Below are 144,179 nucleotides of genomic sequence, written 5' to 3' on the forward strand. Positions count from 1 at the left end.
TCCTGGACTTGCTTTGTAGACCAGGCTGGCCTCGAACTCAGAGATCCTCCTGCCTCTGCCTCCCAAGCACCACCACCCGGCTCAATTTCAATCTTTGACACCATGCCTCAAAAGAAATAGGGTTTGTTTTCATAGTGCACTGGTAGAAAATGATACAATGCTGGATAAGCAAAGAGGGAATATTAAAATAACAGTAAGAACTTTATGTGCTGAAAAGCTGCCAGAAGTAAAACATTTGTTGGACTCCAGGTGAAAGAGCCGCAGAATAGACTTTCTAAAAATGCATAATCCATGGGTTGTTGAAGTAGATCAAGGGGAAAACATATCAAATCTGACACCCTCCAGAGGAGGGAAGTAACCCTGCTGGGCTGTCCTCTGATCTCAGCAGGTGTGCCAGGACAGGCGTGCCTCCACACAGATGCATGTATACACACAAGCATGGCGCCAAACAAGATAATGTTTTCCCAGTTGTTGATTCATGTGTTTAGCTGCTGAAAACACAGGAGTCCTGGAGGAAAGAACAAATGGCGACTTCACATGAAACAAACACACTGTGCGACAGGATATTAAGAAGCTAGGGTGTAGGGCTGGGTGTGGTGGTGTGTGCCTTTAATCCCAGCACTCGAGAGCCAGACAGATCTCTGTGAGTTTGAGACCAGTCTGGTCTACAAAAGTGAGTCCAGGATGCACAGGCTACACAGAGACACCCTGTCTCAGGGGAAAAAAAAAAAAAAAACTGTCTTATTGCTCTAATCACGTTGCCTCTTGCTCTTCCAATGCTCTAACTGGGAGCAGCCAGAATCCCAATTGGGTGAACTATCTGAGTTGATTATTTAAGTGGTAACTTTATCTCAGCACTTTTAATTAGTTCAAACAAACAAAAAGAATCAAAACAAAAACAAAAACACAAGCTGGACGGGGTGGCGCATGCCTTTAATCCCAGCACTCTGGAGGCAGAGGCAAATGGATCTCTATGAGTTCAAGGCCAGTCTGGTCTACAAAGTGACTCTAGGACAACCAGGGCTGTTACACAGAGAAACACTCTCTTGAAAAACCGAAAAACCAAACAAAACAACAATAACAAAAACACTACACTTCAAGAAAGAATAGTTAAAAGAGAAAGATTTTCATCTAGTGAGGGAAAAATATCTTCCCATTTATGATGCTGCTTGCCTGAACTCAAAGACTCAGTGACTTAGGACAAAATCAGAAAAGAATTGGTATGCTACCCAGAATTCCATACTGTATTTATTTTGTATTGCCGTCCCTGCTCCCCCAAACAGTGAAGTGGTTTGATCATTAGGGTCCTCAACACTTGTATTATTTCACTCAAATCTTGACTGGAAGAAGAAAGTAGGCAGCTGGGCTTACTGTGTTTACTGGTGAAGTCTCAGGAATTTTGTGGAATGCTGGATCAGCTGACAGAAACAGGCCTGCTTTGCAATAGGGGATATGTTATCAAGTATCTTTGAGGTGCACTGCATAGGACTTACTGCTCACATATAACTGAAAAAGACATCGCAGTTGCTTTTGAATTCCAACCTAACCCCCAGCTAAGCAGATTGCAAAAGATGAGTAAGAGTTGAAAAGTATCCAGGACACGGTGAGAAGTTTCAAAATACTAAGAAAAGCTGTCTTCCTAAGGGTCACCTTGTGTTGAAACTATTGCGTGATATGAGCAAAAATATCCTTCACTTTTATGTACAGGACATCTGCAGATTTATGAAGCACATTTACTTATTTATTGTTTTATTTTGGGGGTGTTGAGGCAGGGTTTCTCTGTGTAGTTCTGACTGTCCTGGAACTCATTCTGTAGACCAGGCTAGCCTCAAACTCAGAGCTTTACCTGCCTCTGCCTCCCCAGTGCTGGGATTAAAGATTATGTGCCAACACATCCACCTGCTGATTCCAACCTCTGCGTGAATCAAATGACTCCGTCAACACATCATGGTTTATATTCTGTAGCTGTGTGATCATTGGATTAGAGCATTTTACTCTGGGACAGCTAGAGTGGTGGAGGGCAAAAGATCAGCAGACAGGAGAGCTACAGGGTGGGGAGTCGGGGGAACCCATGTCCAGATACTAACTGCTCAGTTTGGAAAAGAATCCATGTGCCTTACATGTATGGCTACTATGTAAGATGACCATACGTTACTGTCAGGACTAGAGACTGCTAGAATCTGGATTGGGAGTGTTTCATACGAAAACAGCATTCAAGGGATTTTCATGGGAAGACTTTGGGGGAAGGCATGTTACCAAAGTTGCAGCAGTGGATTAGTAAGTGATGCTTAAACCTTCAGTAATTAGCAACTGAGAAATTTTCTCACACTTGGGGCTGGAGAAACAGTTCAGCAGTTAATAGAACATACTGCTCTCCCAGAGGATCTGAGTTCAGCTCCCAGTTCTCAGAGGCCCATGATGGCAGCTGTCAATCACTTCCAATTCCAGCTTCAGGGAGCTCTTCTTCAGGCACATACAAACCCCCACACCCCTACACATATACATGACTTTAAATCTTAAAAAAAAAGAAATAAAGAAAACAATGTTACTCTAGGCCACCCTAAGTAGGAGAGAGCTGTTTGTTTGTTTGTTTGTTTTTGGAGACAGGGTTTCTCTGTGTAGCCTTGACTATCCTGGACTCGCTTTGTAGACCAGGCTGGCCTCGAACTCACAGTGATCCACTTGCCTCTGCCTCCCAAGTGCTGGGATTAAAGGTATGCCCCACTATGCCTGGCAGGAGAGAGGGCCTAAGAAAGAGCCAGGGGCTCCTAAGGGAGCAAGCACCCTGACGAAACTCTAATCTAAGTCAGAGTTCCGAATCTCTGCTTGTCTTTTTATTTATTATCTCTGACTCACCCTATCCCTAGAGATAAATTAAATTTGTATTTGAAATTCTAATGGGATAAATTAACAACTAAAGACTTTGGGGTTTGTCATTGTTGTTGTTGTTTAGAAAAGCTCAGTCTGTATTCCCTCACCCACCTCCCTAGCCTACACCAAATGCAAACCAATCTTCATCTGTGTTAACCCCCTTTGAAAACGTAGGTTCTGGAAGGAGGCAGCCTCTATCAGCAGAGCAGCTGGGAGCAGGGTCTGGTTAGGGAGGGAGTTTCCTGATTCCTTTCCTCCTATATTCCTGCAAGCCCACAGCTAGCCCAACAGGCCAGAAGGCCAGGCCCCTAGCCCAGAGCAAAGCAGGAAGATCTGGAGGAAGATAGGAGGTTAAGCCAGAGAGTTTCACGCCTTGCTTGTGGGGCGAAAGTCACTTCAGAGGAAGCCAGGAATGTCTTGGTGAAAAACAGGCATTTTATGTCAGGGATCTTCATTTAAATTCCAGCTCTGTCTCTCATCTTTAAACTCTGAGCCTCGCAGAGTACTTCGAGGCTGTTAATATCTATCTCTGGCAGTTGCTTAGAGGACAGAGTTAAATAATACATGTAAAGTACTGAGTGCTGCCCAGGGCTTTTGTCTCCCCCTGAGGAGGAATGTGGTCCTCAGGTTCGATTCGTCTCTTCGTTTCCCAAGTAAACGAAGGGGTGCCCAGGGCACACCGAGGACAGTGCTGGCCCTATAGAGGCCGACTATAAAACAGACTGTCGCCATCGAACTTTTAGGCTAGAAGAGAGTCTCTTGTCTTTCACATTTGATCCAAAATGCCAAAAACTAGGAGCTAGGAACGTTTGGCTCAGTAGAGTATGCTTGGCATGTTCAAAACCCTGGGTTCAGTCCCCTGCCGCCGCCCCCCCCCCCCGTGTGCCCACCGAAAAATAGTAGTCAGACTACCTCAAGATGGAGCAGCTCTTAGGCAACAAGCAGGAACAGTAGCACAGCTGCGAATGAATGACTTTGTATGTGAGTTCTCGGAGATGAATTAGCCTCGTGCTGAAGTCGCCATCCTCTTCCCACATCCCGTAGTCAATTGCTCTCTCCTCCCCATCCCGGCCCCCCCCCCCCCCCCCGCCGCGCTTTTGTTGCAAAAGCGAGATTATGAAGCGACGACGTGCTGTTTCTACGGGGCTGGTGACTTAGAACATGTCATTCTAGAGAGTTTTCTGAGCCATGGGTTCTGGTTTGTAAGTCTGAGAGGATGATGGGACTTTCCGGTAAGCTCTTGACGGGCTGGTGCGGTAGCTTAGTGTTTGTGCTTAGCATCCTCCAGGTTCAAGATTCCATACGGCAAAGTAAGGCAGCTGTTGATAGCTGAGTGAGAAACTGCACGTGCTGTTTGATAGCCGTTTCTTAGTTGTCCAGCTTAGATCGGTGTTTAATAAAATCTACTTATTTTATTGAAATGTATTATAAATGTTTGATAAAATTGACTTATTTTTATTGAAATGTATTGATATGCTGATTCTATGTATGCCTGAGACCCACACCTTCCTTTTTCAAGTTTAAAACACTGATTTGAAATGTACATTCCATGCTAGTAAACTTTTCATAGCTAGTAAAAGAATATGTTGAATTAACCTATACTGAATTAACTTCAGTATACATTTTGAGAGAGCTATATTTTGTCTTCATTTTTATAATTCAGTTGGAAACATCCTTTGTTACCACTGTTGCCACCTCTATCACAATAGTCTACTATTGATATACATTTTTATTTAAAGTATAATATTTGTGGTTATTTTAATGCATCTGATTCTACCTTTTTGGCCAATTACATATGTGGTGGTTAAAAAAGAAAAGCCTGAACATAATTTAAATATTAAAAAAAAAAAACCTTTCAAGTTGTTTTTCCCCCCCTTTTATATCAACCTTCTAAAACCAATTGCCAACATGAGACAAAATGGGACTTCAAATCATGTTGCCAACATAAGATAAAGCGAAACTGGAAAAAGAATCAACAATTAATATAAATAAGAATTTCCTAACCACATGCTGCCTGTCTTGGGGACGTCAAGACTGTCTGGTGAGGCCATCCGGCTGCACGGTAGCTCTTCCCCGTTTTACTGGATGAAGTAGACTCCTTTGCAAAGCCTTTGGGAGTTACATCACTTTAATGAGAAAAGAATGTTCCTGGTAAGGAGCAAAAGGCATAGATTAAGGCTTTTTAAAGTGCTGATTTAAGAAAAAAAATTTTTTTAAAAAAAGAAACTTCAAATATAAGCAAAATGCTTATTAAGTTAAAAGTAGCTAGCTTTCATGGCATAATTTAAAGCCTTTACCAGGTATTTTCTCCCTGTTTGTTGGCTTCCTGTCAAGTCTGGACAGAGTGCTCAGACACTCTCTGCTCGGTCCACCCATGGGGCAGTTTATGCTTTTCTTGCACCTGTGCTTAATGAGCAGAAGTTTTACAAACAGGGCTATTTTCACGAGAAAAAGAAGGAAGGATTTCATGCAACAACAAAAAAACTACAACCCCCCCCCCCAAAAATCTCTAGAAACCAAAACCAAAAAACAAAAATGATTAAATTTATCTCCACCCAATCTACCTATAGAAAAATCAGGAAATTAGTGAACTGAAAGTTTCAAGGTCACCCAATCAAAGGCAGGACTGGGAGATTATCAGCGAGATAAAGGCTAAAGATTTTCAGAAAGGGAAAAAAAAAAAAAAAAAAAAAAAAAAAAAAAAAAAAGCCACTGTCACCCAAATGTAAACTTTGAAGTCTGGAGTTCTTATCAGGGTTTCCTGTGCCCCAGCAGGCAAGCAATTTGGTCAGTAGGGATACTGCCTGTAATGTTTATTAGTCTTAAACAAACCTACATTTTCACTTGGGAAGTAAAAATGTACTCTCACAATTTATCCTGTAAATTGTTTTAATTTTAATCCTGAATGAATGGGTGTAATTATCTTTACCCTTCACTCAGCTCCATCTCCAGTCTTCAGTCTAATTCAGTTCTGCAGCACATATGCTCTTGCTCATCTTCACCCCCAGCCCCCCTCCCCGTACCCCTCCCTCTCCCCCCCCCACCTCCACCAGGACAGCAAGCCGTCTGAAGAACACCCCTCACAAACGCGCGTGTTCCCTTTTTCTTAGTGAAATTTTAAGTTGTCTGAAATACTGGGAAACTTCTGTCACCACGGTAATTACAGGTAATTACAGGAGGAAGCAAGGCACCGTCCTTCACGGTTGATGGTCCCTTGGCCAAATCAGCTAGTGCCCTAAGGAGATGCTGATGAGGACAGAAAGCCATACTGTACTGAACACAGGCCAGCTTCCCTCTAGAAAAACTGAGAACTGAGGATGCTTTGTACACATGGCTGCAACTTAGAATCCAGGTTTTGAAAAGAAATCAGGGAATACTGAAAGTACTATGAACAGAGTTTAAAAACAAACAACAACAAACAAACAAACAAACAAACAAAACAACCTCCCCAAACCTTCAGTGAGGGGTAATTTCAACTGATCCCCTAGAATTAAAGTCACAGATGGTTGTGAGTGGTCATGGTCATGTGTGTCCTCTGGAAGAGCAGCCAGTGCTCTTAGCCAGAGCCATCTCTCCAGTTCCTCTAGGCCAAGGGTAGTCTTTATTCTTTAAGATTTAATTATCACTAGGCAGTGGCACGCAAGCCTTTAATTCCAGCACTCAGGGAGGCAGAGGCAGGAGGATCACTGTGAGTTCGAGACCTACAAAGCGAGTCTAGGTCAGCCAAGGCTACCCCCCCCCCAAAAAAAAAGATTTAATTATCTCTGAGATAGTGTGACCTGGAGTTGCAAGAGATTTTGATGGTGCAAAGACACTGTAGCAAGGCCAGGTTACCTTAACTAAGAAAATGTCTCCATGTCCCAAATTAAAAATAAAACACAACTTTCAAATAAAGGGGTGAAGTCCTAAGCATCCCTATAAAATTCAGTCAAATATTTTTGCTTGTGGGACTGAAAGAGAAAACTTTCTTCTGAAATGCAAAGTGGGTTCCCTGAAAAGATATATTATTCTAAAGTATTTTGAGTAAGGTAAATATACCAAACTATCATATTTTTTTGTGGCAAAATTATTTTCTAACCGCTATTTCCTTCCTCTGGCATCTACCATATTTGCAGAAAGCCCTTCCCTGGAGGTTTATCTCCTGATCTTCAGGTATCCTCCCCAGTCCCCTAGAGAGAGCACTTCCCAGAAGTTCACTGTTTTACAAGGAGCCCTTTTATATTTGAAAAAGAAAACTATTTTGTCAAGGGGTGATGAGAAATTCCAAAAAAATTAACCCAGACCAGATTCCAAATTTGGAGCAATGTATGGCACCCCTTCAACCCCGAATGGTGGTCACTAAAGCTCCTCAAGAGTTATTTTACACCACTTAGAAGAAACTGGTAGTCGCTGCGGTTTTTTGTTTTTAGGTCTTTACATCAATAAACATAAATGTTAGTTTTGCGTCTTTAATGTGTTGAGGATTTTATTAAAGCATACAGTACAAATTATCCTCTCGGCAGTTACCAAAGGCAAAACTTCTGGCGAAAACAGGAGCCTGGTACAAATAATATATTTTTGCTGGTAGCTTAAATATGTTCTCAAAGCAAACGAGACCTCTCGCCTAACTGAAGAGGAAAGAAAGCCAAGTGTGGGTGCCCCTCTGCTGCTTTGAAAACTGTGGAGTTCTCGGTTTGAAGCCCTTCAAAAGCAACTGTGCCTGTGTGTGTCTAGAAAGAAGAAGGAGGAGGAGGAGGAGGAGAAGAAGAAGAGGGTACTTCCTCTATCCCTTTCCAATCTCATTTGTGTAGACAGTCCGAAGAATTTTCAATGGGACTTTATACAGTCTTGGAGCAAGTAACAATTGAAATATAAAAAATCTGGTGGCGGGGGAGGGCGTGGATAGTGGAACTCTGTCATGACAGTGAAGACTACAAAAAAGAAGAAAGGGGTTAAAAAAAATAAAAAATAAATAAAAAAAGGAAGAAAGAAAGGAAAAGGAAAAAGATAATGCCCAGATACAGGCAAGGAGATTGGGGGAAGTCAAGACCTAAAATCTTTGTGCCCACCTCCACCCCAAGCTCTCTTACAGAGGCCACCTAGGTCTCTCTCTGCTTTGAGTACAAGTGGTCCAGTGACCAGTGAACGTGGCATGGATCGAAAAGTTCCCGGCTCTTCCTTCAACAGACAGCTCAGTCGGCCCCCGCCCCCCCCCCCCCCCTTCTCAAGCTGTTGGCCACTGCCCTCCTAAGGGAAGAGGGCACTTCATTCCCAGTAAAGAAAAACTTTGCTTCATGACTTAGAAAAGAAACTGTTGCTTCATCTTTGGAGACAAACTAGGGCTGCAGAGCCCCGCGCGAGACTCCCGGGGTTTTAGAAGCGTAGGGAAGAGGTAACCCTTTGCCACACGCTCACTATCTCTGAGCTGTCTTTTCTTCGAAACCCCGTAGGTACTGCATGGAGAAACTGGGTCTGAGCCCAACATCTAAGGCAAAGAAAAGGGAACTCTAGGAGGCGCCCAGGAGACCCAGGAAAGGAAATAAGAAGCCGCCCCGCCCCGGGGCTGCTAAAGTGAACTCTGGATTCCTACAGCTAACAAGGTGGCGGCCACTTTATGACTTTTTCCCTCTCCACAAAATACACTCCAGTGACGCAATGTTCTCAAACACAGCCACTAATCAGAGAGGAGAGGGAGGGGGGGCTTACTCCCTTACGCCCCCCCCCTCCAGGCTTCATTCAGCTCCAGCCCCTCCCTCCCTTTCCTCTACTTCACTTTACAGCCGTTTCCCATCCCTACCCCCAATCCTCCTCCAAAAAGTTTGACGACCGCAAAGGAAACCAAAGGGGGAAAAAAAAAAAAAAAAAAAAAAGTTCTCCAGCCCCAGACCTGGCGGGAGATCAGCATCTCTTTTGTTCGGGAGGAGCCCACCGTACCCCGTGACGTCACCAGGACTCTGGGCCAATCGTGGCGCTATCGGCGGCGGCTCCTGCGGCAGGAGGGGCAGGGGGGAGTCTAGCCGGTCCCTCCTCCCTGGCCCTCAGGGCCTCGTGGGGGGGGGCGCGGGAGGGGACTGTCCCATATAAGCCCCGGCTCTTGGGGCTCAGCCGCCCGCACCCGCTGCTCTGCACAGGGGGAGAAGAGGGAGTCCTGGGAGTGAGCGGGACCTGCGGCCACAACTTCTGGTCCTTTCTTGTCCTCCTTCCATCCCCTGTTCCCATCTTCTTACAGGACTTTTCCCGCAGGCTGCGAGGGGAACCACACTTCGTGGCCACTTGCCTCCTGGAGAAGGCAACTCTCCTCCTTTCCACTCAAGATGCTCAGGGGTCCGGGACCCGGGCGGCTGCTGCTGCTGGCCGCCCTGTGCCTGGGGACATCGGTGCACTGCACCGAAGCCGGGAAGACCAAGAGGCAGGCTCAGCAAATCGTGCAGCCTCAGTCCCCGGTGGCTGTCAGTCAAAGCAAGCGTGAGTACCGACAGTCTGGCCGAAACCGGCCGGCGGCAGGGATGGGTCGTTCTAGGCGCTAGCTGAAGTTGTGGCTAAAGTTTTGCGCGCGTGCATGGCTGTGCGGGCGTGTTTGAGTGCGCGCTTTATTGAGGGAAACCAGCTGTGGACACAAAAGGCTTAGGTTTGTACCCGCTGCTTGGGGGTGGAAGGCTCAGGCGAAGATCAGGCAGGGGAGGCAGGGACCGTATGTCGCCCCCTCCCCCCGCCCGACCCCCAAGTGCGCTAACAAATTCTATACCTTGAGATCGCCCTTCCAAAACTTGGGGTGAAAGAGAAAAGTATCACGAACTTATAACTTTTACATCTGAGATTAGTGTGGCCCTTGGACTCTCATTTTCTTTATTACTAAACAGTTCGATATATATATTCCAAATGGGCATGAAGAAAAGAAATTCCTAAATAGGTAGTTTCTTATCAACTTGAAAGAAATGTAGTTGGCTCAGTGCTTTGGGGGATAACTCAGGGTTCTTCACAGAGAACAGGAATGGAATTTCTCTTCCAGGTTTTCAAAGACACAGCTTTCCTTTACCTAGGGCTAGAGGGAAATTTGCAAGTTCTTTCTCCTTTTTTTTTTTTTTTTTTTTTTTTGAGATGGTCTCATACTGCAGCCAAATCTAGCCGAATACTTTCCTCTGTTCCTCTGCAGCCCAGGCATGTGTTCAACTTGGAGCAATTCTCGTGCCTCAGCTTCTACCGCGCTGAGGTTACAGGCAGAGTCCGCAGGACACCCAACTCTTCTTTCTTGTCTTAATTTATGAATACTGAAGGGCCTCACATGTTTCAAAAGTAATTTCTATTATTTGCCTCTTAGAATGTTTCAGCTCAGCTGATGTAGTTCCCCTGACCAGATGGACATGACATCATTGTATAGCGTTTAGCCAAGTTAAAAGATAAGAAAAAGAAAAACTAAATATCCACCCATATAAGTAACGCTTAAATCTTTGGATAGCTGCTTTCCACATCTGTATTTTACTGGTTCAGGCTCACCAAGTCAGTGACAAAATTCAATAATTTTACAGGGGACAAAAGAGAAGGGATGGGACTGTAATAACTTTTCCCTTTAATTCTTCACACAGCTGGTTGTTTTGACAACGGGAAACACTATCAAATAAACCAACAGTGGGAGCGCACCTACCTGGGCAATGCCTTGGTCTGTACCTGCTATGGAGGAAGCAGGGGCTTCAACTGCGAGAGTAAACCTGAACGTAAGTGGAAGGCAGTCTGGTCACTGGCACAAACGACGCTTGCTTGTTAAAGTTAGCTTTAAATAAGAACACATTTGCCTTTTCTCCCTCTGCTAAAATTGTCTGTAATTCGCTCTTAGTAAAAGTGCATGTGTTGGCTTCTCCCATGCTGCTCTTGCGTCTAAGACAAATGTAATCCAAACCAGTTTCCAAAGCCTTCATTTTATTCTCTCAGAGATTTTGATTAGAAAATGAAAGGTTTTGCATGTCTCCCTTAAAAAAAAAAAAAACCTATAAAAGTTTGCTTATAAAAGTTTAATTTATTAGAAAGTTATCTCAGATCTTTGCCTCTCAGATTATGGGCCAAAAACTGCTTTGAAGCACTGTGTCGTAAAGTGATTTGTTAGCTGCAGTTCAGTGAAAAGCCACCACTGCTTCTGAGACTTTGAAGGCCCTTGCTATGTTTCCTGTGAATTACAGCAGTTCCCTCAGAGAGGCTGCTGAGGGAAGCTACAGGGGAAATATTTCAGAAGGGCTGACAAAGGCCAGTGCCTGCAGGGAGGCAGGCAACCTTCAAACTGTCCCATGTGGCCCTTGAATTGATTCCCCCAGCTTGAGACTGGAATTTCAAATCTTTTCCTTTGCAACTCAGCTGGTCACAGGGTGTGGCTTTTCCCTGAGAAACAATGGCGAGCTTGCCAAAGGTCAAGAATGATGGTTTTTTATTAAAGCGTAACTTAAAAATCTGTAAGTCCCATCTTAGTTTCAAGTAGCCAGGCCACCTGTAGAACGGAAGAGAGGTGTTCCTATGGTTGATGATAGAGAAGATTTTATGTGTGTGAGGCTTACATGGACTTTCTCCTCTCCACAGCTGAAGAGACTTGCTTTGACAAATACACTGGGAACACTTACAAAGTGGGTGACACGTACGAGCGTCCCAAGGATTCCATGATCTGGGACTGTACCTGCATCGGGGCTGGGCGAGGGAGAATCAGCTGTACCATTGCAAGTAAGAAAGGCATTCTGTAATGTATGCTGGAGGCCGCGTGTTCATGCACTTCTTGCTCCTGTTCCTGCCATTTTCTGTTGTCCATGATTCACTATTTCTTCTGTTGGGATTTACCTCAATGGCCAAATCCATGTGGTCACCCACCTAGTTCTTGTACTTCTGGAAGATGGATCTAAGTAGAGCTGGAATCTCTGTCTCTCTCTCTCTCTCTCTCTCTCCCCCCCTCCCCCCCCCAGTGTGTGTGTGTGTGTGTGTACAGGAGAAGATCTCTTGGTTCCTTTCAGTAAGATATGCTCAAGGGTCCTACCTACCTATTTTAAATTACCTGGGCATCTTCAAGCCAGCTTGATCAGATGATCATCTGCAGTGATGAGCCAGCTGTGTTTTTGTTCCTTGTCGTGCAGTCTGGTTCTTTATGATGAATGGGTAGGACTTCAGGAGAAGCTCCCACTGTTTTCAAATACGACATAGCATGGTGAGCACAGTGTATTTCCAGTGGCTGCAGGGCTGACTCTCACCAACTCTGCAGCTAAGGCAGTCTTTCTAGTATGACTCACTGGGTTGCCAGTACTTTCTATTAATAAAGCATTTTTTTTTTAAACTGGCTTTTAAATATAAGCCCTCTGTCCAAAAGAACCAACCAATCCCTTCTGAATAGACCCAGCCAATATTCCCAACACTTAATGTCAGGGTTTTTCCAAGTTTCTTGGCAAAGCCCAAGAGTCAATGGTACACAGTGCTTAGAAGCCTGCATACAATTCAGCCACTGGATTTAACAGCCTGAGAAAGTATCTGGGTTTCCACACTCATGAGGATGAATACTTGCTTTCCACCAGAGCTATTTTCATCCTAGAGTGAACTGCAGGCTCTCCCTACTTCAGGAGACTGGGATGCTATGCCCATGTAGCTCAACTTGCTGTCTAAGGGGAGGCCACCTCTCCCAGTTGTTTTCTGTCTTGAGAACAACTTATCTGAGCTCTCTCTGGTGACCCAGTATTCATGACCCCTTGTCACCCAGGTTTCTCTGCTCTTCCCTGTGTGCATTAACAATTGACCCAAAGTGAGCAGAAGTGCCACTAGTCTTCTGCCTTTTTGACAGGAAAGTTGATCCCAGAGTTAGGGGCCACATCCTGGCCAACATAAGATCTTATGTCAGGTGGAACACAAGATCACCTCACTTAATTCTCTGTATCACTTTCTCTTCCTATTTGCCTTTCATCTGTAACAGACCGCTGCCATGAGGGGGGTCAGTCCTACAAGATCGGTGACAAGTGGAGGAGACCGCATGAGACTGGGGGTTACATGTTGGAGTGCTTGTGTCTAGGGAACGGAAAAGGTGAATGGACCTGCAAACCCATAGGTAAGTGGCTCTCAAGGACGGTTGCGGGGGAAGAGGTGAGAGCCATAATGCTGCAATGTGCGGGACCCACGGCACCAGGCAGGATATCGGAACTACAGTGTAAAACTTAGTGAAATGTCATGATCCTCCAATCTTAACGAAGTCAGATCTGGAAGTAGGAAACAGAGAGGAATCCTGATTTTGTTTCAAAAGCACAAGACAGAATTAAAGGATTTAGGAAGAAGTATTTCTTTGGTTTATATCCGATGCTATCTTCTTGGTTATTTAAAGGGGGAAAAAATGATGCTTTCAACATATTTCTTGTTGGAAGGCAGTGGAGTAAAACACAAAACAGCATGAGGCTCTGGTCACACGTTGGAGACTGCTTTTAAAACAAACATTAAGGGTTTTTTGTTTGTCCGTTTGTTGGTTTGTCTCCATCCTCAGTTAGACTCTGTGAATGCAAAAGTTTTTGGTTCTATTTCCTAGTTCTCCAACTCAGAGTTGATACATTGATTCTTTCTACTTGAAATGTTAGTGGGTAGCTTGGGAAAGGCAGAAAAGGCAATCCGTATGCCGTTAGAACAGAATTTGCCTGGCAGCGGGGCTGAAGCTGAGGCTTCCTCTTGCTTTGGCTACTTGGCTATATGCTCAGCCGCAGGGCGTGCCTTCTTTTCCTGAACAGAGTGCCACTTTAAAAAAAAAAAATGTGGCTGGATTTTTGCTTACACGCTACACTTTAAATTACAGGGAGACACTATAATTTTAAATAGCTTTTTTTTTTTTTTAATGTTCTTTCTGTTTTTCAATTTCTTCTACAGCTGAGAAATGTTTTGACCACGCTGCTGGGACTTCTTATGTGGTGGGGGAGACCTGGGAAAAGCCCTACCAAGGCTGGATGATGGTAGACTGCACTTGTCTGGGCGAAGGCAATGGGCGCATCACCTGCACCTCCAGAAGTAGGTTTTTGCTCTTTTCTGTTGAAAAACGCAGCCTGCTGTTGATTCTGGGTTCCTAGAGAGCAGTAATGCTATGCAATTGCTCTGGCAGCTTTAAGATGTCATAAGATATCCAGAAAAGGGGCTGGAGAAAATGGTCAGTGGTTAAGAACACTGGCTACTCTTCCAGAGGACCTGGGTGGGTTCAGTTTCCAGCACCCACATGACAGCTCGCAACTGTCTGTAACTCTAGTTCCAGGGAATTCGGCACCCCCACACAGACATACATGCAGACAAAACACCAATGCCCATGAAATAATAATAAACAAAAATGTTTTAAAATGTCCAGAAAAATCGTATAGCCAAACCCACCCTGCTTTTTCAGAGGGCACTAAATAAGTAGAAAAAGCAGTTTTCAATTCAATACTGTTAGGCAGTCAGCTAGCTCTAAAAAGAGCCTTAATGTTTCTTCAAATGTTGAATGGGTCTTATGACCTGGAGATTATCACTGAGATATTTTTTCTAGTAGTAAGGAAAATTTAATCCCTAAAGTAGAATGTAAATGAATCCTTTGACATGGGAGAGCCATTGACAAGGAAATAAAAGGCTCCGAAAGTTCAGATTTCCTTTTATGTTTGAAGTTTATTTACAAAGCAAAAACCTAGTGAAAAATGAGAATTGTTCAGTATTATCCATCTAATAGGAAAGTGGGATCTATTTCTCTGTTCATTTTGGGCGAAGAGACTGTTAAATTACAATCCATCATCCCTTAGCCTACAGTGTGAGTATTAAGGGTGTAACTTCTTTATGACTTAGATATTGCTGCAAATGCTAAGTCAGGACAAAAAAAAAAAAAAAAAAAAAAAAAAAAAAAAAAAAACCCAAAACAAAATAACAACAACAAAAAACCAAACCAACCAAACAAACAACAACAAAAAAATACAGACACAAGAAGGGAGCTCAAAGGAAGGTGTCTTTGCTGGTTGGTGCTTGAAGCTTCCCAGCACTGTTTTCAGTATCTTTGCTGAAACTCCTAATGCTGTCCTTTGTAAGCAGTTCAATACATACAAACTTTCCTCATCCCTGACCTACTAAGTGTTCTCTGAAACCTGGGTTATTGTCCAATTTGTATCCCCTCACCCTTTCAATACCACCATATATAAACTGAAACTCTGTAAAATCTCATCGAACAAATAAATGGTTTTTGCTTAAGAAACTTCTTAGCTTGCTATCAGAAAAGTTTTAAATGATAGGCAAGAGTTTGAGTTAGATTTCCTTCTAAATCTGTTTATTTTGGGTGTGGAGGCAGAAGGCACACATGCCACAGTGTGCACATGGGGGTCAAAGGACAGTTTGTAAGAGCTGACTCTCCACCATGCAGGGTCCAGTGACCTTAGGTTGCCAGATTCGGTGGCAAAGCGCCTTTGCTCACTGAGCCATCTCAGTGGCCCAGAATTAAATGTCTTAATTTGTCTCAAGCTAAAATATTGCCTCAAGGTCTTGGTAGATGGAAGAGCATCACATTTTTAAACGCAGGAGGTCTAATGAGCCAATAAGTTTCCCGGAAATATTTGATTATTTTCCATGATTTATTTTTGCTTAGCAAAGAATCCGAACTTGGGTGGTATTTTTAATTAACTATTTTAAGCTAGATAAATAGAACACGTTCAAGATTTTTAGATTTGATTTTGCATTCACTTTAAAGTTCATGCCTCAGCAAATTCCAAGGCTGTTGTTGATTTGAAATTGACAGCCAGAACTTTGAACACAGAGGCAGCAATTAAGACCTCAAGACAATCTTAGAAGGGACAAAAAGGATGCCCGATGCCAGATTTTTCTTTTTTTTTTACAATAATAAGAGAGGGCATCCTTAGCTCCAAGAACAGACCTTTTAACCATGGATTAAAGGTCATTTTTGATGGTGATTTTTATGTTATTATTATTATTATTATTATTATTGAGACAGGTTCTCCTGAAGCCCAGGCTGGCCTAGAATTTACTCTGTTGCCAAGAACTACCTTGAACCTCTAATCCTCCTGTCTCTAACTCCCAGGTGTTGGGGTTACAGTCCTTGGTGGCTTTGTTTGTGACTTGTAAAACAGGTGTTTTAGGGTAGGGCAAGCACAGAAAGTCTTTTACATAACAAGTGGAGAAAGGGATGCTGTTTTATCATTTTATGGCCTCCCTGGGGCAGTTGGAAGAGGCTCCTGAAAAGTGTTCGCCTCCCTCTTGTTTCTGCTGTTGTGAGGCTAAGTGGCCATTGAAAGGAGGGCCTTAGCTAATAATTATCAGGAAAAGGTTTGGTAAGACTGAGGAATAAATAGTAGGAAGCCAGAGAATGAACCGAGTCAAAGAAGCAATGTGAGAAGTCTGTAAACAGTGTCGGAGAGATGGCTAAGTGGTTAAGAGCACCATATGCTCTTCCAAAGAACCTGGGGTCAATTCCCAGCACCCATATGGCAGTTTACAACTGTCTTTAACTCCATGTCCAAGGGATCTGACACCCTTATACCAATGTACATAAGATAAAATTAAAAGAAAAAATTTAGTCTTTAAAAAGTTTTTTTTTTTCTTAATCAATGAAAAACATTGAACACTTTTTTTTTTTTTTTTGGCAAATGGAAAAGGTGGAACTGTACTGTAACAAACTAGGTAACTGAATCATATTTATTTATTTACTTATTTATTTGTATTTAGGTCTTTTGAGACAGGGTTTCTTTGTGTACACCTGGCTATCCTGGCACTCACTCTGTAGAACTCACAGAGATCTGCCTTTCCTCTGCCTCCTGAGTGCTGGGATTAAAGGCACGTGTTATCACCGCCCACCTGTGCATCTGAAGCACCAGCAATGGGCATTGGCACGTTACACCAACAACCACCTAGCAAGCATTCAGCTGCAATGCCCCTGTCTTTGTCTGAACCGATGCTTGTCAGTTACGTGCCGATTTCTCTATCCAATGCCTCTTTCTTGAAACAGACAGATGCAACGACCAGGACACCCGGACGTCCTATAGAATTGGAGACACGTGGAGCAAGAAGGACAACAGAGGAAACCTGCTCCAGTGCATCTGCACAGGCAACGGCAGAGGGGAATGGAAGTGCGAGCGACATGCTCTGCAGAGCGCCCCAGCTGGTGAGGCACCCGGAATGGGGCATAGCTTGACTTAAGGATGATGTATAGAGCTAAGAGACTGTGGTCATTTACATAATTTGGTTTAAAGATAGTCATTCCATACTTTGAACAAAATTTTGAGTGGAATACAATTGAGAAATGGACTCAGCACAAGATGGAGGTTTGAAGGCTCCATCGGTACAGAGCTTGTCGTGTAAGCATCAGCTTATGAGTCCAGGGCCCAGAACCAGCGTAAAAATCCAGGAGTGGTGGTGTTGCCTCCACACCAAGAAGGTGCAGGAGACAGGGGGATCCCTGGGGATGCCCACCCTACTTCCAGGTTAGTGAGAGACTGTTTCCTAGAAAACATGGTGAAGGGGCTGGAGTGATGGCTCAGTGGTTAAGAGCACTGTCTGCTGTACCAGAGGTCCTGAGTTCAATTCCCAGCAACCACATGGTGGCTCACAACTATCTATACTGGCATGCAGGTATACATGCAAATAGAGCACTCATATACATAAAATAAGTAACTCTTTACAAATTAAAGAAATGAAAACAAAGTGAATGGTTCCGGGTTTGATTCTTGGCTTCCACATGCACATGCTCTGCACATACATGTGCATGTGCACCCTCACTCACATGCACAGCTATTAGTGAATGAGTGTATGGTGTGCACTTAGAGTCCTCAAAGCCCCGGGTTCAATTCCCAAGAGTCTGAGGAAGGGTTGAGAGTACTTCTTACTTACTTAGGCAGAGTGCTCTCCAACTGTGCACAAAGCCTTGGGTTTGATTCCCTATCACCAAATAAGATGCCTAGGATTCCAGGGACAAGGATCAGAAGTGTAAAGTTATCCTTGGCTGCAGTTTAGTGAGGTCTAGTCAGGCCTGTTCATGGTAAGACGCTGTCTCTCATACACACAAATCCGAAGAAAGACAGACAGCCTTTGGGGGTGTGCCTTCCTGTTACTGTGCTGTGCGATTTCATCTAGTTTTTAACCACGTGATATTCCGTCCAGCCTTGTTACTTAGCCTCTTATTAACCAATCATTTAGCTAATAGTAATTAGATATTTTCCCCTTTTGATGAGCTTATCTTGGTCTAATTAATCCGTGTGAAAGCAAACGAGGTTAGATTTGATCGTCTCTTACATTATCTAATTATCATCAATAAAATAGCTATTGGCCATAAGACAGAAGAAGAACAGTTACAAATGTCAGTATGCTGAATAAGATTAAGGATTAACTGTGAGTTAATTGGGATAAGCAATGCATGTTAACTGTTTTTAAGACATCACTAATATACTGAGTGAGGTATTTCATTATTAAAAGGTTTGAGAAACACGGTTAAACAAAGTGACCTGTTCTACAAGGGCCTTGACACCATTGGCATCCTCTGAGGTATCTTTGGGTTTTAGTGCTCAGCAGGTCTGAGGGAGAGGCTAGAATTCACTCTACCAGCCCTTCCACTGCCGGCTCTGCTGCTGCTGTGGCCTTTGGCCTTCAGAGGACAGATTTCTAAAAGTTCCGAGAGAAGATAGTACGTCCTGGTGTGTTACTGGCGTAAGAAATTTGTAAGGATCGATTGGTTTTAGGAATACTCCGCCCACCCCATCCACTCACCCCCATCTCTCTGTCTCTCTGTCTTCCTCTGTCTCTGTCTCTCTGTTTCTGTCTGTCTGTCTGTCTCTCTCTCTCTCTCTCTCTCTCTCTCTCTCTCTCTCTCTCTCTCTCTCTCTCACACACACACACACACACACACACGTAATTCCACTGAGTAACCACAAGCAGGAAAAAAGATTTAGGGACTTCGAAGGCTGTCTAATAGCCCTCCTGTGAGCGCAGTTTTAGGGCAGGTAGGATGCTGCTGTGGACTGGCAGGGTCTCCCAGGGAGAGGAAGGAGGGCCCCACATACTGCCTGTTATGAGAGCCATTTCATGTGAAGTGGGATCCATGAAGGGAGGGCAGGAGCATGGCACCCAGGAATAATGAGCAAGCCAATGGGTTGAATGCTCAGAACAAGGAAGGGAATGGCCAGCAGCCAGGCAGTAGGGGCAGCTGTGGAGGGATGTGGGGCTCACAGAGAGGTGCTTCTTGGCAGGGCTGAGGGTTTGTTGAAGATAACCTACCATACTATGTGGCAGGCTAGTGTTCATCACGTAGATAATGCTATCCTTTTGGCTCAGATGAAATTATCTGGAGGAAAAATTTGTGGACAAATGGATTGATCTAGAAATTATCATAATGAGTGAGTTCACCCAGAAGCAAAAAGAGACAAACTGTATATACTCACTTATATCAAAACACTAGTCCAAGGAATACGTACCATGAAAATCTTTACTTACCAAGAAGGTGGGTCAGAGGAGAGGATATCCGATTGAGACTTTAGGCAAGAGTAGCGTGGAAGAAAGAGGAAATAGTAGGACCCACAGGGTCCTGGAAACCTACAAGAAGAACTTTATGACAGGCAGATCTGGATCCTGGGGTCCTCCTCAAACTAAGGCACCAGCCAAGGAGAATATAGGCAGTAAGCTTCGAACCCCTACCAAGACCTAGCTGACGAACATGATACTCTCCACCGTTGAGTGGAGAGTGAGATCTGACTCTCACATGAACTCTGGTGCCTCTTTTCTGACCATGTTCCCCAGATGGGGAGACCTGGTGGCACTCAGAGGAAGGATAGCTAGTTACCAAGAAGAGACTTGATATTCTGAGAGCATATATAGGGGAGGAGTCTCCCTCGGTCACGGACATAGGGGAGGGGGAGAAGGGGAGGAGAAATGGGAGGGAGGGAAGAATGGGAGGAAACAGGGGAAGGGCTAACAATTGAGATGTAATATGAATAAATTAATAAAAAAAAAGAAATTATCTGGAGGAGTCTTATGAATCACTTCTTGGGCTGAATGCAAAAGCTAAAACTCAGAATGGGAGTTACCTTTCATTCAAGTTCCATGCCAAGCTGAAACTCGACTCAACTGATTTCTCTCTTCTAGTTTTATGACTTTCATTCTCATGCTCTTAGGATCTGGCTCCTTCACAGATGTCCGAACAGCTATTTACCAACCCCAGACTCACCCCCAGCCCGCTCCCTACGGCCACTGCGTCACAGACAGCGGTGTGGTCTACTCTGTGGGCATGCAGTGGCTGAAGTCACAAGGAAACAAGCAAATGCTGTGCACTTGCCTAGGCAATGGAGTCAGCTGCCAGGAGACAGGTATGCACCTCCATTCAGTAATACCGGTGAATTTATATTTAGCTTCAGTAATATCTTACTTATTTGTTTTAAAAAATGTAAAACAATAAAACCAGGAAAGCTTCTAATCTTACCTCCCTCTGATAAAAGTCATAATGGTTGACATTTTCTTCCAGTGTTTTTCTTCTCTTCTTCTTCTTCTTCTTCTTCTTCTTCTTCTTCTTCTTCTTCTTCTTCTTCTTCTTCTTCTTCTTCTTCTTCTTCTTCATTTGTCTTGCGACAGGGTTTCTCTGTGTAACAGCTCTGGGTGTCCTGGAACTCACTGTATAGACCAGGCTGGCCTCGAACTCACAGCGATCCGCCTGCCTCTGCCTCCCAAGTGCTGGGATTAAAGGCGTGAGCCACCACCGCCCGGCCTTTATTTTCTTCTTATCATGAGCATCAAACTGCTTTGTGTTATCTGTATTTGCCGAAAGTGATGCCATCAGAGCACTGGTCTCCTGAACAACTAGTAATTTGTACTCTGAATTCAAATTTGAAATTATAGATGACTTTCAACAGCCCACAGTGCCTCTTCCGGGTTACAAGCATGTCTTTCTTTTAAAATTGTTTTCCTAGAATAGCCTTTATACTGTTTCTTCTGACACAAATATAACCATTTATATCTCGGTGCCATCTTTGAACCATAATTAACCTGTACTCATAAAATTTTCCAAATGGAGAAACTGAGTCACGGTAGCAGAAATGTCTTGATGACATTAACAGAGGGACTCCGGCTCACGACTCTATCCTGAATAGTAATGCATTTTGATTGCCATTAGCCAGATGACTCAATTTTCATCTTATTTCTTTAATGGCACCAGCTCAGTCTCCATTTGAATTAGAAATGTGCTACCACTGGGGTCAGAGTGGGCGTGGGAAACAACTGTACTGACTCTTATCTATGCTTGTAGCTGTGACCCAGACTTACGGTGGCAATTCAAATGGGGAGCCCTGTGTCCTCCCATTCACCTACAATGGTAGGACCTTCTACTCCTGCACCACAGAAGGGCGGCAAGATGGACATCTGTGGTGCAGCACGACTTCCAATTATGAACAAGACCAGAAGTATTCTTTCTGTACCGACCATGCTGGTGAGTGTCCTGGGAGAAACCAGTGCAGGGAGAACACACCCTTCTGTTTGCCAGCAGTCAATCATTAACTGTGGGGCTGCACAAGAAACACCACTTTGATCTATTTGGACCCAAGAGACACTGCTAATTCTGCAGCAGAGGCACTTTCTGTGTCCCTTAGCACCACCGGGGATATGACACCAATGGAAAAGCCCCGTGGTTCGGTTATTTTGACACATAGGGATTATGATACGATTAAAGACACTCAAGTATTAAAATCAGTGGATGATCACACAGAGCCGATGAACACACAGGATAAACGTCAAGGGTGCCTGTGCTTATCTTCCGTTTAGAGCCATATTTTACACAAAGCTATCATTTAATCTTTTTTTTTTTTCTCCCCTTCTTGGCTGGGAAAATGAGAGAACATGAGATTTAAATCTATTTTTGAAAGAGAAGATGAAAATCCACTAAGAAGCTTAGAGCTATATTATCAGGTATCTTTTATTCCTGGATAGGCCCTCTAGGAATTAGCAGCCGGAACCTAGCTCATTCTAAGCCGTTGGCAGTCTATCCTTGTTGTACGGCTCAGCTGTAATCTTCCCCTTTGTGTGTCGTCCCGGGCAGTTCTGGTTCAGACTCGAGGTGGAAATTCCAACGGTGCCTTGTGCCACTTTCCCTTCCTATACAACAACCGCAACTACACCGACTGTACTTCCGAGGGTAGGAGGGACAACATGAAGTGGTGCGGAACCACCCGGAACTATGATGCCGACCAGAAGTTTGGATTCTGCCCTATGGCTGGTAAGATGAAGCCCTGTGGGCTACCATGTGGACCACTAACAGCCTGTTGATGTCCATCCCTTCTTTTCTGCCTAAGACAACCTGGAAAAGTATCACACACACACACACACACACACACACACACACACGCACACACACACACACACACACGCACACACACACACACGCACACACACACACACACACGCACACACACGCACACACACACACACACACGCACACACACACACACACACGCACACACACACACGCACACACACACACACACACACACACTATATCTTCTGTTTGCGGATTGAGAAAGCTATCAATAGCGATGATTACTGACACGCTTTTAAAATCCCATCGACATGAATAAATGTTAAAAACTAAAACAATTAAAATGCCAAGTAATTTTATAATTGTGTAAGTCTTCAAACATAAACCCACATACACAAAGAAAGTATGTTTAAAGTAATCTGGCTGGTTGTCACAGACCAATAGTTATTGACACATGGCCAGGTTGATTGGCACCACAGTTATTAAATACTAAAGTGATCAAAATAAGTCAGAAAATCTGTTTTCTGACAAACGAAGAACTGTCTTCAGTTTACGTGAATACAGAAAAAGGAATCGGGTATTATTTTGTTTGTTTGTTTGTTTTTACATTTTGAGACTCCCATAGAAGGCATTTCATGTTTCCAGCCTGAGTGTCATGCAGTATCATGGGTGCACAGAGGCAAAGAAACACTTCCATTTTTCTCATTTCAACATAAGATGACATTGGGCTTAAGAGAGAAAGTTATTTTTACATGTGATTGTATGCTCCAATATAGTCTTCCTTTGAGCTAGAGTGAGCTGGAATAGGTGAAGTCATAAAGCTGCAGTTAAATTCAGTCTTATAGACAGTGAGAATTAATCGAATGATGGTATGAGACTTTTCCTAGTCCCATATTCTCCAGCCCTTTTCTCCAGGCCCCTCTTGACTTTCCCGGAGAGTTCAAAACTCCTCCTTCATCCAGCAACGTTCACGCAAAGCTTCTTCCCAAGTGAGAGAGAATTTGTAGAACCATCAGACAAGACTGATAGCGTCAGTGACCATTTTGTCAAGCATTTCTTATCCGTTTTCATACAGCCCATGAGGAGATCTGCACAACCAACGAAGGGGTCATGTACCGCATTGGGGACCAGTGGGATAAACAGCATGATTTGGGCCACATGATGAGGTGCACATGTGTTGGTAACGGTCGTGGAGAGTGGGCCTGCATCCCCTATTCTCAGCTCCGAGGTACGCTGGGTTTATGGATGCAAAGAGTTGAGCCAAGCCTGTAGAGAGACTGTGTGAAAACTTGTACTTGACAAAAGCAGAGAAGGAAGCGTGCGGTGCCAGGCTCTATTCATTCACTTACTGTGCAGAAGTTTCTTGTTTCCAGCAACCCGTTGAGAAAAGCTGGGAGTGGGTTGAGTCATTCTAAGGCTCTGGAAACATTCCCAGGATGTAAGTGTTTAGTTTGAGCCAAAAGCGTGGCTCCTCCAAGGAGAGAGCAGCATTTGGTCCTTTTAGCTCTAGGTTATGCCTGTGTTTGTGTCTAGAGAAGACAGCATCATTTCTCTAAGGGGGGAAAATATTTTCTCTTTGCCAAATTTAAAGAGACAAATGCGTACTTGAGCTATTTTCTTTTGTTCAAATAAGCTTTTCCCATTTTGGACCCAGACATATGATATGAAGAGTTGTTGATTTATTAAAGTGATTTCAGTTTTCCATTTCTTTGACTCGAAAAGTAATATTTAGGTGGAACTCAGTTGGTACATAGTTCCTATAGCTAGTCTACAGATAGTGGCCTGGATTGATGCTTTGTATGGTGTCTAATGGGTACAGCTAGCCCAGGAGTCATCTTTGTTACAAAGAGCATTCCACAGAACACCGTAGATGGTCATTTTATTTCCCAAACCCAATTATCTTTAACTGCTGCTGTCTTAGGTTTCTGTTGCTATGATAAAATACCATGAGCAAAAAGCAACTTGGGGAGGAAAGGGTTAATTTCAGTTTATAACTTTCCGGTCACACTCCCATCATTGAGGGAGAAAAAATGAGTACAGGTACTCAAGGCAGGGACCTGGAGGCAGGAATTGAGGCTGCAGAGGCCCCAGAGGAGCACTTACTTACTGGCTTTCTCTGCACAGCTTATTCAACCTGCTTTATTATACAACTCAGGACTACCAGCCCAGGGGTAGCACTACCTGACATGAATGGGCCCTCCAATCAATCATTAATCAAAACCTTGACCCACCCCCCCCACCCCCGCCCCAACCCCTGACCTGCTTACAGGCCAGTCATATGGAGGTATTTCTCAATTTGAGGTTCTCTCACCCGAGATATGTCTAGGTTTGTGTCCACCAGGCAAAACGCAATCAGAACACCATCCTCTCTGTTCCAGAAAACAGACCACAACCGTACAGTGTATGCTATATAAACTTCTCTACTCATGTAATGGGGACAATCAAAAACTTAAGTGAAATCATCAACTATACAAGAACGTTAGAGGAGCGAAGGCGTGCCATTTGTTGAAAAATTAGTTATTTCACGGGAAGCTATACTTTACCATGGCTTTTAGTTTAATAGGCTGTAATCCCTGGCCATTACAAGTCTATTAGTCAGAATAAGAGGGGAGTAAAAGTTATATTCTTAAGCTTTGAAAAAAAAAAGCTTATTCTGTGTCAGTAGAAAAGGCACTTTAGCAGGGTGTTAAACCTGGCAGTAGAACCTGACGCTTTGTAAAGTACAGTTTCTTTTACCCCATTAGTCAAAGTTCATCGCCTCTTTAACTGCCCCCTGAACAGATCAGTGCATTGTTGATGACATCACTTACAATGTGAATGACACCTTCCACAAGCGTCACGAGGAGGGACACATGCTGAACTGCACCTGCTTCGGGCAGGGCCGGGGAAGGTGGAAGTGCGATCCTGTTGGTAAGTGGCTGCCTCTGCTTGCATGGTTTTCACCAAGGAGTTGGCTAGCCAGTGGTGGATAAGGAAGCCATTTGGTGCTGCAGCCGCGTGCTCTCAAGACTCGACTCATTGCTCTGCAGGGAGTCTTTGTAAAGTGTGCCCTCATCACGAGCCAGTGTGCAATCTGCCCTGCCACTCACCTTTTTGTTGTTGCTCAGATTGGTGACAGGTGTAGCTTTTCTTCGGTTGAGTGGAGTTAGCTTTTTTTTTTTTTTTTTAATTATAAAAAAGAGAGTTTCTTTTACTGACTGCAGAACCATGGGTAAAGGTATAATGCTTTCCTTCAAAACACTCCATCTTTGGCTGCCTGGACTAACGGTGAGCGTTCAACATTAAAAAGAGCCCTATTCCCCAAATCCAAAGTTTAAGATAATCAATTCATACTCCTTTGCTAAAGGAGGCAAACTGCTTACTGAGACAACAAATTGATCCCAGCAGTTTGTTTGGCCTGAGATTGCAAAACTGAGCACTCCCAGGAGGCTTGCTTAGACAGCTGCTCATCTTTCAAATTTAGCTCATTAATGTAAAGCTAGTGCCTGAATTCTGAAGAAGTATATAAAATGAAATCATTGCAAAGTTCTTTTTTTTCTACTCAAATGGCAAGCCAGTTACTTTGATATCTAATTAAAAATTTAATTAGTATCATAGTTTTTAAAAATTAATATTCAGATTATGAATACACTGATATTTTACTCTTTACATTTTTTAAAATTTAGCAATGTTTCCCTTTTAGGAAGCTAAATTATCCTTCCTCCACAATAGGTACATTTTTGTTTTTACTATTAATTTTTCTATAGGGTAAATGATTTTAACAAAATATTAATTAGGGCTGGGGAAATAGCCCCCCCCATACATGTGCATATGTACTCACATGCACATAATCACTCCACACACACACACACACACACACACACACACACACACACACACACACACTTACAACTAAACCGTATTTTTAAGGGTTGTAAATTTTTATTAATACAATAAGGGTACACGCTATTGCACTACAATGACGTGTTTGAGGCTGTTTTGATTATTTTTCCTTGTGTGTGTGTTCTAGACCAGTGTCAAGATTCAGAGACCCGGACGTTTTACCAGATTGGGGACTCCTGGGAGAAGTTCGTGCATGGCGTGAGATACCAGTGCTACTGCTATGGCCGTGGCATTGGAGAGTGGCACTGTCAGCCTCTGCAGTCCTACCCAGGTAAGCAGTTCTGAGACTGAACGCTGACCTGTTGGCGGGGGCCTTTCTTTATCCCATCCCTTTTAATATTACTGTCCAATAGTTAATTACATTTTTCATTTAAATTGTTTTTCTTTCTTCACTTTTCATCAGGTTAAAAAAAAAGCACCAGAGGCTATTAAAAAGTGCGTGCTACAGTTTTGCATTTTACACTGTAGAATATTCCATTAGGTGGAAACATTCCAATTAATTTTATTTCAGGGGTGTGTGTGTGTGTGTGTGTGTGTGTGTGTGTAAGTGTAAGTAGAAACCATTAAGTGACTTGGACTGGAAGTAAAAGGGAGTTTTACATTCTGTTCCTTAAAGAGAAGTCCTGTAGGCAGAGGGCAGGAAGTACAATATGAGGTACAAATTTGTTCCCTGGCATCTGTTTTTGTTTTTGTTTTGTTTTGTTTTGAGACAGGGTTTCTCTGTCCTGGTACTCACTTTATAGACCAGGCTAGCCTCAAACTCAGAGATCCACCTGCCTCTGCCTCCCGAGGGCTGGGATTAAGGGTGTGTGCCACCACTATACCCAGCTCTTTCCCTACCATCTTAAACTCTTTGTGTCACTTGTTTCATTTATTTAGTGAGACAGAATGTGGAACACAGCATCGGGAGCCAAGAAATTTGGCCAAACTCCACTCACAGTTTAAATACCCCAAAATATTTATTGCTGGTTTTTTTTTTTTTTTTTTTTTCTGTTGCTTGTTTTTTTTTTTTTTTTTTTTTTTCTGCAAAGATAGTCTAGCTATAAATGTTAATTCATTTGGGGGAAAAACATATTTAAATTTCATTGAGTAGCTGTAATGACACGTGTTGAATTATGACTTTAGCCATAACAGGCATGCACTACTATGTCTGCACAACGTACATACAGTTTAAGACCTCGTTATACGATGTATGCCGTAAATTCAGAAAACACATACTTAAGAGGGTTGGATTTTTAAATGATACAAGGCCAGGAGAGAAGTTTATTTTTGTGTTTATGGTTGGTTTTGGCAGGCCAATTTTTTGAAATGTATTTTTTTTTGAGACCTTTTTTTTTTCTTTCTTTCCTTTTTTCTTTTTTTTAAAATAAGCCCATCCACATAGCCTTGCTGCAAGCATTGAGGCAGACCTGGTGGATGGTCAGCTAGTTGGAGTTTTACCTCTTGACTTTGTTCCAAGTCTGTAAAAAGGATAATGCCAAAGGGCCACTGAACGCAGAAGTGATTTCAGGGCGAGCAGATGACCCCAGATGCTGTGCAGGGCTTATCTCCATGGGGGCTTTGTTCAGTGTGCCTAGCCTGCGAGGCTCTGAGAGTGGGGGAATTGCAAAGAAAGCACTGGTGGCTGAAAGATGGCTCCTGAGCCCTGCCCTGTTTGTTCTTCCCACTGAGTTGGCAGAGTTGTTCAAACTAACAAAAGATAACAGGAATTTGGTTTGTCAATAAGCAACTAGGAAAGCCCATCTCTCAGCAAATTAAGTAGAGGAGAAAAAAAAAAAAAAAAAAACAACATCATGAATGTTTAACTTCTCGAGGGTCACCATTATCGGAAATCACTCATTCTGACCTTATTTTCAACTGATTTTGAAAGTGTCTAACGTGTCATCCTACAAGTGGAGATTTCACAGTGGGAATTGCTAGTAGATGCCAAAAAGGTGTGGCGTGTGGACATGTGCCCCTTTAGGATGCAAAGCTGAGGGTTTCATCCCTCAACTTTGACATTTCACCTTGTGACATGAAGTAAAATTAAGTTTTAACAAGTATTTGATAAGTCTTCAACAAAGGGGATTATTCTCAGTGGGGAAGGGAGTATGTCATTTTAAAAGTTTTTGAGTTTACACAAAAATGTAAGTTCCGTATTTGTGTATGTTATTTTAAAAGTTTTTGAGTTCACACAAAAATGTAAGTTCTGTATTCGTTCTGATAAGGAAGACTTTGTTTTCAAAGAATTTAAAAGCTAAGACCACAATTGAATCTGAAACTCAATATGTTTTTCCCAAGAGCATTCAGAAACTGCAAATAATGTAGAGTACTACTTTATTAGCATGCAGAACTTTGTTCTCTATCACAGAGCAGCAGTGAGAGTTTCTTAGGTTCTTATAAGGACTTTGTACAGATTAAATGACAAACAATAAACAAATTATCAACAAAATTTTATTATTATCCTAAATGAAATCTACTATATTAAAAGAAATTGATTCCCTTCTTTTAGTTTGCTTTTATTTCCTAAGCAAAAGAACTGAATCTATCTTAAATTTTGTTATTAACAGTCGTATCAGGATATGAAAATATTAATTTTAAATATTTGCTTCCCAGATGTCATTATACTTGGTAATTGCTTAAAAACAAAACAAAACAAGTTTAACAATTTGATCCATAAAGATCTTAGAATATATATGTATATATATGTATATTCTAGAATATATATATGTATATATATACATATATATATTCTAGAATATATATATATATTGTTTGCTTGTTTTTTTCGAGACAGGGTCTCTCTGTGTTAGCCTTGGCTGTCCTGGACTCACTTTGTAGAAGAGTATATTTCTTAAGTAAAAGGAAAACTAGATCTCTTTTTCCCAATGGAGAGAAGCCTAGACTGATAGGGAAATAAACTTTGGTTTTTAATTATTACCTTTGTCTGTTTGTCCAAGATTCAACCCCATTTAGAAATGTTTGTCTTACATCATGCCACATGGCCTTGGGAATGTTGCTTCCTTCCTAGCAGGTTCATCTGTGCTGAAAACCTCCATGATTCAGAATTTGTCTTAAAAGAACCTTAATACACTTAGCACATGAGGGCTGCATTCTGAACTACATTTGTTGTGTTATGGAGATTTCACAGCTGTCTCTCAAGTCTTAACTTTAAAAGCCAGAAAAGAAAGGAAGCTGCGGCTCATTGGAGTAGCTTCTGTTTTATTTACTAGCGGGAAAACATCTAAGGCATTTCTGACGAGAATTGCGACAATTAAGCAAGTAAAATCAGACCTGTTTCTAATGTCGAAAAGGTTTAGCTGAGCGAGATCATTTTTATTCCGCCCGTATTTCCTGAGAAGCAAATAGTCTTTAAGGAGGGCATCCGTGTATAGTAAACTTTAAGGACCCGTGTTAAAGAAATCACGTTTTCATTTTCAGGCGCAGGTGGTACTGGTCCTGTCCAAGTAATTATCACGGAGACCCCCAGCCAGCCCAACTCTCACCCCATCCAGTGGAACGCACCAGAACCATCGCACATCACCAAGTACATTCTCAGGTGGAGACCTGTGAGTATTCTCAGAAGCCTTGGATCGGAGACTCATGACCTTCCCCAATTAGGATGAGGTGCCCCACAACTCTGTTTTGCTTTGGAATCAACAGATCTAATTCCATGTCAGATAGCATTTATAGTTTCTTAGTGTCTAGCCAATATGTGGTCAGTTGAATCAACATGTTGATTTAGGATCTTTTGGGTTTGGTGGGGTTTTTTTGTTTTGTTTTTTTGTTTTTTGTTTTGTTTTTTGTTTTGTTTTGTTTTGTTTTTTAAGAAGAAATTAGGTCTTTGTATTAGAAAGATCTTAGTCACCTGATACGGAAAGAGAACTTGAAATTTTGGTATGCTTTTGCAGAGCCATTAAAGTCAATTGCATTTTCAAATTATTTCCAGAGTTGGAAAACCAGCTAAATTATTTTCATTCTTTTTGACTCAACTCAGCTATATTTTGATCCTCTAAAGTCATTTAGACAGAAGGGAATGAGGCCATGAGAGAAGGAGAATCAGGGAAGGGATTATAGTTGGTTTCTTTCTTTCTTTTTTTTAAAGATTTATTTATTATGTATATAGTATTCTGCCTGCATGTACTCCTGCAGGCCAGAATAGGGCACCAGATCTCATTATAGATGCTTGAGTCACCATATGGTTGCTGGGACTTGAACTCAGGACCAGTGCTCTTAACCTCTGAGCTATCTTCTAGCCCTAGTTGGTTTCTTTTCTTTTTTAGGTTTTTTGAGGCAAGGTTTCCCTCTGTGGCGTTGGCTGTCTTAGAACTCACTTTGTAGACTAGGCTGGCCTCGAACTCAGAGATCCACCTGCCTCTGCTTTCCCAAGTGCTGAGATTAAAGTTGTGTGTCATCACCACCTGGCTATACTTAGTTTCTAAAAGGAACTGAACCCTAGAGATTTCTAGCCATCTAGATGCTTAAACCACACTATGGAGCCTCTTATCCTATTAAACTTTGATGTCTCTTCCCTTCTCAGACCTCCCGTCTTCCATCTGCAAAGTTCATGACACAATTTGAAAACCACTAGTTTAGAAAAGAGAAAAATGTACTTTTAAAAACCAAATCTCTCCAATTGGATTATTTCATCCAAGAGTACAAAGACAAAAGACAAAACGACCTATGAAAATGTTTCTGACTTATGGCATTAACTCATACAGTTGAATTTAAATACTTTAGGGGAGTTTGAGTTTATTCTTTCTCTTCGTTTGCTCTGTCATCCAGTCTTGAGTGGTCTCAGTGTCAAGCAATCAGTGATGTTTTTCTCCCTGCAGTATCTTCTGTCTCTTCTCATCTATTCCTTGTATCACCATTTTTGTTTTCTTTGAACTTAACTCTAAAGTGGTTTGCAAAGCCACTACAAATGGGACATTTACAAGTAGGTATGAAGTATACATCGAATTGAGACATCGTCACATTTGATTAAATTCTTTGGGTTTTTTTGTTTTTTTTTTTTTTCCCTTGCCTTTGTACACTTGTGTTTCATTTTGAGATGATATCTCATTAGGCCAAGAGTGGTTTCATGTTCCTTATATAGCTGAAGATGCTTGATTACAGGTGTGGTTCATCTCCGCCTCTGTATGTGGTGGTAGGGATTGAACTCAGGCCTTTGCTCATCTCCACCTCTGTATGTGGTGTGAGGGATTGAACTCAGGTCTTTGCTCATCTCCACCTCTGTATGTGGTGGTAGGGATTGAACTCAGGCCTTTGCTCATCTCCACCTCTGTATGTGGTGTGAGGGATTGAACTCTCAGGCCTTTGGCCATGCTAGACAAGCACTCTGTCAACCAAGCCCCACCCACAGATCTCTTTGGAAAAAAAAAATTTTTTTTTTTTCCGGTTTGGTTTTTTGAGACAAAGTTTCTCTCTGTATAGCTCTGGCTCTCCTGGAACACACTCTGTAGATCAGGCTGGCCTCAATCTCATAGAGATGCACCTGCTTCTGCCTCTTAAGTACTGGCATTAAAGGCGTGCGCAACTACCACCCGGCCTCTTTAAAATTTTAACAGGGAATTTCTTTCTTTCTTTTCTTTTCTTTTATTTATTTTTTCTTATTTTTTTTAGTTTTTTCAAGACAGCGTTTCTCTGTGTAACATCTCTGGCTATCCTGGACATGCTTTTGTAGACCAGGCTGGTCTTGAACTCACAGAGGTCGGCCTGCCTCTGCCTCCATAGTGCTGGGATTAAAGCTGGCTTCTTCTCCTTCTTCTTCCCCTTTCCTTCTTCTCCTTCTCCTTCTTCTTCTTTTTTAAATGTAGGCCATCTGAGAGTTTACATTCTGATATTTTCTTTTGATGGCCAAGAAAGCTTACATAGTATAAACAAGTTTATTGCTAATTTTTAAGCAAACGTAACTGCTAACTTCAATTTCTTTCATCATATTTAAGCTAAAACTTAAATTTAAAGAGTACTTGAGTCACTTTCATTTATCTCCAAAATATAAACGGGCATGAGAACATTTGAAGTATGCACAAACTTGATTGGATAACATTTTTTTAAAAAAAATCACTGAGCATTAAACATGTATTTGATATTTAAACCACTTTAGAGTATTTACACTTAAAAGGATTTCTCGTTTGAAGTCTGGGTGTTTCTTTTCCCACACAATCTATGGCAATGAGTTTTGCAGTCTGTGACATATTAATGAAGTTGGACAGGATGTAAGAATATAAACTGGAAAGAAAAGATTAAATAAACTGAGCTATATTCTTCAACAGTCATTCCCAGAGTTGGCTAACGACTCATGATGGGGTGTTCATTTCCAAGGATGAGCCGCATAACCAGACAAGTTGAACCTTGTTTGTGATGGCCCCAGGATCTGAGTCAAGGCAATATTATGATTTCCAGTGTCTGCGAGGCAAGAAACTTGAACTGTATCTCACCAAGTTGAAAGACAGAGTTGTGGCCTTGTCTCACTTCAGAGAGAAATGTGTCTCTGTTTGCCAGAAAAAAAATCGGGAGTGGCTGAATTGGGAATGTTGGTATTAAATTATTCAAGTATTGGCCATAGGGAAGGCATTCAGAGCCTCCACCGTGTAGCTTTGAAAACATCATTTACCTGTTTCCCCACCTGTGAAGTGGGAACAGTGATCCCGTTAGCTTTTGGCAAGGCAATGAAGATTAGTGGGAGAAACAAACAAAACAGCCCTGAGCACATGATAGACTACTTGGACTAGGAGTTAATATCAACAAACACTAGATGCACCACCACCCCCCTTTTGGTTTTTTGAGACAGGGTTTTTCTGTGTAACCTTGGCTGTCCTGGACTTGCTATGTAGACCAGGCTGGCCTCGAACTCACAGGGATCCCTGCCTGCCCCTGCTTCCCTGAATGCTGGGATTTCAGGCTGAGGGCCCCCCCCACCCCCATTCCAAATAGGATTTTCCACCATTTCCTTCCAAAACGGAGCCTTGAGAATCCTACTCTCCATTCTTCTTTGAGGAACGTTCATCCCCTACCAACCCTTGTGCTATGTTTTCTTTTGAACTCTTCAGAAAACCTCTGTGGGTCGCTGGAAGGAAGCTACCATTCCAGGCCATCTTAACTCCTATACCATCAAGGGCCTGACCCCAGGTGTGATATACGAGGGACAGCTCATCAGCATCCAGCAGTATGGGCACAGAGAAGTGACACGCTTCGACTTTACCACCAGCGCTAGCACACCTGTGACGAGTACGTATCGAGCATCTTTGGGGCTGTGCTGTATCCTTGGAGCTGTGTGCGCACTGCTGAGATGCGGGCTTCCCACGGAAGGTTCTCTCCTTACCCAGCTGCTTCCTTGCACTCTCTTTTTAGCATCCTCTGCACGCAGAGAGACTGAGTGAGTATTCTAGATCATCAGTGGCTTGCATTTCCTTTTCTCTAGGCAACACGGTGACGGGAGAGACTACCCCATTTTCTCCTGTCGTGGCCACTTCTGAGTCTGTGACTGAAATCACGGCCAGCAGCTTTGTGGTCTCGTGGGTCTCTGCTTCTGACACCGTGTCAGGATTCCGGGTGGAGTATGAGCTGAGCGAGGAAGGAGACGAGCCACAGTACCTTGGTGAGTAAAATGTGTGGCTTGCGACAATCTTGGTCCCCAATTCAAACCGAAGACACTCTCTTCCTTCAAGCGAAGGAAGGAAGGCAGGGGAGCCTCTCTGACTCGGCTGGAATTCCCTAAGTACCTTTCTAGTCTCTGGTGCTGTATTTTTCACTTTTCCACACAAGGGACCGGGATGAGGCCTGAAGCTGACAATGTTACCTTTTAGGGCTACATTAGTTACCTTCTTGGATACTTTTTAAATATTGCAGTGATGGGAGAAGGGATGTCTTTTAATAAGTTTGCTGGTGCCGATGAGATGGCTGAGTCTTACAATCTGAGTTCAGTCCCTGAGTGGAAGGACAGGACTGACTCTCGCAAGTTGTTTGACCTCTAGCCCTCTGATCTCCCCAACCCCTGCCCCAACATGTGTGCTGTGGCATGCGTGCCAGATCCCCCACAATAAATGTAATAACAAAAAGATGCTGAACATACTTGTGTGATCAAGACCCAGATCATAAAGACGAATATCCTTTCAACTCCTACCCCACCATTCTTCCACCCGTGGCTGCCCCTCCAATTTCTAATGACAGCTATGCTTAAAGAAACCAGAGGGAGGTTATTAAAAATTATACATTTGGGGGAGGAAAGCAGAAAATGAAAGAACACTCATTGGAAATTGCAGGTTATCCACTAGAACACTCTTAGTCGCTCCCCAGCCCCCAACCTCTCCCCCCGCCCCCGGAATATAGAGTTCTTAGATGCCTTGGAAGATTGCTTTGTTCCAGCCACTAATGTCTCCCTTTATTTCAAAGACCTTCCAAGCACGGCCACTTCTGTGAACATCCCTGACCTGCTCCCGGGCAGAAAGTACATTGTCAATGTCTATCAGATATCTGAAGAAGGAAAGCAGAGCTTGATCCTGTCTACGTCACAGACGACAGGTATGTGTACACGTTTCAACCATGGTGTGGTGCATGGCCGGTGCTAATCGCTGTTTTTAAAACAAAGTTCTAAAGACTCTCCTTAACTACAAAGCATGGGCTTGCAGCCACACTGGCCAATTTCCTTTCTTCTTTCAGCCCCTGATGCCCCTCCAGACCCTACCGTGGATCAGGTTGACGATACTTCAATTGTTGTTCGATGGAGTAGACCCCAGGCACCTATCACAGGTCATCTTTGCTTCTGTGTTTATTTTTATTTATCGACATTGAAGGAGAAAATTATGACTAGACCGACATCACCTTAAATCTCCAACTTAAGTGCTTGGAGGTGTGTGTGTGTGTGTGTGTGTGTGTGTGTGTGTGTGTGTGTGTGTACCTCAAATCTTCCAGGGATGCTTTGTTATAAATTGTTTTCCTCAAATCTGTTTATCACCTGCCTCACCTGCCATATGTGTATGTCAATCTGTGAGCCAGCCCTGAGATCCAGCCCCGTGAGCCAGCCCTGACAGGGATCCAGCCCTGTGAGCCAACTCTGTGCCTCCCTGCAGCGGGCATTCCAAGGGCTGCAGAGGTAGACTATCCTGCCAGCCTGATGCTCACTGCTGAAGAGGGAGCCGAGTTGCTGCTTTAGCTTCGTCAGTGAAGTTCCCAAAAGCTGTCTTCACGTGGTCAGGCTGGTTCTTTAACTGCTTCTCCCATGCACAGCTCCAAGCAGAGAAATGGGCTCACTATGAATAGCTCACTTCAGGGCGTCACTAGTTGGCATTTATTAAGGATCTCTGTCTTCAAGGATGATACTTTATTACTAAAAGATTTGTATTGCTGTTCTTACCTCTGTGCCAGCCAGGCATTGTCATAGGATAACATTGAAAGACCCAGGAAGAATTTTGCTGGTTCTTAACAATCAAACAAGACCCAAAGGGCTGTTAGAGAGTTTTAATTTGCCTAGCCTTGGTTTCGGAAGACTGTGTGTATAGACACTTTGCTCCTAAACCTGCAGGGTACAGAATCGTCTATGCACCTTCAGTAGAAGGCAGTAGCACAGAGCTCAACCTTCCTGAAACCGCCAACTCCGTCACCCTCAGTGACCTGCAGCCTGGCGTCCAGTACAACATCACCATCTATGCTGTGGAGGAAAACCAAGAGAGCACACCTGTTTTCATCCAGCAGGAGACTACTGGCATCCCACGATCTGGTAACTTAACAACAACACATCCCCTGGTGTCTGACCTCTCAGGACCTGACCAGGCAGCAGCTCTAACCTGCGAGGGGAAGATAAAACCTACATAGATTATATTCACTCCTTTAGCTTAGCTTTCAGGGAGGACTGAGGCAGAAGTCCTGTGAGTGACAGGTCCCTGAGAGCGAGCTCTTTTTGTTTCTGCCAGTAGTTCCCACATTCCCATCACCTAAATCAGTGGTCCTCAACCTTCCTAAGAGTGACCTCCAACCATAAAGTTAGTTTTGTTGCTTCTTCATACCTGCATTTTTGCTACTGGTATGAGTCATAATGTAAATATCTGTGGTTCTGATAGTCTTAACCCTGAAAGGAGTTACAACCCACGGACTGAGAACTGCTGACTTAAATGCTGAAATGTCAACACTAGGAAGGAACTTACCAAAGACAACCATTAGGTTTTCTGGTTAAAAACTGACAATATCTCATCTTACTTTTCCTAAAAAGCTTAAGAATTACTTAATCTGACCTCTTAACTATCATGAAATGAGTCAAATAAATACCCCACCGTTCTTCTGTACTTATCTTAAAGCAAAAACATTTATTTTTGTGTATTTAACTTCGTGTGTGTGTGTGTGTTTAATAATTTCTTGCTTTTATGCTATAAACTGCCTATCTATAGATACAGAATAAAGATTCCAACATCAGTTTGACATGAATATCTACACACACACACACACACACACACACACACACACACAAATCTATTTTTTGATTAAGGGGGAAAACCCAGTATTGGCCTAAAATCAGAGGGTCTAAGAAATGCCTGGATTGCTCAGAGAGCAGCTTTTACCACCAGCCTTCAGTGGGGATTGTGTATGGCTTATTTCTCTTGTCTCCTAGATAACGTGCCCCCTCCGAGGGACCTCCAGTTTGTGGAAGTGACAGATGTGAAAGTCACCATCATGTGGACACCCCCTGATAGCGCGGTGACTGGCTACCGTGTAGATGTGCTGCCGGTCAACCTGCCTGGGGAACACGGGCAGATGCTACCTCTCAGCAGGAACACCTTTGCCGAAATCGTGGGGCTATCTCCCGGGGTCACATACCTCTTCAAAGTCTTTGCTGTGAACCAGGGCCGGGAAAGCAAGCCCCTGACCGCACAACAGACCACCAGTATGTCCTGTTCCTGCCTACCTGTCTTTTTGCCCGGCCTCTAAGCTCTACACCCTCAGTTCTACCTACATACTGCTCACACTCAGGTTCAACTTGCTACTCACACCCTAGTTAGGACATGATACTCCTCATGCCCAGGTTCACAGCTTAGCAGAAAGGAAACACCCAGTTGAAGGGAATGAAACTAGGGTTCTGAGAATACTAACTCCAATGTGCACACTGCTTCCAGCGTGCACACTACTCCCCACTTGCATGCACACTGCTCCCCACATGCGTGCACACCGCTCCCCACATGCACAGCACTGGAATGAATGAAGGAAAGCATTTAAGCAAGTTAAAGAGTTTTCTTTGCTATTGTCGACATGGAGATGCAACTTCAGTGCTCCCTTCCTTTCTTCATGCTGGGTAGCAATCAAAAGTGCTCTATCACTGCGCTATATCCCCAGCCCTTAAGTGCTCTTTTGTATGTGTAGTTGGACCTATCTATGTCAAGGTTAATGTGTATTCTCTTAATAATTCTGCAGTAGAATTTGAGACTAGCAGTTGCCCAGGCAGGCTGGGGTGTGTAGCTAGCTCAGGGGTAGAAGGCATGCCTGGCATGGGTGAGACCCAGGGTTCCATCTCTAGCACCACACAGTGAGTGAATAACGTAAGCTATAAATCCTAAGCATTTCTCTTAGTAGATCTTAAGACCCTGGTTGAAATGTACAAAGGAAGCTGCTTCTTCCGTTGGCTGTGGGAAGAGCAGTGGGGTGCTTCTCAGCTCTGTATCTAGGCAGTGACAGGAGCTGGCTTAAGCTCCCGTTTGGATTTAATAGCTCAGGGTCTTTATGACATTCTACCATCTCTGGGAGGGTCTGTCTGTCAAAGATGTTTTGACTTCCTGTAGGAAACCCAGTTACTACTCTTAAAAAGACGTGAGGATTCTTGAGGTTCTTTCTGATAGTAAAAGCTCCGCATCGTCCCACCATGAGACTGGGGTTCTGAGTACCTGTTTTAATGATTGCAGTTACGTCCCTGTGAGATAGCCTTTATTTCCCCAGCACAGGACCCAGTCAGTCAATACATGCATTAGCATATTGCCTGTGGTACCTACCAAGCTTTTCTTGACCTCAATGTGTTGGATTCACTCTTCCCCGCGTAGCCTTCCTGGCCCAAAGCAAATTGTGGGCTTTGCAAAATGTTTGTTTTGCTTTAAGAAAAAAAAAAATAATAATACTGTCACTATAATGTAACTATAATTTCCAAGGGTGGTGGGTAAATCTTGCTGGGAAAATTTGCCTTTTCAAAGGATGGCAGACAAATGAAAAAGGTCAGCGAATTCTCATAACTGACAAAGTTTTGGCAAAATTCTATGTCAGCCCCAGTCTCTGAAAGCCTCACAGTTTCCAGGGATATGACACTGATTCTAGTTTTAACCTTGAGGAGTGAAAGCTTGGAATATTTAATCAAGCTGGAGGTTTCCTCATGGTAATTATTGATCTAAACGTTTCTTGACACTTTTCATCTTTTTTTTTTTTTTTTCCTTCCCAGAACTGGATGCTCCCACTAACCTCCAGTTTGTCAATGAAACTGACAGAACAGTTCTGGTAACTTGGACTCCACCTCGGGCCCGAATAGTAGGCTACCGTCTGACAGTGGGCCTGACCCGAGGAGGTCAGCCCAAGCAGTACAACGTGGGACCGTCAGCCTCCAAGTATCCCCTGCGGAACCTACAGCCTGGGTCTGAGTACACTGTGACCCTGGTGGCTGTGAAAGGCAACCAGCAGAGCCCCAAAGCCACCGGAGTCTTTACTACCCGTAAGCTAAAATTCAAATGCTGTTTTCTTTTTTAATTATTAATTTATTCTTGTTACATCTCAATGGTTATCCCATCCCTTGTATCCTCCCATTCTTCCCTCCCTCCCATTTTCCCATTATTCCCCTCCCCTATGACTGTGACTTTAGTGCAGCGCATGGTCTTAACCATTGGCTTTCTCTGTCCTTCCACTCTTTTTTTTTTTTTTTTTTTTTTTTTGTGCATTGATATAAGGGTTTCAGATCCCTTGGAAATGGAGTTACAGATACTTGTGAACTGCCAAGTGGATGCTGGGAATTGAACCTAGGCCTTTTGGAAGAACTAATACTCTTAACCACTGAACCATCTCTCCAGCCTCTGTCTTGCTACTCTTTAAAAAGTTAACTGAAAGCCATAGTACAGCATTTAAGACAGTGCCACTGAAAGTGTGTCCCATGGACTGGCAGGTGAGGTGGTCTGAGAATATTTATTTCTTGTCTGCTGTAACATCTGGGGCTTTGCCACAATGGCCACCACAGTACATGGCCTTTGCTTGGGCTGATAAATGGTTCGAAGCAAGACTTTTCTTGCCAGAGGAAGCAGTATGTTAATTGGCAGGCATTTCCAGGTTCCTACCATCCTCCTGGGCTGACCCTATGAGTCAGGAGGGCTTGGGAGATAGCTTAGTGGATAAAGTGTGTGCTGCTTACATGTGAGGGCCCGGGTTCAGATCCCCAGCATGGACATAAAAAACCAGATGCTTTGGTGTACACTTGCCATCCTAGCACTAGGGAGAAGAGGATCTACAGAGGCATAACAACCGGTCTCCTTAGTAACTTCAGGTTCTCAAAAAATACACCATGGAGGCTGAATGTGGGGGTGCACGCTTTTCACCCCAGTGCTTGGGAGGCAGAGGCAGGTGGTTCTTTCCGGGTTTGAGACCAGTCTGGTCTATAGAGAGAGTTCCAGAACAGTTAGGACTACATAGAGAGACCTTATCTCAAAAAACAAAACAAAAAAGACCTCAACGTTTTAGAAGAAATGGCTGGAAATCTCTTATTTAGGCACATCCCAATAAAGGCCGCTATTCACAAGCTGTTTTCTTACTAATTACACTGCATTTACGTGACAAAGAATTATGAGACTATTTCTTGCTGAACACTTACTTGTTATTTTCAACTTGACAGTTTGAATTATGGAAGCGTGTAACATATGCAGGCTTTCTGCATTTACTGCCATGTACCCCTAGTTCTCAGCTTTCCAGGAGCTTTTAACAAGTCTTCTTTGACTAATTTTAAAATATGAATGCTCAAAAGCATTAAAGAGTAACTAACCTAAGCCAGGCATGGTGGTGCATGCTTTTAGCGCCAGCACTTGGCAGGTAGACTCAGGTGGACCTCTGTGAATTCAAGGCCAGCCTGGTCTACGTCAGTGAGGTCCAGAACAGTCAGGGCTAGGTAGAGGGACTCTGTCTCAATAGATAAACAAACAAACAAACAAACAAATAAATGCAACAGTATAGACTGACAGTTTGTGAATTATTCTGGAATTTGTCAAAGAAGATTCCCCGTCTTCTGTTCTACACAGGAATCTATGATTTACCACACACTTCTATGTGCATTTGGTGTGTGAGGTGGGGGACAGTGAAGGATTTTTTTGCCCCATGAGATTGTTCGTCACAAGCAAATGAAGTCTGCTTTCAGTTTGCAAGAGAACTCACTTTAAATTTTAAGTTGCCTGGCTTTGAGATAGTCCAAGAGCCACTCTCGCGGAGTTACTATCTTTTTTTTTTTCCTGCAAGCACCCATTTCGTAGAGATGTCCTTTGAGTGAACCAGTCTGAAGGTTTTCGTGCATGTGACCTCTTACTCGTGGCTTCTGGGCCATTTGCTGAAGGTTAATTAATACTGCATAGGATGCAGTATACTTTCCAAACATTTTTGAATAGATGACTTTTTGAAAGACAAATGGTAATAAAAAACATGTCACTTAGCTCAGGTTTAACTAAAATAATGTAAGCAAGGAGTTACACGAATCCATCTGAACCTCAAATAGTCTCTGGCTACAAACATCGGCAGGGCCTATGAACTTTAGTTTCTGCAGCTTTGGTAAATCTGAATTTTGGAAATAACTTTTCTGAGTTTATATATCTCATGCTAAATTTTTAAGAGCAACTGTGAGAGAAGTGGGGAGTACAGGCTATTTTTAGGGGGAGGAATTCAGCCTTCCCTTGTATTGAGGGCATATTTTATCTCTCAACAGCCAGGTTGTTCCTCACCTAACAAGCCCTGCCAGACCCATAATTCATACTTACAGGCACATCCTTTGTTTGACATCAGTTTGTGGGTTTGTGGCTTGGTGATTTTCCTGTAATGGTCTGCCTAGACAAGACAATCCTCTCAAACTCAGCAAGATTTAGCTGCCTGGCTTAAGCAATAGAAAATACCTAGGTGAAAGAAATTGGCTGCTCTGAATTCTGTTTGTTGGTTTTTCAAGACAGGGTTTCTCTGTGTAGTCCTGGTTGTCCTGGATGTTGCTTTGTAGATCAGCCTGGCCTCGAACTCAGAGATCTGTGTGCGTGCCTCCACCAGCTGGGGAGAGATTGTTCTTTTTGAGTCGTTTCCTGTGAGTGGTTAGAAATGGTCATCCGGACTGGCCCTGGCCATTTGGAAAAGTTGGTAGCAGCCAAGCAGGGTGTGATTTCAGGCCACCCACCCACATCATCTTAAATGCCATCAAAATAATGCACTTAGGAACCAACCCTACCCACCGACTCACTGGCAGCTCTGAGTACCCTGCTATAGGTTAACCGCTGCAGCCGGCTCCATGAAGTGGTCCGTGCATATTTGACTTTTCCTCCACATTGCATTAAAAAGAGAGAGAGAGAGAGAGAGAGAGAGAGAGAGAGAGAGAGAGAGAGAGAGAGAGTCAACCCAAACTGAAAAAATTAAAGTGGAAGGATTGTAATATTGGACCTGAATTATCATGATATACAAAAAAGAAAAAAAGAAAAAAGAGAAGAGAAAAGAAACGGAGCTGAGTGTAGTGAAAGATGAAGCCATTTTCATCCTGTTTTGGAGCTTGTGAGGTGTAGTTGGAAGGATGCTTGCCTACCTTGGGTTTGCTCTCCAGCACTACACACTGTACCCTGGTCCACATCCGGATTACAGCAAAGGGTGGGAGGGCGTAGCCTCCTCTACATAGAAAGTTTGATGAGCTACATGAGTAAACACAGGAGAGAGAGAAAGAAAGAAAAAACCAAGAAATTCATCCTCGTTTGTGTGACTGGAGGGTAACTAGCCATTTATAATTTATGTAAATGCATTCTTGGGGTTTATTCCAGCAGGAAAAGAATTTGCCTGCGGAATGGAGGAATGAGTAAATGGGGCTATTAGAAACCTTAAAATGTCTCTGAATTTAACCAGCTCAGATGTCTTGTTTTCTGGGACCTTGCCATTCTAAATTTATAATCAACCTGCAAGGTGGTTGGGAGTATTTAATCATAATTCTTTGTACATACTCCTCTTCTTTACATTTTTTCTTTTTTAAAATAGCTGGGCGGTGGCACATGCCTTTAATGCCCGTACTTCAAGAGGCAGTGGCAGATGGATCTCTGTGGGGTCGAGTCCAGCCTGGTCTATAGAGTGAGTTCCAGGACAGCCGAAGCTAAACAGAGAAACTCTGTCTCAAAACCAAAACAGAGAATAAAATAAAATTATGTGTCTATATATGTTGGGGTACGGCAGAGGGTGTGCATGTGGAGCATGGGTACCCAGAGAAGTACAGGAGAAGTGTTAGACCTCCTGTGGCTGGCTGTCCAGTTGGTTGTGAGCTACCCAGTGTGGGTGCTGAGAACTGGCCATAGGTCCTCTGCAAAAGCAGTATTTGATCCTAACTGCTGAACATCACCTCTGGCCTATGCATTAAAAAAAAAAGTAGTATTTTCACTGAAAGAAATGATGGTGGTGTCAGGATATTAAAATGCCAAGCATACTTTCACCGTAATTCCTATGACCAGTGGTTAAAAGTTGAATGCCCGTAGCATATTACTGCCCTGAATGATACATCACATGACTGAGGGATGGATCTTTAGAACTTGTAGCGCATCTACAGGGTCAGAATTTCCAATTGCATCTAAAAGTAACTTCCTGTGATTACGAAATAATTCAGCATGAAGCTATTTTTAGATTATACCTGTAGTTTCTTCCTTGTCCTTAAGGATTAAGAAACGAAATGGCTACCAGTTTGTGGTGAGCGGTTGTATATTTCATAAGGAGGTTGAGGCTGGTGATAAGATCCCCAAGTGATGAAAAGATACAGATCACAAAAACCAAGAAGTCAAAAGGGGACTTCCTTTAAGGTCAGGCAGCCCCTTGTTCTAGTCACGTGGGAGCGACGAGTCCCTCCCTGGCAGAAATTCAGGTCCCAGCTCAATGTTGGACCTGCAGAATCACCACCCAGGTGTCGCCAGGTTACGAAGAAGCAGTGATGTTCAAATCCTCAGCCGATGAAGGAACCTGGGCTTCAGTCTCTGTCTACTTGTTGGTTAGACCAAAGTTCTGGTAAAAATGCATATTAATCTGTAGCACTTGCCAACACCTATGGGCCCAAGCATTGAACCTCATGTTGGTTACTTTGCAGTGCAGCCTGTGCGCTCCATCCCACCTTACAACACGGAGGTGACAGAGACCACCATCGTCATCACCTGGACCCCTGTTCCAAGAATTGGCTTCAAGGTGAGTCACAGATACAGTCCAGAGGCGCCTTCCCAATTCTGCCGCTTTCTAGAGAACGGGGATTTGCTAAGCCTGGTGCTCACACTCTAGGCTCTTCTATTTTGCAAAGGAAGAAAACCATTAGCATGGAACTATAGTGCTTGGTTTTGTTTTTTGTTTTTTGTTTTTGTTTGTTTGTTTGTTTTCTATTCTTTCCCCTTGGGGGAAAGGATAAAAATATAGGAAAACTTCATTTGATGTGTTAGGATCTAAATGGGTGTCAAGAAGCTAACGAAAGCCGATTTGGGAAGACCAATTAAACTCACAGTCGCTTAAAAATCGCATTTTCATCCAATTGGTTTCATCTCGACTTGTTCAAAGCCCTGTGGGTGAATTTCTTAATAGGAGTTAAAATTGAGGTCTTTGTTTTAGATATCTGGAGTCGTGTTCTTAAAAGTAATAATATCAGGGACGTGATGAATACAAATGAATATGTTTTTAAAGAAGCCCATCCTTTGGCATTCAAAGGATGAAAAAAAAAGAAAAAAGAAATACTTATTATGCTTGGAAATCAAAGCCTGATTGTTTAAAAGAAGAAAAGAAATAGATAGAAGGTTACCTCACTTTTTAGTATGCAAATAGCTATATTGATGAGTCTGCTGCTCAAATATAGAGGAGCCCTTTATGAAGACTGCCGGTGCCCCTCTTTTAGTGTCTCTTAATAATGCCCTTCAGAGTTTTGGAAGCCACAGAGACTAGGAGGGGTTTCTCCAGAGTTGAATACTGTTTGATAATATTACCTAGGCTTTTGAAGTTATGAACACACGTCTTCACGGGGACATGTTTTTCATTTCCAAGTGTCAAAGTGGCTGATGATAACCAGAAAGTTACCTGGATGTGAATAACTCATTAAAGAGAGAGCCTAGGGCACCCCTTCCCTGCGTACTGCTGGTATGTGCCAGAAGATTCTTTGTCAAACAGTTACAGTGACATCTCTCTAGAACTTTCTCTTGTAAGTGACCCTCATGCCACAGGAAGATACTCTCCAGCTAATTGCAAAATCACTAAAGAGAGCCCCCTCCTATTGCTACCCACCCCGGAAAAGCACTGTGTGAGCTACTAAAGGGGTTTGTGCCGTGTAAGTGTACCCGTAGCCTCTTGGGAGCTCTGGGATATTCCTCCTTCACGTTGATTCGGCTTTCCTCCTTCCAGCTGGGCGTGCGACCAAGCCAGGGAGGTGAAGCTCCCCGGGAAGTGACTTCAGACTCAGGAAGCATCGTTGTGTCTGGCCTGACTCCAGGTGTCGAGTACACTTACACCATCCAAGTGCTGAGAGACGGCCAGGAGAGAGATGCGCCAATTGTCAACAGAGTTGTGACCCGTGAGAAGAGCTTTCTTTTTTTCTGTGAACTTTTAAACCATTTAAAAAGACTATTAAAGCCGGATGTGGTAGTGCATGCCTTTAATCCTAGTGCCTGGGAAGTTAAGGAGGAGCATCAGGGTTCAAGGCTGGCCTCACCTGCACCAAAAATTAGAGACCAATATGGTCTCAAACCCCAAAGAACTGGGTGTCCTAAAGACATACTAACACTTGGGAGGCTAAGAGAGGCAGGTATTGGAGAGTGGTGAGTTCTAGCCCAACCAGGGCTACACAATGAGAGCAGCCAGTGCTCTGTTGCCCAGAGAAACTCTGTCTCAGGGCGGGGGTGGAGTTGGGGGGTGGAGTGGGGGTTGGAACCAAAAAAAAAGAACAAAGAAAAAAGTCTTCCAAACTGGCAAGATGAAACAATCTCAGTAGTGTTATAATAGCATTAAACTGAAATCATAAAAAAAAAAAAAAAAAAAAAACAGTCATCTATCAGAGGGTCACTGTTGTCTCTGTTTTTATAGTGTATACTTTATTATATTTTTTTCTGATCCTAGAGAGAAAGGATAAAGGAAGGGAAAAAAGGGGGGGGTGGAGAGGACAGAAGGACGGAGAGCAGGCAGAAAAGGAAACACTTCATAAGCCAAACGTTTTATGTCCACTTTAACTTTTACATTTTCTCTTCTGTGTAGCATTGTCTCCACCAACGAACTTGCACCTGGAGGCCAACCCTGACACTGGAGTGCTTACGGTCTCCTGGGAGAGGAGCACCACCCCAGGTAAGGGGAGCACCACCCTGAGTAAGCATGCGGCAGATCCGAGGGCACACGTACACAAGGCTCTCCCAAGATTTTGATTTCATTCAGAGAAAACACTACTCAGCTATGCACTGTACAGGGTATAGGAGAGTTTATAAAGCACACAGGGTGTTTACTGTGTGTAGACATGTCTGCATGATCTGTCCACGGGAAAGGGAGAAATCGGATGCTAGGCTGTGGGAGAAAAGACAAATGTTCATACTACAGAGAATTATAAGGACTGGATGGAAACAAGATTTTATTCATTACATTAAAAATGCCCAAATAGGGAGGGGCTGGAGAGATGGCCCAATGGTTAAGAGCACTGGCTGCTCTTTCAGAGAACCTAGGTTCAATTCCCAGCACCCACAAGGCAGCTCACAGCTGTCTGTAACTCCAGTTCCAGGGGATCTGAAACCCTCCCACAGACATACTTGCAGGCAAAACACCAGTGCACACAATAAACAAACAAAATAAGTATATTTAAAGCCCAAGCGAGTGGCTGGAATCATAGTTCGTAGTTCTCTTGTGTGAGTTACCATAAACCTTAGACTGCTCACTGACGCTTGTCAGTTCTCTTGGGATCTGGGTGGGGCTGGCTTCAGGATTCCCAGTGGTTCCAAAATCTGCAGCTGCTCAGTCAGTTCCAGAAAATGGGTTCTGTGCTTGCATATATCTCATACACTGCGCACGGACTCCAGATCATCTCTAGATTCCTTCCAGCCTGATATGCTGCAGATGCCGTGGAAGCATGTATCCTACTTGATTATTATTTAGGGAACAGTAGCAACAAAGGCTGTGTGCACAGCACAGATCCAAATTACTATCAAGTGTTTTTTTTTTAGCCATGTGGTTCAGTACCTATGGATATGTAATGAATCGCACTATACGATGTAAGACAGGGCTGGGGAGAAGGCTCCAGTCAGTAAGGGCAGTTGCTGTGTAAGAACAAGGAAGTGAGTCCATCCCCAGCACCTGGACAGAAAGCTGGGCGTGGCAGCAGGAACACCTGTAGTCCCAGTGCTGTGAGGATGGAGAGGAGTTTGCTTAGCTCCAAGCTCAGTGAGAGATCCTGACTCAAGGGACTACGGTGGAGAGTGATAGAAAAATGAAGCTGTAAACATGTTCACACATACTAAAATGCATTGAGGGCTGCTGAGATGGTTTGGTGGGTAAAGACGCTTGTTGCCAAGACTGAGCTGATTCCCCCAGGAGTCACACGGTAGAAGGAGGGAGCTGACTGCCGAAAGCTATCCCGTGACCTCCACAGGCAGATCATGGCATACATGCACTTGTACATGTGCACACATGCTAAACGAATTTGTACGCACACGAAATGTAATTTCTTCACTTGATCTTAGCCGGAAGGCCGAGAAGAGATAAAACATACTTTCTTAAAAGGAAGAGGTGTGCTATACCTCAGCAGGGGTAAGCGGCTTGTTGCCAAGCCTGACTGAGGACAATCCCTGGGACCCATGCTGCCCTCTGACCTTCACATACATGCCATGGCCACGTGCATGCGGGCCTATGCACATGTACACACAGCGTAAGTAATTGTAATAGAAGCAAACAGAATTAATAAGAAAACGTCTTTATAAAATCACAAGGCATATATAGTGTAACACTACTCAAGGAGCATAAGGCACCACAAGAATATTAACTTAGATTCTGTGATTAAATAATGTTCATGCAGGAGATCTTTGCTGCAACACCATGGTACTCATTGCTGAGAATTTCTAGATGGAAGCAAACTCAGTGGAGCAATATATTTAGTTTATCATTTAATTGTTTTTAGTTTTACTGACATAACATTTTTATAAATGTAAGACTGTCATCCCAACACTGAGGCTGAGGAGGGAGGATTAGCAAGAGTTCAAGGCTAGCCTGGTATGCATAGTGAGTCTTAATGCTAGCCTGGGCCACAGTGTTGTCTCGGTCTCAACAAAACTATCTCTAATATATTATATGTGCACATATATGTCTATATGATTTTAAAGCACCTTTGATGGATGGTGTCTAGTCTGTAATTTGTAGAAATAATTTCTTACAGACTTCTTGCCCTTGTTTGGGCCTATGTGTCAGGCAGTTATCTATAAATGTGTGATGACAGTCACACAAGTAAAAATAGCTTAAAATATTCCCTTTAATCTCTCTTTGAAATGAACTGATTTCACACAGTGTTTCCTTCTCTGTGGCAATGTATTGTATAATGGGCCAGGTGCATTGTTTCCACATAAGTTACACAGGATTTGTGATTTGAAACTGACAAGTTCCTTGCTTCTGGGCAGCTGGATCATTAATCTTTGGTCTCAGTGGCCTGCCCAGTCAATGGTCAGTAGCAAAGGAAATGACCTAAACTCTATTGATTTCCCATCCCATTGGGTTTCCTAGCACAGACCACTTTAGTTGTGCACCTTTTCCCCACTGACAGAACATACCATCCTTCCCTTATCCTCACTGAGTCAGCATCGTGGTGTCCTCTTCCAACGTGGAGCTGCAGAGCTCTGGCCAGCACTGGGATTATTCATGCCTCCTTCTCAACACCTTCACTGCCCAAATCTCATAATTCTGGAGTCTTCTATGATAGCATTGCTTTTCAAGAATGAGGAGCATCTATACTTCTGTTTTCCAACCCACCTACCCCCACTCCGATTCTGTTCCTGAAAGTCCCATAGGTGGAAAGTGGTCCTGGAGTATTAAAAAACAAAACAAAAAAACATAGAATATTCTTCAGCTTTCCTGCAGGTTACCCATTAAGGAAAAGCAGGATGGAGTGGTAGAAGGAGGCTGGAGTTTATAGACAGGAAAAGTCTCAGGTCATAGCTTCTCTAAGATTTCTTTACCTTTGTTAAAGGTGTTAAAGGTACCAACATTTTGTTTTTAACTAGCAGTTGTACATATGTACAGTTTGTATGTATGCACGGAGGCCATGCAGGGGACATGATGCAGAATGATCAAGTTAGTATTTCCATCTCAAACATTCATTTCTAAGCACTGGGGACTCTCAGACTGTCTAGTGGTTCTGACAAAAAGCGTATGTTTCTATGGACCAGTCGCACTGCAGGGTTGGGAGAAGATAGAAACGAATTCCTCCTCTCTGACTGTTGGTAGAAGTAATTGCTCCACCTGGTCCTGTACAGGTCCATCACTGGTGTACAGTTCACTATTCCCTGGGTCATAAATGTTCTTTCCCTATGGTAACCTCCTCTCTCTATGTGCTTTAGATATCACTGGCTACAGAATAACCACAACGCCCACCAACGGGCAGCAGGGGACCTCTCTGGAAGAGGTAGTTCATGCCGACCAGAGTTCCTGCACTTTTGAAAACCTGAATCCTGGCCTGGAATACAATGTCAGTGTTTACACTGTCAAAGATGACAAGGAAAGTGCCCCTATCTCTGATACCATCATCCCAGGTAATAGAAAAATAAGCTGTTACCCTCAAGAGTGGCAGTTTGGGTAGCAGTAGGGATTAGCATCTTAATCCCCGGTAGCTGAGTGAGTCAGATGTAGTTGGGATTTAATGTCAACCTCCCAGCGAGCTCTCCAAAAACCACAAAGCCAAAGCAACTGATTGGATGAAGGCTTTGCTGTCACCTCTGCTTCACTGTCTGTGCTTCCCTGGGATGCTGTTTGTTGCCATGGGTGTGTGATGAGTGCAGCCACAGCATTAACTCTGTACTGTTTGCTCACATGGGAAGATTACTAAACGGTGTGGCGCGTCTGTACCCAGCGCTGACAGGCTAAAAGTAATGTGGTACATGCATCCTGTTGGGACATTTGTGCCCACTTTTTCAATCTGTATCTATCTCCGGCAGTTAGCTAGAAACCAGTTTTTAATCTCCGTATGTGGGCACCGAAATACACTTGGTTGACAATACAATTCTTTATCTTGCAGCTTCAAATCCTTTTTAAAATTGGAAGTGGGGTGAGAGAGAGAGAGAGACAGAAAGGCAGATGCAAAGGCCAGGCCTTCAGGGCTTTCTTTCTGTTGAATTGAAAGACAGGATCACAAAAGCCTGTCTGGGGATAGGTTCCTTGTTTGTCCCAAGTCTTTTGGTAGACTGAAAGCACCGGGCCAGATTCTGTTCCTTTCTGCACTATTTTGGAAAGCGTTTATGAATACTAATTAAATTACATGAATTGAAATGTTGGCCATAGAATGCTAGTTGCTGAATGGCCTTGACCTGACCATGCATTTCAGTGCCATATTCACAATAATACCATGACCATGCTGTCAAGAATTTTGATTGATTGTTTGTTTGTTTGTTTTTGTTTTTTGTTTTGTTTTGTTTTCAAGACAAGGTTTCTCTGTGTAATAGCTCTGGCTGTCCTGGACTCACTTTGCAGACCAGACTGGCCTTGAACTCACAGCGATCTGCCTGCCTCTGCCTCCCGAGTGCTGGGATTAAAGGCGTGCGCCATCACACCCAGAAAGAATTTTTGAATGTAGAAAAGTGATCAACTAACCAGCCAATATATTTTAAACCTTGTAGTTCATAAAACCTATTTTCTTACCAAAGGTTTTGAACTCTTTGCCCCAACACTGCTAGTATCTCTTACAGATACGCCTAAGTTGTGAGAATGATTTTGACATTGTAAATGTGTTTATGATTTTTTTTTTTTTAAGAACTTGAGAAGTTAAAATTGTATCATTCGGGGACATTGTCTAAATGCAAGAAAAGTCCCTAAAAGAATGTGGTAACTAGCCTTACTCTCCCAGGGAAGCAAATTATTCATGGTGCTTGGGAAGTCTTTTCAAATAGTTTGGGACACATTGCATATACCATCATTGCTTTACCATTCTGTCAATTTTACTACTGGTCACCTGATGTACATTGCTTTATTTTTGCCCCTGTTTTCCTTCTGCCTCTCTTCTTTGCTTCATAACTCAATAGAGGTGCCCCAGCTCACTGACCTAAGCTTTGTTGATATAACTGACTCAAGCATCGGCCTGAGGTGGACCCCGCTAAATGCTTCCACCATTATTGGGTACCGCATCACAGTAGTTGCGGCAGGAGAAGGTATCCCTATTTTTGAAGATTTTGTGGACTCCTCAGTAGGATACTACACAGTCACGGGGCTGGAACCCGGCATTGACTATGACATCAGCGTTATCACTCTCATTAATGGCGGAGAGAGTGCCCCTACTACACTGACACAGCAAACGGGTGAATCTTGAAGTCTTCTATGTTTGAGACATGGATGGTGTTGCATGCTGCTCCCTCACTCTGGTTAAATCTGGATGTTTCTAAGGAGAAGCCAATGATTGGCCACAGGGTTGAGGGATACATTAACCTAACTGAGTGAAAACATATATAATTAGCCTCGCGGAGTTTCATTCAGACCACAAACAGAGGTAAAGACACAGAAATCTAGATAACTGGTCTGTGAAATGCGAAGTGGATTTGAGTTTGCGGGTCTTGAGCTGTCTGTTTTTAAAAGGACAAATAGCGCACTGCACAATAAGCACCGGTTAACACTATGACACATCTCCAAAATGTGCCGCCGCGTGTTTCCTCTTACCTGTTGATAAGCTGCCAAGGTCCTTTGTAGGTAATAAAACACCCAGCAAAAATTAGGGCGGCAGGGGTAGGAGGGCAGTGTATAAGGCCTTCTGGATGCACTGCTATGCGAGGTCAGGAAACTCCTCTTTAACCACAGGCTGGGGGCCAGCATGCAACATCGTAAAGGTTCTCTGCTCTGCATGGTAAGAAACATGCTGAGAACCACCGTGCATGAATCCTCTCACTTGTAAGTAGAGTTCACTGAATGGAATTACAGCAATGCAGTAGTGTGTAGATATCTCACTCCAGGGAAACTGAGGAACGCCCCCCTCCCCTTGTCATTTTTTTGTTTGTTTGTTTGTGTGCATGTGTTTCTTTGCAAAGTACCGCTATGTCTCTTTGCTGTGTGGCAACTTAACCCTTTTCAGCCTGGGATAAAAATCTTCAGTGGTATTAATAAAAAAAAAAAAAAAAAAAAAAAAAGAGGCCAAAAAGCCAAAAAAACTGAAGCCAAACAACCAAACAACAACAACAACAAAAACCCTAATCTATTTGAAAGTAGATTAAAATTATTTTTATTCTTTAAAATCCATTGATGATGGCAGAAAGGTTAAAGGGGCCTAACAGTATTCTATATAGTCTTTTATTTATTTATTTTAACAGTAGTATATTGTGATATTAGATTGGATTTAGATTAGACTATTTGCATGATGAAGACTGTCTCTTTTGTGCATGAATACTGGTTTCTACCTTTTCAGCTATTTTGTTAGCTTTAACTTTAAAGTTACATTAACCTAAATCTTCCTTCTTACCTGAAACCAGCTGTCCCTCCCCCAACCGATCTACGATTCACCAACATCGGTCCAGACACTATGCGCGTCACTTGGGCCCCACCTCCATCCATTGAGCTGACCAGCCTCTTGGTGCGCTACTCGCCTGTGAAGAACGAGGAAGACGTGGCGGAGCTGTCTGTTTCACCCTCAGACAACGCCGTGGTCCTCACGAGTAAGCTCTCACACATGCGCACTCTGTAGGTACTTTTCTGGAGCACGAAGGATGGATTCTGAATTCCCGTGGCGGAACACCTGAAGAGAAGGAGAGCCCTCACAGGGCAGCACGCTATCTAAGCTTAATAGGCGGCTCTATAAATTGTGAGAGATGTAATGCTTCTGCCCGAGCAACAAACCTTTGATCTCTATAAATCACAGGGGAAAACACTGTCAGCGGAAGTGCCAAGGCTTCACACACTTTCTACTTCCACATAAGTACACTAAAATAAGGAAATACCAAATGAATTCTGGAGCTAAGGAGGGAATAAGAAAGGTGGTGTCGGCGTGTCTGTCACAGTGTTCTGTTTTGTGGATTCCATCAGCAGGTGATCTACTTAGCATTAGAAAACCTAGGAACAGTTTTGTGTGGAGAGAGGCAGAAGTTCTGCTCATAATTCAGAAAACATCTATTTACACGATTTCCCTGAAAGCTCATGAATTTAGAGAACAGCCAGGCGTGGTGGCGCACGCCTGTAATCCCAGCACTCGGGAGGCAGAGGCAGGCCGATCTCTGTGAGTTCAAGGCCAGCCTGGTCTACAAAGCGAGTCCGAAAGACAAACAACAGCAACAAGAGCAAAAAAGACTTTAGAAAACAACTGACAGTAAATAGACAGTTTTTTAGAAATTGTTTCTTCTTAGTTCCTACCATTTAGGGAGAGATATTTTGTATTAAGGAAAGCAGGAGGTTGTGGCATGATGCTGTGCTTTCGGTACCCATGGTGTAGTGAGATGCTAAGTGCACAGACTCCCCAAAGAGTGCTCAGAAAACACCCCCTCCCTTCCAGATGTGTTTCAGAAAGTGAAGTTCCAAAGGGCAGCTGAGCGTGACTGATCTTGCCTTCTCCCTCTGTGGCTGAGGAACAGAGCTTGACTGTGGCCATAAGGCCATTTCTTTCGGGAGCCAGCAGGAACCACATTCCTCAGTATGCCAGACCCTGCATCACATGTTGGCTCCAGTTCAGCAAATCCTCTCACGTGTTATTACGTGTTTTAAGAGTCCTAGTGCTGTGACCCCCAAAGTAACTCTCTGCCCCTTAGAGAAGTCACTATTACCCTACTTTAAAGATGAACATGCTCGGTACTGGGTACTGAACCCTGAGGTACTGCATATGTCTTGAATTCATTATCTTGAATACACTGATGGCCCCCAAGGACACATGTCATATTTTGTCCAATTGTACATCATAAATATATGCAGCATTGTATAACATTGAAGTGGCCGGCCACCTCATAAGGTTGGTAATGGGTAGGTGGCAACATTCAGTCTCCTAAGCAGTTGCCCTCTCAGCAGGTGCACTTTCAAGTGGATGAAAGAGATATTAGTGCCCATGTTTAAACTTGGCCAAGTTGCGTTTATGCAGGCAGAACTGCGGGCCTTAAAGTGGTACAGGACAAAGTGACCCTGAATTATAGATTATTTCCAAGCATGGGGGCTCACTTAGCTACAAATAAGCTGTGGAACGGAGTGCTTGGCTATTTCATCAGATGATGTAGTCCAGGGGGTGTTGTGGTGTCTCATGCTCTCAAGCTTAAAGCAAGCCCCACTTGCCTCTTCAGATCTCCTGCCTGGGACCGAATATTTAGTCAGTGTCTCCAGCGTCTACGAACAGCACGAGAGCACACCTCTTCGAGGAAGACAGAAAACCGGTGAGTTGTGTTGACAACGTGTTTATCAAGAAGAGAGCTACCAGCTTTAAATAGCACAATGATAAATTGAGTCTAAAAATGCATCTCCATCTTTCCTGATGTTGGTACATTACTTTAAAAAAAATTTTTTTTAAAGTTAGCATGAAGTAGTCGTTTTCAAAGTGGCATTTTCACCTGCTCTGTTGATCTTCCTCTTCCATTCCTCTCTGCTCCCTCTGCCACTCTTCCTGGTCCACATATCAGAAAGCACCTGGTTATTTGTCTCTCTGAGACTGGATTACTTTGCTTAACACAGTAATTTCTAGTTCCCTCCATTTCTTTGTAAATTTCATGGGTTCTTGTCCAAGTGATGAAACATCATGATCAAAAGTAAGTTGGGGAAAAAGGATTTCTTCTTATACTTCCACATCCCTGTTCATCACTGAAGGAAGTGAGGACAGGAATTCAAGCAGGACCGGAACTTGGAGATAGGAACTGATGCAGAGGCCACGGAGGAGTGCTGCTTACTGGCCTGCTCCTCATTGCTTGCTCAACCTACTTTCTTAATGAACCTAAGACCACCAGCCCAGAGATGGCACCACCCATGATGGGCTGGGTCCTCCTGCCTATAATCTGATTTTATAATTTCCTTCCTCTAAGATGACTTTAGCTTGTGTCATGTTGACATAAGACTACCCAGTACAATGCTAAAGCCTTGAAAATATCAGTTTTTAAGTTACGATGTAGAAATGTACTAAAATTGTGCATATCGATTCAATTACTTTGAAAAAGAAAAAAAAAAAAAGATGAATGCTTATGTGAGCTGATTGGTCAACTAAAAGTACCATATAACGGGGTCTGTTGCTCTCCCCCACATCTTCCTCCGTGTCTAAGCTGGCAATTCTTGTCTTTTGCTCCCCTCCTTGGGTTGGAAAAACAGGTCTTGACTCCCCAACTGGTTTCGATTCTTCTGATATCACCGCCAACTCATTCACCGTCCACTGGGTGGCGCCTCGAGCCCCCATCACTGGCTATATAATTCGCCATCACGCTGAGCATTCTGCCGGAAGACCCAGGCAAGATCGAGTGCCTCCCTCTCGGAATTCTATCACCCTCACCAACCTCAGTCCGGGCACAGAGTATATTGTCAGCATTGTTGCTGTTAATGGCAGAGAGGAGAGCCCCCCACTGATTGGCCAGCAAGCGACAGGTAATTTTTTTTTTTTTAATCTATAAAGAAAGTATGGACTTTGGTTTAGTTTGTGAAGAAGCTTCATGCCATCTGAGTCAGCATCACTAGGAAAGTAGATCCATGGCTGGCGACACAGAGAGAGCAGTGATGGAGGCAGACATTGAATGTAGTGCACACCTTTGATCCTAGCACTTGGGGGTCTACAGAGTGAGTTCCAGACCAGCCAGAGCTATACAACGAGACCCTGTCTCAAGAAAAAGGGAAGGGGACAGTGATGGAATGTGTGGCAAAAATATCTCCTTCTTAGAATACGTTTTCAAAAGATAATTTTTTTTACTCTGAGAAGTTTTCACCTGATTCGGCTATCTATGTTTTGGTGTTTTTGCTCATTGGTTTTTATTTATGGCGTTTTGCGAGCTCAAGCTTATCCAAGATACTTCTGCCTCTACTTCTGAGTGCTGGAATTACAGGCACAAACTACTACTCCCAGCTTGCATGTTTATTGGTTTTTAACAAAGTTTCATTCAAAAGCATGATATGGTCTCAAAGTTACTGTAAACCTGTGAGTTTTCTGTTGGGCTTGGTAGCATGGATGTGAAATCCCAGATATTGCTCCAGGCTGGGCCAGGAAGATAGAGAGTTCAAGGCCATCCTGGGCTACCATGAGTTCAAAATTAGCCTGTGCAATTCAGTGAGACCTTGTCTCAAAAGTAACGTTTTTAAGAAGAGGTGCTATGGGAGTAGCGTATGGTAGAGTGCTTCGTCAAGGCCTGGGTTGTACCTATATGCATAGATAGATGTTTTCAGTCACAGTGACCGGAAGACCTGTTATCACAATAATCTGCATTTTAGCTGCAAATAGGGGCATGTGTGACCAGTGCTTCCAAATACCACATAGTTAAAAACAAATGAGTGGAATCTCTGTGAGTTCAAGGCCAGCCTGGTCGGAAAAGAGAGTTCCAGGACAGCCAGGGCTATTACACAGAGAAACCCTGTCTCAGGGGTGGGGTGGTGGTGGTGCACGAATAACAACCAGTATAATTTTTTATAACTTTTCTGTGGTTTATTTTCCAAAAGAATTGACAATTTTATCACAGTTTGAATGGTCTCCTTTGTCCCTTCCCTTGACTTCTTCCTAGATTTTAATTCTGCTAATTTTAGCATCGCATTTATATTTTTGTATGAAGGAAATTTAATAATTATCTAGGAAAAGAGCAAAGAGTGAATCGGAGCTTTCTTTGGAAGTTACGGATATGAAGCCTTTCCTATGCTCTTTCTAGTTTCTGATATCCCGAAGGACTTGGAGGTCATCGCCTCTACCCCGACCAGCCTGCTGATCAGCTGGGAGCCCCCCGCCGTCTCTGTGCGTTACTACCGGATCACCTACGGAGAGACAGGTGTGCTCATGGGAACTAGGTACAATTGATGGTAAACTCAAGTTCAAAAGTTGTTTGTACACTACAGCTAGAGGTGGAAAGCAGAGCTAAGGGTAAAATCCACTTATATACTCACAAATATTGTCTTTGGTAGTTCTTATTCTTTCTTTTCTGTGTTCTCTAAGTTTAACAAGTATTCTGTTAACAACTTTGGAAAAGGGTGAAATTCATTCAATTTCATGTTGAGTGAGCCACATTCTTGCCTCCTTTTTCTATTTAAAAAATTAATTAAAAATGTAATTGCATAATTTCCTCCTTCCCTTTTTTTTCCTCCTAAGCCCTCCCATGACTCTCTCCTACCACTCCTTCTCAATTTCTTGGCTTCTTGTTCTTATTGTTACATACGCACACACACAAACACAAACAGAGTGTGTGCGCACTCCCACAAAAATGCACAAATCCAACCTACCTAGTCTACTTAGTGTTGCTTATGTACAAGGCTTCAGGGCTGACGACTTGGTATTTTATTATCAACTAGGGAGCTCATTCCTGGGGATTTGTTCACCTTTTGCCTGCTAATCTACAACTCGGTGACACGTTCACCCATGGATGTTAAAATGACATTAGCTTGAGAGTTCTGGTTTTTATATACTTATCAGAGCTTCCTGCATGCATAAATATACTTGCCTGTTTAGGCTGTGTTAAAGCAGTGCTCCTTAAAAGGAACCCTGCAAACAGCAGTGGTTTCCATATTGCTTTCAATGTATTATGATTGTGGGAGTAATTCTCAGCTCCTCAAATTCTCCACTCACCCCTTTCCTGCAGGAGGGAATAGCCCTGTCCAGGAGTTCACAGTGCCCGGGAGCAAGTCCACAGCCACCATCAACAACATTAAACCTGGAGCGGATTATACCATCACCTTGTATGCTGTCACTGGCCGTGGGGACAGTCCAGCCAGCAGCAAGCCGATTTCCATCAATTATCAAACAGGTAGAAACATCTCTTCTGGGGTGACACGGGGTTATTCATGAAGATAGCTATCACAGGATCCTCCCCAGTATTTTCTCCACTGTGAGACTGATTTTTCTTTACTTTTGTGTGGTTTCCCTTTAGTTTAGTTTTAGCATCTCATATATGTTAAACAAGTGTTGTATCACCGAACCTCACCCTCATTCTTGATTTATTTTCTTAATAAGACAAAAGCCTTAATAAGACAAAAGACTACCTATGACTAACACAATGTTTAGACAGATGTACAAAGAAGACCTCAGGAACAGACGTTTTTGTCTGTGTTTTTTAACTGCTGTACCGTGTGTATCTGGGGTAGACATGAGACAGGAAGCATATTCATAAATATCTGTAAAAAAAAAAAAAAATGACTGGCTGAGTCAACTGAGTAGAAGACAAAGGCCTGCTTGAGATGTAGTGTTTGCTTGGTGGAATGAAACAATCATGTTGAAAATACATGTGATAAGCCAGGTGATGGCATTGCACGCCTTTAACCCCAGCACTCCAGGAGGTAGAGGCAGGTGGTTCTTTGTGAGTTTGAGGCCAGCCTGGTTCATGTAGTAAGTTCTAGGACAGCCAGGGCTAATACAGAGAAACCCTGTCTTGAAAAACAAAACAAGGGCTGGTGAGATGGCTCAGAGGTTAAGAGCATTGTCTGCTCTTTCAGAGGTCCTGAGGTCAATTCCCAGCAACCACGTGGTGGCTCGCAACCATCTATACTGAGATCTGAGATCTAGCACTCTCTTCTGGCCTGAAGGCAATACATGCAGGCAGAGTACTGTATACATAATAAATAAACAAATCTTGAAAGAAAGAAAGAAAGAAAGAAAGAAAGAAAGAAAGAAAGAAAGAAAATAGTTGTAATGGTGTCTGGGTTCATGCCTTTTCTTCTTCAAGCTAACCCTTTACTTTTGTCAGAAGAAACATGTGCAAGCTCATTTGCATGCACACCAGAACTAAAGACAAGGGCTTGTCCAGTTCTGCCCTCAAACACTGGGGCTTCTCTGGTTTCCTTTTTTTTTTTTTTTGTACTTACAGAAATTGACAAGCCATCCCAGATGCAAGTGACGGATGTTCAGGACAATAGCATTAGTGTCAGGTGGCTGCCTTCAAGTTCTCCGGTGACAGGTTACAGAGTCACCACTACTCCCAAAAATGGCCCAGGACCATCAAAAAGTAAAACTGTCGGTCCAGGTAAGAGTAACCGCTCTGTCCCATCTAGCGATACAAACACGGCGCCAGCTGGGACGTGTTCATTTTAAGTTAGGGGGTGCATGTTGCGGTGTTTCCGTTCATAGGCTGTTGCCAGACCCCATTCACAATGCAGGTTTTAGTTTCCATGTATTTCTGGGATTTTTTTTTTAATGCAGTTTTGTATAGTAGCATGGACACGAAAGCCTTAGTTACCAGGAAGAGAGGATGGACTCTGACATTGCGGGCCCTTCTAGATCTGAGGTTTTTATTATATAAAATAGCTTGCATTATGATCTCAAGGCAATTTCTTAAGGTCAAGTTAATTTCTTAATTTCTTTTTTTTTTTCAAGGATAGCCTCATTAAATTTGCAGGGCATCATGTTAAGTTGTAAAACCTATTCTTGAATATGATTTTACTGCAGTATGCTGAAACATTTTTGGAGATAGGGTCTTAATGAAGTCTATGCTGGCTTTGACTGTACTATGTAGGCAAAGGCGACGTTAAATTTCCTCTTGGCTGTATCTCCTATGTGTTAGTACTATAGGCATACAGTTTACTGTGCTGCTGGGTATCAAAGCCTGGTTTTGTTCGAGCGAGACAGAAGCACTCCATCAGCAAAGGCGCATTCCCCAGCCCCAGTTTTGTTACCAATGAACACGTTTTCCCCAAAAGGAAATAGGTACCTGACTTTGCTGAGATGAATAAGTGTTTGATGATTATTCTGCAAATGAAAACTGTAGGCTTAACATCTGCTTTTCATTAAGCTCTCAGGAGTGGCCTGGGTGGCTTTATAGACTTGCAATTGCTTTTCCTTCCTTGGCAGATCAAACAGAAATGACCATTGAAGGCTTGCAACCCACCGTGGAGTACGAGGTCAGTGTCTATGCTCAGAACCGGAACGGAGAAAGCCAGCCCCTGGTTCAAACTGCAGTGACCAGTACGTAACCCATGCTCAGTTTCTACTTCACTCTCTTCTTGGGTGACTGGATGCCCCTGGGTGTCTTTTGCCATTGTATATAGGGAATGACAACCGTTAGGTTGGTACATATTTTGAGATGAGCCCTTGGCAAATATTTCTTTCTTCTTGGTGCCACATAGGGAGCTTGTAGGGAGAACCACTGTAGTGTTGCCGTCAACAGCTGCTGTGCTTTGATCTCTTTTGCTCAAATAGCCTCAGCAAAATCTTATTTGCCTTTAGCAAATCTGAAATATTTCTCTAGGACCTACTTTTTCTATGACTGGATGGTAAAGTTGACTGGAGTATGCCCCATGAGGTGGTTATGTTTAGAGGACTGTGGCTGGATTAGCATATTTTTAAAAAGATTTATTTATTTATTACATATATAGTGTTCTGCCTGCATGTATGCTTGCATACCAGAAAAGGGCACCAGATCTCATTATAGGTGGTTATGAGCCCACCATGTGATTGCTGGGAATTGAACTCAGAACCTCTGGAAGAGTAGACAGTACTCTTAACCGCTGAGCCATCTCTCCAGCCCTGGATCAGCATCTAATATAAATACTTTAATGAAAAGAAAATAAACAAATACTTTAATAGAAGGGAAAAAAAGAAGAATCTGAGAAAGATTATAGCAGTCTACACTGAACACCGAAAACCAGCTTTACCATTTCCAAGGTCTAGAAAATCCAGGTCTGTGAGACTAACATCACATTGCAAAATCAAATCTAGAATATCTTTAAATTGATAATAAATTTAATAATAAATTGATAATAAATTTTCTTTATGGAGATTTTTGCAGGTTGTCTACATATCTCACGCACACCTGTGTTTTAATAAGTAATGTGACACTAAATACTCTAAACCTTAAGAAAGCCTTTTAAGCAAATATCAAGTAACTTTGTATTTTAATAGTGTGATAATTGGAGTTTAATTCATCAAAGGAAATGGTTATCTGCAGAACTGCTTTGCACGGTATTAAAAAAAAAAAAAAAAAATGCTTGTTTCACAACTTGCTTTTCACATAACCTCTTACCATTAATTTGCCTAACAGACATTGATCGCCCTAAAGGACTGGCATTCACTGATGTGGATGTCGATTCCATCAAAATTGCTTGGGAAAGCCCACAGGGGCAGGTTTCCAGGTACAGGGTGACCTACTCAAGCCCTGAGGATGGAATCCATGAGCTTTCCCCTGCACCCGATGGCGAAGAGGAGACTGCAGAGCTCCGAGGCCTCAGGCCAGGTTCTGAGTACACAGTCAGCGTGGTTGCCTTACACAATGATATGGAGAGCCAGCCCCTGATTGGAGTCCAGTCCACAGGTATATCGGTACCGCACCACCCGGGTGCTTACGGGAGCCGCGGCTTTATGCCTTGCTGGCGTTGTACTTTACTGGGCCACTGACTCCCGTGGAAGGGAGAGTAGAGAACCGCCCTCAAACTCTCAGCAAGGGCCCCCTCTTTAACGAGGAACGGTAACAAACAATAAAAAGTTAGGTGGTATTTAGTTAACTAAGTCTAGTAATAGGAAATTTGAGCTCGGCCTGGTGGCGCAGCACTTGGGAGGCAGAGGCAAGCAGATCTACGTGAGTTCGAGGCCAGCCTGGTCTACAAAGTGAGTCCAGGACAGCCAGGGCTACACAGAGAGATCCTGTCTTGAAAAATGAAAGAAAGAAAGAAAGAAAGATTTGAAATAGCCTAGCATATGTGCATATATATGTATATATATATACATACATACACACACATATATATACATACATACACATATATGTATATATGTAGAGAGAGAGAGATTATTTCCTAAGTGACACATCTCTGCTTACGCTCCCTCTCTACACACATAGGAAAGAAGTCTAGGATCATAAAGTTTACTGAGAAATGACCCTAAGGCAGGCATTTCCTTGCAGCATGCTCTAAGAGCACATGGGTAAGATCTCCTCTGGCTAGTTACCCTGTGCAGGGGCTTCTTTTGCTTGAAGGATTCTGATCCAGATGGACGGGACAGAGTCATTGGGGCAAGAGCTCCTGCAGCCCGTTGTCCCCTCGGGCTCCACTTCACGGAGCAGGGTGGACTGTGCAAAGCGCGTAGAGGTGGCAGTCCGTGTTATTGCTCTTTGCTTCTCTTTCCTGCCTCTGTCGTGAGCCAGTTTTCTTCTCACGCTGCACCGCAGAGAATACTTCAAATTCAGCACTGATATCTGCCGTGGGAGGTCCAAATAAAAGAGACAATAAAAACATAATTCTCTCTCTCTTGGATGGAATTCTCCATGAAATGGTTTCCCATACAAACATAATTTATACAGAAAAGGAGTCATTGCTCATCTTTTTCATACCAATGGGAAAAAAAAATCAATTCTAATGACATATATGGCCATCCAACTCTTGGTTTTTAAAGGGGTTAGGGAGATAAGACCCAATCCGCTTTTGAGTCCTGCCATTTACCCAGGCGTTTCCAGTGATTCTGAGAACTGCTGGTACAAAACACGTTTTTGTATCCTTTCATATTATTTTCTTGTGCTGACTCTCTGCTGGGCCAGGGAGTCCACCAGCTCCTCCAGGACCAATCCAGTCTACTTCTTACAGTTTGCTTTATTTTCCCTTCCCTCGTTCCCTATAAGATAACCTTTTAACCAATGACCGTCCTCACAGCCATTCCTGCTCCAACCAACCTGAAGTTCACTCAGGTGACGCCCACCAGCCTGAGTGCCCAGTGGATAGCACCCAGTGTTCAGCTCACTGGCTATCGAGTACGGGTGACCCCGAAGGAGAAGACAGGACCCATGAAGGAAATCAACCTTTCTCCAGACAGCTCGTCCGTGGTTGTGACAGGGCTCATGGTAAGAAGTGAGCTTCCATTCCCTAGAACAAGAAAGTAGGTGATTTCATAGAGTTTATCAGGTAGAAGTATAATTCCTAATAAACCTAATTTTCTTTCCTTCTACCATCAAATGATTTTGTTATAAATTTATACAATAGAATTCTTTTTTTTTTTTTTTTTTTTTAGGTTTTTCAAGACAGGGTTTCCCTGTGTAGCCTTGGCTGTCCTAGACTCGCTTTGTAGACCAGGCTGGCCTGGAACTCACAGCAATTCGCCTGCCTCTGCCTTCCGAGTGCTGGGATTAAAGGCATGAGCCACCACACCTGGCCACAATAGAATTCTTTAGTGTTCTGTCCTAGCGTTTTTTTGTTTGTTTGTTTGTTTGTTTGTTTGTTTGTTTTAAAGATAACCTAAGAAGACCCTTGGATTAGAGTGGTATAAGTAGTTTTGGATTTTGTGCAGTTTTTTGACAAAGGTATTCTGCTTGTTTTAAAAGATTGTATTCTGGAGCTAGAAAGATGGCTCAGCAGTTAAGAGCACTGTCTGGTCTTCCAGAGGTCCTGAGTTCAATTCCCAGTGATGGTTATGGTGGCCCAGAACCATCTATAAATGAGATCTGGTGCCCTCTTCTGGTGTGCAGGCACACATAGGCAGAATACTGTATAAGTGAGAAATAAATGAATCTTTAAAAAAAAAAAAAAAAAAGGATTGAATTTGTGCCTTTTATGAGCGGTACTTCCTTAGCAAGAAACATTCTCCAGGTGGAACCGACCTAACTTGACACTACCCTCATTAGAACATGTAAACACCAGCCAGGTGTGGTGCATGCTTTTAGCCTCAGTACTAGGGAGGCAGAGGCAGTGTGATTCTCTGCATTCGAGGCCAGCCTGGTCTACAGAGTGAGTTCCAGGACACCCTGAGATACATAGAGAGATCCTGTCGTACACAAATAAACAAATAACATAAAAAAAAAAAAACCCTCTTTCTGGATATGCAGAAACTTTTTAGGATTCTAAGGGCTTGATGTACATTGTAACACAAGACCAGTTCCAAGGGAAGCCGCAAAAGAGGATTCAGAGACAGAATAAGATTTTTGTCTTGTCTCTTTGTGATCAGGGAAAACAACAACAACAACAACAACACACACACACACACACACACACACACACACACACACACACAGAAAAAATCCAAAACCAACCAACCAAACAAAAAAAACCCCATGATTTATACTTGTAGATCATAAAGGCTGGAGAAAAGCTAATATTGTTTTTTCTTATTCTTTTTATAACCACTTGTGGATTGCTTGAGCCTAACTAACCCCAGAGAACATTTTAAAATTCATTTAATTTAAATGTGTTGTTGATCCTGGGTAAAAGTGAGTTAGTCTGGGTTTTTGAAGCGTTGGGTTTTGCTGGTTACGCAGATTGTCTATTATAGTCAGTGCGTTTTTCTAATTATTTGTTAGAATTCTCTAGGCTTTGTGCAACACTGTTGCCAAAGCTTCTCATGCCCTCATTTCTAGGTGGCCACTAAATATGAAGTCAGTGTCTACGCTCTTAAGGACACATTGACAAGCAGACCAGCGCAGGGAGTCGTCACCACGCTAGAGAGTAAGTGACAAACCTTGAGTGTAAGTAAATATAAAAGGTGACCCCAAAGAAAAAATGCTGGGTATGGTGGTGCATGCCTTTAATGCCAGCATTTGGGAGGCAGAGGCAGGCAGATTCCTGTGAGTTTGAGGCCTGGTCTACACAGTGAGTCCAGGACAGTCAAAGCTATACAGAGAAACCCTGTCTTGAAAAACCAAAACCAAACCAAAACAAAACAAAAAAAACCCAAAGGTGATTGAGTAATCTTTAAATCAAATCACTAACTTAACCACAGAATCTGGAAATTGATACAACAGCTTATCGTTTTGGTAATCCACTTTGTATGCCAAGCAGAAAATAGTCCACTGAAACAAATGAAATCATGTCACTGTGTTATGCTGGTGCTGAAGCCCATTGAAGCCCATGACCGGTTCACTCTCTGCCGGTGAAGGCTTGTTTTCACAGAGTTCAGTGTGGGGAGGACACACTGGCTTCTGCCGCAGGAACCCTGGGGCTAAATCAGGTCCCTAGTCTAGTTCTCTGCTTTATCAATAACCTCGTGTTTTATCATGTCTGGAATGAGCAGGATGTGGAGCCTTAAGTGGTAGAATACTGCTAGCCACGTGCGGGTCATTACTAGTAGACTATGTTATCTTTCCGATCACACATTTTTACATTACAATAAATCGTTGCAACACTTGTTTGATATTTCTAGATACTATAGAGTCAGCCCTGGGAACCAGTGGTAGCATATATAAGGCTTTTCAGTTTCTTCAAAGGGAAGACATGAGAAATGAATATTTTCATTTTTCTTAAATACCACTAACCATTCCTGATGTCAAAAGGGGGTGGCCTACACAGTGCTAGCCAGTGTGTTTCCTGAACTGAATGTAGTCATGTAAGGAGCACATGTTTTAAAATACGAAAACCTTGTATGTATGAAAGAAGCATGCATTAATCTCTAGCTATGCTACTACACAGATGTCAGCCCTCCAAGAAGGGCGCGTGTGACAGATGCCACGGAGACCACCATCACTATTAGCTGGAGAACAAAGACTGAGACAATCACTGGCTTCCAAGTCGATGCCATCCCAGCCAATGGCCAGACCCCAGTTCAGAGGACCATCAGCCCAGATGTCAGGAGCTATACCATTACAGGTTAGTGTACTCAGTAGTCTGACTGTGTGCGCCCCAACAGCACAAACTGGCTTATTAGTTATTCTGTGACTAGTATTTATGAGAGCACAGTTTGAAAAATGTGATTGCCATTCTATGATCTTTTGGTTGACCTATAAATTTCATTCATCAAATTGGCTATCTCATAACATGCTTTTCATTGTTTAAAGAAAAAGTGCGCACCTGTAGTCATAGGCAGGAGGATGTGAGTTTGAGACCAGACATAGTGAAACCCTATTTTTTTTAAGTTAATACAGAAAACAAAAATACAAAATAGTAGTGTAAAGTTCTTAGCATTAGCATGACTAGATTTTTAAAAGCATGATGAAATTTATAGCTACAAACAGCACTATATATAATACAGGTAGAAGCTGGGCTCAGTGACACATGCGTGTAATCCCAGCTCTCAGATAAGCAGAGGCAGGCAGATCTCTGTGAGTTTGAGGCCAGCCTGGTTTACAAAGTGAGCCCAGGACAGTCAAGGCTATATAGAGAAACTCTGTCTCAAAAAAACTAATAATAATAATACACACCAATAGGTAGAAGCTATAATCAGAGACAGTTCAGTATCAGGACATGAGTGCCTTGCTTTTGAGATAGGTTTCTCATTCATATTACTGTTCCCCTGTGAACTGCTTCTGTAGCTTATAAAATTATGCCATGGTATAGGAGCCAAGGACATTGCAGGCAAGCATTAGAACTTACTTAAGTAAAGCAGGCACAGATGAAAGGCTTGTCTTTAAATTCCAGGTTTACAACCAGGCACTGACTACAAGATCCACCTGTACACTCTGAATGACAACGCCCGGAGCTCCCCTGTGGTCATCGATGCCTCCACTGGTAACTACACTTCCTGTTAAGGAAATGTCAATGGATGCTTATGTAATCAGCTGTGTAAACTTTAGAAACAATTATGGAACTGGAATGTCCATGCCACAGCTCCGGGGACTCCCAGTTTCTCTCCCTACTGTTTGCTAGGGCTGGCTGCAAACGTGAGAATAGTTTTCTGGTCATTCATTTTTCTAAGACACCGTTTTTCTGTCTGCTTTCAGCCATTGATGCGCCATCCAACCTGCGGTTCCTGACCACCACACCCAATTCCTTGCTCGTATCATGGCAAGCTCCCCGTGCCAGGATTACTGGCTACATCATCAGATATGAGAAGCCTGGATCCCCTCCCAGAGAAGTGGTCCCTCGGCCCCGCCCTGGTGTCACGGAGGCCACCATTACTGGTATTTTCCTCTTTAATCATAGATACTCCAAATCCATAATACCCACCCCCACCCCTCCAGTTGTGTCTTTGATACTATGTAATGAGAGTGATGTTCCCAGCACTCTAGAAGGGATTCTTCTTTTTAAGGATAAGTAGCATTCTCAAAGAGCATGTGCTTTCAGGGCCATCACATGGCTCAGCTATGATGTCCTACTCTGTGATATAAATTAACTTATTCTTCATTACTTTCCCCCCAAAATAAAATAAATCATATGTATACTATTTCATGTATGTTGAAATCCCCGTAAAGCACACAGATATTAGGAAATCACAGCTTCTTTGTTGTGCTAGAAAATAGAGTTTGGTATGGGAAGACTTGGGCTGAACACTTCGTAATCTTTGCTCTGTCACTGAAAGCTGTTAGTGATTAAATAGAAGGTGGAGGTCCATGACTGTCTCTCCCAAACGGATATTCCATTGGTGGCATACGGTGCTGATGGGTCATCTGCAGGCTGAAAGAATCCTCTAGAAAGGTTACTGTGAAACTGCTGGTTCAAGTGTTAGGTGTGACTGCAAGATGCTTAACTGGCTGAGCGGCCTTTGTGTGCAGTCTCTGGGCGTAGATAGAAGTAAAGCTGATCTCACCTTTTAAGACTTTGGGTAGCTGGGAGGAATGCTTTGCTCCCCAATAGCCTCTGCTGAGCCAATGGCTGCTGCTTGACTGGCCATGCCTGCCAACACGATGAAATGATTGTGTTCCCTCGTCAGGTCTGGAGCCAGCAACCGAGTACACCATCTACGTCATCGCCCTGAGGAACAATCAGAAGAGCGAGCCTTTGATTGGGAGGAAAAAGACAGGTAAAGACTCCTAACCAATGTCTGCTTTGCAGGGTGAAGTTCTCCACATTTCGACACATTTCTCATGGATGATTTTTTTTCCTAGCAGAATGGCTTATATATTGTATTCTATGACAGGAATCGCCCAACATGCATTAACGATGTCTGATTTATTTATTTTTCTGTGGACTAGAGGCTCATTCACATTTCAGAAATTCAAACTAGAGAGTTTGAATCAGGGCGGGGAGCTTTCTAATGGTGGGAGTAAAACCTTTCCTATTCGCCTTGATTTATGATTTGGTTTCTGGAATTTAAAATCAAGCATTGCAGTTGCAAAGGCTTAATTGGAGCAGAGGCAGCTTAGCTTCTATGGGGCTCAGCGGTTCAAAGCTTTGCCTGTATGAGAAGTCCATACTAACATTTTTTTTTTTTCATGTCTAAATTGTAAAGAAATCTGTGAGGGGAAAAAAAATCAAGATTTCTTTCTTGAGAGTGTTCTGTGATCTGAGAACTGCTGGTTGCGTACGAGCCTCGATCAGGTTGATGTACACTTGTTGCCTGGTTTGACGGAGACTGTTCTTCCTGGAGCTTAACGCGCTTTGCTTTTTTGGCTCTAACCTCTCTTGGCTAGATGAGCTTCCCCAACTGGTTACCCTTCCACACCCCAATCTTCATGGACCAGAGATCTTGGATGTTCCCTCCACAGTTCAAAAGACCCCTTTCGTCACCAACCCTGGGTATGACACCGAAAATGGTATTCAGCTTCCTGGCACAAGCCACCAACAAGCCAGTGTTGGGCAACAAATGATCTTTGAGGAACATGGCTTTAGGCGGACCACACCACCCACCGCGGCCACCCCGGTCAGGCTTAGGCCAAGACCATACCTGCCGAATGTAGATGAGGAGGTCCAAATCGGTCATGTTCCCAGGGGTGACGTAGACTACCACCTATATCCTCATGTTCCGAGGCTCAATTCGAATGCCTCTACAGGACAAGAAGCTCTCTCACAAACAACCATCTCTTGGACGCCGTTCCAGGAGAGTTCTGAGTACATCATTTCATGTCATCCCATTGGCACCGACGAGGAACCCTTACAGGTAACTACCTACCGTTTTCCCCTCTTCATTAGTAACTGTGTTATCCAGAAAAGGGGTCAGACAGAAGCAATCAAATCTCTCACGTCAGACGTCTACTCTCCCAGGGCCGATGTTACAACTCTGGGGGTTGATTGTTTTCTTCTCTCATCCCGGCTCTGGAGGATGAGCCAGAGAGTGTCACAGAGTTTGACTCAGTAAAGAGAATGAAATTCTTTTTATTAATCTCATATACTGGAGACTACTTAGTGAGATGGGTAAAAAGATGATATTTATATGAAGTGGAAATGCCACTCCTGGTGTCTGTCCTTGAAGGGTCACATTATCTATTATGTGTCTAGGAAGATTAGACAAACCTTTGGGTACCAGCTGTTGTGAGAACCTGCGTCTCCAAGACTCTTCTTTAATTTGTCCCACAGAGGCTAGAATCAATTTTTATCATCTTATTTTTAGAAAGTGAAAGAAGTCTTAAAATTGACTGTGCCGCAGGACATTTATTAGTTTAGAAAACTTGAGTCTGGGGATGTGCCAGTGTTTTAGGAAAACCCAAGTTCTACTGTGCTGGTACCTTGCATGGCACGCACTCCTCTTTTGTGGTGCTCATGGTTATGAAGGGGGCTTAGGCAGGAGTTCATCTAATGAGCCACAGGACTCAGAGGAGGCTGGCGACGTGAGGGCTTCTGGTAATTGTGGAACGCCTAGGTAGGAAGATGTAGCAGGAATGATGGCTTTTCGTACTCATTTAACGTTCCATCTTGACTGAGTGGGAGACCTACACACGCCTCCCCTTTCTCTCCTTTCCTGCTTTGTTAAACATGGAGAGTTACTAACAGAACAGGAGAACCCATGGCTGTTTGTCTTTCTAATGCTTTCTTCCCACTTTGGTTGTACAGTTCCAAGTTCCTGGAACTTCCACCAGTGCAACTCTGACTGGCCTAACCAGAGGGGTCACCTACAACATCATAGTTGAGGCACTGCAAAACCAGAGGAGGCACAAGGTTCGGGAAGAGGTCGTTACTGTTGGCAACACTGGTAGGTACACTGCTGTCCTCCACCCCAGAGAAGGCTTTGTCTACTGTTCCTTGTTGTCTTTGAACTTAGGACAGTAAGACTGCATAGCAGCAGGAAATTCCCCCTTATGCAATCCTAGGCTGCTCACCAACACATAATGTATGATTGACAGGATGACAGGCCTGGGAGGGATGCTAATATTATTTAGTCCAATTTGCTTTGTCCTTCCTATTGACTCGCTAGAGTCAATGGTTTCTGGGTATCTGCCCCATTCTGTGGTCCAACCCAAACAGAATACCTATGCATAGTCCATAGTCCTCCTTTGCAAACGGTAAGTGACGGCTTAGGCTTTGTTCCGAATGTAAAGTATTACCAGCTGCCTTTCTTTCCAAATTCAGATTTTATATGCTTCTTTGTTTTCTTTTTACATATACTTATTTTAATTTTATATGTATGGGTGTTTTGCCTGCATAAATGTCTATATGCAACATGCATGCAGCACTCACAGAGGCCAGAAGAGGGTGCCAGATTCTCCAGAACTGGACTTACAGCCATGTGGGTGCAAGGTCCTCTAAAAGAGCAGCCAGTGCTCTTAACTTCTAAGCCATTTCTCCAGCCTCTTTATATGTGTCCTAATACTCTTTAATATACATATACATATATATATATTTCATGTTACATACGTGCAAGACCTTAATAAAGGTTAAATGGCCATCACAAAAACTTAATAAAGATTAAATGACCCCCGTGCAAAATCTTAATAAAGCTTTAAATGACCGCCATGCAAAATTAAAGGTTAAATGACCCCCAACACAAAAATCTTAATAAAGGTTCAATGACCAGCAAGCAACATCATAATAAAGGTACTTTAATCATAAAAAATCTAAATAAAAGTTGAATGACCCTTGACTCTTCGGTATATCCTCTTAAAGTCTTTCGAAGCCAACGATGTGCCACTTAAGTTTTTTAAGTTGCAGTGCTAAAGATTCACCAAGGAACAGGAGTTAGGGACTAACTGAAACTGTGAACCCCGAATCATCTTATACTGTCAGGGCTAAGTCCCGGCTTCTTCCAGGAAGTAGGACTTCTGTGTAGGGCCAGGTACTTCATTTCCTCCTCAGAGAGAAGACTGCGACTTCACTCTTAAATAAGCAGCCGCATGCCTGGCAATGCCGAGGTGGGCAGATAGTCTGTCACAGCCACAGTAATTAGCATTTGGCTTTTGTGGTTTCACTTGTAAAGTGCCACATGAAAGGACTTTCCCCCCCCCCCCCAAAAGCATAGGGGTTTTGTGGTTTTCCACATTGTTTACTTGAAGGTATGGGGTGTGTTTCAGACAGGATCCTATGTATAGTCTGTGAGGGACTTAAACCTGCTATGTCGCTCAGGCTCCATAATGTCAGAGCAGAATTGTAACTCGTGGATATTTTAAAATACTCCCCGTGGAAGAGTGTAGGCTCCTTTGTTTTCTTTCCAACCCCTTACTCCAGCAGTGATCTTACTTCTCTTGGCTTTAAAGCATTTTAGACTTTCTAGTTCTCCCAAAATGGTGTCTTTTGAAATATCAGGCATTTCAAATATCAATTGCATTTGTGCTTTTGAATTTTACACTATTAAAAGAAATAGCCACATAGGGGATTTAAATTCATATGAAGTTAGCTTATTTAGCACTTTGAGAATAACCTGGGGTGTGCTTTATTTATACAAATTATATTTACTTTTATTTGTTGATTATAAATGGGTATTGATGTTTTACCTGTGGGTATGCCTGTATACAGTACACATGTTTGGTGCCGTGGAACACAAAAGCTGCTTCAAATCCCCCGAGACTGGAGTTATTATAGACAGCCTTGAGACACCATGTGGGTGCTGAGAACCTAAGCCAGGTTCTCTGACAGAGCAGACAGTGCTCTTAACCACCTCGCCAGCCCCTACACAGATTATTATTTTTTATCCTTTAAAAATACTTTTTTAAATTCTTAAGATAAAAATGTCTAAAACAGAGGTATGGGATCTTGGGAAATCCACCGAGAGTTTTACTTACTCATAAATATCTGTACCATGGTAATTTCTCTTACTTGGAAGGTCCAGTTTCACCTAGTTTTATAGTAACTGTAAAATCTAGGTTTTCAAAACTATTTTGTTAAAAAAAATGCTATAATGTAAGTGAAGACTGCATTATAATGTTACATAAAAATGTTAACACTATTTTTGGAACAAGCAAAGAATGGTAACTAACAATAATTGTTAGTTACTCGCCAGCAATTGTTAGTGGGTAATTTCTGCATCTTGATTATGGGCCAGTGTTTTGGTTTCTGGGTTTTATGCAGCCTCTATTGGATCCTAATGTGGAGGGGATATTTATATTATTACATCTATGTATTTGTACTAGATGAGGAAAGAGATACAGATAAATATTAATTAGCTCAAAGATACTCAAGAATCCGGGAGAAGCTTCAGTGCCCACATCTTCACTAGGTAAAGTGTCTGAAGATCTGTTTCATGTCATGAGTAGTAGATTTCCCGGAAAAGATCACCTTTTGAAACAGAAGACAGGAATGAAGGAAGATGGGCCACGTTGGCCCTGCTGTGGCAAGTGCCCACTGGCTACAGCAAAGCATTGGTGATAGTATCTGTGTTCTTAGCACTACTTGACTAGGTCATGGTATACAGTACATGTGTTCTCTTATGGTCTATAACTGTCAATAAGATGACTTTTCCTTTTTCTCCTTTTTCCTCCTCTTGTTCATAGTCAGCGAAGGCCTGAACCAACCTACGGATGACTCATGCTTTGATCCGTTCACGGTTTCCCATTACGCTATTGGAGAGGAATGGGAGCGATTGTCTGAGTCTGGCTTTAAGCTCACATGCCAGTGCCTGGGCTTTGGCAGTGGTCACTTCAGATGTGATTCATCTAGTGAGTAGCTTGCTTCATCCATCAACTCACTCCTCCATCTCTTCTGGCCTCATGCATTCGCACTTAGTTGGCTACGGGAGCATGTTTGGCAGACACAGGCTCTTCCAAACATGGTGCAAACAGAAGTTAACTGTTTGACCCAAAGTAACATTTTGCATCATAGAAAGATGATGGGAAATTTTACTTGTTGAACATTACCGCATTTCAAGAGTTGTGTGCTAATCCAACTATGCATCACAAATGTAGTGGTGATACGTGTTTTGAAATGTTTAGTTATATATAAGTTGATGAAGTTTAAAAAATATCATTATAGATTATATGAGACAGGCAAGCAGAAACTCCAAATTCCTTTCAGTCTTTAGTGTTGACTGAGGACAGAGGTCAACATTTAGCTCACAAACACTATGTTTCTCAACATGACCAGATACACATGTAATGTAATATATGCACACGTCTCTCTCTCTCTCTCTCTCTCTCTCTCTCTCTCACACACACACACACACACACACACACACACACACACACATCTCACAACCCACACATCCCAAACATTGCTAGTAATGTAGAGGAAAATGTCTTGGTAATGCAATTAACACTTAAGGATCGAGATCAGAGATGGCTAGTTAGGTGATGGCAAGTCTGATGACCAGAGTTCCATCGCTGGAACCCACACAGTGTCAGCTCCCACAAAGTGTCCTTTGACCTCTACCTATGCACTGTGGGGCACTAATGCCCATATGTGTGTGTGCGCGCACATGCACACACACACACACACACACGTGTACACATACACACACGTGTGCGCACACACACAAAAATCAATAAATGCAATAGAAATTGTTAAAGTCAACTTTGACTGGAAAATATTTGATTTTCAAATTTTAAAGAGGTTAATTTGTTTTTAAATATTGGAGAAAATGTTCCTAAGAATTATCTGTGCTTACAGATTTAGTATTGGAGTGTATAACCATTCATTTAGTCTTTGTTTTTTGAGGTATAATTATTATTGGCAATTTGTCTTTTTTTATTTTTATTTTTTTCAAGACAGGGATTCTCTGTGTAGCCTTGGCTGTCTTGGACTCTTTGTAAACCAGGCTGGCCTTGAACTCACAGAGATCTGCCTGCTTCTGCCTCCTGGAGGGCTGGGGTTACAGGTGTGCACCACCGTGCCCAGCCTTCCTATGTGATAATCATTATGTCATAAGCACAAGCATACGGACAATTATAGAACCCATATTTCATGGAATGACATTTACCAGCTCTCTAAAATTTTCTGCGAAACATTTTCCGTTACTTCACATGAAATGGCTAAATCCAGACTGAATACTTAAAATCAAGAAGTGGTTTCATGTATTGCAGGTGTCTGTATCTGGATGGGACACAGTAGGCTGTCCACCATATTGGAGTCAGGAGGGGTAACATTTGGCATCAACTAGGTGGCTTTTCAGTCCTGAGAGTGAACTATGTTGAAGTCTGTATGTTTTTAATGAGTCAGTACTTGATTGGAAATATGGAGAAATACAATAATTTTATCTGTGAGCCTTTGGCTCGCCATTCTTTGCAGAAAATGCCTTCTACTTTTGTGTCTAGTTTAAGGAAGGCTGCATGGTTGACAGAGTGGAAGAAACACTGCATTGTATAAGTGTCTAAAGTGGATTCTATTTAGCATAAACCTTAGAGATTAAAAAGGCATCATACGTGACACATTAGACATAGTCTTGGTGACTAGATACTTAGAACTCATCCTTTGTACGAGCCTAAGTCGTTGATTTGTCATTATTTTGTTTGTTGTTATGTTTGTCCTTGTTTATATTAACCAGGTGGTAACAGGTAGACACCAGCTGTCTCTCTTTAATGTTTCTTTTGTTTGTTTATTTGGTTGGTTGGTTGGTTTGGTAGGTTTTTTTTGGGGGGTTTTGTTTTTTTGTTTCTTGTTTTGGTTCTTTGGTTTTTGGTTTTTTGAGACAAGGTTTCTTTGTGTAGCCCTGGCTATCCTGGGCTCACTTTGTAGATGAGGCTGGCCTTGAACTCACAGAGATCTACCTGCCTCTCCCAAGTGCTGGGATTAAAGTCATGCCCCACAAGGCCCAGCATTTCTCTAATGTTTATCTAAACTATTTATATCTCAGATCTCTGCAAACCCCTCCCCCATTTTTAAAAAAATTCTCCAATCCCATTTTAGTGCTCAATAACTGTAAAGTTTAAAACGAGCCAAATGAGCCAGGCATGGTGGCGCACGCTTTTAATCCCTGCACTCGGGAGGCAGAGGCAGGTGCATCACTGTGAGTTCGAGGCCAACCTACACAGAGAAACCCTGTCTTTAGAAAATGGGTGAAAAAAAGAGCCAAAGGAATCGCTGATTAGTCATATGAAATGGTTTTGGTAGAGTGCTAAATCTTGTTATGATTACAGGAGTGCACCTCCTCCGCCGCCACCACCACCATGCCAGCCGGTAGTGCCAAATCTTAACACTGGCCTGGAAAACATTAAATGTTATGATGGAGAAATGGTCCATCATAGGGAATGTGACCTTTGACTTCACACTCCTTATTTCCTGTCCCAGCAAACTACCCATCCTGCGAGTCAGAACACAAATAACTCTTTGCCTTCGATGTCCCCACCTTACAGAATGGTGCCATGACAATGGTGTGAATTACAAGATCGGAGAGAAGTGGGATCGGCAGGGAGAAAATGGCCAGCGGATGAGCTGCACCTGTCTTGGGAATGGAAAGGGAGAATTTAAGTGTGATCCCCGTACGTCATCCTAATAATGGTTTCTTTTATTATTGTTGTTGTTGTTGTCATCGTCGTCATCGTCATCATCATCATTATTATATCATTAATTAGTTTAGTTATTTATATAGTGCTCTGTCTGCATGTACAACTGCAGGCCAGAAGAGGGCATTAGATCCCGGTATAGATGGTTGTGAGCCACCATGTGGTTGCTAGGAATTGAGCTCAAGACCTCTGGAAGAGCAGTCAAGGCTCTTAACCTCTAAGCCCAATAATGGTTTCTAGACCCTTAATTCCCTCTTTCCTAATCGAACCAAAACATCCTTTACAGGATGGGCTGGACGCAGTGGGTTTGTCAATCTTGCAGTTGGGCAATCAGTAGAATGCTTTAAAAGTAAATCATGACTGAATGTTATGTCCGAGCACATTAGCCCTTTCACGGCCTGAGCACTTTGGTCATCTGCAGTGAAGTGTTATGAGTAGACTCAGCTTTTAGAATCCGACTTCCATCTTTCCATCTGGCTTTAAAACATCATCCAAGTCGATGAGATTGACCTGTTGCTCATGCACGTCTAGGGCAGGTGCATCAACTTGAGTCTGTGGCATTGTTCTTGGTCTGACAACTGTTACCAATTCATCCCCATGTGCAGACGAAGCAACATGCTATGATGACGGGAAAACGTACCATGTAGGAGAACAGTGGCAGAAGGAATATCTCGGAGCCATTTGCTCCTGCACGTGTTTCGGGGGCCAACGGGTAAGACTGGTAGTGTTTAGATAAAGCACAGAGGAGGCTCCAACATGGATGTGCTGTGTGCACGGGTGTGCCTTGCCTCTTATGAAGAGTCCCCAAAATGGGATAACCCTCCCTATTTGTTCCCCACCTTGATAATAGCTTCAGCACCCCTCCCCCCCCCAATGACTAAAATTTTCAGCCTATCCTCTTTGTCCTCACCTGAACTGTAGCACTAAGCCAGCCCCCAGCTCTGTGCTGATAGACTAGCAGTGTTGTTCACATTTTTAATAATACCTTGATCTAAGAAAGTGCCACTATTTTTGTGCCCTTGTTCTCAACCTAAAAATAGATCCCTTATTATCACTCTAACACTGAGCTAAGTAATAATGGGTGAACAGGGAACAAGAAGTGGCCCTGGCTCCTAATGATATACTTGGAAACATTGAATTAGCATATCCTGCCAAGCCAAGCTAAGCACAGGAGAGAGCCTGACTAATCAGTTCTGAATGGGCTAGGATCAGCAAGAAGGCTTCATAGAAAAGAGATGCGCAAACCACCTGGGGTTTGGCATGGCTAACACTAAGTGGGGAGGGAAGAAAGCAGAGGCAGCACACTTCCTGGCCAGTGTGTGCTTCCTGGCCAGGAAGAGCTGGTCCAGGTGGGTCCATTGAGGCAGTCATCCCCTGGACTCTTGGTAAGAAATTGGATTTGAGGTGGGAGAGGGTTACGGAGGGCTGGAAATTCATTACTTAAGCCAGTTAAGTTTCAGCCATTTCTAATATGTGCCCTTAGTCAATAATGTAACAACAATTTCTATCCCATCATTTATCAAAGACATTTTGAAATTTGAAAGTGGTTTATAACTTAAAAGTAATAGGGAGCCGGGTGTGGTAGCGCACATCTTTGATCCCAGCACTGGGGAGGCAGAGGCAGTAAATCTCTGTGAGTTTAAGGCTAGCCTGCTCAACAGAGGGAGTTCCAGGACAGCCAGGGCCCTGTCTCAAAAAACAAACAGACAAAAGGTAATAGACGGGACAGGCTCCACACATTGTCCTTTGATCTCCACACACATGCTGTAGCACATGTGTGTGCATACACATACATAAATAAATATACTAAATAAAGGGCCTGACCTTAAAAGGTGCCCAAATTCTGATGCACGAGGAACAACCCCCAGCCCCACAACCCCTGTCGTGAGGTTCACTGGTTTGTGCTGTCGGCATTCACCGGAGATTAAAAGTAGCATAATGGAACGTGGCCATTGAAAAAATTAATCTGGGAGCTAGAGAGATGGCTCAGTGGTTAGGAGCTGCCTTGGTTCTTCTGCTCACGTGGTCCATAACAACCAGCCCCCAGGAGAGCCAATGTACTCTTCTGGCTTCCTTGAGCATCAGGCTCAGATGGTGCACAGACATACATGTAGGCAAGCATACTTATAACATAAAATAAAAAATAATGTAATTTTTTGTTAAGAAAAAGAAAATTAATCTGGCCACAGGAAGGATTCCGTGTACCGCCGGAACCTTCTTAGATCTGGGGCAGTCTGTGGGGGACTGACAGTCTCATTTCATTCATTATTTATGGAGCAATCTCTCTGTTCCCTCCCTTCCCACCCGGCATCCCCACCTTCCCCTTACAGAAGCAGATCAGAAAACTCAGTCACCATGGTCTAAAATGAGTGACTTTGTTGGAAAGTAGATTTCGGTCTGCCTTCCTCACTTGTTACTTATAAACATGAAACCCTTTGAGCAACACCTGTCTTTAAAGTTCTGAAACAGAACAGTGGCAGCTGTTACGGTTTTAGACCAAAGTACTTTGATTGGTTCTGTAAGCAGGTCTTATGGGAAGTGGGCCCTTAAATGGAGGGATACATCGAAAACAGTTAAATGAGTGTATTAAAAAAAAGTGATTGTAATTATTTGCTTATGCTTGAGACAGGGTCTCTCTGATATGTAGCTCTGGCTATCTGGACCTTGCTGTATAGACCAGGCTGGGTTCGAACTCACCTGCCTCTGGGCGTGTGACACTGTTTGTAAAGTTTCATTCAGGTTAGGCGGAGGATGGCTACCAACCTGAAGAAGTCCCTCAGTCTGTGAATGTCAAGAGCTACTTGAAGCCAGAGTCGGCACCTCTCTGTGTGCCTTCCCTCCTGTCCACCCCCCTTGCCCCTAGGTTTCCTGCTGACCGTGGCATCATTTGCTCCCATCAGCTCGAGAGCAATGAGAAAACAAATCTATGTCCAGCAACGCCCAGGAAGAGGCACAAGCCCACTGTGGTATCTTCCTGTGCCCCTTCCCATCTCATCTCTGGCTACAGCTGAGGCTACAAATGCTACAGGCCAGGGAGAAGGGATTAAACAGAGAATATGACCCATTATCCAGTCTACCTGAGGCCCACTGTGTCCTTTCTGGCTCCTCCGAGGCACTGATCTCCTGTGGGTCTGTTTCCTTCACTGGAAGGTGATGGAATGTGTCCACACGCTCTCGAGTCAGTTAGGAGCCATGGAGGGCTATGAGAAATCCTCCACCTACAGCAGCAGGAAGCCTACTGGGAAGGAAGGTGGGCCGATCAGTAGAGCCTGCATAGGAAAAGATGAGGGTATTTCAGAAGGAAGAAAAGTGCACGTAGACAGATATGTAAAGATAAGAAAGATATATTCTAAGTTATAAATACAAGTAGGCAGCATCCAAGCTTCCTGTGTGGTTAACTATTTGTGGCTGATACATCAGAGCTGAAATTCTTTCACTCAGACTCTAAGTTATGATACACTCAGGTTATCTATCATAAACCCCATTTGACTTCATGTCTCTCCTCTCAGGGCTGGCGCTGTGACAACTGCCGCAGACCCGGGGCTGCTGAACCCAATCCCGACAGCTCCACTGGCCATACCTACAACCAGTACACACAGAGATACCATCAGAGAACAAACACTGTAAGTGCACACTCATCCCTTGCACACTCATCCCCGGACGTTCCTCCCTGGATGTGCTCAGGCACATAGGAGGAAGTCTGTATACATGCTTTTCTTCTGAGGGAACCAAATGAGTTTTATTTCAGATAGTATATTATATTGGGATACTATATTTTATTTGGATGTATTTATTTATATCGGAAAGAAGTCTTTTGTGGCTGGGGAGATGACTCGGTGCTGACGGCCTGAGTTCAGTCCGCAGAGCCCATGTAAAAGAGCTGTGGCAAGTCTTTGTAGTCTCTTGTAATCTCCCTTATTGACAAGGCAGAAATGGGGGGGTGGTGTCCCCTGGGGCAGGCTAGCCAGCTAGCTAAGCCGAATTAATGAGCTTCAGGCTCTTGAGCTCCTGTCTCAAAAAAAAGTTAGGCAGCATCTGCCTACACACCTACATATACCCACATGGACACACATACACAAGGTCTTATGAATTACAACCTGTTATAATTTACTAAGTCCCTGAGTATTGTCTATTGCTCAGTAGATTGCTAGTCTTTTGAAACTAGATAGTTATCCTCTCTATAGCTCACCTGTGACCCACTTTTGTTTTGTTTTTTTCTGGAGTACTTGCTACTAATGGTCTTCTTCTCTTTTGACAGAATGTTAATTGCCCGATCGAGTGCTTCATGCCGTTAGATGTGCAGGCTGACAGAGACGACTCCAGAGAGTGATGCTCCCAACCCAAGCCAGCGAGTGTCCCTCTGCCAAGGTCAAGCCGCACCCGAATGATGTTAGCAGACCCTCCATCTTTGAGTGCTCATTTCTTCCTTCAGCCTTTTGCTCTGAAGTCAATGTTCTCAGCTTCAGCTACACACAAACACACACACACACACACACACACACACACACACCTTCTCCAAGCATCACCCTGGGGGATGTTTTGAGGCTTCTGCCATACATGGTGACAGCTGGTGGCCGCGTTCACCCTCAGGGTATTCAGTACCATTCTGGATTCTTCAAGAGAATCAGAGATTCTTGTGGTTTGGTCTGGGATCGATAGGGAAACGCAGATAGCCGGCCACAATGCTAACTGTATTGAATGATGGTACCCAAAATCTTGAGTAGGAAAGGTACCCAGACACTTCTGCTTTCTTTAGCCATCTGGCCTGCAGCCCCGGCAGGAGGCTTGTCCTGTCGCCCTGTGTTCAAACGCCTCACAGTACTCACTTTGTCCCAACAATTCTAATTGCCTAGAAATATCTTTCTCTTACCTGTTATTTATCAATTTTTCCCAGTATTTTTATACGGAAAAAATTGTATGGAAGACAGTATGCAATTGATGAGAGGAATTCAGTATAGTTATGGTTGGTGGTTATTTTTATACTGTACATGCCAACGCTTTACTACTGTGGAAAGACAAGTGTTTTAATAAAAAGATTTACATTCCATGATGTGAAGGTCACTTCTTTCTTAACATAGGGTATTTGGAGAGAGAAATTATGATCTTCATGAATGTCCTTTTTCTCTTCAATTCAAGAAATATTTGAAAAGCCAGTGTGTTGGGCTGGGGTGATTTCTGTACATGAACTTATGCCTGGCCCTACAGAAGCCATTTTGTGTTCTCGGTTGTGGTTCTGCCTTAAAAGATTTAAATGGAGTCAAATATTTATTAAGCTTGCTGGCTAGCATTTTAGAAGAATAACTGAAATAACCTTTGGTTATTCTTTTTTAAGAGGTTCTCATCGTGTGTGTGTGTGTGTGTGTGTGTGTGTGTGTGTGTGTGTGTGTGTGTGCCTGTATGTGTGCATGTCTGCACATATCTGCAGTTGCCCATGAAGATCAGGAGGCCAGAAGGGGATGTTGGGTCCCTTAGAGCTGAATACAGGTGTCTGTGAGGTAGGCACTGGGATTTGAACTCATGCTTTCACCTTGCTAGCCCTGTAGCTCTTTTTTAAACATCATAGGCCTTTGCTATGGATGGACGAGCTGTTACAATGACTTGAATGGCACCTCCTCCCACATGGCCACTCCTCCTCCAACAAAGATGCCTAATGCTTCCCCAAGGGTTCACTAACTGGGGACTAAAGATGCATTCTCACTCAAACCACCAGAATTATTAATTAGTAAAAGATTCAGAAAATAATTTTAAGATACCATTATTCAGTAAAAAGTTCTTTAGCAAATATGTGACAAAGAATAAATTCAGAAAGGTGTCTTTTAGCTCACTTGCTAGAAGAACACACTAGATCACTTTTGAAGCAGTTTGCAAAATGCCTTGACATTTAGTTCTCATTTGGAGGAGGGTCCAAGGATTAGTTTTGCAGAGAATCCAGCTCAGATGAGCTTTCCTTAAAAACTATAGGCTTAGCGCCTGGGCTTTTACTTGTTCAGCTTTTCCAATCCAACAGTCAGCGAGCTAGCTGCAATCTACCTATCAAAGCAACAGGAGAGTGAGGCCTTTTGGCTTAAACCTACAATCCCACTGCTTAGGAGGCTGAAGCAGGAATATTGTCATGAATCTGGTCTTTACAGAAGCTCCATGCTAAGCCTGGGCTTTGGCAAGTGAGATCCTGCAAAAGAAAGATATCACGGGATGCTAAGTGTGATGGCGCACACTTGTAATTTCAGCACTTAGGACATGAGGGCAGGAGAATCTTGAGTTTGAGCCCAGGCTGGACTTGCACTACAATGGCCAAACTGGGCTACATGGATGACCATGTCTTAAGAAAGCAACAGGACTGGGCTGGAGAGATCGCTCAGGGTTAAGAGCACTGGCTGTTCTTCCAAAGGTCCTGAGTTCAATTCCCTGCAACTCCATGGTGGCTCACCACCATCTATAATGAGATCTGGTGTTCTTTTCTGGCGTCCAGGCACACATGTGGACAGACTACTGTATAAACAAGTGAAACAACAGGACTGGGTATGGAGTTGAGTTGGCAGAGCATTATTAGGCTTAAGTGTGTAAAGAGGCCCTGTGCTCAGTCAACACTGCATAAAATGGTGCGATGGTGCATGTTTGCAATCGTAGCACTGAGGAGATGAGGTGGATGGGTCAGAAGTTCAAGGTGCGGAGTTGGAGGACACCCTAGGTTACATGAGACCCTTGTTTTTCCCCACTAACATTCAAAAGTCATAGGAAGTACAGATCCAGCTGTTATTTAAATGGCTGTCTGACTTGGGGGGCGGATCCTAACTTTAGTTGATGGTCCCAGGAGATGGGGGAGGGGAGCTGCAGGGGGAGTGAGCACATTCATGACAGAAGTGGTCAATTGCTCAAAGGTCTTCATGGTAAAAAACAAAACAAAACAAAACAACAACAACAACAACAAAAAAACCATACACATCAGAAGGGCATGGAAGCTCATTCCTGTAATTCCAGCACTGGGAAGGGAGGGGCAGGAAGATCCTCACATGTTGATAGAGCCAGCCTGACCTACAGAGTGAGGCCCTGCCATAAAAAGCTAACAAAGCAACCAAATGCAAAGAGCAGGTTCTGCCTGCTGTTTTGTTCCAGCCAGCCTGCCAAACTGCGAGCCAAAGCAGAGTCCCTGAAATGTCACACTGAACCGAGTCTAGTGAGTTGGACTGATACAGCTGAATAGGCAATCTCTTTGCGACTGCTTTGGTGTGGAAAGGTAAAAATCACAAGCTTTGCAAGACTTAAATAAAAAACAACACCCCCCCCCAAAAAAAAACCCAACAACTCAAGAAGGGGTTGGAGAGATGGCTCAGTTTTAAAGGAGTTCATCACTGCTCTTGCTGAGGACCCGCAATTCTGTTCCTAGCATCAATATCCAATGGCCATCAACTGTCTGTAACTCTAGCTCCAGGGGATCCAAAGCCTCAAGCCTCCAAAAGCCCCTGCACTCGCGTGCGCATACTCTTGCAGACTCACACATGGGTGCCGCAAACCGAACCCTTGTCCTTTGCAAGAGCAGCAGGCTTTTAACCACAGAGCCATCTCTCCAGCCCCTAAAAAATTAGTCTAAAAAACAAACAAAAAGCAAGACTTTGTCTTTCCTATGGTAGTCTATTGCTTTTCTTTTCTTTCTTTCTTTTTTTTTTTTAACGTTTAATACAGAATCTCACCTGGCCTCAAATTCACTCTAATTGCTCCTTTAGCTTCCCAAGTGCTGGGGTGGGAGGCCTGGGCCCTCACACCTAGCATTCTGCTGTTTTTCAAAGCAAATGCATTAAACTGACTACTCAACTTGGAATCTATGCAGCACATTTAAAGGGCCTTCTTTCTCTGTTTGGGCATCACAGTGCAGGAAAAGTTTGAACTCTTTCCCTCCGGCCCTCTCAGTAAAAGCATTCATCAGGAAAGCCCCTTGGTACTGTCGCTGAGTCCCCTGAGAAGTGCCTTCAGCGAGCCAGCTTGCCAAGGCCTAATTAAAAGACATGGCTGGATGTAGGCTGGAGATAGACAATTCAAAATAACTCAGTCAAAAATTAGTGCATTTTGTTAGACTTTTGAAAAGAAAGTTAACAGTTTTTGAAGTTTTACTGTGCCTGGCCAAAGTTGATTTGTAATGAAATATGTTGTTTTGTATTTCTATTGTTTTCAGCTCTGAGGACCTAAGTGAGTTATGTAAATTAGCCTATAATAATGTCACCATAAGCCTGTGGGGCACACTTTCTTGGGAGGTGAGTAAAGAAATGAGGAGGTAGAGATCACAAGTACAGGAAATGGCTTCTCCTATTTAATTATATTTCCATGGAAAATTCTATTCCATTCCTAGCTGTATGAAACTCATTAACGTGATTAAGAAACAACACATCAGCACATTTAAGTGCTGCAATTGCCTCCTATTCAGTAAGTTTCCATTACTGCAGTAGGGAAAGTGGCAGGCTACAATTTTTTTTTAAAGTCTCACGCTCAGGGATGCAATTCAACTGTTAAAAAAAAAATGAAAGCTTTGCTGGGGCTTCTCATGTTTGCAAAGATCTAGATTACCAGAGGCTGGTAACGCAGGGACGGCAGGAAGGTGACCTTGCACAGATGCACCAAGCTCTTGAAGACTCTGAGGCAGGGCCCGCAGGATCACTCGGAGGGAAAAGTGCTTGTTGCCAAGTCTGATGACCTGAGTTCTATCCTAGGGACCCACATGGTGGAGAGAAGTGACTCCTGCAGGTGTCCTCTGACCTCCACATGCATATTGTAGTGCATGTGAGTGCACACGTGCACACGCGCGCACACACACACATACACTTCTCTCATTTGAGATGTGTTATTTTTTATTATCAACACTGTCCTACTCTATTTTCATTAAATGGCTCTATTTGAATCGAAAAAAAAGAAAAACTCCATAAATTACAAATGAAGAGAATCTGCTAAGTATGACAGAGCAGAAAGACTGTTTGCCAGCTAAAGTCCCCAAACGAGAAATCCCTCTGCGCATTTCTCAGTAGTCAGGTCTGGGATATAAAGGCATGCCTTGCATTTCCTTAAACTCCTCACTACTTAACTCTCCAGAGACAAAGTGGCTTTAACAACCCTAGGAGCTAAATTTATCTCTAAAGTAACTCTTGTGAGCCCCTTGTGAGAGGCTGTACAGTCAGTCTGGGGCCATGGGGGTCAGCACTCCGCATGGCTTGGGTGGGTCTGGGTATGCAGTCATGTGCCTGGAGGCTGCACACCACACAAGCTCCATCAGGCCGTGTGTACAGGAGGCCAAGGGTTCTACCAGTGAGAACTTTATACCAGTGTGTGACAAATCTTGTGTATGGAATATGAGTGTTTCTAAGTGTACGTGTTGGGGATTCCTTTTAACAATGACACAGCCCAGAGGCACCCCAATCTTCCCAGCCCCTGCCCTAGCTTTCAAATGCTGGAATCTGTGGCTTATGCCTTGAGTGACAGACAGGTATTCTACTGACCAACCATGCTCATATACTGTTAAAAGCGGCTCTACAAAACATCTTGTGGTTATTAAAAAAAAAAAAAAAAAATTAAACTAACCCACTCTCCTAGTACTATTTTTATTTGTGATAAGATTATCTGAAAGCTAGAATCCCACCATAACCTCTCAGGTGTGAGGACACAATGGTTTAAGTGCTCAAAAGAGCAGCGGTTAGAACTATATTTAAGCTCAATGGGGCAGGATACGGTTGAGTAAACAAATGGTTCTAATTACACATTAATTTTCACCTTCAGTCAAGCTAAATACCTCAGGGAAGACAGCGCATTTAATAATTTATGAGTCAAAAATCTGCATATGCTATTTATTGCTACAAAAAAAAAATTTAAGAAGTGCGGTGGCCAACTGTGTGTATCTGTGACTGCGGGTTGGGAATTACGGAGTTCCTCTGAGGCTGAGGTTACAGCTCGGCAGCAGAAGGCCCTGAGCTCTGGTCCCTAGTAGAGAAGCAGTTCATCATCAAGGCTTCTTGGGAGACCTGAGACTCAGATGCCTCTCAAGAGGTGAGAGGCAAATGTTGGCCGAGGCTGGAACAGGAAGTTTCGTTTCTAGGACATCTCCTTCACAAGGCTGGCAGGTAGTGTATGCAAGATGGCTTGTGTCCTTCAGAGGCAGGGCATGTCTGCAGAGCAGCAGGCGATCCAAGAAACCGAGGCCGAGGGATCCCTACCCTGCGAAGCTACAGGAGTTTAGTGACTATGTCTCCACTCGGTTTCAACGGGCCATTCCAAGAGCTGGAAGATGGGTCAGTGTGTAAATGATGCAGAGATGACTGTTTAAAGAGCTTCTGTGCTTGTCACAGTGGCACACACCTTTAATCCCAGCACTCAGGAGACAGAGGCAGGCAGATCTCTGATTTTGAGAACAGCCGCGTGTAGTGGATATACTCATGTTTTTGTTTTGATCCCAAGTGTGGGATGGGGAAACAGACTTGTGAGAGAACAGGTGATATTTATCCACTAGAAGATGAAGCACATCACACAAGCTGGTTTTTATCAGCTGTAACACATCTTAGTACAGACTCTGAGAGCCCAAAACAGGAGGCGGGGGCTTTTGGATCTTGGTATTGTTTGGCTGTTTGTTGCTCCACTTTGAGATGCTCCTAGACAGAACTGCACCAGAGAACGCTTTGGGGCTCCGGATTCCAGCTGCTGTTCCAGGTTCCAGCAGCAACTTTGGTGGAACTGCTGGTCTGCTGAAAGAGATCCTGCCGACTACGGCAGGGGAATCGCTCCCAGGAGCTGAGTCCAAAAAGGTCTACTTCTCCTGTTCCCATTAACCTCTTTTTCTCTATTATCTAGGGCAGGTGGGTTGGAAGGGGGGTTTAAGCCTTAAGGAACCTCAAAGTAGGTTTGAAAAAGGTTGAAGCCTACACTCTCATTTAAAGCGTGAGTGACAGGACAGCAAGAGCTACAGAGAACCCTTGTCTGGAAAAACAAAACCAAGTAACAAACACACACAAAATAGTGTTTATTTATTTATTTTTTAAATTTAGATCAGTGGAAAGAAGGCAGGCCTAACCTGCTGAGTTAACTGAATAAAGGTTACAGCTGACCATGGGTATCCTCCATGTGAACAGCCAGGACTACAAAGGCAGGGTCCCCCTACACCCCACAGAGGCTCATTCTGGCTGAAAAGCTCTAAGCTTACTCAACACCTAACACAGTTTTTAAGCGGTTTTAGGGGAAGATCATGGGCAACACTGCACCTAGGCAGTACCAGCACTGCCGGATCCTGCTAAGGATGCAGTTCCCAGGGAGGAGGCAAACAGCCAAGCTTCTCAGAGGCACGGTGATGAAAAGAGCTCCGAGGAGAGTGTCATAAGGCAGCTTGGCTTCTACGGATTACTTGCAGTTCCAGGTGTCACACGGGGACTGTCGTGAAAGCCGGGCTCCAAGAGGGAGGGGTGCTTTCAGGTTCTGCACACACAAACCTCTGTAGGTGCTGTCTTAGGCTGGGAGCCTATACCTTTCACATAAGTAAGGCCTAACTACCTAAAGCCATAGACCCAAGTATTAAGATGCAAACGATTCAGTTTTTACAAAAGTACTGTCAAAAGCCCACACTTGATTATCCACTGCACATAAGCAAACTAGGAAGTGAGGTAACTAAGATCAGTGGTGGAAGAGCCGAAGATCCGTATGAGCCAGGACGATCCCCAGTTCATCGCACGCCTCAATCACAACCTTGTCAGCAGCAGATCCAGACGGAGCGACAATGTAGGCCACACCACTCTGTGGAGGAAAACCCCAAAACCAACATTCACTTTCAAGACACAGTGACATGCATACCTTAAAACAAACAAACAAACAACTCCTCTCTAAAAAGCATAAACCAGCGGTAGGAGAGATGGCTCAATGGTTAGAGCACTGGCTGCTCTTCTAAAAAAATCCAAGTTTGGTTCCAATCACCCACATAGCAGTTCACAACCATCTTGTAACTTGAGTTCCAGGGCCTCTGATGCCCTCTTGGGCACTATGCAGGTGCACATACATACATGTATGCATGCATGCGGGCAAAAGAATCATAAAAATAAATACATCTTTTAAAAAAAGTGTAACCTAACTCAGGCAAGGCAACAGAATTTGGGTTATGCTACATCATACAGAAATGTGAAGTAAGCTGGGCCTGGTGGTGCACAGCTTTAATCCCAACACTCAAGAGGCAGAGGCAGATGGATCTTTGTGAGTTCAAGGCCAAGGCCATACAAAGAAGCCCTGTCAGCATGGTGGCACATGTCTGTAATCTCAGCACTTGGGAGGCAGAAGCAGGTGGATCTCTGTGAGTTCGAGGCTAGCCTGGTCTACAAAGAAACTCCAGGATACCCAGGACTACAAGAGAAACCCTGTCTCGAAAAATAAGAACAAAAGAGCTGGGCATGGTGGCGCACACCTTTAATCCCAGCACTCGGGAAGGAGGCAGAGGCAGGAAGAGCTTCGTGAGTTCTAGGCCAGCCTGGTCTACAAGGCAACTCTAAGTAACTTAAAACATAGGAAGCGCAATATCTTTTTTATGGTGCTGGGAATTGAAACTGCGGCCAGGCACTGACTGGTCAAGGGCTCTCTATGCATCCCCATCTGAAACAGTTTCTACAATTCTATGTCCCCAACCATACCAGGTCTCACTTACCCTTTTAGCTCGGTCTACGTTATCTCTGAAAGGAAAGAAGGCATCAGAGCTGACAGACACGCCACTCAGTTTGTCCACCCACTCCTTCTTCTCTGCCTCAGTGAGCAGGCTGGGAACTTCCTCGAACAGCGCTTTCCACTTCTCCAGGTCTTCCCCCTGGGGAGCCACAGAGGCAAGGCAAGCACAGCATCACCTTTAGCTTCATCCAATGAAAGCACAAGGCCAGAAACCACAGGGCATTTACCTGGGGCTGCTCACTAAACAACAGCACATTGGGGGTCCTGCTTTCATAAGCCCTTTGGTGAATAAAGGAAAGGTAATCTCAGATTACCAAAGAGACTAGATCTTACTTTTGTACCTCAGTTTATTCCAAACCTACCATGTTCCCGAATCTCCAAGTTAAATCTTTAACCTTATATACCTTCACCAAAGCATTTAAAACAGACTGTGCCTTCAAAGCATTGTTGTTGAGAAACAGAAAAGTACCAAAACCATACCAAGTTGCTAATGGCTTTTGTAGGAAACAGTAGAAAATGGCTCTGGTGACCAGCTATCGGGTCATGGACAGCTAAAGTCTAATAGACTGGCAGGTAGCAAGCCTCTGATCACACTGGGATATGGTGAAAAACAGTTCTCGCAGTGACAATACTATAACTTGCGGAGGAAGTATGGACCTACAAAATTAATCCAAGCTTACAACCCAGGAAGCAGACATCTGTGGTTACGGAAAGGGTGCAGCAGTGACATTGACAGGGATTAGGAAGATATTTTAAGAATTTCAGACAATTGAGGATTTCAAGAAAGTCTCTCTGCAGTAACATGGTGAAGGACTGTCATAAACAATGAATAAATCAACACGGCCCACCCAGCACTCAATCAGCCCGTACCTCACCAATGGTACCGGTCACATATTGATCAATGGCGTTAGAGATTTCTGCTCTCTTCACCCCGGTTTTAAACTTCATGGAAAGCACTCGTGGATGGTGTCGAAGCCACCAAGCATTTGCCTTATCACCTGCAAGGCGTGTGCAGTGTATCCGAGACTGCTGCCCTGCTCCGATGCCAATAACCTAAGGAACACAGACAGTACTAATAATTAATAGCAACTTTCCAAAGGATGTCGCTAGTGATGCACCCATTCCAAGTGGCTTTGCTGGCTCTTTGGAGACCCTGCTCCAGGACCAGTAGCCAGAGTCTATCAGGATTTAGTGGCTAGAACTGGCAATCGTTTAAAAAAAAAAAAAAAAAAAAAGATTTACTTATTTATTATGTATACAGTGCTCGGCCTGCATGTACACCTGCAGGCCAGAAGAGGGCACCAGATCTCATTATAGATGGTTGTGAGCCACCATGTGGTTGCTGGGAATTGAACTCAGGATCTCTGGAAGAGCAGCCAGTGCTCTTATCCTCTGAGGCATCCATCTCTCCAGTCCACTAACTGGCAGCCATGAAAATCCTGAAAGGCTCTTCTGCATCTCACACTAGTATCTCCTTGGCTCCAACAGCCATCAGGACAGGCCTATGGGCTAGGCCACTTAAAAAACACCAGAAGATAAGCTGGAGCGTGCTGCCAAAGCTGTGCAAAGCCAAGTCCACTCTCAACTTAGGAAGACACACTGGTGATGAGCTGGCTTGATGCTGCATCCCACAGTTAGAAATGTTAACTACTGGAGCTGCCCAAATGGCTCAGCAGGTAAAGGCACTGCCCTACAGGCCTGGCAACCTGCGTGTGAGCCCTGTAACCCACACAGCAGAGGCACAGAACTCTGGTGGTGCCCCGAGAGCTAACATGCATGTCATGGTGTGTCCACACCCTCATACTTCATCCCCCCTTATCACCCCTCTCCAAACAAACAAATAATAATAATAAAAAAAACCCAAAAACTAATGTTCAATACAGATAGGGCTTAATCTTTTTTTAAACACATTTTTATTGAAAAATAAAATAATTCATATTACATCTCATTTTCTATCCCATCCCCTGCATCAGATGGGGTTTAATCTTAACAATGGGGTTTTATGTACCAATAAACCCACAGCAAGCTGAAGATGTCTTAAGAAAATGTACTAAATTCACTAATCAACACTATTTAGCTCAGCACAGTCTACTTACAGTCCTAGAACATGGTCTTCAGTTTGAACAAAATCATGCAACCAGTGTCTACTTTATAACCAAGAGGTAGATGAGAGTGATGGCCCACACACCTTTAATACCTGCACCAGGGCCCAGCAGCAGGCAGATCTTTATGATTTCAAGGCCATCCTGGGCAAGGCTACATAGTAAGATGTCTCAGAACAAAACCAAAAAACCTAAAACCTATGTGGTAAGTAGCTTCATGCAATTCACACTGTACTGAAAGGAAAAAATAAAAAATAAACAAACAAACAAACAAAACCCCAAAAAATCCATATGCTCCAGTCCTGAAGTTGACATGTCCCCAGTTCCAGCTATTTTGGGTTGGGGGCTATCTATATCTGGTCTGCAGCCCTGGCCATACAACCACATAATTTGTTAAAAAGAAAAAAAAAAAGTACATTTTAAAACTGGTAAATTTTGGGGGCTGGAGAGATAGCTCAATGGTTAAGAACACTGACTACTCTTCCAGAGGTCATGAGTTCAATTCCCAGCAACCACATGGCGGCTCACAACCATCTGTACTGTGATCTGATGTTCTCTTCTGGCCTATGGGTGTACGTAGGCAGAGCACTGTATACAGGGTGGCACATCAGTCTTTCCTCCCTTGTCAATGGAAATCCTACTGGGGGTGAGGTGGGGTGGGTTGGGGTGGGTTGGGGTGGGGTGGGGTGTGTGTGTGTGCGTGCGTGCGTGTACCAGCCCACTGACCCACAGTGAGCCAGCTCACTCCCCACAAGAGTCAGGGTAACTAGCCGCAGTACTTGGCTCTGAGGCTGCTTACTTAGTTCCCACCAGTTTCTAAGTCTACTGGGGTGCTGAGTAAGTACTGACAAACCGGGAAGAGAACCGTCCACGCTGCCTAGTACCAAGGCAGGTGGGCTTTTGAATACTGTTTGGTAAAACAGCAGTGCCCGTGAGGTGAAGTAGGTCCAACAGCTTGGTTACCTGCCCGTCCTTGGCATAGCACACGGAGTTAGACTGAGTATACTTGACAGCGATGGTAGCTACAATGAGGTCTCTGAGGGCAGACTCCGGTAGCTGAAACAAGCAGGATGGTTAAGGCTTTTGTTGCAATCTCTATGGATACAGCGATGCAATATGTCCATAATACAGTTAGGTCCTTCAGTGAAAGCCAGATGGACAAGTCGTGCTGCATGCTGCCATACTTTACGCAAGACTGAAACATGTTAGCACATCTGTGACTAATGTAGTGCAGAGTCCCATGTGTCCCCCTTATACTAATCACAACCGCTCAGCAAAATGATGAGAAACACTGTATTTATTTTAAAGTGACAAATAATATTTTGGGGCCACAATATCTTTAAATAACTGAGGATATAAGATTTAGGATCAGATCTAATATTAAGATTAATTTTCATATATGTCATGCACTACTATGATGTACACACAACCAGTGCTATTTTGAAAATGTCATATTATAATAGTTTTTGCTTTGCTGAGAACATTTTTTAAAGCTATTATAAAATTTATTTTGTGCCTGGTGGCGGTGGCACACACCTTTAATTCCAGCACTCAAAAGACAGAGGCAGATGTGAGTTGCTACGATGACCTGTTTATGAAGAGACCAGTCCCCTTCCAGAAGCACACAGAAAACCCAGCCCCACAACAAACATTGACGGGCAGAGATCCAGAGAAAAACTAATAAGAAAAAAATGAGCCCAATAATTTAAGCATCTTGCAAGTGGTATGCAAGAAGAGCTGGTAAGAGAGCTGACTGGATTTCAGAAGACTGACATAATGCCAAGACAGTCCAAGGTCAGAGGACACAGAGAACGGATATGAGCAGGCACTCTGCAGAGTGGCGCTAAACCGCACACACCATCCATCACAGACATCCAAGCCCAAATGCAAATCAGCTCAGTTCTTCACAACCAGATATGCGCCATTTTGCTTCACCTGCCTCCCAGGAGCATAAGCAATTCTCTTGGGGAAAAAACACCACCTCAGAACATCTCACTCAGTAAAAAGTCCAGGCACATCAGCGGGTAAACAAGGAAACAGAGAGTGACAACCTCTGAGCACTGAAAAGCAAACCCAGCCAAAGTAGAGCCAGGAAAGTACCCTTCAAAATTGAATGCTCCAGACACACACACACACAGACAGACGGACACACACAAAGAGACAGACATACACACAAACACAGAGACACATACACACAGTCACACAGAAACACATACATACACACAGACACACATACACACAAAGAGACAGACATACACAGGCACACACACACACAGTCACACACAGACACACACACACACAGACAGACACACACCTTTCATCCATTTCCCTATTTTGTAACTTTAGACAGATTTAATTACTCTCTGTCCCAGTTATGGAATTTGTACAATGCAGAGGATAGTCTTCTCCCATAATGTACTGTGACTAAATGGAATATTGCATGTAAATAAGCAATTCTCCCTAGTTCATCATTATCCCAAGAACAGACTTCTACAAAGTCTAGACTTCTTGACAAAGAACAGAACACAGACCTTGCTCACATTAAAAACCATTATCAAGCATTGAAAAAGGAAATGACGTAGATGTCCACAGGGTATAGACTGTACTTGGGTTGTCGTGGCTTTTCACTGAAAAGAAGCAACAGCCATCAGTACAGAAAAACATCTGTAACCTAATACACGCCGTTGCAGAGACAGGACCACGCTTAGGTATGGTTGAAGATACTTATTTCTCCGTAAGGACATACACACACAAGCTTCTCAATGGTCAGGCCTACCTGACAAATCAGAGATGAGCTGGCTGCTTGCATCTCTACTAGTTACAGACAGGGATGACCTTAATAAGTGATAAGATTACATATAGTGAAGATAGACTTATCTATTAGCATCTAGCTCAGATATTTTTAAACTTACATCTTTATTCTTGGTGACAATATTGCTAAATAATGACTTGCTAATGACACCATTATTTCTTTTCTGGCTTAAACGAAGACCAAAGAGTGTTCGAACTTCATTTTCATCCGGTTTGTAGGACTGGTCCATCTAAGACACAAATTTTAAAAGTTATAAATATTTTATCTATAGTCTCAAATTTTCCACACAAAACATTTTCATTTTTGCTGGGTGTGAAGGCGCAAGCCTGTAGTGCCAGCAACTGGAAGGATGAGGCAGGAGGACCGCAGGCTAGAGACCAGCTTGTGTCACAGCATGTTCCAGGCCAGCTGGAGTGACACAGCCATACCCATGTCTCAGAAAACAGGACCAAACACTAGCACAAGGAAGATTTCACTCGAGTTAGACCCATTTTCCTAACATGAACATGTGTGATGACATCAGCTAATATAACATAATACAATGGCCAGGCACCAAAATCCCTGACCAGGATGGGCACACTATTACAGTAATTATGAGTTACCATGCCTCCACTCCTTTTCTATGGTTAGCAGATAAAACAGACTGCCTAAAGCAGGGATGAGGCACAAAATTTACTACCTATTTTCCCTTTCTTCATGAACATCTACTAAATAAATCTGGCTAACACCTGACTTACAAATTAAGAATGGTTTCGGCCTGGTGGCACATGCCCGCTACTCTCGCTATCTGGGAGGGCTGCCATAGGAGAGCTGCAAGTCCAAGGCTTTTCTCAGCTACAAAGTGAGTTAGCTCAAGGCTAGCCTGAACGATGAGTAGCAGAAGAAGGGCCGGGAGGTAACTCAGTGGCAGAGTTCCTGTCTGACATGCACGAGGAACCCAGGTTCAATTCCCAGCACAACAAAAGCAAACAAAAATAAATAGATAAAATAACATTAAATGGAAAAACATAAGAATTATAGCTTGCATCTGAAAAATACTCCTACATGTGAGATGTCACTGTCATACAACTGCAAAGATGGAAAGTTTAAAAACACCATGCCCATGAGGACATGTAGCTTGCCCTCCACCCTCTACAGGGGAGGCACAAAGTCACCAGTATATAGAGCCTGTGACCTAGGCTCTATTTCTCTCAGAACTTAGGTAAATTACATAAAGACATGGGACAGGTTTGCAAGGGTGTGAAGCGGGGTACATGAGTGTAGGAAACAAAAGGAGTGCAGATAAAAACATGGGTGGAATATGTTCTAACTATTTCTGGAAGGACAAAGAGGAAATTTAGAGTGGTCACTTTGAAACAGTAACAGTGGCGACAGGAAGGGCAGGAGGTTTCCTACAATGTAACAGCTAATAACATTTGAACAAGGAAACACATAAATAAAAAAAAATTTAAAGTTAAAAGCAACGAATCATAGACCTCAATGCACCTATATAAAAAAAAAAAAAAAAAAAAAAAGACAAAAAACAAGCAAACAAACAAGACTACAAAGAGGGATAAATCTGAAACTGTCTCTGTTAGAAAGAGATTCATAGGAAAAGGGCACAAAATAAAACCAGAGACTAAATTACTGCCTAATTTAGGAACTGCACCGACCTGTAGAACACAGTAGTTCCCATTTTTCTTTTTAGATAGTATTTTCAAGGCTTCTTCCTCATATCCTGGGGCAACAATGCCATCCGACACCTGTGAATACATTGAGTCAAATTCTTACTTTTAGAAACCAGAGAACAGCTCTGTAAGACGTAGCAATAACCAGCTGCCCTAAGTGATGCCCCAGCACCATCGACAGAAAACATTAACATTAGAACTCAAGCCTGGTATACCCACAATTACTCTTTAGGGCTGACTATTTTGCAAGCCATCCTATCATATTTTCTGTGGTTAATTTTAGTTTTGACTAAGAACAAATAGCTGAGCCTTGCAGAAGAATATTCCTATGCTATTCTCTTCATGAAGAGGGGTTGAGGCCTGCACTAGAGAGAGCATGCTCCAGCCTGGCTCAAGAAAACACAAAGCCAGGGAATCCTGGGGAGATCCCAGAGACTTGTCATCTTGCAACTAGAGACACATGTCACAGTGTCGCCATGACACATCAGTGGCATGCCAGCCCAGCATGGTTGGGATGGCATAAGACCACAGAAAGAGTCCCTGAAGTAACGAAACACTGCCATGCCACAGACCCCCTGGACCTTTTATCTCTGAGCTACTTCAACTCTTTCTGCCCGTGCCCCCCCCCCACCCCGCCCCAGCACTAACGGTGGGATGCAAGCCTGGTGCTAACTGATACGGGTTGGTCCAAAGAGCTTCAAAGCTTCTCCGTCCTAGTCGTTCAGATCTCTAAGGGCTAACAGTAAGATTTGTTATTATTTCTTCATCATGCAAGGTGGCTCTGGCTTTCAGAACACAAAGATACACCCAACAGAGGGTTTAAAACAATTAAAAACATATAATGGAAACTCCTATCAAGACAAACGTCTACCTGAAACCTTAAATCTCAAAATTAACAGTCAAAGATTTGTATTGTACACATCACCTCAGTTTCCTACGTGGCAAACAGCTGGTCCACACATTACCACTGTAGCCTACCGGTTCAGTGAGGCCTAGGAACAAGTCACTCAGTTACACATGGGTCAAAATAAATGGGCCTCTACTCACTTCTCTGGAGATAATTTTTGCAGTTGGGACATCACAAATGTCAGATAGTGCAACAAAATCACCAAATGAAGACATCCTATCGGCCCCTGTAAACGGAAGTGAAAGGGATTTGCCATAAAGCAACCTTGCATGGAAAAACTTGTGTGATCAATCTAGTGTTTCCTTTCTGATCCTTGCAGGTTCATAAACATGAGGGGTGTGGCATGCCTCTCCCAAAACGCGTTACTACAATGTGGGCATACTGTACACGCGATGTGCAAAACAAAAGAATACTATCATTTCCTGAAAGCTTACTTGTCGCACAGAGATGGTACCATCAGTCAAATAACCGGTGAGAAGGTGTTCATTAATTTTACCTTCTAAATTAGCACTTAGCTGCAAAGCAAGTGGCCTGCATCCAGCCAACACGTATTTATAGATGCAGAGAGCAGGCAGGATGCAGCCCAAGGCCACAGGTGCTCCCTTTGGCTGTAACTGACAGACTGCAGCAGGTCTCTCGAAAGCCCTGCCGTGAACCAGTACCTGCTGGTCATTACACAAGAACCTGATATTACTGAGCATGTAAAATGCAAGTCAAACCAAACTTAGTGGTTAGAATAACTATATATTTTTCTCATAATAAAAATTTAAATATTCAAAGAGCTAATCCAACATAAAATGTACTAATTTCATTTGTTTTCACATATTACATTAAAATACAAACATATACTTTTGTAAATACATTCATCTCAAGTATTAATTTAAAATGATCAAAGAATTTTAAATCCTATAAGCCGCAGGTAATACTATTTTCTTCCATTCAGGATAAAACTCTGCTTTTTCCCCTAAACAACAAGACAAAACCTCTCGTCTGACCTCTTGCTCTTGCGTAGGCAATGGCCATAGGCGTGAGTGTTGGGTAGAGGTCATGGACCATGCAGACCTTGGCCTCGTCTTCACTGAGTGGAACCCCAACAGCAGCACCTGGCAAAGAAACCCATAGTGTAGGGCCTGTGAGGCAAGGAGGAAAAGCACTGACTGGGTACCCCCTCACCATCAACGCTAAGCACTGACTGGGCACCCCCTCACCACCCAGGCTAAGTGCTGACTAGGCACCCCCTCACCACCAAGGCTAAGCATTGACTGGGCACCCCCTCACCACCAAGGCTAAGTAAGCACTGACTGGGCACCCCCTCACCACCAAGGCTAAGCACTGACTAGGCACCCCCTCACCACCATGCACACACAACATTTTTAAAAAGCCATAAAATAATAAACCTAAAAACCTCAAATTGCTGCTTTTCAATATTCACACCAAATATTTTTTTAAAGGGCTGGATGTGTATCTCAGTGGTAAAACATATTCACAGACCGGGTTTGATTCCCAACACCACAAAAAGAAATTCAAAAGGAAAACAATTTAAATTGTTTTCATTTATATTTTTCAAACTAATGTGTAGTATATTTTCTAGTACCTGTGCCAAATTAGACAGAAAGTACTCGGTGAGGCAATTAAACACCCAAAGCACAATGTCAGGGGCAGGGAGCCTTTCCCAGGCTGAAGCCTGAGCAGTGAGCAGCAAGCGAGGCCACTGCATTACTGACTCCACTCAGCTTAGTGTCACACACCATTTTTTTTCTCACTCATTTCACTTCAGCACCCAATAAATATTAACAACAATCATGTGCTAAACTGCAAGCAGACCTTGTGACATTACAGATAACTGAATTGTGAAATGAAGGAACTTATAGTAGAAGCACAAGGAAATTCGGTCAATAAAAACAGGAGCAGAATGTTATGGAGGTACAATTCCAACACGGAAAGACAGTTCTCTGGTTCTATTACATCACGTCACTTCATTTCCATTCCCAGGCTTCCAAAATTACCCTGCGAGAGCCAACAGCATAATTTCTCTGCCCCTATACTGTCACATAGTTAAGCATGTATGTTTTATGTCACTAAGTTTTATATGACTGTACTGATACTATTATCAACAGACTTGCCAAAAGCAGTCTGTGATGTCCCAGACTGTGTAACTGCTATCAAAACGTTACCAGTGCCTGAGCATTCTAGGGCATTCTGGAATGCCATGCCTCACCTGCTGGGCTGACGTGCTTGAATGAAGCCGCGGCTGGAATGTCTACTGCTTCTCTCAGTTCCCTCACCAGCTGCCAGGCGTTCAAAGCATCACACAAGTTTATGAATCCAGGGGCTCCATTGAGAACTACACATGGAAACACACACACACACACACACACATTAACAAGCAGTTTCGGTAAGGTCACATATATATGCATATTCCTTAAAAAAAAAAAAAAACATGTCAGGCCACACAACTTGCATGTGCTTTTAGCCAAAAGGCTGAGAACCAATTCTACAAAAAGTAATCAAAGGCTGGAGGAGGTGCATGGGGAGGCAGAGACAGGTGGATTGCTGTGAGTTCAAGGGCAGCCTGGTAACAGAGCAAGTCCAGGACAGCCAGGGCTGCACAGAGGAACTCTCAAGAGCCACCCCCACAAGAGGTAAATTGGTATCTACAAACACAGCAGTAACCCAACTTCAATCTTCAAAGTACACCTCTCCCCCAACACTGCAGACTAGAAATAAAACAGTAACAATGACAGCAACAATGACGAATAAGATTAATTATTTATGGAAATTACAGCGACAATATCATAAATCATAAACCTTTTCAACTAAAAAAAAAAAAAAGCCAACAACCGTGGTAAAAGTTAAAAGCGCTGTGGGAACAAGGAGTGACAGACACAGTGGTGCTTTCGTCTTTTACAGTGGACGCAGCAGAAGCGGCAGGCAGGGCCTGGTGGTGGTTGCATTTAATAGACGCAGGTAGACCTGTCCAAGTTCAAAGCCAGTCTGTCTACATAGAGTTCCAATGACAACACAGGAAGACTCGTTCTCTAAAAAGACGGCCTGACAGACCACAGCTGCCACAGAGCAGAACGGTGAGAGCTTGCAACCCCAGCACTCTCAGGGACGAGAGGGGCGATATTGAGACACTGTCTCTCAACAGGTTTTCCCCAACCAAAGCAAACCACACCATGTCCTCATGGCACTTAGATGACAGGCACAGAAGAGACAAAGTCAGGGATAAGCATTAAAGTGTAGCCAGACAGACCTTACAAGACGCATAGCAAGCAAAGCAGACGAGAGATCACTAGCTCGGCCCCCAGCCCCAGCTCCCGCCTGTGTGGGTAGCTTGGCAAATTATAAGTGAGGAGCTGAGCGAGGAAACGCTTGTGTCTAAACACTTCCAAGAACACCAGCTCCCCTTCACACATCATATTCGGAAGGGGCTAATAACTGGTTAAACAGAGCGGGAAGCATTACAGAAAAATGCTTCATCCACTAGATAGATGAAACAGGCACCGTCTCTCATCCGGTGGGAAGAAAGCAGTCATCGGCCGTACCACGCTGCACACCTCCAACTCCAGCACTCAGGAGGCAGAGCCACGACAGCCGCAAGCTCCAGGCTAGACTGGTGAGTTTCCAGGCTAGTCAGGTCGACATTAATGAGATGTCTCAAAACCAAAGAAAAGCAAAAGACAAAACAAAACAAAAACCAAACACACTCACACAATTCTATTTTTATTCTTTGCTTCAGCTTTGTTCTAGACAAACAGGCATGTACACTGTAATTACATCACTGCCAAATAGTCAAACATGAAAATGCAAAAATACTTTTTCTGTTGTAAAAATAAGTGTGTGTTTGGGAGAAATGCGTGAATGAATCTCTTGCAAGAAGCTGCTGTTTACATGCGCGGGATGTCCTCTGGCAGGAGTACTAATAATACTGTCGCATTTCGGAAGAACGAAGCGCCCATACACACACAAAGGGAACAAAAGGCGTACACAGCACAAATGAAAACGATTTTTCAGTCCTGAGGGTGGAACACAGAGCTTCCCAGGATGCAATGACACTCCAGACCTGGAAATTCTTACAAAAATGCAAAGTACACAGACTTGAAATGCAGTAAGGGTTCCTGCCTCGGGGGCTGTCACCCTAATGGGAGACCATGAGTAAAAGCTGGGTGAGGTGACAAACAGGGAGGATCAGTTACTCTGGTCTGAGGTGCTGAGATCTGAAGAAAGGCAGGCAGGTCCGTGAGAGCAGAGGGAAGGAGGCATGGGTGAGGGGTCAGTCCATGCCAAGGCCCTAGAGTGGGGGCTGCACTGTGCTGGGAGCAGAGCTAAGGGGAGGGGGTGTGCACAGGAAGCAGAGCTGAGGCAGCAGGAACAGAGGCTGCAAGGCAGGGCAGGTACTTGGTAGAGCAGGGAAGGCCAGTGAAGGGTCCTAAGCAGAGAAGCGTCACCTGAGGCCCACTACAAGACTACTCTGTTGTAGGAACAGAAAGGCCTAGGAAGGAAGCAGAAGTAGGTCAGCGTAGTATGGGAGACCCTGGATGCCTGAGGAGCTCAGGTATTGTGAGGTCCAAGATGTGCCTGTGGCCGAGTAGTGATAGAACCCGCAGACCCTTGTGTGGGAAGGGGAAGAGGAGACCATTTGAAATCCTCAAACTTCCTTCCCTGCTCTCCACGGCCCTCGGGCAGAGACAGAAAGAAAAGCAGCCAACAGGGGTTACTGTTGCTCCCCAACAGAAAAACCAGCACCAATGTGCCTTGCCTTGAGTGTGAATGAACTACCCTGGATCTCAGCATGTGGTGGCCTTGTCAGAGCTTGGGCCCCACACCTACTCTTCTGCCCTTCCCCATCTCCCTCCTCTCAGGAATAACACAGGGCCAAGAACCGAAAATACCTCTATTAACGCCATAAAAAAGCCATGTAGCAATTTCCTCCTAGGTAAAAACTCTATTTTGGTCATAGGAAGTTCCTAAAACTGATGAGATTTACTAGGCCACATAGAAGCTATATGGACTGCTAAGACTCTCGGACCAGCTGAGCCACCTACACAGGACACTCTCCAACCTGTTAAGCTGCCTGCAGATTGTGCTTTTGTGAGCTGTCACCCACGCCAGGGTAGGCTTTGGTGACACGGCTCTCTGTGAGTCCGTTCTGCTCCTATAAATTGGTGAGAGGTTTCTGTAAGTGATTACAATAAAAACCACTGGTTAGCCAAGTCTGACTTTGGTGGTATCTGTACTTTGGCCTGTCACTGGTCTTATATCTGGAGTAGACATATGTTCACACTTCCCTAGGAATAATGTCATACAGTATAAACCCAGTTTTAATTATCAGTTCAAAGAATTATTCATCATTGTCAGTTCTTTCTTTTAAATTAAAAAAAAAGTTTATTTATTATATTGTGTGTGCAAGTGTGTGGGGAATAGGAGGATGAATATGGTGCTCAGAGAACAACTCTGACCCAGGACTGAACTCCAGTGGCCAGCTAGGGCAGCAAGTGCCTCAGCCCTGAACGATCACCCCGGTCCTCAGTGTCATTTACCTTGACACTTCTATGCTGGCATTACACACGGACATTACAACTGGTCTCTTAGACCCACCAAGGAATCACTTCTTGTAGCATCTACCAAACAGACAGTGGCTCTCACCCCACTGAAACACACAGGTTTTCCTCGTCTGCTTTCTCCACTGTTTCAGCTACCAGTTACAGAAGTGGCACAGGCTCTGTCTGAGTCTTCTGGAAACCCCAGCAATCCACCTGGCCTCAAGTCTTCCAAAATACCAATGTCCCAAACGTTTTATGAAACCTCCAACTTGAGCTCTGTCTGCCACCCAGAACAGCGGTTTGCCAGGCAGTGCATGTGCTGCACCACTCTGCCATAGTGTGCGGTCGGCTGGCACCTCAATTCTGGATGGTTATAAGGCGCACTAAATAATTTAGTTCATATGCTGAGTGGGAGTAACTTCAGATACAACACAGAGAAGGCCACATTTACACAGCACAAACTTGTCATGCCTGCCTTACCTGTGAGGGGAAGCTTGGGCTTTAGCGTATACAGCTGGGCTGGAGTCTGATGGGGGTTCATCCCATACCTCAAGGGCATCTGAGAAATCCCTTTGCTGTACTGCTTCCGGAAGTAATCTGAAATCGCTTCATCATATTGTGCGGTATGAGTAAATGCCTACAGAAAGTTGCATTTTGTGAGATAGCAGGACACTTCCCAAGGATGCTTTTAGGCACACAGCCTGAGCCACCATCCCCCAAACATCCAAACGGACACTGAGCAGCAGGACTAACCATTCCGTCTTTGAATCTGACAGAATATTCCTAATATTTGGTTTCTCCATGTTTAACAGGACAGAAGGCCAAGCGATATATTAGCAGAACTGAATGGCGCTTGGACCGACACGCAAACTACACGAACACCGCTTTATAGTATGACAGAAGCACCCCACCTTCAAGGCCAAGTGGCGCCTGGTCTCCAGGGAGGTGTCCTGACTATCAGAGCCCCGCATCTCTGTAGCCACGGCTGCGTAGTCCTCTGGCTCACAAACGACTGTCACTCGAGCGTGGTTTTTGGCTGCAGCTCTCAGTAAGGTCACTCCACCTTTGAAGGACAAAACATGTTATTTTTCCATTGGCATTTTGCTATCAGTAGATGATCTCTCTTTCAAATAAAGACACTGCACAATACTTCTACCTTAATTTTTGACTTTTAAAAAACAGGGGGAGAAATAGCCCATAGAAACCTCCTCTTGTACAAAAGTAGCTTATTAAATATTTTCTAAGCTGGGTGTGGTGACACACAATCAGAATTTCTATGCTTTAGAGACTGAGGCAGGAGGACCGGTACCTGTAAAGTTCAAGGCCAGGCCAGGCAATGTAGCAAATCTCTGTCTCAAAGACATGAAACAAAACCAGAAACACTCAATAATGAAAATAAAAAAAATTTCATGAGAATTTAACCTCCACCCCTGTCAGTTTTGAAAGGTTTCTTTCACCTTACCAATATCAATTTGCTCAACAGCTGCCTCAACAGTTACATCTGGAGAAGCCACAGTCTTCACGAAGGGGTACAGGTTACAGACAACAACCCTGAAAACCAAAGGAAATTAGCTGTCATTAAAGAACTCAAGCTTTGCTACTTATAACTATTTAGGAAAAAATGTTATTACAGATGTGATCAAAACCCATGAAGATTTAAACTGTAAGCTTGTCTTTAAAAAAAAAAAAAGATTTACTTATTTATGTACTTTCTGTATGTGGCTGTTATGTCTATATGTACTTTCATACACTTAAGGGGGCATCAGATCCCATGGGACTACAGTTATAGACAGTCATGAGGCACCATGTGGGTGCTGGAAATTGAAGTCAGGACCTCTAGAAGAGCAGCCAGTGGTCTTAATCACTGAGACAGCCTTTCAGCTCAAACTTGACATTTTCAAATTCTTTTCTTAAAGACTGATTTTAGCTGTGGGTGGTGGCACATGCCTTTAATCCCAGAACTCAGGAGGCACACAGATCTCTGTGGGTTGGACACCCATGGCTCTGGTACACAGAGAAACCCTTTCTCGAAAAACCTAAAGACAAAACAAAACAAAACCTAAAAACAAAGAGTCCGATTTTGTATGTATGAAGATTTGCCTGCATGTGTGTGTACTCCTGTGTACAGTGCCCATGGAAGCCAGGAGAGGCCGTCAGATCCCCAAGGACCAGTCAGAAATTGCTGTGGGCTGCCATGAGGGTGCTGGAACCTGAACTTGGGTCCTCTACAAGAACAGCAAGTACTCTTAATCATGAGTCACCTGTCCAGCCCCAATACTTTGAAATTCTTAGAAATTATAGAAAAGAGGTCTGGAGGCTCTACACTTGCAGAGCATAGGATCACCACACGCTCTGGATGTGGGGCTCCTCCCCAGAGCCCCTCGCAAGCTTAACTCTTGGCTTCCCTTAGCTAACTATTACTATTAGATCATTAAAACGTCAAAGCTTGTTTTTTGACTGAGTGATAGTAATCCCAACATTCAGAAAATCTTAGAGTTTGAGGTCAGCCTGGGCTACATAGTTAGATCCCCACCTCGAAACAAAATATTTTAAGAAACTGAAATTATAAGAGTACAGAAAAATCTCATTTTACACTGTGATGTTTACCCAGGACACTCACATTTATACTTTTCCCCAAGAGATTGTACACGTAATAGAAACATTTAGCACTCTATGGGTAAATACTTGTTTTGCCTTCGGAGAGGTTATAAATATCCACCACAGTATGAGCCCAGCTGGTAAAAACCAGTGCAACGGGAGAGGCGAGGGCTTCCCTGTTCACTGGATCAATCCTGTTATCCAGAATCAAAACTGGACAGATAAATACATCACAAGAAAACTCTCAGGCTTTTGCCTCTAATGTAAGCAGACCCAAACGCCAGCTTGTGAGTCTAGCCAGAAGACTAGAAGAATCAGGACATCAGGACATCATCCCTGCAGGGCAGGGTTAGCTTGGTTTCTAAACTCTAACTAGGGGGCTAGCAAAATGGCTCAGTAAATTAGGGTGCTTGCTACAAAGGCTGATGACCCAAGTTTGAGACCCCAAACCCACATGGTAGAAGAAGAAAACCAACCCCTGTAGGTTGTTCTTGGACCACCACAAGCCACTACACATCAATGTATACCCCATAAATAAATTGAGACTCTTAAAAAGAAATTAATGTAATATTAATAGAAGATTAGCCACAGGATTACTTCAATGCACAAAGTGTGAAAAATTTAGTATTTATCTATAATTTTAAAAAAGACATCAGTAAATTCAGAACTGTAGATATACCTCAACATGATAAAATAAAAACCTAACATAATGCTTATGGGTATCTTAGAACCAATGCTTTCCTAAGATTCAGAAATAAGAATATCTACTCTTAACCATGTCTGTTCAATATTTTGCTGTGTTTTAGCCAAAGTAATGTATAAAGAAAATTAAAGGAAAGGCATCAGGGTTGGACAGATGTGAGATGACGTTCATACATAAGGAAAATCCTAAGCTGTTAAGAAGAAAACCTTATGATGAATGAGTCGAGCAAGGCTGCAGGACGTATGATCAATATATAAAAATCAATTGTAATAATACACATTAGCAAACAACAATCAGTACAGGAAATTAAGAAAACAATGCAATAATGACAGCATTAAGACAAATCAGACTGACACACTGAAAAAATATAAAACAATGTTGAAAGAACCTAAAAAAACAACTAATGTTTCTCAGAAAGGCAAGTACTCTCAGATCCATGAATACCAAGACCACTTGCTCTTGAGATGACAGCACATGCATCCACAGACCCTATCAAAGTCCCACTACCTTCCCCACAAGTGTTGCACACTGATCCTATACTCAAGTGAAAATGCTAAGGTCCCCGTATGACTCAAACAATCTTGTACACAAGAAACAGAGCGGGAGGACCCACAGTTCTCTACAAATTTTACTGCGAATCTACCATAGTAGTGTGTAGTGGCGCAACCATGACAGAGATCAGGGATGCCTGGACCACAATGGGGGAACGAACAGCCTTCGACAGATGATGCTAGGACAATGGGACAGTCTCATACCACAACTGAGTCAAGTTAGATCTCTGCCTCACACCTCTGCATACACAAAAACTAGGCCAGTCAACAAAGCTGGGTGTAAAATGGCACACCACTGTAATCCCAGCACTTGGGAGGCTAAGGCAGGAAGGTGGGAGTCAAATGCTGGTCTCAGCCTCATAATGAGATTCTGTCTAAATACAAACAAGGAAAACCCCAGAACCACAAACTTAACAAAATCGTAGGCAAAAACACCTTTATTACCATAGTAAGGTGTCTTGGGTATGACAGAAAAAGCAGGAACAACAAAGAAAGTGGGCATCATCAAAATTGTCAAAACTTGAGATGGTCGAACGACACCACTGAGACAGCATCAACCCACAGATCTGGAGAATCATGAGCAATCAGTAACAAAGTGAGACGGAACACTACTGGGAACAGTAGGTACAGATGGGAGACAACGTACTTAAGACCATCACACTGTATCTTTTTAACAGGCTGAAGTGTGTAATACCCAAACCACACCTCAGTAAGGCTACGACTATGTATGCTTAAAGCAAGCATTGTGCTTGTTAGTTGTATACAGTGAAATTTAAATCTTAACTTGAAAAACAAAGGTTGGGGCTAGGGGCCTAACTCAGTGTTGGACTGTTTGCTCTTAATGAAGAGGAACAACAAAACAAAGGCTGGTCTTAAGTCATAGCTTGCAAACACAAATTTGGCAAAATTAAAATGCTTGCACATATCAGATATCATAGATGAGGCAGAAGAGTGTTTATATAGTTAGGGCAGGGGAAGACACCAGGTTTAGCACTGTTTATCTTTGGTGCTTAACTCACTTAAAATTCAGCTTTAAAATTCTTACCTTATAAGGTTGAAATCAAGTCTGGCCATGTCAGCACTGTCTTCCGGAATATTGCGTGCCAAGATTCCTAATGTAACAAAGTCAAAGTTTTTAGTAGGGTCGGAAACTCAGGTCCACACTGTGTAGTCCCATCAGTCACAAGGTAGATCCTCTAGTATTCTGTTTTGAGACATCATCTCACTATGTAGTTCTTGCTGGCCTCAAACTCAAGAGATGTACCTGCCCCTGCCTCCCAAGCCCCGGGATGAAAGGCACGCACCACCACTACATAAAAGATAAGGCCTCACTATATTGCCCAGGCTGGTCTTAAACTCCTGGGCTCAAATGACCCCCCCAGTCTCAGTCTTTTAACTATTGGGATTACAGGCCTGTGCATATGGACCAAGGACCTAATATGCATAAAGATCATTACACCCAGCTAAAGAGTTCTCAAACAAATAAATCAAGACATTTAACAAGAGACACAGTGCCCTCAGGCCTGTACTCCAAGTACCTAGGTCAAGGCAGGAGGCTGATAGCAAGCCTGAGCTACACAGTAAGACCATATTTCATTAAAATAACAATTAAAAACTCACCCTTTCCCTCAATACTTAATCCTCACCCCGCTGGTGGCCCACACCTGTGATTCTAACATTCAGAAGGCCGAGTTCCAGAGTAGCATGGATACAGAGAACTCCAAGCTAGTCATGCCTCTGAGTGAGGCAGTCTCAAAACCCAAACAAGCCGATTTGCTTTTCTTACGCAAAACAACGACAACAACAAAAAACCCAAATCCAAAAAAACTGTAAAAGGAATTTTTTACATAACCTCTACCAGTCTTTCAAAGTACATTTTCATAAGCTCATGGCCTGACTGGAAATCCTTAGCTTTTCAGCCTTTTCCCCTTTCTTTTCTTGTTTCTAATTTTACGTGCATGATTGTTTGGCCTGTTTGTGGCCTATTTCCAGAGGGACATCTCCTAGGTCTAGCTCATTTTTGCTGGTGTTGCTCCGTCCTGTCCACATGCAGCCCTCCTGTCTTTCCTCCTTTCTCCTCCCCTCATTGGACCAGGACGCCTCACCCTATTCTCTGTCTTACTCAACTTTAGCTAGTTGGCTTTTATTGGCAATACAGAGAACATGGTGACATGTTTACACAAACTTGAGATGGGCTATTTAGGATAAACATCACCATGCAAAGTCCAGATTGCCACCAGATGGAAGGGTAAAGAAATCAGCATTCGAATGAACAAGGGTAAAATGCACACAGTCTACAAGAACATCATGCCAACAGAAGGTAAAGCCAACATGACGGGAGCACAGTTTTTTTAAAAAATAAAAAAAATTTTTTTTTTGAGTTTAGGACTCCTTCCTGTATCCTTTGAAGCTATTAACTATGATATCTCTGTTGTAAACAGAAGGTGTCAACCACTTACCAGCATGGACAGCAGGATGCAAAGTTTTCACACGACCCCCTAACATTTCAGGAAAGCCGGTTAGCTCAGACACATCTCTGAAAACAGAGTAATGAAACAGTTACTAAATTACCACTTTACAAGATTCAAAGCATCTCCCACCAAGTAAGTCTACTAGGCTCAGTTCAAGAGACTTTTCAAGTCCAACTTAAACAAATACATCAACACCTTAAAAGTTTTTCATTATACTGGATTTCCTAAATTTTATTTATTTTTCAAAAAAATGTTATGTTTTCTGAATTATATGTTTAAGAGAATCAATTAGATATCAAAGCACTGCCTTTATAATTTCTAGGAACTCAAGTCCTAACCTTTAATTGAAAAATAAATTGAAGGGCAGTGGTGTCACATGCCTTTACTCCCAGCAGAAGCAGAAACAGCCTGGTCTACAGAGTTGAGTCCAGGACAGCCAGGGCTACCCAGAGAAACACTGTCCTAAAAAACCAAAAGCAAGCAAGCAAACAAGCAAAAAAAGAACAAGAGATACATTCAATTGAGAATATTTATAGAGAATGTAACAAAAACACGTATCAGACAAAAACAAAAACAAGAAAACTCTTTGGACTAGAAGCATGAAGATACACATGCATATAGACCTGTATAGACAAACAAAACCACTCTGAAATCAAAAGGGAGAAAAATGAATTTAATTTTACAAGAGCTGGAAACACTACTCAGTCATGTAGCTTTTGTCTAGGACAAGTGGGGGCGTGAGCTCAATTTCTGAACAGGGGAGAAGGACATTAGTTTAACAGCTAACGGGATGGAAGTTCTTTGCTGAGTGTGGTCACACACACCTGAAATTCTAGACCTTAGGAAGCCGAGGCCACACTGTGAGATGTTTGTCATCTATACTACAAATAGAAAAACAGAAGCACAAATACAAGAAAGGAACACGAACACACACACACACACACACACACACACACACACACACACGCATGTGCGCGGCAAATAAAAAACTTTGGAGAGGAGGTTTTTTTTTTTCCTTTTTTCGTTTTTTTCAAGATAGGGTTTCTCTGTGTAGCCTCGGCTGTCCTGGACTCACTTTGTAGACCAAGCTGGCTTAGAACTCACAGAGATCCACCTGCCTCTGCCTCTCTGAGGCCTAGGATTAAAGGCCTGTGTGAGATTAAGCCATGCCCGGCTAAGGAAAGGCATTACATAAACTCCTGGTAAATAAGAAATTTAATCATTAAAAGCAATCTTACTAAGGACCAAACTTAAATATGTAGGAGATGCTTTTCAAACATCAAACAACAACAGCCTGATAGCTGGGATTGAGCAATTATTTAAAAAACCAAAATCCAAACACCTTTCACACTGAGCTAAGCATGGTGGTGCATGCCTATACAGGAGGCTGATGCAGGAGGATTGACTCAAGTCTGAAACCAGGGACTACATAGCATGACCCTGTCTCAAAAATAAAAGCCTCAAACAACAAACAAAAAATATCTTTCACATAAAAAAAAAAAAAAAAAGGTAATTAGAGAAAATTACAAAATAAGAGAAAGAGCAATATTTATATATTACACCACCAACACCCTTCGGAAAAATGTTCAATTATCAATCTTCCTGTTAAGGAGCGGGGTTTGCAAATGAGCAGTCACCACACACAGTGGAGATGACTCCATGTGTAAAGTGGTTGAGCAAGCACCAGGACTTGAAATCCTGAGCATCCCTGCTTAGCCGGGTGGGACAGAGGCAAGAGGATTTGAGGCCAGCCAGTCTAAAAGACGGAGTTCACTGGTCACCGAGGCTCATCTCACAAAAGTAAGGTTTGGCGACCGCCTCACAGCCTGACAATCTGAGCTCAATCACTGGGCTCCACATGGTGGAAGAGAACTGCAAGGTGTCCTCTCCCCTGCACGCACGCACGAACAGTAACTAAACGTGTCATAAAATATATTTTAAAATCTTGTTTTGGAATCTGTATGCAGAGCAGGCAGTCCGCTCACTGCTGTGCCTCACTAATGAAAATCTCTTCAGTTCGCTGCATGAGGCGATGGTCAACTTCCTGGGAGAAAATCTTGACCTCTCTGTTGCTATTATTTTACCAATATGGCCTAATAATGTTTTTAACCTGCTAGCAATCAATCAAGACAGACACCTGTTGTATTTTAACATAGCCTTAGTTAACCTGGGGCAGGGTATGGGATCCCTGCCCCAATCCCATGCCATCTGTTTCTAATAATTTCTATCAAGTTACCTCCCATCCGTAATCCCAAATACTTGCTAATTATCATCATCTGGGCCAAGTCTCCATCCACACTAGCCATGTCCTTCTCCTCCACCTAATCCATGAGATAGCCTCCTTCTTCCTTTTCTCTCTGGTCTCTAATCCTCCCAAATTTCTCTCTCTCTCCCCAAGCGCCCTGGAACCTTACTGACATTCACATTTGCCCTGCCCAGCTGTGATGGCCTTTTATTGGTCAAAGAGGTTAGGCTCTTAGGCAAGGTAGAGGTGGAGCAGAGAGACAGCAAGCAGTAATTAGCATCAAAAGACCTCAGACCAACCTCCACCATCTCTCAGTTAACTGCATGGCCTTGGACAAAGTATTCGTTTGTGCCTGTTCCCTTACTTATCCAATATGGACAACCAGGAAAAGATGTTAAGAGAATTGTATAAACCGAGTCTCCCACTTATCCCACGTGATCGAGCCAAGCTCTGAGTAAACCATTTAGGCCACACACACTCACTCCTTAACAGGTAACATACTTATGTTCTCAATTTTTAAAAGCTATCCATAAACCAACACTCATCCAAGGAGGCTGAAGGAGGAAGATCACAAGTTCAAGGCCAGCCTGGGCAAATGATAGACAGACACCCTGGCTCTAAATTTTAAAAGTCTCTAAAGTAAGGTGGATGCAGTGGCACACACCTGTAATCCCAGCACTCAGGAACACAGAGGCAGGCAGATGTCTGTAAGTTCAAGGCCAGCCTGGCCTACAAAGTGTGTCCAGGACAGCCAAGGCTACATAAAGAAACTCTGTCTTAGAAAAAAAAAGTTTCTACAGTTAAAAAATAAAAGATGAGCTAGGAATATGTCTCAATAGTCAATTGTATAAGGCCCTGGGGTTAATCTTCAAAATACCAACCAAAGAATAAAAATCAAAAGGCATAATTTGGGCAGGCAAAGACTGGGCAGTGGCACGGTACTATGAATGATCATCCGATAAACATTTAAACTAGGTGACGCGCAATGTAAGAAGTCCTTATACGAAATGCAATAGCCACAACGGTAGACCCTAAACCAGACCCACAGAGCTCAACCGCGCCTTACAAGGGCCTACTCGTCCTCTGTCCCTGATGCTCCTGACTTCCAGAAGAGTCACAGAGAATCTACTGAGTACAGCCATCTAATAAGTGAATGGCATCTTCTTGCGGTTTGGAGCTGTCAGATGCTCAGGGGGTTATGCACTGCTCACACAGGTAAGAGTTAGAAGAGGCGAATAATTTATTCTCTACAGGGATTATCCACAGCCCGAGAGCTGTTTGCCGTCTGATTTATCCCAGTGGGAGATGGGAGGTGTGTGGTGTTTTCCCTTTTTTACTTCGCAGTCCTTCAGGATCATCTCCTGCCATCTTTGTCAATCCCTTCCCACTGCCCCGTTAGGTGAGAAGCTTGTGAGTGAGCCAATGACTTGTACTTTCAGGTGGTTACAGGAAGAGGCAGAGTAACCAGTTAAAGCCAGGCCACTGAGAATCTGTGTTTATTTTGCGTAACAAATGGCCCACCTAAGCTAAATTCCTTGAATATAGTGACTGAGTGCTAGGGTTCTAAAACTCAAGGCTCTCTAGTTCCAACCCAACTTTTAGCCCTTACTTTTTGACCATGTGAGTTTTCCTCTTCCACAAACTGAGTAGGGGTCGTATTGGCCTCGCAGCGTTATTGAGAATAGAGGGTATTTTTCTCATAATGCATAGATTACATCTCTTCCTGGTTAATACGGCCACAACGTTTTTCTCCCTGGACTTACCTTTAACACTACCTACTGCCTTACCTGACTGCTAGGCCGGCATCCCTGATCGCTTTTGCCGTGCCTCCGGAAGCGACTAGATTCAGACCAAGAGACGCGAGGTTTTTGGCAAATTCCACGAGGCCAGTTTTGTCAGACACACTAAACAGGGCTGAAACAGAAGGCATTTCTTATTACTCGCGGGCTCTGGCACCGCGTTCTCCCGGGTCTGGGGAGGGGACTCATGGCGCCTGCAAAGGCCCAGGGCCCAGCGCTGGGGCACCCAAGTCTGCAGGCCCGGTGGAGGGCCTCCCGGGCTCGGCCAGCGGCTCGCTGCACGAGCGGGTGGCGGGACTGGTACAGGGGAGACCCCGGGCGATGCTCGGCGAGGGCCTCACCAAGCTGGCCGGGAGCCATGGCTGCTGCGGAGGGTCCCGGAGGAAGGAGGTGGACAGGCCACGTGCGCGCGCAGACAGGTCGGACCCCGCGTTTTAGGAAGCGGCGGGCTGGGCGTGGTGACCCCCCACGTGACCCGAAACCAGCCCCGCCCACTCCGCCGCCGATCTGCTCCCCCGGGCGGGAGGCGCGTCGGGGCGGGGCTACAGCTCACCGGGGATCCCGGAATCTGTACCCGCCGGCTTCCGCCTTCAGAACCCAGATCCGGGGGTGGGAGCTCCGGGTTCGCGGGTTCCTAAGGGTGCAGCCTCCCGGGAGGCGGGGCCGCGGAGCCGCAGAGGCTGGAGCACGTATTAGGGAAAACTAGCTAGAGAAATAAAACAGCCCCCAGTTGCCGGGGCGAAGTCAAGAAACAATGTGTCCAGCCTTCTAGTATTTGCTCTCCTTTTTTACAAGTTTGGGAAACAAGCGTGAGACCTACAGATGAAGTCATTGACGCCACAGTCCACAGTTGAGAGCCCCAAAGAAGTGAAATTGACTATCATTTGGGGTTTCCCTACCATATTCTAAAATGGCCTGGAATCCACATCAAGATCTCGCTTCCTTCAGGCGAGAAGAGCGATGAGTAAAGGCTACTTACTAGGAGACCTCTTCATTCATTAAAAACTGGAATAGCAAAGTTGAACACATAAACTTCTTTTCAATAAAAGTGACCCCTTTGGCACAAAATAAACACATTTTGCTCTATACGCAGCCCTATATTTAACGTTAATGTTTAATATTATTAATTTTTACCTTTAATTATGTTTTTATTTTTAATGTTCTTTAGTACAATTCTACAAAAGAGCCTAAAATTCCACAATTCTGTGAAAAGCCTAGCTTTTTATTTCCAGTCTAGGTTCCCAATCTGTGTAAAGTCCATTTTCCTATTACTTGGATGATATTTATTTCTGCTTCTTGCCTTCTCTTTCTAATAGTCCAGTCTCTTTTTATTCCTTAAAATCTCTATTGACCAGAATAAAGAGTTTCATTTTTCTGACTTCTGAACGTGTTAACTCCTTGCTCTGAACACCTCTCACACGTCTAAGAAAGATATGTTAGGCTCAATCGTAGTGTCTTCAGAATGTATTTACAATTTTAAATGGACAGAAGCAAGGTTCAAAGTCAGTAGTATGGGAAACTTCCCTGGCTAATCACATTAGATTTCTATAGGAACTAGAAAGCAGAGAAAACAGTAAACAATAAAAAAATAAACAGTGCTTAGATATTAGACATTTTCACATTGTAAATTATATATATACAATTTGGCAAATATTTATTGAGACTCTCTGCTTGACATAAAGACAGAAAGCTATGACCTGGTCACCCACCCAGAAGCTCAAGAAAAGCAAGGAAGAAAAGTACAGACACATACCCTGGGGCGGTAAGAAAACATCAGTGAAAAATAAAACAAGGAATTAAACTGAATTAAGTACAGCCCCTGGTAAGAGGGAAAGACCCTCATTCCTCTTATTGAAAGCTATTCACCATGATTAGTTTTGATTAATTCTTTCATAGCTTTAGAATACAGTCTTGATGGCTGTCGCATATGTTAGTAGCAGGAGGGAAAAACATGAGTCCTGTTCTTAGTTGTTTCCTCACCCTGGACAAAGTCACTTCTTCAGGGGGAGGGGGTCTTCTTCCTTGCATTTATTATAACACTGGCATAGTATTTGTTCTGTTGTCCTCACCATCCTGGAAGAAGCAAATCAAGCAATCTATACTGAAAGGGCAAATTGTTAACTCATTGGCAAATACAAGAACACACAAGAGCATCTCCCCATTCACTCTCTTGACATCGCTGACCTCTTCTTGTGTATGTTTCTGACCGTGTCCTTGAAGAGGCCAATGGAAAGCAGGCTAGAATCTTAAAAGTGAGAGAGCCATCATCCACAAAGAGCTAGCCAATCACTAGGACTGTCCCAGACAGACTGACAGTAAGACTATGTAAATACTATAACGATTACATTTTCATATCTTATTTCACACACTACCTAAAGAAAGCCTGGGGACCCTGAGGTCACATCAACACATCTGCTAAGTCTCATATATATGTTTCTTCAACCTTGAATGTACTACAGTTTGATTCTGTTCTATGTGGTTTGTTCCTTGTGACAATTTACTACTTCTAATAAGTCTCCACCCCTTGCCCAAACCTTGGCCTTTCTCATGGCCTCTAAGGACTAATAAAGCTGATTCACATTGGACTGACTCCAGCTAAGGGTTTGTACACCCCAGTGGAAGCATTGGCCATAAGAAGCAATGCCAAGGAGGTTAAATTATTGGATTAATATACTAAGTATTTTCTACAAAGTCACTTTTGGTAGAGAAAATTAGCTGAGAAGGTTAACCTACTAACACACACAAAGACCTGCAAGCATTTTACTTGAAGTCTCGGAACTTTGAGAACAGGAAGTTGGCAATAATAGGAAATTGAGTTAGGCCGGTTGGAAGCAGAGAAATCAGTCTGGAAGGTTCTGGAACTAGCCCACTGTAGACCAGAAAGAGTGATCCTGCAAAAATCTCAGTTACAGAGAGATGGAATGTTATATTTCTAGAATCATCTTAGACTCCTTAGAAAAACGGCCATTTACTCTGACCCTTTACATCTGACCCTGTTACCTGTGGACAATCACTTAAACTGCCCTCTAGCCTCCACTGACCCTAAAGCTAAGAATGACAAGGTAATGTCTGGAACCTTCTTTCCCTGCTACAGCCAGCCTACACAGTGCCCACAAAATGCTTTTCTTGACTACACCGTATACGACCTTCTTTGTTTCTTTGCTTTAGAACAGCAGGTGACTCCAGATAGCTGGAATCTAGGATTCCAAGTCAGCAACCCTCGTGTTTGGTTTAGAGGAAACCATTTCTTTCTTTCTTTCTTTCTTTTTTTTTTTTTAATGCAGCATTGCTGTTTTATCTATCATACCTACTCTTAACCAAAGACTTGAGACTTTGAAAAGAAGGAATCTGTGTGAGGGCTGGAGAAGCCGCTAAGTGGTAGAGGGCTTCTTAACATGTGCAGAGCGCTGGGCTCCTTCCACAAGAGTGCGGAAAAGGGAGAATGAATGAATGAGGACAGAAGAAAATGGCCTATTGTGGCTCTTTTTTATGGTGTCTCTTAGGTGGTCAGCTGTGTCAAGAGGAAGCTGAGTATCTCCTTCTCTGCCATCAGCTGTCAGAAGCTCATGCATGTGGACGATGAATGATGACGTGAGCGTCTTACGTTCTATGAGAAGCGTACAATCACAGGAGTAGCTGATGATGCTCTGGGCGAAGAGTGGAAGGGTTAAGCGGTCCAGATCAGCGGTGGGAATGACAAGCAAGGTTTTCCTATGAAGCAAGGTGTTTTGACCTATACCAGAGTGTGCCTGCTGTTGAGTAAGGGGTATTCTTGCTGTAGACCAGGAGAACTGGAGAGAGGAAGTTCAAGTCTGTTTGTGGATGCATTGTGGATGCCAATCTGATTGTTCTCAACTTGGTTATTTGTATAAAAAAAAAATGGAGAAAAGGCTATTCCTGGACTGACAGACACTACTGTGCCTTGCCGGCTGGGACCTAAAAGAGCTAGCTAGCAGAATCCAAAAACTCTTGAATCTCTCTAAAGAAGATGCTGTCTGCCAATACGCTGTCAGAAAGCCCTTAAATGAAGAAAGTAAGAAGCCCAGGACCAAAGCACCCAAGATTCAGCGCCTTGTCATGTCACGTGTCCTCTGAAACACAAATGCTGACCTGTAGCTCTGAAGAAACAGTGTACTAATAAAAACGAGGAGGAGACTGTAGAATACGCTAAACTTTTGGCCAAGAGAATGAAGGAAGCCAAAAAATAGTGCCAGGAAAAGATTGCCAAGAGACGTAGGCTGCCCTCGCTGGGAGCTTCTACTTCTAGGTCTGAGTCCAGTCAAAAATAAGTCTTTAAGAGTAACAAGTAAAGGATCATACCTTGAAAAGAAAAGAAAATGGTCTATCGGACAAAATCAGAGGTAAAGAACAGGAAGATATATGGGCTATGAGAAATTCATCATTTCTACATTGGTTGTATGACTATGCAATAAGGTAGATAACTTGTTCATTAATATATACTTATGCAAACAAGAAAATGTAGTCTGCCTATGTGTATATGTTGTTCAAAGTCTTCCTTTTTTGTTTTTTGTTTTTTGTTTTTCAAGACAGGGTTTCTCTGTGTAGCCTTGGCTGTCCTGGACTCGCCTCATAGATGAATGAGTCTGGCCTCTGGACTCACAGAGAGCTGCCTGCCTCTGGCTACCCAAGTGCTGGGATTAGAGACGTGCCGAACCATGCCCAGCTTTTGAATTTCTAAATATTGATTTTGAGGTACAGGTAAATGATAGACACACCGGGAGAGTGTTGGAGTGTTTCTATTGCTGCAACAGAACACCATGACCAAAAAGCAAGTTGAGGAGGAAAAGGTCTATTGTGCTTATGTTTCCACATTGTAGTCCGTCATTGAAGGAAGTCAGGGTGGGAACCTAGAGGCAGGAGCTAATGTAGAGGCCATGTAGAGGAGTGCTGCTTTCCGGCTTGCTCAGCCTGCCTTCTTAGAGAACCCCAAACCACCAGCCCAGTAGTGGCACCGCCCACATGAGCTAGGTGCTTCCCCATCAGCCACTAATTAAGAAAAGTGTTCTACAGGCTGCTCCACAGCCCAATCTGATGGGCGCATTGTCACAATTGTGATTCCCTTCTCTCAGATGACTATAGTTTGTGCTGTTGACATAAATCCAGCCAAGACAGAGGGTGTTGAAATGATGAGCGCAAATTAGCAATAAAAGAGAGAGGCTGAAGGCAAACAACTTTGGAAAGTCAATGACATTGAAGGCCTAGAAGCTGATACATCTAGAAGAAGATAAGCGTGCTTCATTAGGCTTAGCAAATAGACTGAGCGAGAAGACAGTCCAAAAGTGGAAAATGTGTTCCAACAAGTAATTAATGTTCTAGGAGTACATGTGGACGCAACCAGTAGAATTCATGGCATGGATACAGTGGTTCATGGAGTAATGAGATGGTATTAAAGCAAATGCTTCTCTTATAAGTATTTATTAAGGGTGCTATACATTCATTTATGGATTCATATATGCATATATACAAAGTGGCACATACTTATAATCCCAATGCTAGGAGGGAGAGAAGGAGGAGGATTTTTAAAGGTGGAGGCCAGCCTGGATAACATGTAAGACCAGGAAAGAAAGAGAGGTCTTTTGAGAGTTGTTTATGGTTTGCATGATAAATGCCTCCCACTTGAATGCTTGGTCTCTAGTTGGTGGCACTATCTGGGAAGGCTTACTAGATGTGGCCTTGTTAGAGTAAGCAAGAAACTAGGGGGTGGGCTTTGAGAGTAAAAGACCAGCACCATTTCTAGTTCACTCTGTTTTGTGCTTACACTTCAAGATGAAAGCTCTTAGCTTCCTGCTCCTGCCATCACGGACTCTTAATCCTCTGGAACCATGAATCTAAATAAAGTCTTTTTTTTCTCTAAGTTGCCTTGGTTGTGTTGCTTTATCACAGCAATAGAAAGGTAACTAATACCAGGATCTACTCTATTGTAAAGGGCGATGGTAAAAGGGATATTCCTGCCCTCAAAGAGTTGTCAGTCTTGATCTACAATAATGACGTACCTACAAGATTCTCAGGTGCAACAGTTATGAGAGTAACCAACCACTATCTGATTGGAATTAAGGCCCACTCAATGGAACCCATGCTTGACAATGCCTAGGTGGCAACAAACAAGATCAGATAGGATACAGACCTAGGAAAAAAAAAATACTACTGTTCTGCTAAACGAATGTAGCAATAAAATGACTCCTAACAGCATTCTGCCATATGCACAGATTAGTGTCTTGTCCAGCCACCAGCAGAGAAGCTTCCCTTTGTAGTGGATGGGAGCAAATACAGATATCCACAACTGGACAACGTGCTGAGAGCAAGAGGAGACGTTGGAACACTCAGTCTTAAGTGAGATGTGTCCATCAAGTCTTCCCCTCATGGTTCAGGGAGCCCTGTGGAAGAGGAGGAGGCAGAAAGAATATAAGAGCAGTAGGGGTGGGAAGACAAGTAGAATAAGGCCTTTTAGAGATGTAACAGAGGCTGTGGAGCATGTGGAGCTTTAAGCTAGAGGGGGTTCCTGAGCTGAGAGGGGAAGACCATGGACACAAGTGTGTATCTCTAACCCAGAAGATAGCTCCAATTGACAGCTGCTTACAAAGGAAAGGTTAGTTTTCTCCAACAGAGTCTCACTGGATACACAAACTACATTTAAGGGAGGTCTCGTGCCTACCAGTAGGTGGCCAACACAAAATGAACTCAATGGTATTTTTGTCTGTTTTTGTTGTTACTGATGTTTAGTTGGTTGGGTTTGTTGTTGTTGTTTTTACCTTATGTATCTTTTGCTTATAATCCAGCAACATGGCTGCTTTAGCAAGGGATCACATCTAAAGACCTTCTAGGTCTATGCGATCTGGGTGGAATACAGAGATGCCCTGGATTACAGTAAGATCTGGAAGGAATACACACCCTTAGTATACCCTTTTAATCCCAAATAATGGAGGTAAGGTGAGTTTGTAGAAGGAAGCAGCCATGTTTGAAAGGGATGTCTAATTGAGGGGCAGACAAACAGATGAATCGGAAAAAGATTTGACAGAATAAGTCAGAGATAGGATATGGCCAACTTTCATAAGGACAGGGAAATATGATACAGTAGAGGGAGGGAGAGAGAGAGAGTACAGAAGACAAAACAGGACCATAGAGTACAGTAGAGAGTTCAGTAGAGAAGACAGCACAGTAGAGAAAGGAGTAGGGTTGAGAACAATAGAGAGAGGGATAGGGTTGAGTAGAATAGAGAGTTAATAAAGTACAGAAGGAGTAGGTCTGAGTACAGTACAGAGTTCAGTAGAGCAGGCAGTACAGTTGAGTTGAGCTGGGTTGAGGTCAGTCAGTTGGCAATCAGTGGGGAATCAATTGAGTGAGGGCAGTGCAGTGGAGTTGCGTTTGTACACAAGTTTGTGCAGAGGCAGTTAAAGCCAGAGAAAAAGAAGGAACCAGAAGATTAGAACAAATTACCAGAGATGGTTTGAGGCCAAGAAAGCAACGCAGTGAGGAGCCAAGAGAAGCCAAATTGAACCAATCAGCTTGGAGAGGAGTTTGAGCCAGAACAGCTGAGTTAAACCAACCAGCTAAAGTTCAGGAAGAGCTAGAAAAGGGCCACTCATTCAGCAGTAAGCCTCTGAGACAGTTATATCTGGTAAATAAAAGTTGCTTTTCCAGGTTCCCAGTAATTACATTGGGTGGTTCACAACTCCAGCTCCAGCCCCAGGATGTAAGGGTCTGATAATCACTGAAGGAAGACTCCAGACTCAAGTAGTATGGAAACGCGAAGAGCGTTTATTCTGCAGAAATTCCAGCATGCATGAATCACCACTCTTTCCAAAATGGTGACCCTAAAGTGAGCATGCAGACTCAATTTATAGACAATGTGGAAGTTTTGTGGTAACCTTTAAACTGATGGGTTGGAAGTGTGTCAGAGTATACAAGGGGATTCAGGATTGGCTATTGGTTTGAAAACTTTTTTAGTTACTGGGGATTTTCCTGAGTCATTGAGGTTTAGCTTCTACTCAGATGTTGACTATTAATTTGATTGGTTAGCACCAGTTGTGTTCTTTTCAGGGAAAAACAAGGCCATATAGTAATATAAACATAGTTTTCAGTCGACCTGACTTGGAAGCTGATTGGCTTCCCATGTGTGGCTTATTCAGGAATTGTTTTCTTGAATCCTGAGAAACAAAAACTCAGATGTAGTCAGGCAGGGTGGAGAACTAAAGACTGTCATGGAGTCAGATTAGTCAAACAGTCTGGGGTCTCTGAGAGGTCTCTCGGGGTCTCTGGGGTTTATAGGTCCCCTCAAGTAAATGCAATGGCCTGTATGCATTGACACACATGCACATGTACATATATATTAGTTAGAGTTCTTTAGAGAGGAAGAAATGATGAGCATTTACATAGGACACAGAATCTTCCCGTCCTTTACCCATTGGAGAGTTCTATCCACATTTTTCCCCAGATGACTCTTTCACCAATTTCCCAATCATGTTTTTTCCAAGTCCCTGACCATCCAGCCAATCCATTGACTACAGGCCATGAATCAGTGAATAGTTGCACATCTGGCCATTTCCCTTCCAAACAAAATGAGTGAGCATCTATAGTGTCCACAATTCTGCCCACTGTGAAGATTTATCTTCACTGGTGTCTTTCTGGGTGGTCACAGGAAGTGGCTTTAATGTTGTAGCTGTCTACTTCCACATCATGCTTACGTAACATGCAGAAGCTTCAGTAAAGTGGGCCCTAGTCTTCTCTTCCTCAGTCATTCATTCATAGGTCACACCCATGAGGTCATAGATTCATGCTTGGCAGCAGACCATGGAAACAGAAATAGAAACCTAGACATTTGGGATTCTTCTTCTTCTTCTCCTCCTCCTCCTCCTCCTCCTCCTCCTTCTTCTTCTCCTTCTTCATTTTCTGAGGTAGGGTTTCTCTGGGTAGCCCTGGTTGTCCTGGAACTCAATCTGTAGACCAGGATGAACTCAATCTCAAAGACACACCTGCCTTTGCCTCCAAAGTGCTGTGGTTAAACCATGTGTCAGCATTTGGGCAACTTCTACATATCACTTGCTCGTGTCTGTAAATAATGGTAGAGCCTTGCTCCAAAATCCCAAAGATCTCTTCCATGATTCATCTACAGTGGCCTGTCAAGGGCTCCAAATGCATCCATGCTACTGACACCTTGTCCCATTGCTGTGAAGAGACATTATGATCGAGGCAACTCTTATATAAGAAAGCATTGGATTGGGAACTTGCTTATAGCATCAGAAGTTTAGTCCATTATCATCATGGCGGGAAGTGTGGCAGCAGGCATGGCAGGCATGGTGCTGGAAAAGTAATTGAGAGCTACATGCTGATCCACAGGCAGAGAGAGGTGAGGGGGAGACTGTGCCTGGCATGGGCTTTTGAGGCCTCTAAGCCCACCCTCAGTGAAACACTTCCTCTAACAAGGCCACACCTACTCCAACAAGGCCACACCTCCTAATTCTATCAAAAACTCAGTTAAGTAGTGACTCCAATTGCAGCTGCTTGTACCAGCTGTGGTGTCCTTACCTGTACAGATTAACACAACTCCTGGCACATGGTATGCAGCTATTGACCCTAGCAAATGCCTTTTTCTCAGCGCCTGTTCCCTTATGACTAAGCATTCAAATATATGAGCCTGTGGAGGCTGTTCTTATTTTAACCACTAGACTCTTCAAATACCATCCAATCTGCTGGATCATATAGTCCAAGTGGCAGAGCAGCCTGGACCTGTTGAAAGCCTTCTCCTTTTCCAGGACCTACAGAAAGCAAGCAGCTTTCTGAATCACTTGGTATATGGGCCAGAGTAACACACCCAAGTGAGCAAGGTGCTTTCTCCAGAATCCAAATAGGTGTACTAAATGTGTTCTTTCTAGGTGATGGGAAGGGCCAGGTGCAATAACTTATCCTTCACCTTAGAAGGAATAACTGTACATGCTCCATACCACTGGACTCCTAAGAATTTCACTGAGGTAGAAGGCCCATGACTTTTGGTTGGATATATTTCCCATCCTTTGATTTGCAAAAGTGTTAGCAAAAAGTCCAAAGTGGTTGCTTCCTCCACTTGGCCCAATCAGCATAATGTCATCAATATGGTGGGCCGATGTGATATTTTGTGGAAGAGATGATCGAGAAGCGATCAAGATCCCTCTTAAATTATGACACAGGGCAGGAGAGTTAATATGTCCTTGAGGTAAAAGTGGAAAGATATACTTCTGTCCTTGCCAACTGAAAGCAAATAGCTTCTGAACAGGTACTGAGAAAAAGGCATTTGCTAGGATTAATACCTGCACACCATGTACCAGGAGATGCATTAATCTGTTCAGGTAATGACACCACCGCTGGTACAAGCAGTTACAATTGGAGTTACTACTTGACTGAGTTTTTGATAGTCAGCTGTCATTCTCCATGATCCATATGTCTTCTGCACTGGCTACATGTGAGAGTGAAAGGGACATGTGTTGGGGACCACCATCATTGCTTCTTTCAAGTCCTTGATGGTGCCACCAATTCCTGCAGTTCCTCCATGGATGAGATACTGTTTTTGAGTCACTATTTTCCTTGGGAGAGGCAACTCTAAAGGCTTCCATTAACCTTTCCAACCACGATAGCCCCGACACATTGGTCAGAGAACCAATGTGAGAATTTTGCCAAGGTCTAAGTCAGTCTATCACAAATATAAATTCATCTATCCCAATTATAAATCCTGGGACTGAGGAAATAACTACAAAACAAGTTTGGAGAACCACTGGACCTACTGTGAGTCGGACTTATGCCGAAACTCCATTAATCACCTGACCTCCATGAGCCCCTGTTTTAATTGGAGGGCCACAGTGTTTCTTGGAGTCTACCAGAATCAGTGTCAGTTCAGAACCAGCATCCAGTAGACCCCAGAAAGCCTGATTGTTTTCCTTCCCCCAGGGTATAGTTACCCTTGTAAAAGGCTGTAGGTCCCTTTGGGGAAGGACTGGAGAAAGGTTAACAGTAAAACTCTTAGGCGTTTTGTCAAGGTCCTTGCTCAGGGGAACCTGTCTCTCCCTTCATTCAAGGGGTTCTGGGTCTGCACACTGGCTCAAGTCTAGAAATTGGTTCTCTGGCTGAGATTTCCTTTTGCTATGATCTATCCAATGTGGCCCTTCTTTCATTTGTTTGAGAGTTTTCCTGCTTATACAGATCAAACAGAAACACAGTAGGCTTCTTATCTATTTCATGCCTGCAAACACCATGATGGGTTCGCCAGCACCAAAGGTCCACACGGGTCACAACATAATTAATAATAAATCTTTTTTAAAATAAAAAAGACTCTTCAATTCTTCTTCATACAAACTCACTCTGAAAAGTAAAGTCAAGACTCCTGGCTTTGTCTGAGCAGAAGTCTCTGGAAAGAAGTCCTCGGGTTGCCACAGGGTCTCAGGCTGTGTCCCATGGCTGCTAATACCATGACTCTGCTCTGCTTGATTCTGGGAGCTTGATGAGGCATTCATAGGCTGGGGCTTTTCCTCAATAACAAGGACAAAGTAGGGGATCTTCATGATGGAAATATATATTTGAACTTATACCTTTCAAAACTATGTGACAAAATGAAAAAGAAAAAGCAAGCAAATAAAAACTATGGGTATAGCTTAGGGGTAGGACACTTGCCTAGCATGTTTGAAACCCTATGTTTGGTCTCCGGTTCCTAAGTATAACAACAACAACAATGTTTATTAGATGAAGAGAAATCAGTATCATATTTTTTGGACTATAAAACACACCTGATCATAAGCCACACCCAGTTTTTAGAGCAGTAAAACAAGAAAAACAGTAAAAACAGCAATTGGACTATAGGCACACCCTAATTTACTCCCTACTTTTGGGTGGGGGAGAAAGTGCATCTTATGGCCCCAAAAATATGGAATGTGTCAAGGCCAAAAAGACTTTAGAACTAAGCTCTATCTGTAGGAGGGCTAGGAGACACCTGTGCAGCTCTAAAGAGTGAGAGAGGCCACTCAGCTAGGGTACTGAAGTGAGTCTACTCAAATACGCTGCTGTAGACTTTTGTCACAATCTTTAGAGTGTGATAAGCCACTGACATTTTAGTTTAGGGATTTACTCACCAGATTTGTTCTATTGAGCGGCAGGATGGATGCAGTAAGTGCAGGTCCAGGGAGAAGGCTTGATAGCTGCAATTCTCTCCTTCATGGAGGTTCTTTTTCTGACTCACAAACACCATAGGTGGGCAGGTGATGGACCTGGGAGAGTCACGTTGGGACTCCCTATATCGGAGGTCTCTGTGGAACTTGTTAGTTGACATACTTCAGAAAGCTGCTCTAGATTTGTGTTTGGGGGCCCACACTTACAAACCCAGGACTTGAGACAGGTAAGCCAACCCAGACAGGCTACAGAATGAGACTTTGTCTCAAAAAGGGTAAGTAAGTCTTACTGGCATTGTAAATTTGGCCCGGGGTGAGAAGAAGGTTAAAGCAGAGTTCCAGGAGAAAGTAGCCAAATAGCATGAAAGCCAAAAATAGGGTGTGAAAATACGATCCACCATTTTTCACATTTTGGTTGAGGTCATTTGAAAACCAAAGAGTGACTTTGGAATGAACAGTGCTGTCCTCAGGATCACCGGTGATACTGGCTAGGATGTTTTGGCGGAGCGGTGTCAGCAGAAGCCAGCCTGGAGGAGGAAGAGTGCCAGAGAGTGTTCAGATCCATTTGAAGTTGATGACCATGAGTTCATAGAGACCGTGGAGACATGTAATTTAACTGTAGCAGCGCACAACAGTTCTTGCACAGGCACACATACAAAAGGCAGATGGCTCCACTCATCCAGGACATACCAGGAAAAGAAGAGTCAAGGGAATTTGGCAAGTGTGATGGACTTGATGGGCCATGGAAGCTAAGCAGGAAAGGGAGAGCGCAAAGACAAGATGGAGGGTGTCAATCAACTGTGAGGACAAGGATAGTTATGAGCTACAGGAGATGGTTGCTAGGGCAGGGCCGTTTGGGGTGTTGCTTTGCAAGCATAACCAAAGTCTGAGAAGCTGACAGGGAGGGCGTGGAGATCATCTGTGCGTCCAGGACTCTGTCAGTGCTTGCTGTATGCTTTGCTGATAGGATCAACTTGTGCTTTCCAAAAGTCCCCACTGAACAGCAATTACATAGCACACATGGGATTTAAGTTGATAGTGATTTTACTAATGATGCAGCCCAGCATGAAATGTCAGTTCAAGTAATATATAAACTAGGAGTTTCTTTTTTTAATTTTTATTTATTATTATGTATACAGTGCATCAGATCATATTATAGATGGTTGTGAGCTACCATGTGGTTGCTGGGAATTGAACTCATGACCTCTGGAAGAGCAGTCAAGGCTCTTAACCACTGAGCCATCTCTCCAGCCCCCTAAACTAGGAGTTTCTTAAAGGTAAACGTACTGGTGTTCTGTTTAAAATCTTGGACTGCCCTTTTCATTGCAGTTGTCACTTTGGTTCTTCTAGGTGTTTAGAGAGTTTAAAACGAAGACAAATCATCTCTGGTTTTGCCACCTTTTACCGTAAGTCTGTGGCTGAGATGTGAGGAATTGAGGAGTGCTCCTTTGGAGAGTGGACATTACAGGCAAAGATTTTTTTTTTTTTTTAATTTAATGTCTTCAGTTTGGGTTTCTAGTCTGAACTTTTCTTTTTTTCAGCCACCCACCATTTATTACAGAGTTCTCAGCTGGTATTAGGACTCCACTGTTTCTTCACCAGCCTCTCCATCCTATTGGTCTCAGTCACGAACTGCCTGGCTTTTCAAGTATTTGCTACTACCCACCTCTTCCTGGCCAGCCACACTGAGCTATTGTGACTTTATCTTGTTTGTGTCAGCCATCTGTCCTGATGGAGTTAGGGACTACTGCTCAGCTCTGGCATCTATCACAGCCCACTATGGGCTCATCAGCTTCTTCCTCTTCTTCTTCCTCCTCCTCCTGATCATCATCATCATCATCATTGGCAGGTAGAATTCCTTGCTTAGAACTCAGACTCCTGTTTCCTGTTTTCCCACCGACAAAATACCATAATGAATCTGTCCCAAGACAAAGCATATAGTTCTCACATTGTTTTCCAATGCAGAGGCTGTTAACTCCTAACTCTTGAGATGAAGCAAGTCTCTCTGAAACAAACAAACAAAAATGTACTGAGGTCTTACAAATACTATCAAGATAAGGACTATACTTTTAAAAGAGCTATACTTAAATAAGATTTTATTCTTGTCTTTTAAAGAGCTGCCCAAGCTAGGAAGATGACAAAGGACCTGTAGTCGACAGAAGGTAAGTGTGAGTTGGCAAATGCCTATGGCACAAATTCATTTACAGCCTGGTTCTTCCTCACCGAAATTCCATGCTTGCAAAAGATATGAAAGGGGAAAAAAGAGGGATGGATAAAAGGAGAGCATCCAGGCCATTAGGCCTCACTGGGATAGAGGGATGAAGTTTAGGAAGGTCCCATGACACATAGATTAGTCTCTGTGCATTCTTTTTTTTATTTTTTTATTTTTTATTTTTTTATTTTTTATTTTTTTATTTTTGGAGAAAGAGTTTCTTGGTGTAATAGTCCTTGGCTGTCTTGGACTTGCTTTGTAGATATGGCGGGCTTTGAACTTACCGAGATCCCCTTGACCCTGCTTCCTAAGTGCTGAATTTAATGGTTTGTGCAGCGACACCTTCCCTTCTCTGTGTATTTTTTTATGGAATGGGTGCATGAAATTTTTCTACAAAAATTTTAAAAAATTAATTTATTCAGATTACAACTCAATTGTTATCCCATCACTTGTATCCTCCCGGTCCTCCCTCCCTCCCCCTATTCCCCTCCCCTAGGTCCATGTCCGAGGGGGACCTCCTCCCCCCTTGATGGTCACAGGCTATCAAGTCTGCCTGCCTATTCTTTCTTTGAGTGCCACCAGAGCTCCCCACCAAGGGAGAGGTCTTCAAATCTTAAGCATCTTCTAAAAGACAGACTTAGTTGCAGGAGGTGTTCTCTCAGAACACACTGCCACTAGGGTGCAGCAAAGGTTGTTCATCGGGGCATCAGCCAGCTAGGATTTCAAAGTTCAAGTGCTCTTTTCTCTCTCTCACTACAACCCAGGAGGAGCATTTTACACTTAGCCTGTTTTTCATATGCGGAAATAGATTCCTGATGCAGCCGCAGGTACCAGGAATGACACTGTACCTCCTAGTGCTAACGTTTGTGCTTGGATAATTAAGAACAGAGCTAATGGTGATGAGACACCAGCTCAGAGCTTTCAGCTATAAAGAAATACCTATTGGCATCTTAAATTTTTGTATGCAACATTGATTTTTATAGCTTTTTTTTTTTTTTAATGTTGAGAAACTATTTCATTTTTTGGATTGGGAAGAGGCATAATTAAACACACTAATTTTAAATTGCATCTAATTTTAGATAAAATACAAAAATGTGTTTTGAAAATTTAATAAAACAGTGTATAAAGTAATTCAAATAGGCTTGGTGTGTGTGCGTGCCTGCGTGTGTGTGTGTGTGTGTGTGTGTGTGTGTGTGTGTGTGTGTGTATGTACGTGTTCAGACATGCACAGTATTTTGGAGATGTAGTACTGTGGACAGCGAGTCTACATGTTTACACAGTTGACCTTGTGTCTTCCTAATTATTCCACCTCCTTGCCCATTTTGAAATGCACTCATCTTATAGTGCGTGATGGCAAGGCCAGACAATACTCAGTTGAAATTTCAGAATGAAGTTTACCATATAGTTTCCAATACATGATCAAAGCTAGAAGAGCATCCAGAAGCATCCTTTCCTTTTCAAAGGAGTTAGGCTATTCTTTTCCTTCAAAAAGAGGGCCAAGTTCAACGTTAGGTGAGATAGCAGTGGTAATTATAAAGGCGGCCTTTGGACCTCTCCAGAACACTCTACTGAGATGCTTGCTCCACTCTTATAATGACTCAGCCTTTTCTTGCCTTGTGCTTGTTTCCATCTGCCAATGGTGACCAGGCAGTTTTGAACAAGGAGGACCATGTCTGCTCTGACCAGAATTTTGGAAAGGCTGAGGAAACAAGAGTAATATAAAAATAAAGGAACTGGATTAGATCTGAAAGGTTTATTCATTCAACAAGCATTTACAGAACAGCTACTATGTAACTTAAATTAAATTGCCTCTGAAAACATTAAGATAAAAGGGTAGAGTTCAGAGAAAAAAAAAAGTTAAGCAAAATAAGAAAACCCTTCCCAAACATATCTGTGAAGACAGAGTCAACATTATGCAAAGTGGATGTCAGTTGCTTGCCAAAACCCTTTTTCTTCTGGTTTCCTTATGTAAGGATGTCGTGGTGAGGGTGAGACACTCACAGATAGTCCCAGTGGTCATCCCTGTGTAGAAGTAACTAGCTTTGTATGGTTTGTCTCACATTGTAACAAAGTTGGTAGATGTAACAGTAATGCACTGCAGAAATGGGAGGGGGACCGGGGAGAGGGGCAGGAAGGGCTGTCACTTTCCCTCTCTCTTGCATCAGTAGCTCAGAAAGTGTCAGACACAACTCTGTGAACAGACCTGCAGGGAGGTCCCAGGGATCAGAAATTGGCTTCCATCCAACAGCCATGAAAGCAAGCTTGGAAACAGACTCCAACCTTTTTGTTTTGTTCTTTGAGACAGGCTTTCTCTGTGTAGCCTTCCTTGGTTGTCCTGGAACTCACTCTGTAGACCAGGCTGGCCTTGAACTCAGAGCTCCACCTGCCTCTGCCTTCTGAGTGCTGGGATTAAAGGCCTGTGCCACCTTCACCCGGTCTGACGTTCATATCCAGTCTTTTAGGGCATCCTAGACCTTTTCACCTGTCATCTCTTTTTGCCTGAGAATTTTTCATGTAACATTGGCTATATATAGGTATATAAAATTACTGTACACAGTGAACACTTACCAATACTCCATTAATTAAAATAATTCTTTGGTACATGTGTAATTTATTAAGGGTAAAAGAAAATTTACTGATCAGAAAAATTCATTTGTTTGTTTTTACATAAAAAATTAAATGTTGGCTGAATATTCAATACTGCAGGACATGCAAAGAGTAAGGCAAAATAACAAAATCCCTCCCAGGCCGGGCGTGGTGGCACACGCCTTTAATCCCAGCACTCGGGAGGCAGAAGCAGGTGGATCGCTGTGAGTTCGAGGCCAGTCTCGTCTACAAAGCGAGTCCAGGACAGCCATGGCTACACAGAGAGACCCTGTCTCGAAAGCGCGCCCCCCCCCCAAAAAAAAAGAAAAAGAAAAAAGAAAATCCCTCCCAAAGATACTTATATGCTAAAGACAATTCAACATTACACAAGATGGATATAGAACATTTAATGTCTTTCAGATTTAATCAATAGTTTGATTTCATACTCCCATTGCTGAGAATTTCATTCCACACAAAGACATAGCACAAAATGTAAGAAGTGTATTTTAGGTCATTTGAGAAACCATTGGAAACTCTGTTCTAATTCCCAGCCAAAGTTAAGTTAACAAACGTTTAAGCAAAATTCAAGTCAGCAACTCAAACTGCTGTTTTAAAAGTGAAACATTCTGACACAGAGGAATCCAAAGACAGACGAATTTGACTCTCACATGGTGAGGAATTATAGCAAGAAACTATTACAAGCCTTTGTTTCCCATAATCAAGCCACTGTGTTTCTAAAACACAGTTTCTAAAACATGAGTGCGTACCGTAAGAGCACTGTGACTCATTCCAGCCAATAGCCTTTACTGGGAGCCCATGTCCTTCACGTAGCATCTGTAAGCATTGCCTGGCGTGACGACATGCACAGGGCAAAGTGCACACGTTGTATACTCAGGATTGAGGCCGGGGTGAAGTTTTATGATACAACACAGGGGAGCAAAGCCAGAAACACCTTAGGTGCATTACATGTTTGATCTTGAGCTAACTCTTTGACGTCACATGCCCAGAAAATTTTGCCACTGCTAAAGTGTCCACGCCCCGCCATAGGAGGTTAGACAACCCAGGTCGGGCTGTCAGGCACGACGGAATAAGCTGTCTTGTAGGTGCCGACAGCTCGCACTCCAGCCTCCGGAGGTACCATGAGCCAGGTCTTTATTTAAGCCTCTCTTGGACTTGGGACTCATAGAAACTGTGAAGTAATAAATGTGTGTCCCTTTAGGCTTCTAAATTTGGAAGAACTTTGTTACACAGGTGGTATGGGCTTGAAATGATGTCAGACTGGGAACACACAGAGGGCACAGGGTCCAGAGGCATTCTTACAAGTATGCATGGTTTAGTTACAGTCTTACTCTGGTCTAACCAGTTTTGCTTAATTCACAACCAATGTTGGGGACATAAATCAAACTTAGCAGTGGGCAGGGGAAGCAAGTCCTCATTTTCTGTTCTTTTTTTGTTTTTGCTTTTTGAGACAGGGTCTCTCTGTGTGTTGTCTTGGCTGTCCTGGACTCGCTTTGTAGACCAGGCTGGCCTCGAACTCACAGTGATCTGCCTGCCTCAGCCTCCCGAGTGCTGGGATTAAAGGCGTGCACCACCACGCCCTGCTTCATTTTCTGTTCTTAACTACTGGCCTATTTTCCACTTTTACTAATTCTGAAAATCTTCCTATGTTTAAAGATAATATTGATGAACTGACTACTAACTAGGGCCACAATGTCTTAACTTTATTTAATTGCATAAGTGAGGGCTTTACAGCAATGAATTACGCAGGTAATAACCTAGTAAAAAAGAACATTTAAATAATACTTCACTATTTATTTATCTTTCCTCTTCTATGTGTGTGTAATTATGTCTGAGTAATTCATGGATAAGCATAAGAAGCATTATTCATAGTTCAAACAGCTATGTTTTCTTTTCAGTACTGATAAAAAAGAAAAGCCAATGATGTACATTACAGCCAGTGACTTTTTAAAAAATTGAAACAGGGTCTCTCTAGGTAGCCTGGAGAGACCTTGTGCCTACAACCATTCCGCCCAGTTCTCTGAGTGCTGGCATTCCCCATGCCCAGCTAAATGAGACTGTGACTGGGTATAAAAATCCAGTTTTGTGTGGTATCTTTCTAGAAGGATTTGCAAGGAGTCATTTGAGCCCCAAGTATGGTTTACTGGAAAGACTATTTAATGGTGCCAATCTTGGGAAACAAAGAAGCATGGAGAAACCTGTAGGAATAGCTGTTACAAAGTTGAAAGGGTGGTTTAACATGGGGTCAGAAATTTTAATACTGATTTTTTTCAGGGTGTTCATAACGCTGATGTGGGGTGTTTGTGAGAGAGACATACACACACAGACACACAGACACACACACACACACACACACACACACACAGAGAGAGAGAGAGAGAAAGCCAGAGAGACAGATAGACCGACCGACAGACAGACAAATAGACAGACAGACAGAGAGACAGACAGACAGACAGACAGACACACACACACACACACACACACACACACACACACGGGGCGGGGTGTGGGGGGGAGAGAGAGAAAGAGAGAGAGAGAGAGAGAGAGAGAGAGAGAGAGAGAGAGAGAGAGAGAGAGAGAGAGAGAGATTTGGCAAACGACTATTGATCCCCTACACATTATTTCCAGCCCCAAGAATGCTTTCCAGTAATCATCCACATGCTCAGGCCAGACTCCTTAAAGTTCCCCTTACCTTCTTTATTTCAAAACGTAATATCACATACTTAACATGTCAACAAATCTTGCCAATAAAAAAATAAATGAAAAGCAATAACAACAATAAAATTTTAAATATGTGCAGAATCCTGCTACCCTTTGTGTAACCAGGCCCGAATTCTTTGCCATTTCTCTTGTATTGCTCATGCCTGTTCAACTGGAGCCTCTGTTTCCATTCTTGCCTCCTGCAGTCTACAGAGCAGCCAGGCAGTGACCCTTTAAAAAGTGAATCTACTCAAAATCCACCCCTACTCTGAGTTTCAAAGGGAACTGAAGTTGGATACCCTACAAGGGCAGCCAGTGCTTTTAATGATGGAGCTGTCTCTCCGGCTCCATTATTTCTATTTCTAATGGACACTTATGCAGCCTGTGGGGTGGGGTGTGGCGCTGCAATTCATGCACAGTGCACAAGGAACAGATTAGGGTAGTGAGCCCGTCTGTCATCACAGGCATTGGTTATTTCTTTGTGCGGGAAACGCTGACAGTCCTTCCAAAGGGCTATCTTGAACGACTCAACTTATGGCCAACCGTAGTTATTTTACGGCAATAGAACTCTGGGCCCTCCTGCTCTCTCTCAACTACACCCCTGTTGGACTAGAGTTTCTGATCCAGCCTGAATCCAGTCAGCTCAATAGAATGATATTTGACACGCAGATCTGTATTGTTGAGTGCTGGTGGTGGTGAAACAGACCAGGTATGGGGAAAGCTCTCCCATACATGAACAGTCTTAGTCATCTTTCACACTTTTTTGCCTGAGATTATCAGTGGGAGACCTGCCAATGACCTTTGACCACAGTGGGCTGAACGTATAGCCTTTACAACCATGGTATCTTTTGAAGAAGTGAAAAGATTGGAATTAAGCTCAGACATGAACTTAAATGGGAAAATTGTGCTGGTGAGAGACCCAGGGCAGGACCTCTCTCTAGATGCTATGTTTCCTGAGGCAGCTCTTGTGTTCTCTGGTTCAACCAGTGGATAATTCCCAGGGGCAGCAGGCACCACCTACGGAGGTTATTTCTGCCGAATGGCCTTGTACTTGTCTTTTCCTGTCAAGGTTTGGACTTCCTGGATCTGACTGAATAGAAAGGTATTAGAAAGTGTGTATTTAGCAATGAGTGAGGTCGGCACTGTGCCGTGTGAGTCTACTGGAGCACAGGGTGTCCTTTTTAGCCTTCTGGAGGGAGTGTCCTGACAAGTAGAAACCAGGGAACCCTGTGCCTGGGGGAAATGACGCCATTGCATCATAGCCTTACAGAACACCTGATGAACAAGTGTATCTCCCCTAGGGAGTCGTTGATCACAATCACTGTGGGAATGGGAAGAGGAAAATTTGACAAATTATTTTAGAAGTTTAGTATTCTTATTGCTATTCTAATGGAAAATACTGAAATTAGGCCTGGAAAGATCTTCTTGAGGATACAAACTATGAAAATTTGTAACAGCCGTGACCTCAGAAATGAGATTGTCAGAGTATTACCAAAGGAAAAAGTAAACAGAAGGAGTGACAATTGTTGGCTTCACATACTAGATAGAAGTGCAGGCCATGTCTGAGAAAGCTGTCTGACATGGGCAAAGTCTTTTGTGTCTGAATGTGTATGTGTGTAAAGTATGTAAGATAATTTAAAAACTCCCTACATGGCGCTGTGGCTCAGTGACAGAGTACTTACCTGGCAGGCATGACACCCTGGCTTCACACAAACTGTGGCACTACCTAAACAAAGTTAAGCCAAACAAACACAAAGGTCCCTATAAGACCCACACAGCAAAATCCCCAAGCCTCCTTGAGAATAGACTTTGATAAAAGGCCAGAGCCTAATAAATGTTAGAAACCTTACTGCTTTATTTATGGGATTCTGTTGGGCGTAAGTTCAGGAAATTAAGAAACGACCATGATTGATAGGAGAAAGAAAATATGTGTTTAAGAAGATTTCTCTCTCATAGAAAGATATCAAGGAATATAGAGATTGGGTCTTTAGGCAGAGGAGAAAAAAGAGGGGAGAGGAAAGGAGAGAGAGTTGAGCTGCAGACCCTAAAACTACAGAAAAGGGATAAGGGCTTCAGTGGTTTTAGCACCTTTTAGAATAGTTTTGACGGCTGGGGAATCCCACAAACCCTAAAATAGAGTAGTTCTCAACCTGTGGACTGCAACCTCATTGGGGCCGGACAATCCTTTCACGGGGGTTGCAGATCAGATATTTGCATTCTGACTTATAACACTAGCAGAGTCACAGGAACGAGGTAGCAACAAAGTAACTTTATGGCTGTTGGTCAGCGCAACACAAGGAACTGTACTAAAGGGTCTCGGCAGCTCCAGGACAGTGGAGAAGCCCTGCTATAATAACTAGTGTGTAGAAGCCTGAGGGTGTGTCAGGTCCAGATGAAACTCCAATTTATAATAACTGATAGAGAAAAACACTTTTTTTTGTACAAGAAACGTTACGTATTAACATTTTGGTGCCTGGGTTATTAAAACTAAAGCTTTCTACGCCATTTCACGATGAGCATTCTTATCACTCATTAGTTTAAAAAAATATAAAGGCGGACTCATTGCGTGTAGTTAGGGCTATGGTTGACACACTTCGGTAGGCCTCCTGCCATTGTGGGAGCTCTAAGCCCAGGGGACTTTGGGGTGTGCAATCACAGTAACGGGGCGGATGGATTTGTGCTACTTTATCTAGATTCTCATTGGTTTTCTGTGAGAAATGACACAACGTGCATCTATAAGACTAGAGTGGTCCTTTGAGAACCAGAGCCTAGGCCTTGGCCTTGCACAGGAGCTCACAAACTGAATTAATCAATCGTCTCAATGATTTATATAGCTACCGTTTATAATGCACTCCAAGATAAAAATTCTAATGTTTATTTCTGGCAAACATAACGTTTTGGTTTATCTGAAATTAAAGAAAAAAAAGCTAGAGAAATAAACAAAAGAGTACATCATACTTGCAGGAGTGAGGCTTACATCTTTCACAGTTTCTGAAAGGAGACACCTACAATCATCACTCCTTTGAAAATAAACATAAAATGTCCACGAACTGTCTTGGTTAGGGTTCTGGTTGCTTCTATATCACAGTTCATCAACAAAGGAAGTCAGGGCAGGAACCTGGAGGCAGGAATTGATGCAGAGGCCATGGAGAGATGCTGCTTACTGGCTTGTTTCGTGTGGCTTGCCCAACCTCCTTTCTCATAAAACCCAGGACCATCAGCCCAGGGATGGCCCCACCCACATTGAGTTAGGCCTTCCCCCACCGAGTATTAATTAAGAAAGTCACCTACAGCCTAATCTTATAGACACAGTTTTTTCAACTGAGGCTTCCTCCTCTCAGACTACTCTAGCTTGTGTCAAGTTGACATAAAACTAGTCAGTACATGCACTTACTGAAAATTATTTCTATCAGCGGCATATTTGGACATGCAGAGGTAAATTTATGAAGCTTATTTTTGTAGTCACATTTTAAACTATGATGTTAATTTTGCTTTTTTTTTCAAACTTTAAATACAATCCCTGAGATGTATTCTTTTTCCTTTTTCCTTTGTCCTTTTCTATCTCCAGCTAACAAGATACACAATCACAAGTGTTATGATATGATTGTCTATAAATTACTGCAGGTACAAATGCATTATTTCAAAATATATATACAACTTGCATCCAAGTTGATAACATGAATCAGGCTTTTATTTGATCAGACGGTTAGCAGAGCCAATGTAAATGAGAATATCAAAGTGACATATATGGTAAGTCAAACAATAAATAAAACCTGAAATTAGATTGCTAAATCATATGCAGATCTGGCTAGAGCTTCTATAAGGCAATAGACCCAGACTTGCAGAGCTAGCTCTTCTTCCTGTCAGAGATTATTTGTAGTCACAAGTCTCTACTTTAAATAGGTAACTTCACAGGCCCTAAGTGACAGTCACCAGTACATAAGGTATACTGCGGATGGACCCAAAGTAGACTTATTTACAATATATTAAAAGATATCTAGAGAGCTGGCCCAACCCCTCACAGGCTGCAGCACTTGGGAAGCTGCAGGATTTCCACAACACAGGGCAGTAACAGATGACGCGGAGGACTCCTGGTGAAGAGACAGGAGTGATGGTGCCACAGAAGCCAGAGATCTCAGGCCAGACTGACATCTCATCTCGGTGAACATTTGCAACTGAGGGTGTGTGGACTGAGGGACACTCTGTGACTCGCTACAGCTTCCGTGATGAGAAATTTGCTGTGCTTTGTTTTTTGTTGAGGTGGTGGTTTGTTTATTTGTATCTGTTTTATTTGGGGGAAGTTTGTAAGGGAGAAGGGCAGATATGAGGGGACAGGGAGATGAGCGGGACTGGGGTGCACCACGTGAAACTAACAAGGAATCAATAAAAAGTTCTAAAAAAAATAGAAAGATAACATAGTTGGAGCCAAGGAGATGGCCCACTCAGTCAGGTGCTGTCTGGAGATCCACTACCATGAAAAGTGGGCATGGGGAGGGAACCTGCTGTCCTTGTGCTGGTGGTGTCGGGACAGGCTGTTCCTCTGAGTCTGCTCAACAGTCATATCTAGATGAAACTGTGAGCTCCAAGTTCAAAACTTAAGGTGGATAACGATAAAGGAGGATACCCTGCACTCTCTCTCTCTCTCTCTCTCTCTCTCTCTCTCTCTCTCTCTGTGACATGTGCACTATAATCATGTCTGTGCCTCTTCTGTTTTCTTGAAGTTTTTAAGATATGGATTATAAAATGTGAGCGTTTAGTAATATGAAATAGAAAGTAGTGTTTGTCTTGTCAAGCTTTTACAAATGCTCATATGCCATCACAGTCCATTCTCTCTCTCTCTCTCTCTCTCTCTCTCTCTCTCTCTCTCTCTCTCTCTGTGTGTGTGTGTGTGTGTTTGTGTGCACCTCTCATGGTTGTGTCTCAATTATATGTCCCTTTGCTATCCTGTCATTTAATTCTACATCCTTTAGCCATGCTCACTGTGCAAATGTATTCGAGTCACTTGTAATTTTGGAAGCTGATGGAATTCCAATGTACAGGAAAATGTTGAATAATATGCTACCCATAATGCTATTCCCTCTGCCCCTAGGAAGGGGCCCCAAGGAGCAGAACCTTAGTGAAGGGTTCCTTTCTGGATAGAGCCAGCTTCCGCTCTGCTCTCCTGCCTTCACTCCCACACCTCTCAGCATCACTTCTGTTCACACTCACCCTGGGTGAACTTGTGTGGAAACCATTTCCTTGTTTAGAGGGTGTACGAGACCATTTCCTACTGCTCCATCTCTAGGCCTGTCTAATCCCTGTCATGGCATTTCTGAAACTCCCAGTTACTCATGCTTGACCATTCTTTCTGGGGTGTATCAACACGACAGTGTGATAAACACTGGGTTCATAAAACAAACCTCTTCTTAATTCCATTTCTCACCCTTAATCCATTTTTTAAAAAGCCTCCAACAGTCAATGGCAATCTACTTTCTGAATAAGAGAGGAAGATAAGTTGTTACCTAAATATAATGTATTTCCTGGGTTTCTATTCTCATGTATGTAGCATATTTAATGCCAGATTTCTAATTGTTTCTTTTTTGTTATTCTTCTAAATTATGCTTCCCTCAAATATATTTGAGCTCTCCGCCCCCTTTCAAAACCCCTATGATGCTGAAGGAACTGAGTAAACTTTGAAATAATTACACTGCTGACAGTAAGTGGGAAGGATTCTATTTCACTTGATTTGTGCAGAAAGAAGACTCGTGGATAATTATTTTTTTCCTTATTCTCAATTGTCAGCTCTCCTCCCCCGAAACCCTACCAACACCAGAGATATACTGGAATCCTAAGCCCAAGTACTATGGATGTGACTTTATAAGGACGTATAGGGTAAATGTAATTATGTTACAATGAAGTGGTGCTGAATTGGGGCAGACCCTGTTCCAATGTGAGTGATGTCCTCATATGGGAAGAGGGGGAAAAACACAAGCATACCCATAACTTCTAGGATGTCTGTGCATGTGTGGGTGCAAGGATGCGTGTGACACACAAGGTGGCCATGTGAACATGGAGACAGAGAATGGAATTGAACCTGCCGTCAAAGCAACGGATATCTGAGAGTACAAGGGTAGAAGAGACAAGGCCCTCCCTGGGATGCCTGGGAGGGAGCACAACCCTGCTAGCACCTTGATTTTAGGCTTCCAGCCTCCAGCACTGTAAAGAAATAAAAGTCTGTTGTTTCAAGCCACCCAGTTGGTGATCTATGGTTACAACATTGCCTCTGTCCTCTTAGGCACCAATAATGACACCTATCATATGACATTTGTTTTGTCGTTTGATTGACTGGCTTGTGCATTCCACTAGACTATGTGTTCTATAGTACAGATTCCTGGGTGTAAAATCTAGATCAAAGCTCAAGGCACGTGACCCAGGGCACGCTGTATGACTGCCCCTTGATAGTTTCTATCATTTCCCCCAAATCATCACAGTAGCCTTAATTAAATGTTAGGTTATCAATATTCCCATTAAAGGGCAGAGCCTTGGGAAATACAGAGAGGTTTGCTCTTTGTCCCCACCAATATAGTTAGACTTAAATGTTTAGCTCTTTATTTAAAAATAGGCTCAAATTTATAGAAAAATGACAAGAATACCTGGGCATGTAGCTCAATGGTAGAGCACTTGTCTGACACTCACAAGGCCCAGGGTTCAATTACCAAAACTTAGAAGAAGAAGAAGAAGAAGAAGAAGAAGAAGAAGAAGAAGAAGAAGAAGAAGAAGAAGAAGATGATCATCACAATGAACTCCCACACTTCTTACCCAACCTCTCCAATTTTTACTTTTTTGTTTTTAGAACTGTATTTTTCATCGCTGCTTTATTTCTATATATTATACATATTTTTCACTCTATAAAATTCTGTTTTATATAGATTATATTTTCATTTCTTTATGTGTGCATATCTTATTATATATTATATATTGTATTTAAATACATTGTATTTTCTACCACCTCAAGAGACTATGACCATGGAATTGATGGAATTTAAAGTTGATATAGTACCAGGCTGAAGTTTCATTTGCACTGTTATACCCCTGAGGCACAATCCCAGTTCCATTGTATTTTTAGTAAGAATTTTATGTGAGAACAGTATATGTGTGTGTATATATGCATATACTGTTTATATCTATGTACACACATATACACATATAGACAAGTGCACACGTAATAAGCGCACTGCCTAAGGAATTTCTGCCAAGTAGGCATACCTCCTTAACCACCAAATAGTTCAGGAAGTAGGTCATTATCAGTGCCTGTGCGCTCCCCACCCTTTGCCCCATCCCACTCACTTCCTCCTTCTTGAGGGTAATGATTACCCTGTTTTCTATCACCCTAGGTTGCTTTTGCCTGCTTTTGGACTTTACATAAATGGTGTTATATGGTATGCACTCTTTGCGTTTGAAATAAAACCTGGCTTCTTTTACTCAATACTGTGTATGTGAGGTCCATTATTATTGCCGGGTATATCTGTAATTTATTGTTGTTGTATAACCTGCACACGCTCGTGTGTGTGTGTGCATGTGTGTGTGCACGCGTGCACGCGCACATGTGTGATGTAGGTGGTGTGCATGTTGTACGTGCACTTCTGTGTGCAGATGTGTGCACGCCATCAAGGACCGGGGAAGGATGCTGGCTTTCCAGCTCTAGTGCCCTCCAAGCAGAGTCTCTCCTTGAGTCTGTAGTTAGCACTTTCCTGTTAGGCAGCAGGCGAGCTGTCTCCACCCCACAGTGCTAGAGTTACAGGAGCATGTTCAGATTTTGGGATCCCAAACCCAGGTCTTCGCGGTTGCCCAGCAAATTCTCACAAGCACTGGGCCATTTCTCCAGCCTCAGTACAGCATTTCTCCCTTCCCGCTATGACCACATCCAGCTGGACATGTAACTTGACCTCTGCGTCTCCATCTTCTTGGATACATTTGGGGCGAATTATTTTTGTGTGAGCACTCTCCTCTGTTGCATTATTAGGAGAACAGTGGGTTGTGTGGCATGTAAAGCCAAGGCCAGTGCTTATTGTGTGGCAAAACCATGTATAAAGTGATTTGACACCACCTTCTACAGTGTGTGGACACCCCAGGGGCTTTACATCTTCACAAACACCTGCCACTGTCTTTCCTTTTCATTCTAGATATTCTGGGAGATGTATACATGTTGGTGGGTGGGGATGGGGGTGGGGTGCAGAATGCTACGGCGTGCACTTGGAGACCAAAACACAGCTTCATGTAATCAGTTCTGTCTCTCACCTCTCCTTGGTTTCCAGGAATTCAGCTCAGATTACCAGGCTTGTGGCGAGCACCGTCACCTGCGGAGCCATCTTGCTGGCCCAATAGTTAACCATTCTTATGGCAAATGCAGTGTGCAGATTTTAGGGAAATTAACTTCCACATAGTACCAGTGTTTCAGAGGACTGCAAAAAAATACGGACAATTTTGTTTTTATTCTTTTATTCTTTCTGTGTGGGGATGCTTTCTGTGTGCATGCTTGAGGATTTGTGTCAAAACTTCAGAAGCCAAATATTCAAAGACCAAAGAAGGTGTACATTGTTTCAGTCTGCTTGGGTTGCCATAATAACATGGAAAAGAGTGGGAGGTATAAATAATAGGGCTTTGTTTTCTAGAGTCCTGAAGGCTGGAGTCTGGCACATGGCTGGGCTTTGGAGAGAGGCCCCTGGCTTGCAGATTACAGTCTCTGTTGCTCTTCAGTAGTCTTTAGCAATGCATTCAGGGTGTAGGGGTGGAGAGAGGAAGAGAGAGAGGCAGGGGTGTGGTGGTGGAGAGGATGACATTGAAAGAGAGGAAGAGGGAGAGGGAGAGGAAGAGTAGTCTTTTTTTTTTTTTTTTTAATAAAGCCATCAGTCCAAGAGGATAAGGATTCCTCCCTTTTAACTTCATTTAACCTTAATTACTTTCAAAAAGTCTATTCTTCAAATATGGTCAGATTGGGACTACAACTTTGAAACAAGAATTTCAAGAAGATAAGATTCAGTCTATGGTATATATGAATGAGTCTATTTTCTTTTTCTAGTACACATCTACCAGACACCTACATGTCTCATACTTAATAATGTGGAGTAATAGATTTTGTGCACATGGAAAGAGTTTGCATTTAGGTCATCTTACCTTCAGAAATCCAGTGATCAGTGACTACCTCTCTAGGCTAGTTAGGGCGAAGGATGTGTGAAGGGGACGAAAGGAGGGAAAATGTATAGAAAGCCAGGTGGGGGGAGCTGCTGTGTTTACAGGGCTCATTTCTCAGAAGGTATGCAGGAAGCGTTATGTCTACCTATCATGATCTATTATCCATACACCGATGTATCACCTGCCGTCTATCTATTCATCTGTCATCCATCCATCCATCCATCCACCCATCCATCTATTCATTCATCCATCACCCTATCATCCATCTATCTGCTGCCAATCTATTCCTCACCCATAAAGCCTCTCTCTTACAATGTGGATCAAACTGTCACATTCTCATTTTTAACACTTGCCTGGAAAATGTAATAACAATTCTTAATGAAGTACATATTCACAACACACTTTTGCTTTTGCAAGGTTTAAATTCATTAACTTTTCAATGTTGTCTTAAGAGCTTGATTATATCAAACATGTTATGACAATCTAGCGTGTTCTAATTTTTTTCTCTTAGTTGTTCCTCAAGCTAGAAATAACATCTTTTAATTTTTTTTTTGAAACAAGGTCTCTCTATTAGTCCAGACTGGCTTTGAAGTCATGATCCTCCTGCCTCCACTTTTATAGGCTTGCACCACCATATCTGGATGGTAAGTACTCTTTAAAATAGAGTCTTCTATGTCCGTGTATAACCTTCCCTTGCTATTTTGGTCTACGTTTAATAATAACAGTAAATTTGGATCAAGGCTTTATGGCCTGAAATACTCATCATTATATCAAAACAATTAAGGCATCATGTGAAGAGCCAAACACCGTGATACACTCCTTTGTATCCATCATTTTGTTTATAGTCACAACCCAGAGGAGAAGGTTGCATTCTTATCCCACTTTTTCTAGATCATAAAATGTCATATTGGAACTAACTAATTGGACTAATAACTTGTCTAAGGTCATATAGCTAATCATGGCAGAGTCATCCAAGATATGAATCAAGTCTGATGGACTCTGAAACCATCTTCACCTCTCCACCAAGAAGTGATTCCACAGTAGGAGAAGGCACAGGCTCACTGTGACTTCGGTACTATGCAGTATTGTGCGGTCATTGCATCTTTACGTCCTCAAATAAATTTCATTTATATTTTGACAGTCAACAAAAGCATGACGTGCATGCATATGTACATATATTATGCCTTCATCCTTGTACATAAACAAACATATATGAATGCTCGCATTATCTACTCTTCCTGCTTCTGTGATAAAATACCATGACAAAGCAACTTACGTGAGAAAGGGTTTGTCTGGGCTCACAGCTCCAGATCATATTTCGCCATGATGGGGAAACCATGGCGGCAGGAGCTTGAGGCAGCTGGCCACATCGCATGCAGAGTCAGGAAGCAAAGGGTGATAAAGTGTCTATGGTCAGCTTCTTTTCTCCTTTCTGTTCAGTCCAGGACCCCAGCCTATAGCATGGCGCCACCCACAGTGGGTGGGTCTTCCTGTTATAATTAGCCTAATCCACGGGCGCGGCTTCTCTAGACCTCATAAAGTTGACAATTCAGATTAACTACCACAATATTCAGGGGAAAGTGGAAATAGTATATACAAATATAAATAATTCTTATGCTGAATATGGCTAGACTATTGATTGTCACCTTCTTATGGTATAATTTCTCTAGAGAATATATTGCTTTTATACCCAGGGAAAAATGTGACAAAAACTCTTTAAAATATAAAGGAGAAAGTATAAAGACTTGTTTTTTTGTGTGTGATAAAAAGAATTAGTTCATTTACTCACTGCTATATCCATGAACACAGTGCAGACTATTCCGGTTATGATCGGTTTCTGAGTTGTCTGGCTATCAGATGTTCACCTACAAAGTCATATTCTCCTGCTTGCTGAGTTCTCTTTCTTTATCTGCCCTATGTTGGAGATAAAGTGGAAAGTGTGTTTCTCATTGGGAGGCTGGCATTTGAATAAGATGGCTGCTTTTCTCAGCTTAAAGGAGATAAAAGGCGTTATCAGGTAATGTTTTCTTTCACCTAAGATGTCAGTCCCACGCCAACAATTGGAATTGATTGAACCCTATTGCTTTCTGATTTAAGAGCCTAACACTGGGGATCTACTCACTCTGAATTTTACAAATCAATGGATAAACTCAAAACAAAAACCTATTACTTGGCACCTTAATGTGTATCTGCTGGTGAGATAAACACTTGTAAACAGGCTTTTTTTTTTTCCCACCGAGTTTCAATAATAACACTATGAGATCTGTACTGGATGATAAAAATTTGCTTAGAACTCAACATAAAGCCAGAACAAACATGAAGGAAAATATTCATTAAAATACTCTTATCTTAAAACAAAACCAAAAACATGTCCTCCAAATAAAACTTTCATCTTGCAGCATGCAGTGCAGACCGAATTTTAGACAAAACACCTATACACATATTTTATAAATTTGTCTTATTTGTATTATTAATACATTTTATTTAAAATAGCTACACAAAACCCTTTTTATACCCTTTAGAAAAGATTTAATGTTTTAAAAATAAATGTATGTGTTTCTGTGTATGTCTGTGTGAGTGTATGGCTCTTGTGTGTATGGGTGCCCATAAAGGCCAGAAGAGGTCAGATTTACTGACACTGGAGTTATAGGTGGTTGTGAGCCAACTGATGTGGGTGCTGGAAACAGAATTCTGGTCCTCTAGAAGAGCAACATGTGCTTTTAACTGCTGAGACATCGCCTCGGTCCTGTCTTTTGTGACCTTCGAGGTATTTTCATTACTGACAATGGGATGTAGCATCGCACTAAACACTTGTGCAGTTAGTACCTGAATAAAAGATACTGCTTCATGGAAGCCTATGAACCCATGAACCTAGCAAAAAGAAAGAATGTTACATAACATTATGTATGGGGAATATACTAACTATTTGGGTAGTAGGCCCCAAAGTTGTCAAATATGAATCTGGGCCTTTTATTTGGATGTATGAGCTTTACTAAAAGGAATAAAGTTAGAGGAAATGTTCTTAAAGGATGATATTTATTCACTATCAATACTTTTACCTAGAAAAAAAAAATAGTTATCACATTTCAATCAGCAGACCTAAGAGCTATCTGGCCATCTAGATGGTAAGCCAACTAGATCAACTCTTTAATAAATGGCTCCTGGCGATGGGCTTGCTTCTCGGTTTGTTGTAGTCCAGCACTTTTATGGAATGCAGTAAAATTGAATGACTAAAGTGGTGAGGAAATGAAAAGAAGACCTGGAGAGAAAAAAATTTAAAAACACTGCCTTCAAAAGATGTACAGCTGTTGCCAAGCTTTTGTAAACATGGTAAAGCCATCTTACCTGTACCTCCTGCCCTGTGCATCCCCAAGCCCCACCCCCAGGATTGAATATAGAGCCTCGCAAATGCTAGGTAAGTGGCCTGCCACTGAGCTCTGTCCACAGGCCCTTTTGTTTTTGTTTTTCTTTTGCTTTGAGACAGGCTAGCACTGAATTGCTCAGACTGGCCTTTAAAATCACTCTCAGTCCCAAGCAGGTCTTGAACTTGTGACCCTCCTGTCTCAGTCTCCCAAGTAGCTGGGATTACAGGCCTTCTCCTGTGTGCTCAGATTCCCATCCTTATTTCCACCCCTGAGCAACCAATAAACCATTCTGAGACCCACACCCACGTGTTGACGCTGGTTGAGCCGCACTAGTGCGGATCCCTCTGTCTTTAAGTCCTTTGCTGCTGCTTGGCCCGGCCTAGGAGTCTGATTAGGGAGTGGAATGCACCTGAGTTCATTGACCTCGCCTGCACCTCTCCTTGGAGAGGGTTGTATAATTACACCTGTGTGGGAAAGGGCTGCCGGTGGAGTCCTGATGCAATCACTGTTGATAAGCACTGAGGCATGTGGCCTTGCTTGTTACATGATTACATTAGTGGATGAACCGCAGGGGATCGCATGAAGAAATTACCCCGCAGGTGGAGGGAACTCGTGGATGAGACTGTGTGGTACCCAGTGTGGTGGACCCCATGAGGTGCTCACGGTCTCAACAGAGAGGGCCCAAACGATTTTCAGGATTTAGCTGCCCCCTGCTAACAACCGGCTGGCGGCCAGCTCGTTCATTTTCTTTTCTCACAGTTTTCAAACAGCAATCCTTCAGGCTAGTTCAGATGTGGGATTCACTCAACATTTATTCAGACTCCATTTTGAAGCTTGCTTCTCACCAGTTGATTCTAACACCCCAGGGAATAGATGCAGTCTGCAGCTAAGATTTGAGACGGGGATTGGCTTTCACCTCTGGGTCTTTTCGAGCAGTGGTGGGAAACACTGGCTCCTGGGCTGCTTGACATAGTCAGCGGGGCTGGGGGGGTGGGGTTGGGGGGAGGTGCTTCTAGTGATGGACAGCTGGCATAGCTCCAGCTGCTTCCTTAGCCTCCTCCTCTAGCTGAGGGATGCCACGA

The 144,179-nt window shown here is 43.2% G+C and overlaps 2 protein-coding genes across 8 annotated transcripts; one reads left to right on the forward strand and one right to left on the reverse strand.

Annotated features, from left to right (window-relative positions):
- The first annotated feature begins 8,932 nt into the window (after positions 1-8,932).
- On the forward strand, positions 8,933-79,485 carry Fn1 (fibronectin 1). 7 transcript variants are annotated; one of them, XM_051154133.1, is made up of 46 exons: positions 8,933-9,315; positions 10,434-10,562; positions 11,413-11,550; positions 12,779-12,910; positions 13,711-13,848; positions 16,805-16,960; positions 19,959-20,150; positions 21,083-21,262; positions 21,869-22,045; positions 23,160-23,312; positions 24,866-24,994; positions 26,094-26,237; positions 29,387-29,514; positions 33,001-33,178; positions 33,372-33,548; positions 34,343-34,471; positions 34,610-34,699; positions 35,472-35,666; positions 36,552-36,824; positions 38,358-38,624; positions 43,242-43,336; positions 44,528-44,696; positions 45,374-45,460; positions 48,703-48,894; positions 50,377-50,649; positions 51,808-51,990; positions 53,593-53,682; positions 54,602-54,871; positions 56,134-56,250; positions 57,055-57,219; positions 58,276-58,431; positions 59,256-59,369; positions 60,445-60,714; positions 62,045-62,232; positions 63,739-63,826; positions 64,787-64,963; positions 65,732-65,821; positions 66,034-66,213; positions 66,963-67,052; positions 67,663-68,129; positions 69,020-69,158; positions 71,890-72,054; positions 74,683-74,808; positions 75,438-75,544; positions 78,342-78,455; positions 79,091-79,485. In XM_051154133.1, exons 1-46 carry the CDS (start codon positions 9,165-9,167, stop codon positions 79,160-79,162), a joined length of 7,440 nt encoding a protein of 2,479 aa, XP_051010090.1. In that variant the 5' UTR covers positions 8,933-9,164; the 3' UTR covers positions 79,163-79,485. The 7 variants fall into 7 exon arrangements, with proteins under 7 accessions (XP_051010090.1, XP_051010084.1, XP_051010085.1 ...); XM_051154127.1 differs by lacking the exon at positions 50,377-50,649; XM_051154128.1 differs by lacking the exon at positions 50,377-50,649 and having other exon boundaries at positions 67,738-68,129.
- A 6,683-nt stretch (positions 79,486-86,168) lies between these two features.
- Positions 86,169-111,357, reverse strand: Atic (5-aminoimidazole-4-carboxamide ribonucleotide formyltransferase/IMP cyclohydrolase). The gene is made up of 16 exons (XM_051154134.1): positions 111,241-111,357; positions 110,888-111,014; positions 106,844-106,920; positions 105,430-105,496; positions 101,995-102,083; positions 101,444-101,595; positions 101,013-101,169; positions 97,205-97,330; positions 95,982-96,089; positions 95,127-95,212; positions 94,065-94,154; positions 92,513-92,641; positions 90,564-90,656; positions 88,369-88,551; positions 87,482-87,637; positions 86,169-86,586 (listed from the first exon to the last, which is right to left on the reverse strand). The coding sequence occupies exons 1-16, from the start codon at positions 111,257-111,259 to the stop codon at positions 86,467-86,469; spliced, it is 1,779 nt and encodes a 592-aa protein (XP_051010091.1). The 5' UTR covers positions 111,260-111,357; the 3' UTR covers positions 86,169-86,466.
- Between the last annotated feature and the right edge of the window lie 32,822 nt (positions 111,358-144,179).

Source organism: Acomys russatus, chromosome 12 (genome assembly GCF_903995435.1).
Source record: "Acomys russatus chromosome 12, mAcoRus1.1, whole genome shotgun sequence".
NCBI lineage: Eukaryota > Metazoa > Chordata > Mammalia > Rodentia > Muridae > Acomys > Acomys russatus.

Bases quoted from the DNA above. Each gene is read 5' to 3' on its own strand.
- Fn1 (XM_051154133.1), top strand. From the start codon at position 9,165: ATGCTCAGGGGTCCGGGACCCGGGCGGCTGCTGCTGCTGGCCGCCCTG. The intron at 13,849-16,804 runs GTAGGTTTTTGC...TTCTTGAAACAG, and splicing joins CATCACCTGCACCTCCAGAA to ACAGATGCAACGACCAGGAC. The intron at 35,667-36,551 runs GTAACTTAACAA...CTTGTCTCCTAG, and splicing joins TACTGGCATCCCACGATCTG to ATAACGTGCCCCCTCCGAGG.
- Atic (XM_051154134.1), bottom strand. The intron at 105,497-106,843 runs GTAAGTGGTTGA...TTGTTACATTAG, and splicing joins GCATCCTGCTGTCCATGCTG to GAATCTTGGCACGCAATATT. The intron at 101,596-101,994 runs GTAAGGTGAAAG...TGTCCTTCAAAG, and splicing joins TGTTGAGCAAATTGATATTG to GTGGAGTGACCTTACTGAGA.